This window comes from Chroicocephalus ridibundus, chromosome 6 (genome assembly GCF_963924245.1).
Source record: "Chroicocephalus ridibundus chromosome 6, bChrRid1.1, whole genome shotgun sequence".
Lineage (NCBI taxonomy): Eukaryota > Metazoa > Chordata > Aves > Charadriiformes > Laridae > Chroicocephalus > Chroicocephalus ridibundus.
Window position 1 is genome coordinate 20,216,874 of NC_086289.1, and position 144,179 is coordinate 20,361,052.

Below are 144,179 nucleotides of genomic sequence, written 5' to 3' on the forward strand. Positions count from 1 at the left end.
AAAAATAGCTGCTCTCCCTACCTCTGATTGAATGGACTGATCAATATCTTTTTTTCTCTGGTGAAAAAAATCATCCCTCAGCCAAGGCAGGGATTGTAAACTTTGCTTAATTTGGCTCCTGCATAAGGTCGTGCCACCATTCATTACCTTCCTCCCCTCTCTGCTCTGATATTTGCAAGCCCTCAAGCCTTCCTGTGTGACAGGGCTGGAAAGGAAGATACTCCACTGCAGCCTGAAACAGTTTCACACACCAGTCTTTGTCCTTCTTGGGTTGCCCTTTGGCACAAGAAGCCACATTATAATCATCTCCTAGTTGGGAGAAATATGCAGGAAACACCTACGGAAAATATCTGATTATTCTTTCTTATTTTTTTTTTTCTGAGGAGTACAGGGAGGAGGACTGTTAAATTGCCCATTTGCAGAGAGTATTTTCTAAAATGTCCCATTAATAATCCATCTCCTTTCCTAGCTGACCTGCTAGGTAACTCTCTCAGTAATGCAAATTCCTGAACTCTAGATTCTGCCATGCCAATCTGTGGTTGTTACCTGTGTTAAGACTTATTTATGAAGGAAATTAAATGGTAGGAACATCCTGGATGGATGTACTGGTGATCTGATTTCATTTCTTCCCTGTGGCATAAGTTTCATTACCAAACACATCATTACCCTCTGGAATTCATTTCCACGAGATCCTCAGGAGTGGGAGTCAGGAGCCAACTACACATGTGTACAAATAATAGGAACAACCACCGCCAGAGTAGTTGGAAATCACTTCAAAATGCAGAAGAGATATCAGCCTGGCTGTACTTTGGGGAATTAGCCAAGCACCATTTAACAGAAATTAGAATAATGGTGCATCCTCTGGTGGTTTTTTTCCATTATTGTTCACCAAGAATTCTTCCATAATTTCTTACAACTTTTTTTCACATCATTTCATACTGGTCACTAGCAGAAAGAGGAGATGGGACAAACTATTTGACAGAACTTACGAACCATTTCTATTTCCTATCTATTTGAGTAAAAGCCACTAGCAGCCCTTAAAGAAAACATTGGCACCTAGATGATGTTGGTGTGAGCTCAGCTCTGTATATGACCAAAGAATCAGTGTTTAAATTGCTTCATCTTTGATTCGGGCACGTAGGTAAGCATTTTCCTGAAGAAAGGCCCCTGTGTCTCAGTTTCCCACTTATTTAACAAGCACAGTAGATTTGTCACCTCACAAAAGCTTATGGCAAGGAGAAATATGTTGGTTCCCAAAGGGTGAGAGGGTGCTCTCCACCTGCCATGTTGCATCCCTACAAGAAAGCAGAGGGAATCAGCCAAGTGTGACCAGTCAGATTTTGAAGAAAGGCAGGTTCATGGTGGTAGCACTAATAAATCCTCTCAGCCACCCCACTTTCCCTTCAGTAGCAGCCTTTCCTGGGACTTTTAATGGACTATGGTCCTCCTGTGCCAAGCAAAAGGAGGATCTGATTCTTGGCTGAGAACCACTTTGGTACACTGTGATAATAACAAATAAACAAAAGATCAGTTTTAAGCCATGAATCCAGATGCACAGAGCAATCCATGAACAGCTGACCAGCTAGCTTCTTTCCAGAGCTGATGGGGTTAGGATATTGTCTTTTTGGAGCTGCTGATGGCGAACTCAGGAGGCAAAGACAAGCAGGATCTGTCTGGTGTTCAAAAGTTAGAAAGGAAAAGCTCTTTAGAAAAAGTCAGAAGAGCAAATGGTGTCTCCACGGCGGGAAGATAAAGTAGTGATGACATCCAGCTGAACTGGGTGTTCACATTCATGCCTGAGAGGGACCTGAATCCCTACCCCTAGATCCAAATCTTACCTAGGTCTGGAGGGCACCTGCCCCAAGGTCTGTGCCTCGCAACCACCTACTCTGAAGAGGGCGAACCAAAACTTGTGTCTGAGTTTCCCATGCCATGGGGTGGCCAGAGAGAAAGGCCAGACTCAAATTCTGAGCTTGATCCGCTTCCACAGATTAGATCCCTTAGGGAAAACCAGAGGTTCAGCTTGGTTGCTTATCCCAGCATCTGTGCTTTGCACAGTGGCCTAGAAACCGCAGCAAGCTTGGCTCCCCCTTGGCACTGCAAGATTTCTGCTGGAGTTAACGCTGGAAAGCAACCAGAAATGGCCACAAATCAAAACCACAAAGGGCCTGCTGCAAGTCTCACAAACCTTGGTTTTGCACCAAGCTCATGGCAGCAACATCACTGAAGCTATGCGTGATTTGTAGTCTGTAAGTGAGAACAGAAGCTGGCCGTCTGTGTAGAGAAGCTAAATCCCTTTAATTATTAAAACATATCCTACTGCTGTTGAAAATCCCATTGCCGTTGGAAAAAATACACTTGTAATAAATGTATGCTATACATCAAAGGCCTCTTTTGTAAATAAAGCATTCCATTTTATTTTTTTTCCTAAAAAAAAAATTGGCCCAGGGACTAAATTAATGTTTGATCTGTTATCTTAGAAACATTTTAGAGTGGCAGATTTATCTGCTGTTTACGTTTTTCCTCCTAATACAGCAATGAATTATTCTTGTTGATAGGGGGAAATGATTTAATATAAATGGTTGGAGGGTCCTCTTCTGAAGTCAGTGGGAGATCTGGCTGGGCAGGAAAGGAAGCATTGGAGCAGAGGGTAGGAAAACTCAAAGAAGAATTCCTGCAGCCCCAAATGCATTTCTCAGAGCACAGCACCCATGCAGGCCTGCCCTGTTCTGGCTCTCAGAGACAAACAAAGCTCAAGCACTATTTCCAACATGTACAATATTTTGATTGTGAAACGGGAACTGTGCAATTACATCTTACTTATTTTGTGTTATGAATTCATGGCTCTTGCTCTAATAAAAACCTACCTTGGCTTTGAACTGCACCAAAAGAGGTCTAGGCACAACCTGTTCTGCCCCGGTGCTGCTGGCACAGTGGGATGGAGCCACTGGCATGGCCTGCAGCCCATGATGCTCCCGCATGCTGCACCTCCCCACTCCATGCCTGCAGCCCCAGGCACTGAGCCAGGCTACCACCTTCCCCCCTGCAGCGCACCACGGGGACCTGGCCAGCCCTGCATTTATGTAATGCTTCATAAGCGAGACCGTCTAAATAAACAATGTGAGCACAACATCTGCTGCCGAACCCTACCCATTGTCTTTCTGGAGAGCTTCAATCAGCAGTCCCCACTACCCAAATTCAAATTAATGTAAGGATATTGACTGCACATTTCTGCTTTGACCACGTTTTACACTGCAAAGTTGCAGAGATGAAATAACAGACCCTCAGGGGGTTACAGGGGAAATATGTTCTTGGAGGTCCCATGGACCATGGATGCTTTGCATCTTCTTGTTGGCTTCCAGCCCATTTAGCTCCCCTGATCACAGGGGAGGGGGGACCCTGTCATAGCCGTTTCCAAGGTGCCTGAAGGGAAGGTGCCATCCCTCCCTTACCCTCCTCACCCCATTGTTGGAGCCTCCAGGGCACCATCTTCTACCTGGAGACTTCTGTTGTGTCCTGAATTTTAGCCACACATGCCCTGCTCCCTCTACAGTCCCAGGACATGTCCCTGATGCGTCATTTCAGTAGGTCTACTGGGAAGATCTCTAGGTGTCATAAAATGCTTGGCTCCATCCTCATTGTCTACTCCATCCCTTTGTGGTGCTGGACTGGCACAAAGGGAATGGATTCAGGCTAAGGACTCACCCCGTGCTTGAATACTGCCCAACCTTCACCCTGCCTGAGCTGGATGAACTTGAAAAACATAGACTGTAAAAGAGCAAGGGGAAATGATAAATTAGTTCTCCAAACAATGATCTCCCATCTAGCTATGTCAGGCACTGATGGAACCTTAAGGTAGGGCAGGAATTCTTCTCAAGTAAACCACCTGAAAGCAAAGTGTCATATTAAGGGTCTCCAGAGAGTCAGAGGAGGACACAAGTATTTCCACCAGTCTCTATTCAGATTATTGATGGCTGGACAGGTCTGACAGGACCTTTCTGGAGATGCTGGTCTCTTTCTTGACTACAGAGCCTCAGTGACTGCCTTAGGTTTGATGCCATTTACAGGGCTGAAGTTGGCAAAAAAACCCTCCAACCCCAAACGCATATTGCAGTGTGATCGTTGCTAACCAAAGCCATCAGCTGTGGGTGAGGGAAGCCTGGAAAGAAACCCTATACCAGGTTTCATGCATCATGAATGTATCCTGAATGAAACCAACCCCAGATATAATTGTTCCTCACTTAGGCCTTTTCACTCCACACTAATTCTTACAGTTGATATTTATAAAACTCTGTTACTCCCTGCCTGATCAGATCTGCAGACGAGGAGACTCTCCTGTGTGCCTTTGCCAAGTGTTCATACAGTTCCTGTCCCTGAACTTTCAAGTCATTCAGGCAACTCTTAATTCGATCTATAATAAATCCAGTTTTTGTTGGCAGGGCTTTGGAAGTACTCTGTGAGCTTTCCTCCTACCCATGGGGCTGAACTGAAAGAAAACCCACAATCTGAGGAGAAGAAACAAATGCAGAGATTGCTTTTGGGTAGCTGAGAGAGTAGGGTCTATTTTGGGAGTAACTCAATGAGAAATTTGTTTATGAGACTCTGGGGAGAAACAGAAGGTATGTGCTATAAACCAAAATAGGTCCTTTACCCTCTTCCTAAGTACTGCGTACTTGAAGGCCGCTTTAGGGTAGAAATGCATACAATCCTTGGAGACAAACCACAGGAACAAGAGTAAAAAGAAAAATAAGAGAGCTTTGCCCACCCACGCCCATAGCAATATCGCTCTGTGAGATACCTAGCCCCACCCCGGGGCAATGGATAGGAGAATGTCTAAGCGGGCTTTGGTCAGGGTAAGAACCTCGGCAGTGCAAATACTGCTGCGGGTTGAAACACAGACCTACAAGGTGGAGTTTCAACCAGAGGCAGTTGGTGCCTTGTGTTCCCGGCTTCCATGGTTCCCAGGCTGGCTGGGGCCAGCTGCCTTCGATCCTACAAGAGATGCATGCAGGGATGGCCACATGGCTCTGCTGACAATCTGGCTATTAGATATTTCGTCAGGCAGATTGCACAATGATTTATGATGCCAAACACCCACTAGAGAGAATACAGTGAGGTCTTCACAAGGGAATCAGTGGCTGGAAGTTTCATTGAGGTTTTCATAAAGGCTGAGTTTTTAGCTTCCTTATTGCGTTTGTATCACAAGCCTCACAAAGCAACCAACTGGCAATCCAAAGTATACATCCACATCAAGCCTATACACATTTACATGTTCTGCTTCATATTACTGAGATTACAGACATCTTGGAGCTAAGCTCTGCATCAAACGTCTCCCTCTTATTCTAGACGAGATCATATCCTCACAGGAGCTTCACAGCTACCGGCAAAATTAGACCAAATTGGCTGGACCCCCCAAAAAAGAGGAAAAGAAATTAAAATATTCTAATGATATTTTTTTAAATGAAAGATCTCATTTTTAAAATGCTGAAACATTTCACATTTACTTTTTTTTAATACTATTTAGGTCAGAGTTTGTTTTCAAAATGGAAATTTTCATTTAAAATTACCTACACTTAAAAAAAAAAGAAAAAGGCAAAAAGTTTTTAACGTGAGCAAACTGACTCCAGAGCAACTTCACTGAAGTTAGATCTGAATTTTGCTGGAAATTAAAATATTTCCTTCTTTCCCCACTGTATCTGTTTACTACACCCATAACATCAGCTTAGCTCGGTCTCTGCATCAAAAGACCCACTTGCTGCTCCAGCCCTAAGTGATATTCATCCTGCAGCTATGAGTGAGTTTGGTTCTCTAATGAAGTCACACACACTCCATCGAGTGAGGTCACAGCAGTCACACAGGATGTCACAGCTCAGTCCTCTCATGATATACAGTACTCGATCATCTCTCTTTTCCACCCCTCCTTCTGCCAAGAGTGGCGGAGTTACAGGAGGGAAATACACTGCGTGCCGGAGATATGCAGCATACTGGGAAGGCCCTGATGGAATACTGGAGTAGCCCTCAGTCGTAACAAAGGTTCCTTTCCATTGCCCCAGTTATAGGCCATCATTGACTATGGCTCAGGAGCAGCAGGAGCTGGACACCCTCCAAATCTGCTGAACAGAGCACCAAGACGCTGATTATAAAGGGGAAGTCTCCTCATGGCCTCTGCTTCAGCAGGACAGAGGCATCTGTGTGAAGGATCACACAGAAGGGTCTTACAGCCCCAGAACTGGAGGAGTTTGCACTCTGAGGTCCCTCTTCAGGCCCATCAATTACCCTTCATTAAAGGGGTGATGATTCTCTGCAAAATCTGATCTGCCTCTTGGGAAAACCAGAGCTGCAGCAGTTCACTCCAGAATACATTTCCACTTTACTGTTTTGCCTCGCCCTGTAGAACCAAATACATAAAATAATTGAGCTAGTGAGTTAGCTAGCCCGAAGCAGGCAACCTGGAGTCTACTCCTGCCTCGGCACCAGCAGGAGATTTGCCTATTAAGTTGCAATCAGGAATGAGGAAAACCCATCTCAGAAAATGGGTACAAGTGAGTATAATCAGCCTGTGCTCCTTTTTGCTGGCAACCTCTTTGTGCAAGAAGCCAGCCAGCTTGACTCTCAGATTCCAGCTGGATTTGCAGGGCAGATGGTTGGAAAGGAGCACGTTTCCTTCCCAGTAAAGGAGGTGCACGTGAATCGGGTTTTCTGTGCAGCAGTGAGCAAGGCACATGTTCGCTGCCTCACTTTTCAAAGCAGGACCGCACTGCACCAGCAAATACTCGCATTAGGGAGCAGGAAACTGAAAGCAGCCCCGATGTCCTAATTATAGGCTGCTGCCTCTCCCAGCTGGAATAGCCATGGAAGGCCCTGCAGGAAGACCAGCCACCCCACAAACAGGGAGCCTGTCATTAAGGGCCAGCCAGTCCCGGGGTCTGCCATTCCTGCTGTCATTCCGCGGCTGTATTGAAGAAGGCAGGCTCTGTCTGCTCCTCTGTGCGTGCTCTGCGCGGGGCTCCTGGCAAGCTACCAGTTGAAGCCGTGGTGGGAAAGCCTGAAATTCTTCCTTTCCATCTACATTTCCCCTTCAGTTTCTCATGCTCTCCAGACAGTCACTCCTCCAGCTTTCCTTCCCTCTCGCCCCGACCCGCTCAGCACCCCAGCGAGGTGGTGACGGCGTTCTGCCAGACATGCTGAACCTGAAAGCATCCCTGTCTTGCCCGGCAGTCACCCAGGGAGGGAGGCGGTATTTATCACCACTCCATCGGCCGCTGCCAGACACTCTTGCCATTAAGATGTCAAAACAGGTTTCTCTCTGGAAATCCAACAGCCCTGCAGACTTACCCTTGCCGGCAGCAGCCCCAGTTGGACATCTGTTCCCTTTCAACCTCACACGTGCACTTAAAATGCCGGTACTGTCCACTTCTTCGGGGGATTAGGCTCCTATTAAAGCTGCCTTCCGCATGATTCATTGTTATCTCCTGGTGTTGATCTGATTTATGGATTGGCCTGTGTTAATTAAGGTCATAAAATTGGGAGCAGGAAAAGGCTTCCAGCACTGTGGTGCTGTTTAACATTGGGTTATTTTCCAGCCCCTACGTTATTTTGCAGGGCTTGGGAGATGGTGCAGCTGATGTCCTGTGGTCAGAAATGAGACTTCACTGGGACGAGCCTTTCCTGCCCTCTGAGCCTCAGGAAAGGAGGCAAGTCACCGGGAAGATGAAACCATCTCTGCTCAGCACTGGTGCACAGACACCAATGAATTCATAGCCCAAGCTGTTATTTTTCAGACTAGGCTTGTGTCTACGGCCCCAGCTGAGACTGGAGCTCCATTGTGCTATGCACTGCACAAGCATCTTATAAAGATTATGTGAACCTGACTTCCCCGGAAAGGGTGATTTCGTTCTCTGTTTCACTTTCCTCTTCCAGCCAACTTCATTACAAGGTTCCCATGAACTGGCTCAGAAATTCACTCGTTGTGGCCATATTAGCCACCAGGGACTTCATAAGTATACTCTTATTACACTTTTGTTTTAACATCAAACTCGGCCACTGTAAATCTGCTATGGCTCCACCATCAACCACAGCAAAATTGTTTTCTTCATGCAAACATGATGCAATCATATATATTTCCAGTGCCAGACAAAAATATTCTATGTCCCATAAATAAAAATGAAAAACCGAGCTAAATATTTCTATCTGAAAATTCAATTGAAAAAAAAAATAATCAAAAGCAATATATGAATAAACTTAATTCTTCTGTTAAGAGTTTGAAGACTTTACCAGAGGAATACTCAAGTAGGAAAAACTAAATACGGTAAATTCTTCATCACATCAAGTCTTCATTTAAAGAGCACATATCTTAAAAAAAAAAAGAAGGCAGAATTTATAGCCTGGTTGAAGGAATTTCTGGGTGAGTTTCTGTGACCTTTGTTATGCATGAGGTCAGATCGATTATCATAATGGTCCCTTCTGGCCATGAGCTACGAATCTGTTAATTTTAGCTCAATATCCTCTTTCTCTGGGGGCTAAGCTAACTGAAATGATATCACATTTTCCACTTTAGGACTAAAGACACACACACAGTCCCAACAGTTGAGCTGGCGTGCACTGCTGTATTATCGCACACTAACTTCTGTGTATATCTGAACCTTTATTCAGCTGGTTGATAAGTCACATTGTCCTCCTTGCATCATGAATTATTACTGATATCCCTGATGATCAAAACCAGACTGAGATAGTCCTTCTGCTCCACCCTCCAAGAACTAGAACATTTAAAAACAATTAAATATTCATCTTCCTTCTGACACAAATGTTTAAGTTCCTGTTTTAGAGTTCCCCTTGTATTCTATTTATGCATTATCACGGCTTATTTATGTATTTTACGAGGACCTGAAGTTCTCTCAGTCGCCCCCTTCCCATAGGTGGGGCTTTAAAAAAGAGTAAACAGAAACGGCGACACTTAGCAGTGCTGCAAAAAGCACCACAATGGTATCAAATCTATCAGAAGATAGATTGAACTATTTTGCAATTAAGCACACCAGTGTATTTCATAGCAGCAAGACCTCTCCGCGGCCAAGTAAAAGCCACAAACTTCATTTCCAGATCCAGCTGTTCGTATGATACAATGTTAAAAAAAGGTTCCTTTTCAACACAGATAATCCACCCGCAGTTAACTGGGAGCTGGCTATTCCGTTTTGGGCTCTTTAAACTGAAATTAAAGCATATAGTCTTGGCCAGCCCAGCAGAAGCATTCTGCTTCAAGTCAATCTAACGCTCTTCTGCTTTTGGCCCCCGCGCCTCCCAGCTGTTGCACAAAGCGGGCACAGCACACCTGAATCCTTTGCAGGCTGCCCCCTGCATCCACTTCAAGATGTTTGATTCGACATTTTTCCTCACGGTACTTTCTGTGGGAAACAAATGAGTTATTTGGTCTCTCTTTCCCAACTTGGAATGAAAACTAATAGTGATATATGAGGATTTCCCTTGAGAGAAAACATCCAATTTTTGCACAGCGTCTATCCAAGATGTTGAACTTGGATAGAGGGAAGCTTTGGTGAAAGCAGAGAGGTTTTTAGCCCAGGGAAAATTATATAACGTTTAATCCTGATCAGTTCCCCAATCCACGCCTCCACAGGGACATCCTAAGAGCTGTGCTGGTACAAAAGAAAGGGAGAAGGAAGACACGTTGGGGGCAGAAAGGAGTGGCATGAAGCCAGGGCAACTTAATCCAGCTCTCATGAAACTACAGCCTCAGAAAGGGAAGGTCAAAATGGGGTTTACAACAGAAATGCAGACACAATATGATGATGGAGAGACATTCTGCTCTCCATAATATTCCTATTATCCTAAGCAAACAGAAGATGAGAATGAAAAGAACCACGGGGCTGTTCTGTTGTGTTTGTGTAAGAATGCCATTTTAATTCACTTTCACCAGTGCCTTTAAGTCAATTCTTTTTTAGACCTACTTTCTCATGTGAAATCTATATCCTGGCAATTTGGATCAAGATTGCCCCAGGTCAGACACCTGTAAAGCTGAACTGCAACAGGAAAGAATGGCACTTTTGTATTAACAGGCAAGAGACAATTCATAGTCATAGTTTTCCTGTTGGACCTTCAGGAGGAAGAAAGAAAGACTCGTCATGCAATTACAAATGTCCACATCATTATTCAATTTCTCATGACGAGAGATGAGTGAAGGGAGAGATTCCTCCCCCTTCACTCATCTCCATACCCACTTGCAGAGAGGCAACGCAGGGAGGCAGCTTCCAGGGCGATTGGGCATACAACAGATCCATGCCAAATCTGTCTACAAACAAACGCTTTTGTAGATTTAATCAGTTTTTAAAGACTTACACTCCAGGTTCTTTGCCTATCCCAGACTCTGGTCTCCAAGATTTGTCTAGTAAGATTCCTGTGGCTTAGTCACTGAACTCTACAGTCAGGCAGGGGATTGGGAGGAGGAGGGAAGAGTCTGGTCATTTGCAGTTTATGCCAATATAAAACTACCATAGACGTCCTCAACACTAAGTAAAAACTTGCTTTTATCTCCAAAAAACACAGACAGTGCCTTGACCTAATGGTTCACAATGCAAAACATGTGCTGTGGGCTCCTAACCACCTTCATCCCAACCAACCCTCCCTTAGAGAATGCTCTAATATGCACCCACAACCCCTCGATGTTTTGCCAGCTGAGGTTAAGCATACAGAAAGTAACCTTAGTGAGGTGTCTTTATATCCCCCACCATCCCTGATGCCTGTGGTGAGAGCTGGGAGACCTCATTCACAAGCAGATGGGTTGGGGTGGCTGATTGGGTTACCCTTCCCCACCTTTCCACCCCCTCGTTCTCTCAGAGGTGGCGCCACTGCAGCATGGGTGGCTTAACTGCTCGTGAAACTGTTTCTGAACCATGATAGTTTACTGCCTGATGTCTTAAAGGCTTTTCCAGATGTGCTGGAAGCAACCTCCAAGGGAGAGATGAGACAAACAGCTGAGGACAGCAATTTCACCACACATTCCAGTTGCATCCATGGGTGCCTGTGACTCAACACCCTCAAGCTCTTCAGCTTTGCTCAGAGGCCAGGATCTCCCAGTAGACAGCTCAGCAGTGCTTGGGTTGGAAGAAGAGCAAGCACGAGCAGACCAGGCCTTGAACATGCCACCAGAAAGGGCAACTGGTGGCTCAGAGAAGTGCCAGGGACACTCTCCTTGCCCTGTTATCTTCCAGCAAACAGCTAATGCCAGCGCAGGAGGCAGCTGCAGGGAAGAAAGATGTTGCTGTTCCGTGCACGTCTGCTGCTGCTGCAGCCTGGAGGGTGTCTTCTCTTGCAACCAACCGCTGGATTCTCTGAGCAATTCTGCTACGTTTCACAGCAGAGCTGCTAATTGCCTGGAAATGCTAAAGAATTATAGATCCTAAGGCAGAAAACATATATCAACCTTAACTCAAACAAAATTGCTGGATATTATTACATAAGCTGAAGCCCTATTATTTTCCCCATGCTAAGTGCCTCTTAATTGAAATCCCCGATTGTTTTTTCCAGGCCCCTCTCCAGCCCGCTACCCAAAGATTAGCGACGCATGTAGTAACGTGTTGTTAACATGCAACGGTGTGTGGTATGGATTGCCCACGATTATTTCACCAATTCCCTCTGTGGTCTGGTCTTCTTATTGAAGAAAAGGGTCTTGCCAGACTTAATTGAAGTTAAATAAGAAGAAATTTTTCCAGGGGCCACCCTCCACAAATTACAAATCACATACATGACACTCAATTTTGCAGCCCATAATCGCATTAGCAATGCCACTGAACTGAACAGAGCTCCTTGGGTGAGCAAGAGTTACTCGCACAAAAAAAGTACTTGGTTACAGCCTAGGTTGGACCAACTTTAAACTGAAAGTTTCATAAGCCCTAGAACTGTTCATAATTCTGGGGCAAAGTTCATCCTTTGAAAAAAGTGATGCCAACTGTACGTCAGATGAGTGTGGGCTTTCTATTTAAAAAATGGAGTGTTTCTAACAACTTAATTCCACTGATGCTTTACGACTACAATCCCAAACATTGTTTTTGCAGCTGATGTATTAGAAATTAAATAAAACCCAGGAACCTCTGTAAGGACAAGTTGCACTGAATGGCATGCACACCTCCGCGAGACACAATGAGAGACATATATGCTGAACAGAACAGGACAGAGCCAGTTCTGGCACCAAATACCATTTAATGTAGTTCAAGTCCACGGAAATGACTAGGCTGGGATTTTCAAGCTGAATGGAAAGTCGTGAACCTTGTTTCCAGTGTAACTTTCAGACAGCAGTGTGTCCTAGGGCTACAGGTGTAAAGCTTCAAGCAAAGGCTGTATCTTCTGTAGGCAACACAAAGCCTGTGGCAGCTTTGGGCTCACACAGAGGGGTCATTCACACCACCAGGAGAAATGCCACAACATTCCAGTTGCTAATGGAGATCTCATATGGGGTTTGCTGACCCACTGAGCTCCTCTCTCGGGCTTTGCCAAGCAGCCCAGCAGCCCCAGTAGTCCTCCCGTGCCACACCACTGCAAAGCCACACAAGTAGTGGGTCCTTTGGGAGTCAGCATCTAGTTCCTTTGGGATCCTTTTGTTCATAGACAATGCTAAATAACTGCGGCCACTGTGGCCAATATCAGTGACTGTATAGCTCCCCAGAAACAAAACCACAAGGTTTCAGACTGACTTGAACCACAGAGCTAGTCTGCACAATGAATGTCTGCACCACACATATCCACACTGTGTCAGAGCTGAAGGGCCCCTGGAGAGTCATGAAACACTTCCCTCCTCACAAAGAAAATTGACTTTTGTTCTTAATTCCCATTCTCCTGGGCTAGATCTGGTTGCTCTCTGAGAGAGAAACCCAGCCCTGGCTCACTCTGAAGCTGGAACCAGGCCCCCACAGCGTGATCTCTCTTTCAGCGTGAATTACACGTTATGCTACAACTTTGACATTCCCTGGGGTTTTGCCATGCTGACATCTTACGTAAAGTGCCCAGGCTTTCAAAAGGGCTTTTCCTCACCAAAGAGGTGGCCAGAATGGCCAGGTGGAGCTTGCAGATAATCTCCTACCAGGAATGTCCTTCCCACACCCCAAACGCGCTCCATAATGCTGTAAACAATAAGTAAAAGTTTGCTTCCTATGAAGGATCTTTGAAAGTCCTTTGGGACTACAGTACAGATCAGGACAATATAAGCCTTTGGGATCGCAAGTGCAGGAAACAATGAAACAATGTTCAATTTTTTATTATTTTTTAATAAAATGAATTCCATATTGTATTGCAATACTTCTATGAGACTGCATCTCAGCCACTCGTGGCCCTTAGCACACCCTCTTCACCTTCCCTGGGGACACCTGACATTTTAACATCAGCAAATTTGAACGTGATTTATTCAATTTCTTAAATATAGCACTTACCTAGTTATAAAATACTGACCCAATTCTTTTATATACAATAACCATTGTGCTTATGATGACTTAAGCCATGCGTATTATTTTTTAAAAGAATTATATTTACATGGAATGTTTAAGAAAAGAATTTCCCAGATTCCGGAAGTAGAAACCTCCTTCAGAACAGGAAGGAAATCATTAATTTTTACCTTAAAACCCAACAAGTGTAATGGTTTATTACCAGCAGGAAAACAGTGAGAGAGTTTCTTTTCAACTTGATGAGGTGAGTGTTTATATTAAGAGATTGTTCTGAAACTCCGGTGCCACCAGAGAGTGAATAACAACACTCTGATCATACCTCAACCTCGAAACATTTTACAGATGAAGTCAGTAATATTTTGGGATGAGGGGACACATGAGGCACAGTGAAAGACAGAGTCTTGCTCAAAGCCACCTCCGAGGCCAGTGGCAAAGCTGAGCATTGAACATAGGGCTCCAGTCCCTCACTTCTACTGGTCTGACCATGATTCCTTCCTCACTTCTAAAGCCTCAGTCACAAAGTCTTTCTCTATAGTGATTAATTCCTCTGTAACACACAGGACTTTAGGGACACATTCTGACATACTCTGAGGCTTTAGTACACCTTCTGCCTGGATTTTGAGCTCAGTACAAGAGGATTTGAGGAGATTGCCAGTAACTCATAACTTGACAGCATTTTGGAAAGTCCTATTTAGAAATTTAGAGAAGAGAATAAAAAAGATCTACGGCCCTGCTGCAGCACGACCACTGTGTGCTCACATCTATTCATGTCTCCCAAGTGACCTCATTTCTGGAAATGCCCAACATGGATATGCAGGGATCAGAGGAGGGTGATATAATAGGGAGTGTGTTTTCCCAAATAATTTCTGAATCACTGTGCTTGCAAAGCTGAACTGCTCCAACTCCAACACAAATCAAAAGGAAAACCCCACTCCCTGACAGACTTACAGGCTCCTGCCCAACATTAGGAGACTTGTGCCACTGCAAGTACCTCCTTTTGGCCAATAAAGTCTTCTTTGTCCTATCAGTGATCCTTTGATATATGTGAGTAACACAACACCAATACTGACATCCTGGCCATGTAATGATCAGGGAAGTGATGTCTAGCACCTTCCACATTCCTGCTGGTGATTCAGTTCCCTTCGTACCCTGCTTTGCTGCACAGCCTTGACAGTAAATAGGCTGCCCTACTGTGTCCCAAAGGTGGGGCTGCATTTCAACAGTGGCAGAAGTAATTCCTGAGCATAATCGTTTTCTTTTATTTCCAGGTTTCAAAGAGCTTTGAGATCCCTCAGAAGCTAAGGAGATATTACTCCTTCTATCCTTCTATAGAATATTACTCCTACAGACATGCACATACCCCTGGGACCCAAAGGCAAACGCAAGGGGAACTTCAGTCCTAGAACTGAACTCCAGCTGCATTCATCACCTCATCTATTATTTGATGGACTCTTGCCAGTGGGCATTGTCAACAGGGGAAAAAAAAAAAAAAGGAAGAAAAAAAAAGCCACTAACAACTTTCCAGCTAATATTTTAAGACTGTGAATTACACGCCATTTCCAAGAAAGGAGATGTATAGACATTTTGAGCACGTGTTCTGTCTTCAGCTGGACATGGGGGAAGGTAAGTCACTGTATGACAGGTCTTCCAGCATGAGCATTGCATTAATCAGTCAGGAGAGCTGGGGTAGAGGAGAGCTGCAGCCCCTTGAACCATATTTTCTCCTTTGGCAAATCCCCCCCTTCATGAGAATACAGCAAAAAGATAACCAGTAGGGAAGACGATTTGACATCAGGGTCTCCATTACATCCAGATATGTCAATGACTTTAAAAGATCTCCAGCTAACATGCATCAGTGAAAGCAAACTCCATGCTGGCGTGGCCCAACCCTGTGGCACATTTTGCGTACCTCCACTAACACCCATTCACCTTTCGTTAGGGAAATGGGAGGCACAGGCCCTGGTCCCTAAACTCAACTCTCAGACATCACTTTTAAAGAAGACTCCCCCTGCCTTAAGAGCAAAATTAAACTTAAACCCCACACACTTTCCTGAATGCTGGTATGCCCTAAAACAGCCTTCCCAAAAAAACCTTCCCAAACTTTTCCATCCCTCACTTGCTTCCTTTATTTAGTCACAGTTGGCCACTTCGTACCAGCGAGCGGACTCCGTTGAATCTGGTGGTGGGCACATGTGTATGCAGTCATGGGCAAGTGCCTGTGCCCTGAACTGGATGAGCTCAGAACCGCAGGAGAGCAAAACTGTGTGTCCTGGACCTTCTGTACTGAAAAGGGCAACATATGATTCACGTAGCTTACAAAACCTTGGCATCTGAGTTTCTGGAGCAATACATTTTATGTTCCTGGTTTCTGTGAAGTAAGATGAAGCTACTGGGTGTGTAGCCAAATCAGGTATTGGAACCACACACTTGCTACAATTCCTCCTCTGTGGGATTAGCAGTTCTCAGAACTGGACACCAGCAGCTGGGGAGGTCAGCTAACTTGCACCCTCTGTATTTCTAACATCTGTGATCCAGTGTACATAAGATTCACCTTCCATAAGAACAGACAGAATTTGCACAGTTGCCACTGCTTACCCTTGGGCTTCAAGAAGAAGAGCACCTCCAGCATTTGCTCCTCAAAGCATCAGAGCTGCACATCCTCTTGTAGTGACTCACAGCAGCCTCAACCATCTGAGCCTGAAGCTCCGCAGAACATTAGGGACAGACATACCAGTGTGTGACTGGACACTGATTCAGAGTTTATGTCTGACCTCGTTGCCAGGACTTGGGGAAAAGGGGGAAGGAAGAACTGGATTGAAGTCAAGGTCATTAATATCCTTCTACTTGAAGAACGAGTCCAGAGAGCAGAGGTAAGTAAGGTGAAATGTACATTAAAGTGGTGAGATATAATAGCCACCAGGCAAGGCTGAAGTCACAGGGCAATACTTGCCTTCTTTCCCCTCCCTCGAAACTGAAGAATTTTTGTCTAAGCTAAATTAAGTTTCTGGGCAAAGACTAATCCATATTTATGATCCTCTGTGCTGAGGCAGAATGAAGCAAGCTGCCAGATGCAGGGTGGAGGGGGCTGAAAATGAGTTGCTCTGGGCCTTAGGGATATGACCACTACTGTGCCGCAGGAGTGTTAGAGCTGCACAAACTGCTGGTCACCACTGGGCTCCCTGTGATTTGACTGGCAGACCACCCTTGCGCACTAGGGACTGAGATGTTTGGGACCTCTGAACCACTCTGCTGTACTTCTTCCCCACGTGGAATAAGGGGTACTCGGTAAACGGAGGCAGTTTGAAATGAGCAGTCCTTCTAAAAGTTGCTCCTCACAACCTGTTACTAGACCAAGAAGCCCCTTCCCGTACCACTGTCCAAATCTGGCTCCTTGTGAAACCAGTGGGAAAAATGTCTGTGCTTTCACTGGCAGGTCCCTGAGAAACCACTGGGAAATATATTTTCAGAAATACCTGCATTTTTCACAAATGTGGTAGGGACGTCTCCATCTAGTGGTCTGGCCAGGGAAGAGAGCCTTACAGACTTCATGCTCCATTTCATCCTTCTACTCTGAGCAAGCCCGCTCTGTTTCATGCACTTCAGCTTCTCCAGCTGCACATTGATACAGCAACATTTCCCAAACTTCCAGGGGGTCCTGTTAATGTCAGAGAAAGGCCTGGATATTCTTGGCCGGACACTCCGCTGTGAGCTACAGCCCAGATTCCACCCACTCAGCTCAGCCAGAGCAGAAGGGGATCAAATTGTCATCTCAACATCTGTTTTGACTCCAGTAAGAGAGATGCTGTAGTGTCACACACACGCACACACACATACACACACACTCAAGTGCTTACAAATAACAGGCCGTGGTGGCATCCAAGTGGTTTCAGAAGGTGGAGGTGTGAGCGAGGGGAAAATCTGGCTGTCCATCAACCCCCAACCACTATTTACTTGGCTCTCCTTAGCAGCAAGTATAGCAAGTGATAGCAAGCACTACCAACATTGATGCCCTTATCTCCTTAGCATCCCTAGGAGCCAGGGCAGTATTGCCAGCCTCACTTTACAACTGGGGAACCAAAGGCCAAGGGCAGCCAAAGTGAGTCAACCTAAGTTCCACACAAGCTAGAGACAAAATGAGGAGGTGAATGTCGGTCCTCTGCCGTTCAGCCTAGCCCACTTGCTGAGTCCGCCCTTACTGACTCACTCTGAAGCCTGGCAGAGGGTCCAGAGCAAAGCTACGGCCCAGTATAAATGCAGTAATACAGCTTAATTCCCCAAGCTTTGTGTAAAGTAGTATCTCAGCCAGGGGACACACTCGGATACCTCAACAGGAGAGCTTTGTGTTGTCACCAAGTACGATGATGAATTGCCTGCTAGAAGTTAGATTTCATCCTGCGTGGCAGATGGGGAACAAGCCATAAAGATAGCTCGCAAGACTACGGAGGGGAGCGGGGCTGGGTCCTCCTGCTGACCAGGCACAGTGCATCCGCCTGACACAGGGGCTTGGCCCCCAACGGAGCATTTTGAGGGGCAGCCAAAAGGGGAGAGTGGAAATGGATGGGGAGGTAGAGAAAATGGCAGGCACTTCACACAATGTAAGCAGACACGTTTGGGATGGAAAAAGCAGCTCTAATCAAATGGAACTCTGAATTTCCCTCTAGACACAGGGTATTAAAAATAATCCCAGCTGAACTTTACCCACCTCTCTCACAGCATCTCCCAGCTGCTTCAAAAATAAACAGCTCTGTCTGGGTGGAGCTGCAGCCACACGTGATCCTGGGCTCCCAACCTGAGTGCAGAGACAGGGAATAGATCTTCCCTGGCCCGGCTGTCCAGGGGGGTCTGCCATGCACAGTTTGTGACTGCAATGCCAACTGCCCCGAGGATAAGGCACAGTGAAATGAAGCACAAGGAGACGGGCTCTGAGGCCGTGAGCTGCTCCCACGCTGTGGCCACAAGCTGCTCCTTGCAGACCTGCAGCCCCCCAAGCTCACAGGCTCCCTCCCACCCTGCAGCCGCTGTGCTGCCCTACCCCAGCGCAGCCTGCGTTCCCATCCAGCTACCCGCTGGCCTCAGCCCACCTCTGGTGAGCACTTCATCCCAGTCTGCTCCCCCTCAGAAACCCACCACATGCACAAGCAGCCCCTGCTCCGTTCCCACGCGCTAACACAGCGCTTCCAGACAGCCCCCACCCACTTGCTGGCACCCACACCTCCCTGCAGTCCTTCATCTTACACCTCTCTCCTTCCCACACACACACACCTTCCCATGAGTAGTCCTTGTCCCCCCCATTCTCACCCCGCTTTTCCCCCAAAACTCCACCTCATGATGCTGCTCTGCCCCAAAACCCCACATCCCCAGCACACCACTCCGTTCTGAGATGTCTGTCCTTCCCTCCTCTTCCCAGGCCTTGGCATCTTGTGCTGGTAGGTTTTGAGGTAATCCTGTGTTTTTCCAACAGTGCTGACAGTGTCGTCATCCCCCACCACCATCCCACCCCAGCACCCACATGGGGCAGCGCTTTGTCAGGTGCCCCAAGAATAGAAAGCATCAGACGTTCCCCCAGCATGCCAGGATATAACCTCCACGTGACAAGATGGCAGGCAGCACACACCCCGCATTTTAAGAGGCTTGAGCACAAGTTACATAAATTCCAGTTCCCATGGGACTCTTTTTGCCCACAGACTCTCCAAAACCGGGACAGAAGTTTCACCAGGAAGGCTCTGGTGCCTGGTGGAGTGAGGGCCAAGATGGGGTGCAAGCTCACTGGAAGATCCAGGACCTCTCAATGACCATGTTTAACCACAGTTGTCACGGACTTTGCACCTCTCCTCTGGAGCTGGGCCAGCACCAAGTCTGGCAGCATGGGAGTCGGGGAACACAAAACCAAAGCTCTGTCAGTGCCAGGGAAGAGGACACAGTTTTGGGTCTGAAAGTTCTTGACTGGCTTTTGGGGGGGGGTTAAGTGGTTTATGTTGCAATCTCTACTGCTTTAAATTATCTGAGGTTAGTCAGGTATACAACATTTCCTGCACCAGGTTCTGATGATGGTCAGACACCAGAAAGCTTTACATTTTTTAACAAATTCTCTCTCAGGGACTGCAAGATCTAACAGGTACCTGGCAGATGACAAATGAGCCCATCCCAGGCTGGAATGCTGCTCTCCATCAGTTGTCTTTCTGTCCCCCGCTCAGTCTAAAGACCAGGATCCCTTCCGCCCTTGAACCCTGCCAACTTCTAACACTGTACAGAAACCCCCAGGGGAGGCAGAAACCACTGAGTCCAGCAGACTCCAAGTCTCTAGCAAGTTCCGAATTTTTGAAGGTGTTAACCTTATTTGAAAGGGGAAGCAAGTAACAGGGCTAGTCCACGGCAGAAATAATCAGACTGGGTGGGAATTACAGCTCCTTTTGACGGGGCCACACAATCCGCTCGGCAGCAAACCCTTTGTTAATCTCCCACCTATTTCCTGCTGCAGCATTAATTGTCGGGCGTTACTCAGAGGGAGGCAGCAGGCAGCGGCAGGCTTTCCCTTCCGACCCAGCAAGAGCCACCGCCGCCTCACGGCGAGCACATCCATGCCACTTTGGAAAGCTCCCTTCCGAGGGACTTGGCCAAAGGACCATTTCCAATTCTGGCTGCTCTATTTCAGGCAGAGCACGTACACCCACCCTGGGCTCGATGCACCATTGCAGGCTTGCTTTTTTACTTTTCTCAGGTTCTATTCAGGCAAATTCTCATTGACCTCCATCCTCTGCTATGTTTTTCTCAGAGAGCAATTTACCGAAGGTCTCGGCTGTGCTGAAGCAGAGGAGCCTGCGCTCTGCTCAGTCGCAGACAATCTCCAAGGAAGCCTCAGTCCGAGATGCAGCCACATGCTCCCACCCGCCCCATCTGCCGTGGGTTCACAGTGGGAGGCTCCCAGCAGGGGAACCCCCCAAAAGAAGCTGCAGCCGTTGTTCCTCCCAAGCTGCCCGTGTGCTGGAGGGGAAGAGGAACAAGGCTGGGCACCTTCCTGCTCCCAGGAGAGGTTTTTCCCAGCACAGACATGGTGAGAACTCAGCTGGAGTAGCAAGCCTGACCCAGCACAGGCGTGCAGAGAAGTGCCCGGGCTAGCACAGCTCTCCCTTGGTATTTTTAGAAATGTCTTTCTGGCATGAGTGAGGAGCTTTTCATGCGGAACGGACAGGGCATGGGAACAAAGCAGGCATGCACGAGAGAGAGCCCTCAGGCAGCACTTGACGAGGGGTTTGGAGAACGTGACGGAGACTGGAAATCTAACGCTGGTGAGTTCATAAAGCAACAGAAAACCATCACTAACAATCATCTCCTTCGAGTCCAAGGCCTCACAGATGCTCCTGCCCTCCTGCCAGCTGTATTCTGATGTGACAAATCCAAATTTTTAACATACCAGCGTGCTTTCCCCACCTTTCCTATATGGATTGCTCATTGTTCTCTCATTCCTCATGGCAGGCAATTGCTCCTTACAATGTAGATGTTAGAGTCACAGGTTTCCTGAAAGCCGTAGCACGGGCTGTGAAACTAAACAACACGTGCTGTACAATAAGTCATAAAGCATGTGTGAAAAATAGTTGACACAGAAGCTGCCATGGAAACCAGTGCTACCAGAGAGCATGCAGCCACAGAGCTCCCATTAAAGGCTGCAAAGTTGAACACAAACGCTAATCACTAAGGCAGAATATATTAAATTTACCCGCATGCCCCATTCAGTCTTCACAGCAAGTTAGCTGAAAACTGCGACCATTTCCGCTAGCAGCACTGGATGGCAGTTAGTAGTAATTAAATTACCAGAAATCTTCTCATAGAGAAATTCTTTTTGTCGTGTGTACCCTAGAAACTGTTTTTACTGACTAGGCACCGCTCTTCTCCCAGGGAATAGGTCTGTTTAAAACAGACTACAGGCATTTCCCAGGTTTGGGTTATATTCTCCTACTTGATTGTCTCCCAGCTCCCCTCAGAAACAATACCCTGCGAGCGAGAAAAAGCCCAGGCTGGAAAAAGAAACATGGTAAAACTAGATTCGGCTGTTCAGGCAAGATAAAGAGAGACACACTGAAAACTACACAATACATTGCAAGTATTACAGGCGTATCCTACACCGTGATCAAACCTGTGGTCCTTAGATACCAGCTAGAAGGAAGAGACAAAAAAATATTTGCATGTATAGACACCTTTTGACATCCCACAGGCAGAGGTGGAGGAACCTTGCCCTCTGTTGTGGATAAAGATCCCTACAGCCTTTCCTCACTCCCCAGCTGGGCATGTTTCTCAGATAGCCTCACTGGCTGGGCTTTGGACATGGGTGTTGTATGTTCTGATGTGATGGAGACACACCAGAACCCATCCCTGACGGCAGCATTTACAGCCGAGAGCGATGCTGAGCTGTCTGGTGTGGTCTGGATGGAGGCACAAGATGCTATTTCTTCCCTCTGCCACTTGCTTCAAAAGATTTTGATGTATCCAAGGGCCAGAGCTGTGCATTTAGAGTATTTTTCGTGCTCTCTCTCAGGGCCTGGTCTTTATCTCAGTGACTTCAGAGAGCTCCAGGATTGCGCTGTTCAGGCTATGAGGAAAGCCAGCTTTTTCTCTGACTCCACAAACATATAACAAGGCTTTTACTGACCTATAAAGGAAGCGTCTAGGCCAGAGTTGTCAAAAATAGGGCACCGGCAAACTTATTTCACCTTATTTTTAATCCACCTAAATACCATAGGTTGGAAAGTTCATCTAGTACTCAAATGTTTATAGGGATCTTACTTTGCTCAAGAGGCTATAGAAAGAGAAATGGTGGAGGAGAAAATAAAATCCTGATGAAGAAAAATTAGGACTGGTTAAAAACTCCTGATGGAGAAACATTAGGGCTGGTTGAAAAATTTGTCAGAATTCTTTTTCTGGACAGAAGTCAGATCCTTGAGTAAGTGAAATTTTTAGAGTATATGAAAAATGTGTGCTTTCTGTAGAAAATAGAGCCTTTGTCATAACCTTTTGACTGAAAAGAAAGTGATTCTGCCAGATGCTCCTGGCTAACCCTTTTTGGTTTATAGGTGAAAAGTTGCCTTGTTTCACAGGGAGATGCAAGAGGAAGAAGAAGGGTCAGGTAGGGAGGGGTCCAGTTACAGTTCTACAAGAAAAGATTTTAAAATAAACTACAGAATGAGAAAGGAAGAAGGATCCTGAACAGGAGATGAGACAAGAAAGTGTAAAATTAAAGCACAGGTTCAGATTTAATGAGGTGCATAAGAATGACAAAGTCAGTGCTCTTTTAATGTAGGAGTCAGAATAAGGTCTTTGGCCAAGACTGGGGCCTTTTCCACACATTCATCGCTTTCTTTAATGACAAGATCACAACCCATTTTTCCTACAGTGCTGTTCACTGCACGTACCTTGTTATTGTGCTCCAGCATATCAAACTACAATATGCACATTTTTTATGACAAGTAAAAGGTGTAAGCCTAGCTAACACAGATGGCCACATGACAGTCATGATGGGAAAAGGACAATATTTCCCATTAAACGAAGAGCCTTCGGTACATAAATACTGAAGCGTGACACGAGATTAAGCTGCAGCTCATCAGACTGGGTGCAGCTTTCCCTTAGACTCACTGAAATCCAAAGTTCTGCTGCTGACTCCACATCAGCCTAGGTTTGTTTCTTCAAATGAAGGCTGTGAATGCCATGGGTCCAAAGAAGGCATTATCTCTTCATTTGCTCTTTCCCCACATGACAAGATGGGGAGGTGGCTGCATTTCTGACATTTCCCATTTAAAGTTGAAATACTTCTACTGATGCTGCCAGGACGTATACAGACTAAATCATGTTAGGTCTACTGATGTCAATACAGTGGGGCAAATTTACACCAGTGGAACTTGTGACCCAAACTGATTTAGACCTCAGCAATTTTTCCTATGAGATAGACCCCAGAAATGCCAGTTTTATCTCCCAAGCTCGACAAAAGCAGCTTAAAGGCTTTCCCATCACACTCAAAGTGAGAGCTGATAAGGCTCAAAATCCAGAAATTGCTTACTTTACAACTCTAAGTCCCTTTCAAGCTGACCTTCTGCCCCGAAAACCTAAAACCCCTCACCAACAACTATATTTAGGCAACTAAAGAACTGGAACATCTGGGAATAATAACAGCAGTCTCACTTGGAAATGGCATTTATATACCATTGTCTAGAAAGCATCACCATGCTGCAAAAGCTTTACAAAATCCACTTTGTAGATTTCAGACGGGAAAATTACCTGCTAGACAATTTGTGGTCACCAGAGGCGATGAGTGACAATCACATGTAGGAATAATCCAGTTATTTAAAAAAAAAAATCTTAAAACAAGGCTCAGCAATGTGATCTAGCAAAAATAATAAGACCCTTTAAAAAGTGTACAAAACTTTCTTCAACCAGCATGTTTTTCACAGTCTTTTGAAGGTGTATTTCAACATTGCCTTTCCAGCACTTAAAATGCAAAGCCATCAACAACTGACCAATGCCTGAGAAAGAGGAAATCAAACTGACGGGTATTTTCACCTCCCAAGCTGAGCAGCATGTGAAAAAACAAACAAGCAGCCTTCAGGATCTCATAGTACTTTCTTTTGATTGCTTCCTTTTAAAGGGGGCTGCAAAGCTAAATGGAGCTCTGGGTCAATATTAGCAGCGTTAGTTGTTTGTCCAGCCTGCTCTTCATCACAGCTTGCCTAGGGCTATGCATGTTCAACACGTAAGTAAGAAAAATAACTAATCTCAGCTAAAAGTTCTTTGTAGATATCCAGATTTCTGTTGGTCCCCACTCTGATTCCTTGAGAATCCCTAAATGCTTTGGTAGCATTGAAAAATAACAACTAACAAGCCTACTTCATACAGCCAGGGGAGTAGAAGCAAATGTGGGATCTAGCTTGACCCAACACTAGACGCTCAGGACTGTAAACTAGGTGCAGACATTAGCTGTTGGACCTCTGGATGTCCTCAGTAAAGATCTCTTTGCTGGACTGTCCTGTACCAGCAGTAGGTGATAATCTGCTGAAGCCAGTGGCTAAATTTGCAGCGAAGCACAAAAATATCAGGTTACAGTTACACAGGACATCATATTCATTGGCTCTCTAATGTGAGGACATACTTCCTCAGGTGGGGGCTAACAGCTGTATCTGGATAGACAACCAGGACAACCCAGGCAATTCCAGTATGATGTGCCAAGCCTAGCCAACATCTTCATGCTGTGGCCAAGAGTTGAGGTACAGCCAGTCAAGAACTCGCTTGCATCGAGGCACATCAGTCGTGAGTATTTAAAAGCATTTGATGTATCATGCCAATACACGCAGAGATATTTGGGACCAGAATCTGACCTCATTTGAGGCCAATAACCCACTGCCTGTGGCTGAGCCACTCACTCAGATTTACGTCTCTGGTTCTGTCTGCCTGCAGCCATAGCAGCTCCATGTGATAATTAAATGCCTATTACACTAGTACAGTAGTACTAATTCCTGGATTAGCAGGAACATCTTAAATTTAGCAGCACAGCGTCAACACAGACAGCAAACAGTGTAAGACTGTGGGATTTGTTAGCATTTGCAAAAGTCAACACACAGGCACTTACATACCAACCTCTACCACAGCTGAAAGTAAAGGCTGGGCTCCTCAGTCCGACAGCACGTCCACACCGATTACTGGGATCAACATTGAGGTCACTGTTAAGCTATGATCCAGTGAGCATCTGAGTTGCAAACCCCTTACTCTTTGTCACCATCATCCAATGCAGTCAAGGGAGTTTTGCTGAACCCCCATACGTGAAGTCAGCACCACCCCCAGTCTCTGTCCTCTCTACTCGGTATTTGGAATTTAGTCAGGAATGCAGGATGTCAGCCCAAGGAGATCCCCTGCAACTCCACCTCACTCCCACTCTCCCTACGCTCCACTTCCTCTCCTACCTCCCCATAAGTAGCAGCAAGTCTGCGAGGGTGGGTAAAAAACTTTTTGAGATAAGATTGCTTCCTTGAGGGGAACTCTGAAAGGAACCTGAGACATGCTGTTTGCGTGGAGCTTAATAAACTACGAAAAAGCAGCATTGTCTGGACAGCCCTGGTGTGCACTGCAAAGTGCCAAGCCTTCAGGGGAAGGGCAGCTCACATACTACTTAGCTGGTGGATCCAGGTCCACTCAGGACCATCTGTGATGTCCTCTTCAGCTCACCTTGGTGATTGTGCATCGTCTACGTGCTCGTTACATGCTTGGCAAGTGCCGAGGTCAAACTGAATTCCCACTGCCTCTCTGATTTCAGCTCTAGGCTCACTTAAAAACCCAGAGCTGTATCATGTAGCACGCATTCTTTAATTTTAAAATTAACTTCTGTGGGGACAAAAGGTGAAATAAAGTAGGGAAGTAGGACAGGGAAAGGCAAAGGAAATTGCTTTACTGGAACACATTTTATTAATTTTGGTACTGTCTCTTTTTCAGCTGGCCAAATAATTGTCAAGGCTGTTTCAAATCCTGCAGAGGAGTTTGTGGAGACGCGAGTGACATGCACTTGTCACGACTCAGCCAGTCAACTTGAGGTTCCCAAGCATCAGCCTCTGAGCCAACAGGACACTTCATGACTCCACTAACAAAACCAATAATTAGAATTACAGAGAGTGACAGCTATGAAAAATAAACAGCAAGAAAGATTAAAGACTCCAAAGTTGCTCAACCAATGGGAGCTAAAGTTTATGTACTCAGTTTAAAAAAGACCTCTTAGAGCTCCCCCGTGGTCTTCTGGCAATTTGATTTAATTTAGTCTGTCCCTCCAACAAATAATTTTTAAATTAAAAGAAAAGAAAAGGGAAAAAAAACCCAACCCAAACACTGCAGTGCATTTGTCCAGTGCTCAGACTTGGTTGATTACAGCTTTCTAGCTTCCAGGAAATCTTGGAAAGCTTTAAAAGCCAGAGGACTGTTACTGGATCTATGAATTCTTCTCTTCTGCAGATGTTTCTCCCTTTACTTACACCCTAATAGGGCTCCATAGAGGTAGGGCAGGAGGAGCTACTCCTGGTCCTGCCCCCAGCACCACTAAAGAAGTAAGAGGAGGACTGAAACACACACTTTTCAACCTGAACAGTGGAGCCATTATTACTTTTATCAACTGCTACACACAGGCTCAGCGATGGCTCTACGGATTCTCACTGTCCCTTGATTCTTACAAATTTACATTTCTGATCCTGTCAGTCAATGTTTCATATAAACATATTTCATCCTCTGATCTGTTTGTCCTCTGAATCACAAAGCATAATCATAGTTACAGACGGCAGAAATCAAGAAGAAAACTCATGAGAAAAGTTACCAAAGCTTCTTTGGCAAGGACGGCCAAGCAAACAAAGCTATGCTTTAAAAAAGTACGGTTTCCTTTTACCAGAAAAATAGGACTATGGTGTTTATATTGCCACCAGAGCAACTTCAGTAGCATAGTGACTGTAGAACTTTGTTGGGACATTGATTTAATAAATAAAATATCTCAATAAACCAACACCATTTCCTGAAACACCTGCTCTTGTCTGCTTCCTATCCAAGTTTTGGCATGATTGACTCTTGCTTAGCATTGAGATCTGATGAGATCATAGCCCAAAACAGTATGTTGAGAATTAAAGAGAGGAGTCAACCAACATCACCAGAAGCCCCAAATTCCCATTCAGGTCAACACTGGTGGGCTGCATGCCCTTTGGAAGTAATTACTGTATAGATGTTGGCAAGGCATTTAAGAAATCACCTTTTGTCCTTCAATTCATTTTTATCAGGAAAATAACCAGACAAGGAATGAGTTTCAGTTGTTCCAAGTCACTTATCTTTTTCTAGATTAAAATGGAATAAAAAGTAAAACGGGCATTTTTGCAGTACTTCAAACGCTGCTCTGTGCAGCAAAAAACAATGCCAACATTTTGAGTCAACATTACAACAATCAAGTCCCTCGCTATACTAATGACCTGCAAGTAAGTATCACTTTACATCCTCCTTCATATATTATCTCCCCTACACCTAATCAATGCCATTGTGATCTCAGTGTAATTTGTAGAATCCCTTATTATTTGTCAGTGGGAGGGGAGGGACACAGTCTTTGGGGACTGCTCCATAAGCCATGAGACTATGCATCAATTGGTAACATTTAAGGACTATTGCAATCATTCTTTACAAATTCCACTCTAATTGCTAGGCTGCCATTGACCATGCTGCATGCCAACAGTTCCCGGTAATAGGCTTCTTCACATGAGGAGTGAAAGAGATCTGGCAGTAAGTGGTAGGTAGTGTCAGTGGCTTTCCTGAGTAATTTCCTGAGTTCCTACAGAAAATGAACCTGTAAGACAGCTGCCTTAAAGTTCAAGAGGCATAATCAGACACAGATGTGAAATGAGGGCAGCTCTTTGGGCTCAGTGAGAGGAATACATCATTTTGAACACACTCCTCCATTGGCGGATAATTAGTTCCAATAAAATCGGGTGTGCACTGTTTGTCAGGGCTCTGAAAAGTCATTCACTCCCAGAACACAGATAACAAAACACGCTGCCTGACCCACCTGTGCTGTCATCGAGGTGAAACTGCTCGTGTTGAGATTATTTTTTTAAAGGTGTCTTCTCAAAACAACTATTTCATACTCATTAGAAGTATTTCCACCAGCCTTTCTAACTACATCAGTCCCTCTCTGTCCAGTAGGTACAGCCCTGTCCTACTGCTGCAACCTGTCTGGGTTTGCCAAGGCCAGTGATAGCTGAGATATACAAGATTAAGTCCAGGTTTTCTGAAAAGCCCTCTCCACCTCTTCCAGTGATGGAGCATTGCAGAGTCAAGTCAAAAAGCCTTGGAAGATGGAGCACCCACTAGTGGGCACCACTGAAGGCCAGGCAGTATTAACCTTCGTGCAGGTTGGCTGCTCTCCAGTGAAAGCCACCTGGAAGAGCAGCAGAGGAGAGGCTCAGACAGACAGAATATGCACCATCGTACTTGGAAGGCTGAAAACTACTGCTCAGGTGGAGCCTCTGCAAAGCAATTCAAGTGGCTGAGATGAGCATACCACAGCATTGCAGCTTTGCACCAAGGCGATCGTTTGTTTTCGTTGGGGTGCCTTTTTTTTTTGCCCATACTTAATTCAAAGGAGTTAAGATTTTGTCTGAGACTTGTTAAATCAAGAGGGAAAATCCCATTGACCACAAAGAATGGTGCACTGGTCTGCTTGCAAGGACACATTGTTGGTGTGACTCTAGTAGCATGAACAGACTGAAGATGCTTACATGATATTTACAGACTGGTTTACTCCTTGGAAAAACTCCTGAATGAATCCTGTAATGCTTCCCCTTTTTGTGAATCTTAATTACTTTGACATAATCCAATCAAAATGGCTCTGTCGAGGTTTAACCCCAGCCGGCAACTAGAACCGCGCAGCTGCTCACACGGACATCCCCCCTTTCCCTGTCCCCCCGTTTAGCCTCAGACGGCAACAAAGAACCACGTGCCACTCACTTGGGCCTTCCCAATATGGGAAGAATCAGAAGAAAAAGGCAAAACTCTTGGGTTGAGACAACGGCAGTTCAACAGAACAGCAGAGGGAAAAAGAAAAAGCAACAACAATAACACGGACAGAGGAATATACAAACATGATTACGGAACCGCCGCTCACCGACCGAACCTGGGATGCCCCAGCCCGCTCCAAGCGGTGACTTCCCACACCCTCCCCCGGCAGCTCATGGTAGGCATGGCTCACATGGAATGGAATACCTGTGTCCCTGCCGGAGCGTGCGGAGAATTAACCCTGTCCCCGCCGGAACCAGGACAGAAGGGTGGGGGAAAGAAGGGTAAAAAAGGGAGGGGAAAGGGAGGAAGAAAACCTCATGGCCTGAGACAAAGACAGTTTAATAGAAACAATAACAGAAAAGGAAAAATAACAGCATTAATAACAATAATAATAATGACACGGGTCACTCACTGCCCAGTGAATTCACCTTCCCAACCAGTGATCGCAGATTCCCACCCCCCGGCTAGCCCCCATTTATATACTGAGCATCACATCTATGGTATGGAATATTTCATTGGCCATTCCATCCTTCTGTCTATGCTTCTATGGGAAGCTGAATAAAGTCCTTGAATGGTGTAAACATCACTTAGCAACAACTAAAACCCATAGGTATTATTGACATTCTTTTCACAGCAATCACTAGAAAGAAAATTAACTCTTTCCCAGCTGAAATCAGGACACTTACTAGAATAACCATATCCTTGAATGAGTATAGTCAATTCGTATTTGGAGACGAGCTGGATCTTACAGGTTTTGCTCATGTTCAGTGAGCACATCTTTCTGCAGCATTCCTCCTCCTCCCCTTCACAAGGAAGCCTGTAAGATCAGGCTGGGATTTTTTTGCCAGGCTCTCTATTCACCAAGCCAAGGCACTGTCCAGGCGCAGTACCCTGACAGTCTGATCTTTTCACTGTAGAGATAAATAAGAACAGAAGCTGCTGGCGTTCTCTTTAATCAATACTGCACTCCCTGAGGAGGCCAGAAGCCAGCCAGGATCAGAAAAGAGAAGCTGTGGTCACTGCAGGTCATGGCTGTATTTGCTTTCTGGCTTCCTTCCAAAGTAATACCTTTTCTTGGACCAGAGTTTATTTTGCATTCTGAAAATATTCTCAACAACACCATTTCCTTTTTCAAGTTATTTTTTGCACAGCCCTTTGGGAAACACCATAGCATGCTGGCCAGCGTGTGTGCGTGAGCGTGTGCATGCCTGGGTCTCACACCACCGCCCAGGACAGCCTCAGAGCTTTCCCAACAGCTTCTGACCCTTGCAACCTCCATTAAGTCTTGAGTGGTTGCTCAGTGCCCAGGCAGCTGCAAACATTACTAGTGGCAACAGAAACAGCTACTGGTTTAGTAGACCTAGGCCTTAACCGTATCTTGTCCTCTCACTCAAAACCATATCTTTTTTTTCAAATATCATATACAGCTCAGCCATGGCAACATCACATTGTGAGGTTAAACCATGCAGGATACCTGTCCCAGTGACTGAAGGGGAAGCAACCGCATTACTAACACCCTGACGACATTTATGCCAGGCCTTTCTGATATTGTTCTATGTTCACAGAGACCACGTACACCTTAGCCAAGGTCTTCTCCCAGAGATCAAACTGTAGATATCATGAAGGCAGTTGCAGAAAAGAGCTACATTCCCATCCAGCATCTTCTGATCTAGGATCTCCAGGTCAGTTGTCATAACTCTGCCCAAGCTTAACCAAAGAAGATCCAGTTTGCATCGCAGCCCTTTCGCTTCCAGTTCAGACACCAGACTTAGTGAACAGTCTCAAATCTTCCAGATGACAATAATGTTGGGTCACAGCTGACCAATCCTCCAGTTAGGAAATGGAAGATTAAACATCACTCGGGTTCCCCCAGCAACGAAAACACAGTGCATTTTCTTCAGCCCCATACTTTAGTTTCCCAGAAGATGTTTACCCACACGCTGACAGAGATAATGACATACTGCAGGTTCGGGGACTTGTCGTGAACCAACCGTAGGACAAACTTGAGGAGCAGATTGCAACTGCTTGGTGTTTCTGAAGGTGAAGAATGGCTCAGTGAGTAGGAGCAAAGGACGTTGATTAATCTTACTTAAAAATTACATGGCTGGCTTGTCCCTACAGAGTATTTTTGTTGTACTGGAAAAATAGCAGTTTGAAGCAAATGAGACATCACATTCTGTATTTAAAAATGCCTCTCTACATTATTTCTCCCTCAGTCACTATGGGGCTAGACCAGGCAATGCTTTCCATGGGTGCTGGACTGAATGTAAAAAGCCAGGGCTGGTGACGTAGCCACCGCCTCCTGAACAATGACCTGTTTCCCTTTTAGAAAAAAAAAAGAGAAAAGCTGAGCTTAAGCCAAAAATTTCATAGTGATCCAACTCTGACTCTGGCTTTTGGGTCAAGTATCAGGGTCAGCAGGGCCACTGTGGTACCTATTCAGTATTCTGCTGTTGGAAAATGTAGTTTTCTTGAACTTCAGATTTTCTGTTGAAAAAAGATGTCAGTAGAACTGACCCTGGTGAGAGGAGGGAAGCATGGAGGGAGTCAAGAAAAAACATTTCACTTCAAAAAATTCCCTGCATCCACTTTGTTCTTCATATCCTCATTTTCTCCAATGGACCGTACTAACCTCCCAGCTGTCTCTTAATTTACTTGTAATGAGAGGGAGCGTGAGCTGCACCTTCCCTTATTCTTCCCTATTGAAATGACCCCTTTAATGCAAAGCGAGGAAGTATGCTGAATATTTCTTTCTATTTGCCTGGTGGTTTATGTGTATAGCACTAGTCCAAGTCATTGTACTGAAGAAAGAGAGCACAACCTCCTCCATCAGTCCAGGACACTGCATGGTCTCTATGCCTGTGTCACAGATGTCAGTATCAGAGACCTTTCCCCGGACACAGCACTTGTCCCAGTTCGCTCTCAATTGCAGATCACTTGTGTTTTTCTTCTGCTCTCAACTCTACCGTAAACGTGAACTCACACACAAAATGATTTCCAAACAACTGTGAAGTGCAACTGCAGCAAAGGCTACCAAGCGAATGAGATTGCTTGTTTAGCTGCTCAGAGTGCCCCAGCCAGGCCAGACTAAAGGAAAAGAGAATAACAACTTCATCAAATGAGCCACACAGAATTACCACACCTCTTTGAGCGAGGCCATCCTTATCAGAATAGGCAAGCCCCACTAAAAGATTTAATTTCCTATGTCTGTGGGCAGTTTCTCAACAATATTAGAAACCTTTTGGTTTTCTTCCCAAAGAGTGGGTGGACAAAGTGGGGAAAATACAATTTCAGGAAACAAATCTTCAGGACCACCGCAGAATCTGTGATCCATCAAGCTTTCTGAAATGAACCACTTCCACAGCATGTATCATCCGCTAGCCATCACACACGCTCTGCAGAAAAAGTGTCCCCCCCGGTGCAGATTGCCTATAAGTCAATGCCGTGCCTCCTTCACTTCTCACCCTCCCTGTCTCTGCATCCACACTGTGCTGCACTGGGAGCAGGGAAAGGGCCACTACGTGAGCGAAAAGGTCACACTTCTACTCATGGCCTCTCCTGGAGCAGCTGGGACTTCTCAGGATCTGCGGAACAGTCAGTTCCTTCTGCTTGATACCTATTTATTGAGCCACTGCTTTATCCAAGTGTACAGTAGAAGGTGGCCTTACTGTAAAAGCTGCTTTCCCACAGCACTCCTAAAGCTCGTCTGCCTAGATTTATGTTCCTTCTGTTAAATAAATGTAATAGCCCGTACCTCTAATGGTGACTAAGCCATGGTTGATTTGTGTTTCACTAAAGGTTTAGCTCTTGACAAACAGAGATGGTCAGATTATTACATATCTGATGTGAACTGGAGAGTAATGCAATGCTAAATGGCTTAATGAGCTGGAAGAAAGCAAGCTCTGCTTAACCACTGTTTTTGCAGGCCTGTTAATATCTATAATTCATCCAAATAATTGGCAGATAGATGATCTATAGCAGCCAAGTAATTCTGGCCATTCCCACCTGGATAGTAAAAAATCTTGATGATTAAACAAAATGCCTGAATCTGTTGGTGGCAATAAATCCTTGTGTGTTGACACAGGATCTGAGCTCACAGAGTCCATGGAGACCAGGGGTGCTCTACACTGGCTAGATCCCACCAGGGCAAACTGTGGTTGGGCTGGCAAGACAAGTAGCTACAAAATTACCCTTGATGAAGAGGAGATGGCAGAAAATAAAATGCCGATCTTAAAGCATCTGCTGCTATAGCTTATATACAGCTTTCTGGAAGGTAGAGTTGTGTAGCCTCCTTGACCTGACTGTGCCAGTCATCATGTGAAGTTCTGTCAAGCCTGAGGTTTATGGAAAGAGGGATGTGCCCCTGTGCCTCACAATTATCTTCCAGTGAGAGGAGCTTTTAGACTCTGTTGAATAAGACATGAGAAAGAAGTATGTCAGAGAAAAATAAATCCACCCTGATTTTAGTGTAGCCTCTTTCTTATGGCTACCACCCACTCAGCTTCAGAGAAATAAACACTGCAAAGTGGACACACAGCCTCCAGTACCCAGACACTGATGGGGTGCTCTGGGATATATTAAGCTTTTTGACAAAGAACAGCAGCACCAGTGAACTTGTAAGGTAACAGCAAAAATACACAGAACTAAGCACTGCTCGTATGTGCTCCTAAGACACCAGAGCTGGGGTTCCCTTTCTGGCGCTGACCCAATACTTAGAAAAATGCTGCTGTTAGATGCAACACCAAGTCAGCTGTCAACACCATCTAGCTTCTGGGCCTACACACAGTTGCTAACATCTGCCTCTGAACAGATGATCTGAGCCTCCATAAACTCTGTTGAATCTAGTGACAACCGTGTGTCTCGGAGCAATCTGCAGTTACAGTTAATAGAACCACTCACACGCCAATCGTGCTAAGAACAGGGTTTGCCATTAGCAAGGCTCCATGCTTTAGATTCTTTCACGACATGTGACTGATGCTCCCTAACATGGAATTCATAACACAAGCAAGAGTTGACGGTATAGAGAATTTCCCCTCTTCACCTCAATAAACTTATATTTTTGGTCCTTGAATCATTCCAGTTATTTTTAGAACATCACCAGGGCACCAAGTGGATGCAAATCTTCTAGGCATGAAAACAAGTAGACAAGGTCTTATGGGAAAAAGAAAAAAAAAAAAAGAAAAAAAAAAAACAAGAGAAACAATTTGATTTAATTGTAATCTATTACTTTTGCAGACAGATGGAAACTAAGGTGTAAATCTAGGTACCTCCTCTGAGTTGATCAGTTGACATAGGCTATAAAAACCAGAAACAATGTCTTGGAAAACCCAAGATAGTCTTGATAAGGACTTTCATTATTGGCCATTGAGTTAAAAAAAATTTTAAAAAAGCAACATTCTGTTCTCATCTGGCACCCTCAAAACAGCCACTAGAGAAGCCCATTCCAGAGTTACAACGGTGCAACCCAACCACCTTCATTTGCTCCCACACGTGCTGTTCAAAGCAAGGCTTTTCCCTGTTCTCAGCAGCACATGACTGTGCTTTCACAGTGGAAGGACAAAGCACCATGGATTTGATGTGCACTCTCAACATGCTGTTATTTGTTTTGAAGAAAAATGCGCACAAGAAACATCAAGCACTTCTTCAACAGATTGCAACTCTGTTCTCTCTGCATCTGGTTTACAATTGCTTTCATTCCAACTTATTTCAAGTTAAGCGTCCTGGTTATTAACTGGAACAAATTGCTCTCATGTTCCCTTCAGCTCGGTAATCAGGGGAAGATTTCATACTCATAAAAACGCATTAGATCGTTGTGATAACACTTTTGGGGGAAGGGGAGTTAATAAGAAACTCCTGCCAGCTTGAACACATTGGATACTTTCTCTTGAGCTAACGAGGGAGGATGTGCTCCACACCTCCAACAGAGGGACTCAAGCTAGTGCTGTCCACATGAACCACCAACAAAGCATAAAGAAATGTCCTGTCATACTTCCTAGCTTTGCTTTAAACAGGTCCTTCTGACAAGGAAGAGTAAGGGAAGGAAGTTGCAGCTCACATGCCCTTGATTATAAGTAAATCGAGAGACAGCTGGGAAGTTAATCTCAGATGTAGCATTTACAGACCATTGTCTTTGATGCAACGCATCTCTCCCTTGTGATATACTGCCTTCCTGTAAGCAGCTGGGAGTCCTTTAAAATATTGCCTTCCTAAAGATGACGTATGCAGACAACAGGTAGCTATTTGAAACACATTTTGGTATGCTTAACTCCAAGGAGGCACACAATCTATTGCTGGGCTGTTCCGTATAATCACGTGCAAGACTGGAACCCACAGACTGCTTCCGCAGCATCCACGTCAGGTGGAATTTTGCTGTCAACCTCAGCGTGAGCCAGATCGGGTTCCTGAAGGCTCCAGCTGCAGCTCTCTCAGCATACTAAACTGATCTCCGGGCTCACTGCTGCTGAAAGGGTGAAAGGGTCTTGCTGACCCTCTCCACTGATAATTTTCACCTACATTAGTGAGCTGAATCAGGTGACAGATGGACACAGCAGAGTTGGCAGAAGAAAGGGGATGAGATGACACAGCCAGGAGCATGAGCAGGAGACACACACACACTACCTCTCAACAAAAGTGTGTTAACGAAAATACTGTCAGAGAAGACTTCATGAAATGAGGTAAAACTGAGAAGCAGTTGCATAACAGCAATGTAAGCCCAGGCTGCTGGTGGAAAAAAAGCCGGGAAAGCAGAGTAGCTTTGCTCCTGTATTCTTTAGTCGAAACAGCTAAAGAATAGGCTGTGGGACAGACTGGACCAGTTTGCTGCTCTACCAAGTCTGCATTTAGCTGACCCACCTCATCCGGTGGCCACAGCGCCAGCACTGCCCGCACAGGGAGGGTGCAAACACCCAGTCGGCAACAGAGGGGTGCACAACAGCACCCTGTTCACCCACAACTGACAACTAGCTTAAATCAGCTGTGAACAACTGTCTCCGATACAAGGGTCCTAAGTGCCAGGAAGGACTATTCTGCCCTGATTTACCTACCACCTGGTTGTATTAGTTTGTCACAATCTGATTATTCAAGCCTTCAGAGAGTTTAAGAGCATGCCGTGTTCCTAGTTGACAGTATGTTTAAGAACATGCTCTGTTCCTATTTGGCACTAGGTCATTATTGTACAATTTAAGAGTAAGAAGTTGTCAGGCTTCCAGCAGCACACTGTACATGGGGGACGATGTTTTTTGTTACTTAACCATTGTTTAAGTTTAAATAAAATCTTAATTGCAAATGGAAAAAAATCTGCCTAGTCAATTAGGCCAGGTCTGCTCTGAAGAGAGTTTCCAATGCCTGTTCTGAGTTTCATAATTGGGTAGTTCAATCCAGTCCAGAAAAAATTCACTGGAATGAACAATACGAAAGGGCTTGCTCCAAACTGTTACCAAACTCCCACTCAAGACACAAAATCAGCTGGAGAGCACCATCTATTGGCCAGAAAAAAATGCTGTATTGCTATCTTTTTGCCTTCTGTAACTGGAGGCCAAATGTGGCTTCACCACGGCTGAAGGCCCTGTCTCCGATGGCCGGTGGGGTATGCCCAGCTGCCACACAGCCCTGCAGGGAGCGGGAAGGCACTCGAACCCACTGCCCACCTAGACACCCCGCACAGGGGCAGCTCTTTTACACATTGGGCAGAAATTTTGGCTTGAATGTATGTGACCCAAGGGCCAGCTCCTGAGGGAAGGACAGTCCGGGCAGTCCCAGTGCTTTATTTCAATGTCATGTTCCTCTCTGTTTGCTTACTTCATGGCATAACCAAACTATTGGTGTTTTCTGATTCTGACATTAGACAACCACTGACCCCTCATCTGAAGGTCCATCCCACAGAACAGCAGCATCCCACACCCCTGAAACCTATGTCAAACCAGCACCTGGCCATTGTCTCTGCATGGCGCTGAGCAAACGCATCAGCCCCTCGGCCTCCTTCTCCCCACGCACACAACAGCATCTTCCTGTGTGTCGCCGTACAGAAGGGGGAGGAGAGGACAAGCCTACATCAGCGCCTGTATTTTTGTGACACTCCATCAACAGTCCCATAGAATGCTGGCTTGTCCAGAAAGTGTATTTTTGACCACAGAATTCTGTTTCTGAAGATTTCTACTCCAAGCTGGTCTTATCTTTAGACTATCTCTATTTAGATGCCTAAGTTTAGATTTCAAGGGTTGGCCTACGAATCCTGCTTTTAACACAACTCCCTGGGGAAGACTTTTTTAGAGCTAGCTAACACTTTTGGCCAGAGAAGCAGGAAAGAAATCTTAAGTAGCTTTTCACTACTTTTTGCCTAATTGCCATTTGTGTTTATTAGAAACACCAAGAGGGCATAAAAATGAAGTTAATGCTGTCCTTGCCCCCAAGGGAGGCTGGCCCAGGCAAGGTCCAACAACGCAGGTCACCATCATACTCCATAGCACCAGTGCTCCCCTGGAAGAGCTCCTTAGAAGTCAAATAGGTTGAAAGGTCTTGCTCAGTGTCCACCTCCAGCAAGGTCAGAGGGACCTGGCTGTGGTACAGACATAGGGGAGGAGCAGAGTCCCACAGCAAAGGCACTGCTGCGGGTAACCCGAGTTCAGTTTTCCAGAGGGACACCAGTGGTTCAGATCCTGACTGACCACGAGGAAGGCTCTGCACTGCCCGAGCAGTCACTCACAGAGGGAATATCTCCATCACATGCAGGTCTCTGGAGCATTTCCAGCTCCAGTAGTTTTCCAGAGACTTTTTACAGAAGCTGCACAGAGTAAAGTTGTATAAATAAAAGTTATCAGAGATAACTGAACAAAACTGTCAGTGATACCAGCGAATTAAATAGCCAGTATGGTCTGTGTTTTGGGTTGAACTAAAATTCAAGTTTCCTGAGAAACAGAAAAGCTGTTCTGGTCAAACAGAATACATATTTCTTCTAGAAAGAAATCTGTTAGTGGGGTTAGAGGAAGGAGGTGGGAGGCGGGCGAGAGGCAGTTCATAGTTAAATACTGAGTGGGTAAAAACATCAAACTTCAGAGCAACCAAAATTGAGAATCCAGTCAGAACATCTCAGCTCAAATCAAACCCTGGCTGAGAAAGTAAACTTAACAGTGGCAACAACTGTAGCTCCAACATTTCTGGAAAGATCTGCCCACCGTACCAAATTTCCTGATCTAAAAATGCAGGATGAAACAATATAAATCTAACGGGACTTCATGGGAGGGAGAGGGGTCTTCTTTTGTCACGGCTCTTCCCCATGATCTCCATTCAGACTGGCCCAGGACACTATAATTAATGTGGCAGCACAGAAATGGAAAGGAGGGCCCTGGTAAACCACAAGTGCTCAAAAAAATCAGCAGCAATAAGCTAAGCTCTATGGTAAATTTCTGCTGCAGTGTAGAGAGGAGACGATTAAATCAGAAGCAAAAATTACGGCTGACAAATAGCTTGATACACTTCAGAGAAAGATAAATCAGCCTGTTAGCTACTCCAGAAGAGGCAGGCAAGGGAAGCTCCAGCAGACAGCACCCTGTCTGAGCTGCTTAAGTGGAATTCCCCTGAGAGAAGGCTGGCAGGTCTGAGGTCTCACAGCCCGGAGCACAAATTGGAAAATAATGAAGCTGGTCTGCTGCGATTGCTAGAGAGGTGACAGCGCTGCAAAACAAAGGGATTCTGGAGCCTGAATTAGGGCAGTGGGAGAGATCAGCTTGCACATACGGCAAGGGGTTGGGTTACATGTAATTGCTCCTGTGAAGAGTGGGTGGTTTGCAAGTGTTATGACAGCTGCAGAGCAGAGGATGTCTCTGCTATGAGACAATACAAAGCTGGACCAGAAAACAGGGAGGCACAAATCACCGAACTCTCTAACGCAGGGCAAGTACTTTGTCCCAAGGCACTTGCACTATGCTGGCACTCCAGAAGCAGACAAGTTTATCAGCACTTAGGTTCATCCGTTCATTCCCTCCCTGCCTCCAAGGAGCACACAGTGGCTGTACACAGACAAAGACATAAACTGCAGGGCAGCTAGCAGGTCCATTCACTGCACAAATCCATGCATATGAGTGGGACTTTATCTTCTCACAGTTCACAGGGCAGGGCTGGAGGACAGTGATTTTTCAATCTAGGTCCGTCATCTTTACTGGGTTTTCATACTCATCACTTGAAAGCAAAAAAGCTTTAATTGCATGTTCTTAACATGACAGGTTGTCTTGCCAATATAATCTGTATTCATAAGTTCCCGGAACTGCACTGCTAATTACAATGTGATTTTACCCTTTAAATGACTGATACGCAACCTCACCTTTAACTCCATCTTTACATCTTTTATCTAGCAATGCATTTGGCAACCAGTCCCTCTTGTCTGCACTTTCTATTTAAGATACTTAATACAAATGAGCCAGCAACAGGACAGCTAGCACATTCCTGCACTAAAAGCTCCCACACACACAAGAGCCAGCCTTACATCTTGCTGCTTTTAAAAAGGGCACAGTGCTCACAAAGCTTCCCCTTGCATCCCAACAAACTGGGCACCAGTGCCTTGTAAATGCACACTCAGGGAGCCTGGCAAACTGCCCACAGCCGAAGCATGAGCATGGCCTTGGGCTCGGGTGGTCCAGCTGGCCAGGGACGCTCAGCCTGTGGGCACTGCTGCTGCTGCCGGCTCATCAGCCAGCCCCACTCACCGTCCAGCAGGACCCCGTGTGTGCTGGTTTCTTCCCTGTTGGCATCAGCGTCCAAAAGCCTTTGGAAATGCTTCACAATGAATGAGTTTGCGGTGCAAGCAGGGCACGTTTTCCCCTTCTGATTTTATTCTACTGAGTCCCGCGCAGTTGTTGATCTCCTAAACTATATTCGGGTACCACTTGGCTTTCCTGTTCTAGGGAAATGGGCAAGTGAAAAAAGGACTTGAGCAAAAGGGGAAAAAGTTGTCCTAAAGAGCAGGACAGCTGTTAGCCTTCCCTCTGCCAGAGGGGAGCAGGACAGCATTTTTAACACAGAGAGCAAGGCAAAACTCCAGCTTAACAGCTCCATTTTGACACTGCAGCAAGAAATGTTCTTCCACAGTGCTTTCCATACCAAGTACTGCCATGGAAATGAAATGGAGACCCAAATCCATCCTCCTTCCTGCCCCGGTGCCCAGGATTCCCAACATTTGATACCTGTGTGGTCATTTCCTACAGGCTGCTGTTTGGCCAGTCTTTGTTCACCCCCCTCCTCAGCCCTGTGGTCACTTCCCCAAGGATATAAGCCCATTACAAGCCTTAATTACAGAGCCCACTTTAGCTCAGCCTGGGCAGACCCAAGTGCTTTCAGCACAGGAGTTCTCTCATTTCAGTCCTGGGGGAACCTACTTAGACAACCAATGCCACAAAACTAGTAGAGCCAGATTGTGCCTTGAAGGCTTGTGCCCATGTGGGAGCATCACTGAGCTGCACATCCTGGGCAGAAGCTGGAAATGCGATTCTCCAAGAGGAGGTGCAGTCCTTCCATGGACTGATAGCCATCTCTGCTGTACTGAAAGCACTGCCCCCTTCCCTCGCTCAGTGAGGGTGGCTTGTGCCTGACAGGTCCACAGAGCTCTGAAAGTAAGACCTAGAAAAGCACTGGGGAAGGGACAAGCAGGAAAAAAGCACTAAAAAGATAAAGAGGCTTTGTATCTGCCCTGCTTCAACACATGCTTCTTTACAAAAGCAAGACCAGGTATCTCCAGCTCATGCCCTGAAAGAACATCTCTTGGTTCGACTGATGTGCTTTCTCCTGGACCTGTCTTTGACGCAGAGCAAAACCATGCCCCATGCACCACAAACTTCAACTCTGTCAGGAAATCGAGGAGTAAAACTGAGAACGATGCTACAGAAACACAGTATCTCTCCTTCCACACCTCCCTGTCCTCACAGAAAGGGCAGACAGCTAGCACAGTGGCTTGCTGCAAAGGGAGGCAAAGCAGCGCACACCAAGCCATCACTGCTCAGCGCCCAAGAGAAGAGGCACTCCTGCGTCAGGTCATTCCTGCACATACTGCGTGGCAGGGGAGGTGAGCGGGGGACCTCCAGCCTGGGGGACGCAGCTATACACTCTGGCAGCCACTTCTTTCCCCCCGGTTGCCCTTTTATTTAATCACACTATGGTGGCTCACATAAGTATAGGAAAAGCCTGTTTGACACTCACTAAAGAAAAATTTCCTTGCCTCTGATTTAACAGATCTAGCGTTTTCAGCAGAGAGGATCAGGCTCTTTGGCCAGCTGTCAGTCCCACTTAGTTCTCTGAGAGTTTACCTGAGTAAAGTCTGAGAAATTCAGCCCTTCCACTGCAACCCAGCATGCACAAACCATGGGCAGAGCCACAGGAGTGTTGTCACTGATTTTGCTTGAGCCGTGATTCCACACTTAGTTTTCTATTGAGAGAGGAAAGAGAAGCCCCCCCCGCTTTCTGCCCGTGCCCCATTCTCACTAGTGCTTGCACATTCTCCAAATCTATAGCACAATTTGCACAGGAGATCTTTTGTTATTTTTCCTTTCCTGTAGTAGCACAAATTTAACATGGAACAATCTTGGTCTTTTTGATGTCAGATATGACTCATGAGATAGACACTGGCTTTACTGATTAATCTTACTTACGCACATGTCTTATTTCTCCCCTATGACTTGCCAAGAGCATTTATTTCTGCTACACTAGGAACAAAATCTCAGCTATGTCTCCGGAGCATTACATATTGCAGACTCTGTCTCTTTGGCCCTCTGCATTAATTTTCTTCAAATGACACCAAGGGGCCAATATGTTAAGTTTGCACTATTGGTCTGACAAAATTTTGGCTTCTATTTATAATCATTTGTGTAAAAAGCATTAGTTTGGGTTAGCTTAGACCTATTGTGGAGGGAATTGCTCTAGCACAGATCATTCCAAAATTGCTTTCACTTTCTGTACTTGCTGAGGTTTGTGTTTTTGATGCGGTGTAAATTGTATCAGGGATACTGACAACCCTCTGACGTGCAATTGGAGGTGTACACTGGAAGCCTCTATTAATCCTAGATTTGGTCTCCTGTCCTTTTTAAGAGGATTTCTTTATAGAATTAGGTATTGATCCTACCCTAGTTATTGAAGTTGATTCACAGCTGCATGACTCTACGGCCTGCTGGCATAAAGAGTCTAAAATCAGATGAATACTACACGCAGCAATAAACTAGATGCAACAAGGGCAATTACAATTACATACTAGGGATGGAGATTTCTGAGCCCCTCGGGACCCCTACCCCAGTGTTTGACTATCCTTACTGTTCTCTTTCTTCATCATCCAGAATCAAAAATCAAAGATTACTCCTTACACAGTATTCTCCCAAGTTTGGGTACATCATAGTTGTATGTGACCCATGCTACAGGGCTTCTGATGTTTCTTCAGGCTGACTTAACTGCAATAAATTTAGCTGTCATTAAGTTCTTTGATATTTAACCTGAATTTTGTTTTTAAAGTTGTCATAATACTTCTGGTTATAAATGAATGCTGTCCCCAGCTACTCGACAGGGAGAAGGACTGTGAAGCAGTGTATCTTCATCCAAAACATTCAGAGAACACAAAGGTTTCCATAACAGTGAGAGGTCTAGGGTGGATCCCACTCAATCAAAGGAAAAATACCCTCTTCTCTTCATGGTTATTCATAGATATGTTGAAAAAGCTCTTGCAAGCTTCCTTTTGATGCAGGAGCTATGAGCTCCTAGACCAGCCAGATCAGCCTGCTCATCTTGTGGACTTTTCCAAGACAATTCTTTAGGATCACTCCTTGGAGCAACTTGAAAGCATAATGAACCCTGGAAAAGTCCTGTTGCTGTCAGCAGCCTACCCCTGCACACCTTGTCTCCAATCATTCCTTACAATGCATCCAGCAGTTCTGGCAGCACTGTGTTCCCTACACATGCCGAACCACAATGATATGGATACACAGTAAGACAGATACTTCCAGGACTATCAACCAGCGTACCTGACGGAAGGGGAAAACCTGCACAATGCCACCATTCCCTTACACAGAAAGGATGCAATGCAAATAACCTATCAGATAAAAATCTTGTCTCTGTAAACCAATCATAGATCTACTTTATATTATTTTTGCCGAAAGATACAGGAGAAGAGGCATGCCAACATCCTGAATGGACTGAGCAAAGACATATATTTTAATGCAGAACTTACTGGCTCATGGTTCCTACTATGTGTCCCAAAGGCAAGCATAGCAATACCTTTTATATATACCTAAACAAAGGTAATGCTCTGCTTTGCTATAACTAACCAAATGGCAAAATACAAACCAGAGCTCTTATGTCCTAGAATTATACACTGTATACCCTACCATGTAGCAAGTACTAAACTGAATCTGTCTTAAGTTACAAACATGGGACTATTCACTGAGGAATTTTGATCTGAAGTTTTGGCTTTTGATCACTTCACAGGTAACTAAGAAAACAAACTGATGAGGTAACTGATTGATCCACGTTTGGGAAAAAAATACTGTGCTGATGTATACAGCAAGAGAATATAGCTACACAAGAACCATCCCTTGAAAAAACAGACCAGCACGGACAGAGTTCCAAACACCTCATCCCTTCCCTTTTCCTAGCTACATTGTAATCATATTTGGAAGCTTCTGGAATTTAGGAAATTTAAGGTTTTATACACGTGCTTATGAAAAGCCCAACAAATTTTTGCAACTTTAGCTGCATCTTGCTGTAATGAAAAGCCTCTTAGAAGAGGGTCTAAAGAGCCTGGATCTGCTCCAGAGAAATCTGTGGAAGGTTGCTTATGGGTTTCAACCTTCTAGGCTCAAATCTAAAAAGATTCATTCACACAAAGCTCCTCAGTGAAGCCAAATAACTAGGCTTAGCCTAGGCTGCCCTGAGATATTTTATTACAGATGAAACCAATTCCCTTTGAAGATAAGGGAATGCTTTAGTCGATGGACTCTATTTTGCCTTTGGCTAGATGTGTGTAAATCTGGAGTAATGCCATGACGTTCATAAGAACCTCTCCCCAGATTTACAGTGATGTCACCAGGAGCAGCATACAAGCCCTGGTTGATTGAAAACGAGTACTGAACGCTTTAATTGAAACTGAATCATAAAGTAACTAGTGGGAAGATATTTTCTGAATTGCACTTGTGATTAGTTTTAATTTTTATTTTAATTTGTAGTTAATTATTAATGTAGCCATTAAAGTCTAAGAATTCACATAAATCAGCATGATTCATGTGAGGAATTGACCATACCTAATTAACTCCAATTATTGGTTATTAATTATTATTTTTTCTGGGTAACCAAGCCCAGACTGCCCATAGTGCATAGGTAACCAACCCTATAATGCTATAGGGTGACCCAGAAAGTCTTGTCTGCTTTGAAAATGTATAGATATTTGGGATTTGTAGCATACTGAAATGCCCACATTTACTTCAGTATAACTTCCCCCAACTCAAACACATCCAAAATGCAGTGCAGGGAGAATTATCTTTTTTCTTAGGTAGACTTTCAATATCTTGCTTCCAAAACATTTGAAATTTTTGACCAAAATAAGCCAAAAACATATATGGAAAGAGAAAACTTCAGGCATAACCCCATATTCTTCAAAAGTCTCTTGTTCTGGGAGAAAAGCACTTCTGAGATACCTTTTTTCCACGCTACTCATAATGCCAAACCATTAACCCAACGGCAAATATGTTAGGGTTATGCCATACTGTTAAATGCTATTTAATGTAACATTAAGAAATCACTTGAGTTCCTGGCAAAGTCTACTCATTCCTTTATAAATGTTTAAGGCTCAGAGGGACCATTATCATAATCTAGTCTGATCTTGTGCAAAACAGACAGCCAAGCATCGAGAGGGAATATGTTGTGGATATTGTTAGTAGTGAGGCTTTGTATATCCAGTCTGGACATGGAAGACTTCATGGTGCCATTTGGAAGTTGCACTGTTCTTTTAGTCTTAACCTATCAGGCTAAATTGGTGGAAATTCTCAAGGTAAATTTATTTACTCAGCCTTATTACTTATTACTCAGCCAAATTTATTTACTCAGCCAATTACTTATTACAGATTCATGTAATCTTAAGAAATTACATGATACAGAGCTAGGATTATACGACAGAATAGCCACTTACCTCATAGATGATCTTCACCTTTTCACCCTACTCTAACTTGCATCCAATACTGCCTACCATTAGATCATGGCCTCCATCAACTGCCTCTAGAGGCCATTACCTTTCAAACCTCCCAACACATGTAGTTAAATCCCTATGCTGAGCAAGGTCCCCCACTGAGGCTCACCTTGGGTCATTATGACACAGAAAGCAGGCTGCGGGGGCATTACTATTTCATCAAGGATGTCAGTAGCCAGGACATTTATCCAGATCCTATTTCATTCTCCAACAGGCTCCTTGCCTCAGAAGATGTTATGGGGTCAGATCTGGGTAAAAGTCCAGAGCTGAGAACAAGGAGAACACCAGCCTCAGAACAGGTCAGAGAGGGGTGGTATCCAACACATGGTGGCACAGACAATAGCAACATGCTGTAAAGCAGCAGGATGTCTTCCTGTTATTCCTAGAACTGATATTCTGGGCCTAATCTGTAATCCCAAACTTTACAACAGTCTGATCAGCCTCTTGGCCTCATCTTTCTCTCACCTCATGCCCTCTGGATCTATTTAAAACAGTCCAGCTAAAATGATTTTCTTGGCCTGTTATTTGACCATGTCACATGCATCAAACCAGAGCCAAAGGCAGATCCAGTTCAGGCTGTGATTCAGGTTTGGTTTTAAATCAAAAGAATGCTTGTGCTTTGAGTAGGTAGAACATTAACAAGTAACAATAATGTAATAGACTGTAATAACAAGTTTACTTTGGAAGAACACAGTCACAGATGAGTCAAAAGAAGAAACTAATCCCGTGGGTGATACAGGTTTAGAATTAATATAGTATTAAAACAGTTAGACCTTCAGACATACAAACCGATCCAAAATGCAGCAGGGTTTGTTTGGCACCAAGCTTCCAACTTCAACTCCATGCTAACAAAAATCAACGTTTTATATATTTTTGTATCTTTCCCTAACTTACATAAACCAATTTCAACCAATTTAAAGAGCAAAACCTTCCCTAACTACCAAAGTTCAGGCGCCTCTATTTTTTGCAGCTCCAACATTTTTACTAAGACATCTCCTACTTTGTGACATTTTAATTATTCACAGCACCAGCGCTCTGCAAGCGGAACATGCTGTGTATTCTCCACTCACTCATTCATTAGTTTTAATTAAACCCTTTAATTTTATTTATGCTGTCATGGACTGATTAACAATTTGCAGCACAAACCAGGAAGTCTTAAACAGCACCTTGAGAAATCTTCCTTGCTCTAAACAGAGATCTGCTATAATAACTACAGATCTGCAGGATTGTGTTCTGAAAGGCAAAAGGAACCACATCAGCAGCTTTCCCAATGCAATTTTCTTTTAGCTGTTTAACAAAACGTATCTCAAGGCCTTTGGTGAAAATCACAGATGATGAGGTGTCCAAGGGATTCAACAGAATGAAACTGCAGACAGAGACTGTGAAAGTTGCTTTATTAGAAGCAGTATATGGCTGAGCTGGAGCAGAATGATGCAATCAGAACAGTGGACCAAGTCCCACTTCAGCAGTGACTCAGGACATTTTTAGTGTTGCCAAAAGGATGAAAGGCACTGTCTGGAACTTGTTAAAGGATAAATCCAAGCGACTCTAAACAGGGTCTTGATAGCTGTAAGTTACATGTTGTATTATTCTTTTGAATTCCTGCCATCCATTTGAAGTGTCTGTAACTTGCACCTTCTGACAACAGACCTTCTATCTCTCAAGACCTTCATCACAGTGATCTCAGAGCACCTGGGCCCATCAGCATATGTGCTATACCTCACATTAATTCAAAGATTTAAGTCCACTTAAAACAGCCACCCATATACCTATGCACTGCCCTGCTCAGCAATTAATTCAGGTCCTCAGATTTCATAACAGCCCTTCTCTCACCCTTTACATCTGTTCTTTTCTCTACAGTCCCCCTCCGCACATTTCCTTCTACCCCCATCTGCACACCTCAGCTCTGCTTCTCTTTCTCTTTCAGCAGTGTTTCATCCCTCCTACCTGACTGGAAAAAGACTGCCTCAGAGCATTTTTTTGCTCCTTTCCCTGCTAGGTGTAGCTGTGCTCACCAGCTGCGGCAAGGCAGATACAACTCTAGAAGAAGAAAAAAGAGGCATCTCCATTGAACAGAGCTCATTGAAATATTTGGGGAGGTTACCCAGAGCTCCTGGGTGCTTTCTACTATCCCATGTCCCTTCTCCATGAACCACCTTTACTCCTGACAAAAAAAGGAGTGGGGGAAAAAAAGAGGTAATGGTACCCCTTCTCCCCCTTTGCTGGGATTAACTTGCAGGGTTTTCAGCTACCTGGTCCCTGCTTTAAAAAATTAAACTTCCAAGTCTCTGCTCAGTACAATATATGCCTTATACCACCCTGGGCTACTGTCGGCAGCTGTGGAGCCCCCAGATAAATACCCACATTTTTCTATGGTCTTTTCGTGCAACCTAGCAAAATGCAGTTTAGAGATAAGGAAGCAGTCCTACCGTGAATGAGGGAGCTGCGCATTATCTACCCCTTATATGGCACAGGATCCAAACTGCAATGGGAGGAGCTAATGGGGTAAAGGGGAGAGGGAAAGCCTCCTCAGGGACCACAACCCTCCCTACACAGCCACCATCATTAAGTCAATCCCTATTATTTTGCTTATAGGCTTGCAATTAGGGAGAAATAAATACAGAGTAAGGCACTGACATTTCATCTTCCTGGCCTCTGCTTTGAGTACAAACTGAGGCCAGACGGGGAAATCTGTTTGAGTGTGTCAGTCTAAAGAGGACTAAAACAACACAACTCTTTATCCTTTGGCACAGCCTTCAAAATCTACTCACACAAGAATTCAGCAATGAGCTATTTATAGAGGCTGAACTACCTCCAGGCCCTGTGCAGAAGGTTGTCCCAGGGGAGCCCAGCTAAGACAAAGCGGAGCAGCACAAGCTGAATCTGCCTGCCTCATCAGGAAGGTTGAATTTCACGCTGGCCAAGAGCATTCTGGGCAACAAATGAGGCCTCCCATAATGTATTCCAATAAAAACAGAGGCTTTAAAAAGAAATCAGTGTTTTGTTCCCTTCCAAGACACATAAATCGTTTTAAATTGCGCAATTTTAGAAGCCTTTGTGATTTCTTTTAGGCGATGCCTCCCTCTAGTGTTAAAGCAGGCAGGTGGTTGCTACTGGCTCTGGCTCTGTCAGCCTGGTTTTTGAAGAGGTGAAAGATTTTTGAGTACTTGAATATTTCTATGCTTCTCTTCCTGGCACTATCTGACCGTCCAAACATGACCTTAGCATGTCTCTGCCAAGGAGCTTTAGGAATCATCATACACTGCAAGGAGACCCAGCACAGGTCATCAGCAGGTGAGAGAGCAGCAGCCCACGGCCGGCAAGGTAAGATGGCAGCAGACGATCCTGGTTCTGGGATACGAGGGCCAGAGCCTCATCATAAACTTCCTGCTGAACAGCTACGAAGTATACAAAATGTGAAACGCCGGTTTGCAAAGACTCCATAAACTTCCAGGTTTAACTTCCCTCTTTGTCTGCAGGAGCCTGATGCAATTGCTCTGGCAACATCCCAGTACATGCTTACTCAGTACTTAAAACTAGTATCCATTTGTTTGCTTTTTATATGGGCCTTTAAAAGTGCTGTGTACAAACTGCTATAAAAGATAGATAGCAAACGCACATGTGAAGCAATGATCTGGCTGCAAGCTCAGGAACAGTCCTCTACGAGCTGCCACAGATTTGGCTAGAAAATCACTTTTTTTCTTCCTCTGGAGAAACATACAGCCCAAATAAGCACAAACACAGCACTTTCCTAAGAATTTTGTATTGTCAAGAACTTCCTTATGTGTAAGCCTCAGTCCAGCAATATTTGTTGGAAATACAAAAGGTGAGCAATCTGACCACAGTAAAGTAGGGGGAGAACCCTTCACTTCTGGAATTTGTTCCCATTTGCGGTCATGATTTTTCCAGGCTAATAGTGCATTAGGAGTAGATGTCTGCATTTAATTTCCTAAATGCACCACAGCAGGGAGAGAGAGGGAGAAAAAAAACCCAGTTTTATTTCTCTGCAATATAAAGAGTAAAAAATATTGCTTGCCACCAACTACACAATTATTTTCAAAGAGCTCAGCATCTCTCTTAAGTTGATATATTATCTTTATTACACTGGCATGGCTCTGAGAGATACTTGCCACTCAACTTGCTGGTACAGAGATACAGATGCTTTATTACTGTGGATGGAATTCCCATTTCTGCCAATGCTGCCGGCAATTCTGTGCCCTCCTGAGAAGTAATACAGCCCCTAAATCATTTATTATCTATTTTCATCACAACTTCACAGTTTTAGCATTTTGTTTTAAACGCACTAAAAGCGTCAGTGTGCCTCAGTGTATAGCATTTTCACCACCAGCACAGAAACCTCCGAGGGTGTTGGCTCAGCCCCAGAACTGATACTTCATCAGGGAAGGACAGAAAACTAGAGAAGCTAAACTGATACGCACTAAAATCTGCCCCTGACGTCTGTTTTTTACCAGAACAGCGCTGCCTGTGGGCACCAGGGCACTCCATACCTGACTAACTGACCACTCTAGCATAGTCTTGGGATTTTCAGGTTCTAAACTGGCCTCAGGCAGGACAAGTGTATCCAGCTGATCAGCTCAGCCACAAAAGCAGCATTTCTAGGAATAGCCATAGCACAGGGAAGCACACAACTGCTTAGGGAAGTTTTAGGTGGAAGCTGAGGTGTCCATACCATTGCAGACCTCTCAGCAGATAAGGGGAAGTTTCTTCTCCTGAAATTCAGCCTCAAGATTTTACAAAGCTGTGTTTGAGGCTTCTTCCAAAATTCCTTTGGGGTCTTTCCCTCCACTATGTTTTAACAGGCCAGCCCCTTATTTCAGCACCTGGGGTTGTTTTTTTTATTTTTTAACCTAGTGTGTTTCAAGCTACTTGAAACGTATTTTTTCATAGCAAGGGAATTAGTCCCTAGAACAATTAACCAAGTCACGTAGTGGATTTTCTACTGTTCAATGTTTTTAAATCAAAACGTGATGCCTTGCTAAGCCATCTGTGCTACCTCAGCTCCAAGACACAGGCCTGATGTAGGAGTTACTGAGTGAGAATTTTTGTTGTGTGCCACACAGGAGATCAGAAAAAATGATCTAATGGTCCCGTCTGGCCTTAAGCTCTATGAATCTATGAATAAATGAAAATCCTAGGCCTAAGCACTTTGGGACAAGGAATGTCTTTAAATATTTAGCAAAGCATTGCATCCACTGGGACTGCTCCATAAATAAGAGTAGCAGTCACATGCCCGAGGCTCAGCCATCTCAGGTCACCTTAATGCATGTAAACACTTGTGTGATGAGAGCTTGAAGATGTCCAAATCCTGGGGTCACTTAACTCTGAAAATGTAGTGGTTCAGATTACTTTTTTCTTAGCTGGTAAGTCCGAGCCTTTCTGTGCAGTTGCTCTGTTGCAATCAGTCCTAGTTCACGTACAGCATTTCCTCAGAACGAAATCCATAAATATGTTCTGTCACAAAGCCCTTCCTTAGCCTTCAGTTTGGCAAAATATATACTAAAATCTGTGGAGGAGAAGCCTAATTGAAAAAGCAAGACTGTCAGCAGGGCACACCCTTAACAGCACAACCAGGCCACTAAAGGGCTTGAGAGGACCATCTCCTGCTAAGAACCAGGGACTTATACATGGCAGGTTATTACTGGGTCCACTGGGATGTGTTTCTCATAGAATTCCCAGGCCATGACTCTCAGAATAATTTTTTAGAGTAGGATGGACTAAAAATTAAACCACTGCCCCTTTCCCTCTCATCACTGACAATAATTTACAGAAGCTGATTTTTCATTACCCAATTCAGAGTCACAGAAACAAGTTGCTTCCTTTCCGAGTTGTTATTCTATTTGAGCTTCCTTGGGAGCCTGTTTGCGTTTCCTCACAGCCCTCCAGAACCGACAGCTGAGGTCTGAGCTGCTGCTTTGCACAGTCTGCCAGGATCCTTCCCAGTAATCCCGCAAGGCTGATAGAAAGGGAAGATGTCCACGCAATTTAATTTCCCAGTCTTGCTAGTTCAAGTAAAAGAGCATAATTACTACTTGTCGAAAGCTGCCAGAACCAGCTCCAGCAAGGACTTAGTGTCAACACTAATGCTTGCATGCGAAGGGGGTGAAGATCATGGCTACATTCACAACATTAAAAAAACCCTAACCAAACAAGCAGAACTACTCCTACCCAGCAAACCACACGGCCAGAGTGGTTTAGCAGAGTAGCAGCACTGCAGCTAGCAGTCATCTACATGTAGAAAAAAACTGAGGAAAATTAAGGTAAACGCAATGAAATACTGCACTAAAATACCCAGAAACATGGATGCATGGGACTCTGCCAGTGACTATGTGAAAAGATCACAAGCCATGTACGAATGTAGCTGAGAGCAGACTTGAACTTTTGGTTCACCGGAGGTTAATTTCTCTGTGAAAATGACTGCATTGAAAATATTACTTCAAAGTAATTTTGTTTTTTAATACGCATCTTGAACTTTTACAGCCTTTGTAATGGACAGTGCCAGGCATTAGCTGAGGCTGCAAACAGGTCGAAACCATAGCTCTCACCTGCTTAAGCAAAACGATGTGTTGAGGTAGAAGAGGTGAAGAAAGGCATAATGTTGGAAATGCATCAAGGATGGACCACCACGGAACCAGCTTTAAAGGCCTACAGAATCTATCCCTGCTATGACTTCAATGGAGCCACGTTGATTTTCAACTGCTGGGAGACCTGGCTTCAGCAGACTTCAGTCAAACAGCCTCCACACACACCACCTGGGAGCCTGACCCAGTTTGCAACAGACTAGTTGCACAATAGGCTTATTATTTATACATCATTCCCAGTGTACGTGGTGTTTCACAGACAGATGACATTGATCAGTCTCTGCCTGAAGGGCCTCCCACATTTTTATATCATGGTTTGAGAACACTCCCACAAAGATCATCTCAGTCCCATATATCCCCTCCTATACAGAGCACAACAGGGATCTTTATAAGCAAGCTCTCAATAAGGGATGTCTGGAGTCACAGTCAGGATCCCAGTGTAACTGCTTTGTTCTGTGAGTACCTGCCTTGAAGCAATAGTATTTAATATTGGATTATAGCCTCTTTCTTTTGGACTCAGTATTGACCATCTCCCACTTTAGTAATCTGGTAACCCACAGAAGTCTGCTAACATATAAGAAAATCTTCACTCATTTTCCTCTCAAGCTTGGAAAAGAAGCAGCCACTCCTCTCCTAGCAAATAATACAAAGTTCTTTTACAAAGCTCTTTTTTTCTTCTTCCAGGACAAGTTATCTTTTCCCCTTCATTAATCAGTTTCTGGAAAACTGAGCTTACCACTCAGTTTAGTTTTGACAACAGCTTGATGTTGCTCTGTCCTTAAATGCCCCCTTGGTTGCTGCCTTTCTGACTCTGCTGGAAGACTTTGCACTCCACATTTTCAATTGTTTCAGCAATTACAAAGCACTGCTCCTTGAATTTAGAACACGGCAACAAAGGTTAAAAATAAGCCTCCTTATTCTAGTCATTAAATACTAACTAAAGGATATTTGAAGCAATAGCATATTTCAGAGCAAAGGAAACAAAAAAGAGTGTATCAACTAAGCACTGTCTTATTTGCCTGCTGACCTTTTGGGTCTTGGCCTTACAGACCTTACAGGGTCAGTTCTGTGTTTTCTTGAGACTTCCAGACATTTGGGGGCTGGAGAGAATAAGGGAATGGAAAGAAGTGAAAGGAACATCTTCAGTTAATGACCTGTAATTGTAGTTCAGAATAAAGCCAGGCCACCAATAATTTTGAGAGTTATTCATTAATACTCACACCAGCGGATATTAAAGGAAGTGGTATAGCGTGTCATAGAGAGCTGGCAACATGGAGAACTTGGAAGGATACAGTATTTTACTAAAACTGTCAGCGGTGGTGATTTATGAGAAAAAGTAACAAAATTCCTAGTCTTGGAGCAAGTGTGTAGAGACTCTGTGGGTGTGTTAGGTATGCCACAAATTTGGCTAAAAAATGTTTCTGTGATGTTTGAAATGCTTGAATCACGGGTACTTCATTTATCAATGGTGTTTTACCCCAGCAATGTGGGCTCCATCAATGCACTGTAGGAACACAGCTGAGAAAATGTCAGACAACCAATGTCTACAGAGACTAAGACTTTCCTGGTACGAGAGTCCAGATAAGGGCCACCAAGATGAGAAGGGGCCAGACCATCTCCCCTGTGAGGAAAGGCTGAAAAGAGCTGGGACCGCACAGCCTAACGAAGAAGGAAGGGAAGATCTCATCAATCTGTACAAATACCTAAAGGCAAGGTGTAAAGATGGCAAAGCCCAAATTCTAATAAAAGTTACCTTCTTTCCTTGTACACCCTAACCTACATCCTTAAACTTTTGTGATTAAAACATTACATCTAGTCATACACAAACACCATCTCTGCTATTCCTCTGTTAAACAACTGTGACATTTCTGAGTAGTTACAATCATAATCTTCTACCATCAGGGTGACTAATCAGTAGGATCTGGGACTTCTTTGGATCACAGGTGTACTATAAACGCACTATCATTACCAGGCAAGCTTTCTCTCTCATGGTCTGCAGCATTTTGCTGAAATTAAGCACGAGTTGGCTAAGCTACCATGACTGTCACTTGCTTATATATGCCTCGTCTCCACCCTTGAATAATTTACAAAATAATACTACATTTTTTAAAATCTGTGTCTTGTTTCAAGACATTCACTGCAAAAAGATGGCATTAAGAATACATGAAGCAGGACAACTAAAAGGCAATTGAAGAAAGCAACCCTGTGGTCAAAGTGAATCACAAATTGTCCCTGTTAAACTCTATCTGCCTCAGCATTTAATTAGCAAACCATTTCCACGTATATTCTACCATGTATTTATCCTCTCACAGCTGGCCCAAGGCTATCAGCAAGTAAATTCAGTTCTGCTGCCCAAAGGAGAGGGAGCTGGGCCCAAGACTCTCATGCCACTGGAATGGGAATATAGAAGGACAAGAACAGATGGCACAGACCGTGAAAGGTGCCCTGAAGAAAATCTAGTGTTCTGCTTTTGTCACTACCACAGAATTAGGAAGAAAACATAAAGGCAAGCAGAAAACAGAACTAACTGCTGCTACAGAGCCCAGCAGGCAGGAGAGCTGTAGCCCTTAAAACATTGCTCCTTTCGACAGTTGCTCACTAGGTCTATAAGCAATCCTGCTGCTATATCCCAGCTGTGTGGCACCCTTCTCTTTTTTTTCCTTTGCAGGAACCTTGAGCAAACACCATTTGCTCAACAATGCCTGTTTTTCGAGCCCTGGGCTGATCTGCAATTGCATGTCCTTCCCCGAGCCTTTCAAGGGACAGACACCTGACGCGCAGGCAGCTCAAGGGGGGAAAATGAACTTCTGAAACGGTCCCTGCGAGCGGCTGCTGTGTGGCGGTGGTCTGTGGCACTTCTGCCACAAGCATCGATCCTCTGCGGCCTGGCCAGCCCGAGGTGACCCATAGGCCTGTGGGCAAGTGGCCCAAGCCGGGCCCGTGCCCGGTAACACCGGGATAACGAGGCGGCCTGACGGCACAGGCCTGCAGCTGCCAGCGCCCTCACGGACGCCGGCCACGGCAGCTCATCCCCAGCCGGCGGGCGGCCGCTGCTGGTGGGTTCCCCGCTCCCCGCCCTCTACCCGCTCCCCGCCGCCTGACGGGCGACGCATGCGCAACCGTGACGGTCACCGACGCTGAGGAAGTGACGCAGCCGTGCTCGGCGTGGGTGGGTGGTGCGCCGGTGTTGTGCGTCGGTGAGGTGTTTCGGCTGCCGGGTGGCGAGGTGAGTCCCGCGGTGGGCCTCGGAAGCCGCCAGTGGCCCTGCCCGTCCCCTGCCCGGGCAGAGGCGTTGCCCCCCGCAGCCCCTCGCGTTTCCGTCTCGGCCGGGCCTTCGGGCCAGCGGTCCTGTCCCGGCCTTGCTCTCGGAGAGCGGCGGCGAAGCACGGGAAGGTGGGGAACGGTGTAGGCGGGGGGCGGGCGGGCGGGCGGTGTCCGGGGTCCCTCGCAGGGAGGTGGTCGGTGCGCGGCCTTGTCATGTTGCCTGATGCAGGGTCGGACCCGGTGCGTGCTCGGAGCTGATGGAAGGAAACGCTGAGCCGTGACTGGGATCCACGGCTGCCATGGTGGGAGAGGTTGCTAAGGAAGCCCACCCGCCTTGATAGTGTCTTCTTGCAAGTTAGTGACAGCTCTTTCTCACCGAAGTTGATAAAAATATACATCCTTTCAGAAAACTGTCTCACACTGAAGGCTCCAAACAATACCAGTCTTTGTAAGTCACTCCAGCGTCAGTTTCCTAACAACTAAGATGCTTTATGTTCTGCTTCAAAGCTGAATTGTCAAACTACAGCCAGCTGTTCTCATCAGTGCTTTCACTAGCAAGTCTTATCCTGTTTCAAAAACTTGTACTTTTTGGTTTGGGATATGCTAAGTTGCACGTGTTTTTGTTGTGTTATAGTCTTCTGGAGCCCACATTTGCACACAAGAGCTCACTCTCCTTGCCAGAGTGATTTTGAGAGGTGAAATTTGAAAGGAGAGTAATTTTTACAGGTTATTTTATTGGTCTTGATATCAGCGTCTTCCAGGAGTATTCCATATAGTTGCCTTTCAGAAGTTTTGGCCACTTTTTCCTTTCCATTATGGGAATTAGCACGGAGAAGACTTTTGGGGGAGGACTGATGGAGGAGTAGACTACTAGGTGTTTTAAAACAAGAATTTCTCATAAAGAAACATGCCTACTTTTATTTAGACACAGCCTCCATGAGGAACTTTGTGTGTGTGTGAATGTTCTTATGGTGATGTGGCTCTTTTTTGTTGCCTTTGAGCAGAAGATGCCAACAGACAACAGCCATCTGCCAGACAGTATCCAAGAACAAGACCCTGTTGCTACTTCAAGCAATAATGGCCAGCATAATGTTGAGGAACTGGGAACTGAGCAAGAAAATAGCACTTGTGACAGTGACCTGGATAATAGTATTGGAGTTCCCAACTCTGCCAGCCAGTCATCGACTTCCGCGGCTGTTCCTTTGGAGATGCCCAGAAGAGGACAACCCCTTTTACAGATCAACAGGCAGCAGATTCAGTCCATCTCATATAGTGCACAGGCTGCTGAGCTCAAAGGTCTAGGAGTTGATGTCTATGACCAGGATGTATTGGAGCAAGGAGTTCTTCAGCAAGTAGATAATGCAATTAATGAAGCTAATAAAGCCACAAAAATAGCTGATGCAGAGAAAGAATATCAGTCAGTGCTGGATGACATAAGGTAAATTGTGTCCTTTCTTACTGTTCCTTTCTGTTACTGACTATCTAATGAGGCTTGGTGTCTCATGTTTTTAAAAGCTGGAAGACAAAAAGATATTTTGAAAGCACTAGAGCACATGTACTCTTCTGAGTAACCCACCATTTTTTAAAAGGTGAAAATATTTTTCACATTAGAGCAATGCTTCATTGCTCTTATTTGACTAATTCAGTCACGCATCAAGGCTGTAGAGGACAGCACATCTCCTTTTTCTGCTTTGTCTCCTACATTACAAACATGCATGTCTGTTTTCTGGGCAGTGGAGAACTGCATTGTACTCTATTATTCAAAGTTATAGTCAGAAAAAGTGCCAGTTCTTCGATTCTCTATGCTTCATGGGGTTATCTGCCTCCTGTTATGTGTCTTCTGTAACTTGTATGACTCCATATCATGAGTGGACTACAACCAAAACAACCTTATCACAAGTTTTTGTATGAAGTACTTAATGACACCTTAAAAGAATCAAATGCTTAATTAACATGATATAGCGATAGTAGAAGACTTTGAGGGATAGGAACCACAGACCTTTTGAGTTTTGATCTTGGATCTCCCTTTCTGTTTTTGGTCTCATTGTAGAGTTACTGTGTGAACTACTGCAGGTAAATAATACTACCCGTGCATCTTTCACTGTATTGCATTAATGTTGGATTTTAGTGCTCAAGAGTTCTGTAGGCCTCCATTACCTATGTGAACTCTCGCATAGCTCTCTTGTTATGCATATCCTTAATTTTATGCACTTCATTAATTTTCCAGTTTGGGTGTGGAGATGTGAAACTAAGTTAGTTTGCAAAACTGGAATCTAATTTAAGATGTTATGTAGCAGAAGGATGTAATAAGTAATGTGATCATTGAGAGGAAGAATGAAGCAGTGTAACCATTGCAATTAGATTATGTGGTTATTGAAAGTGTGGTGCATGGCACTGTCAATTAGTTGATATTTTCCTCTTATTCTTTAAGGAGCATCCTATGATTTTTTTCTTACTGCTCTATTTTCACCTTCCACTTAAAGTTGTAAAATGAGATTTACATGGAGGGCGTACAAATGGTTTCTGTGGGTCTGTAGAACCTCTTCAGTATAAGATGTAATGTGCAAGTCTGAAGATATTTTGGAGGAAATTAGAGAGATAGCTGGCTTGTTGAGCGGAGGGACTAACAAAAGTAAAGATGTGTAAGTAGAGCGTGGTAGCGTAGGTTAAAGTCCTGTAACACGATGAATGCATGACAAGAGGTAAAGTCAGGCAAGAAGTGGTTTTTGAGTAGTTGGCACAGAGTTCATGGTAGAAGCTGAATGATTCTGTAATATACACACAAATTTAATCAGAGGAAGGAGAATAAAAAATGTTTGAAGTTTAAATCCCACAGTCCTGTTAAATAAAGCTTTGTGGAGGAGGACAGTAGTGGTAGGTGTCAAGAGACCCGAGGGCCAAGGAAGCAAGAGCCAAAAGGTGGGAGATGTGCGAAAGGATGGTGTACTTTGAAGCAACAGAACTGAAGACTGAGAAGGGGGACAGGGTGGTTCAAAAGTGTTGCTAGAGAATGGAGGAGATGACAGTGATAGCTGTGGAGCTGGTAGAATACATCTCCTAGAAGAACAGTGGTAGAATCCAGATTAGAGCTCGAGAGAAACTTGGCCCAACAATTTCCTCCCTGACAATTGCAGAGACTTACATAGTGCTTTTCTTTGCCTGTGAGGTGAATAGTGAATAACGGCCACTTCACAGGTGTTGTAAAAAGTTTTCTTTGACATTTTCATAATGCTAATTCGGGTATCTTTATGACATATTCTGCTATTTGAATCAAGAAAGCTAGTTTTGTTGCTTCTGACAGTGGAGCAGTGGCTTCTTCCTTGCAAATGACTTCGGCAGCAGAAACAGATGGTATTAGCTTATAGTATCTGGTTCAACCTGAATTCCGTATTGTATATGGAAACGTGAAAAATGCTAGCACATGAGAAAGGGAAGTTCAATGTTGGTGTGCGTTTTAATTCTTTGAGCTCGTCTGTCTTCCTGAAACTTTATTTGTATCTTGTAGTCTGTTCTTTGTGTAAAAGAGACATTGTAAAGGTAAAAGAAAAAGGCTTCCTTATATAATGGCATCGAAGTATTAACTTGGGATTTCCCATTTAGATTTTTGTTTTGCATTTTGTTTACCTTGAATAATAAAAACAACCACTATCATTTGCTTATTGTCATCATCAGACTTGTAACTTTTGACTAGTAAATATTGCAGTGGTTTGTTCAGTTTCCTTGCCTTTGGAATTTTAGTATTAGCAAAATTTTGTTTAAAAATATTTTATGAACTACAACTTTTTAAAGTGTTTAGTATTTCCAGTGTTGTTTAAATATGAGGTGCTTATTTATAAACTTACCTTTAGACCTTTTTTAATCTTACTTTAAATCTTCTGGAATTTCTAAATTGTCTGAATCGAGAATGTGCTGTTTTTGTTACCGGAGTTAACTAGTACATTGCAATCTTCTTGTTTTTTTCAGATCATGTACAACATCTCTGAAACAAATAAACAAAATCATTGAACAACTTTCACCTCAGGCTGCCGAAAACAAAGATATAAACAGAAAACTAGATTCTGTAAAACGGCAAAAATATAACAAGGTGATGAGATTACGTTAATTTCCTGCTGACAATACTTAGCTTGTGCTTTGGTTTAAGTTTTGGATTATGTGATATAATTCTTGCTTAATTACATACTTCAGAGTCAATCTATAGTTGCTGTTCCTTCTCCTTTAAATGGTTTAATTTTCTGCCAAAGAATGTAAATAACCGATTTAAATATGTGAAAGTGAGAACTGAATTGGTTTTTTTTTGTTTTGTTTTATTCTAAATTCCAGGAGCTGCTCAAAAGACTGATTTGCATTAATCTAATTAAATCCCTCCCAGTAGTATTTGGAGAATTAGCAAAGCATTGTTAGGGCATATTCAATAGTTGACCTAAACCTCAGCTCTCTTGGTCTTCGTCCTTACCTTCCTTTCCTTAATCCTCTTTCATTGTCTGTGTCTTTCTTGTACCAGTACACATCATTCCTTTCTGTGAGCCATTTTAGCTCGTTGATTTGGCAGAAACTTCTCCTGCTTTTTTCTGCCAGAGTAGTAAGTTAAAGGAGTTAGTCGAGTTAAAGGAGCTTATCATTTTCCTTAATGATAAACCTGACTGAAAAACTTAATGTCCTTTGCCCTCATATGCTTCTTCCCAGTCTCAGGCCATTTGCACCGACTCATTCAGTTGTTTGGTTTTTAAGCTTGATCATTTCAGCAGCTTGGATAACACTGTGCTCATAATTCGGCCAATTAAGAGAGTGAGGGGGGACAGTGGCATGGGACTAGGAGTAAGCCAGGTGGAAGTAGTGGGAAGAAATGCATTAAACCAGACTTACCACTAAAGGGTGATCATGTAATTGGACACTGTATTTTGCTTGTTTTCATATTACTTTAAGTTATTTACGCAAGCATTACTTGCAGGGGAAGTTCAAACCTTGCTGCAAATTCATCGTTAGCCGTCTCTGGCAGTCCTTGAAGTGTGAGGATAAATCCCTGTATGAAAACTATAATCTCCGAAAGTGGTCCTAATAACCTCAAGAGTGTTTTGGAGGCTGTTTGGAGGCAGGCAGTGTATTTAAAGCTGGTCTTGAGCTACTTTTTTGCATGGAGAAGTGCCTTTTAGTACTCTTCCTTTTGTAGTATTTTAAAAACATGGTTAAAGACAACAGAATTCTTCTGTTATTGAGACAAATGGGAAAATAATGACTGGTACAAGACAGCTATTTCCTTAAAGCTGTCATACAGGGAGTGGTTTATGATATAAAGTACTGTTGTAGCAGGGATAATAGTGCTTACACGGGAGATAATATATTGTACCATACATCAATATACTTAGCCTTTATGGTTTCAAAAGTGCTACATGAAGACATGTGCGGCTAGTGAACTGTTATACACTAAAAAGAAATTGCTCATTTTGCCATGAACTTGATTTTTACTGAAGTATGTGTCTCTCTTGTTAAGGAAATATTTTCAAAGCATGGAGTTACAAATGTGGAAAGTTACATTGCCTGTGTCTTTGTTTTACTGGTTGAAATTTCTTGTTATGTAAATGAAAGTTAGTAACACAAAGGAATCACAATATCACCAGTAAGTATACAATTGAGGATATTACAATTAGGTAAAAGGTGTAACAGAAGAGCTAGCTATGAATTATTTTCATAGCAGTAATGAACTATACTTATTATAGCATATGTAATGTTGATCTTTTTCACTTATTCACTTTGTATTTTTTGCTGTTGAATTAGCTGTGACCACTCCAGCATTAACTGTGTACAAATATTTATTAGGATGATTCCTAATAGATTCCAAATTCCAAATTCCAAAAGATTCCAAAACTTCTGGGATGATAAATAAATCTTGTATCTGTTTTCAGTGGGTTATTAACCATTAACCCAGTCTTGCAAATCATGAGGAAATTTTTTGGTGTTCTCTGTGCACGTCACTAATCTGCTTGATGGGCTTCTTTCACTAGAATCAACACATTTATAAAATGACCTTAAAAGATGTACAGAAAACTGCATAATGTGCATGTGAAATTTGTGCATATAAACAATCTGATCTTATTGTATGCATATCGTAAGATGATTGTGCACACAAAGTCGTGTGTGTCCTGTGGGTTGGAGCCCTACAGATATTGTGGTGACACGTTTTGTTTTTTTTGCACTTTTTTTTTATTTCGAATGCAATACTGTGAACATTTGAATGTGAGCTTCTGGTGGAAAATAAAGCAAATATAGTCATTTAAGTCCTGTTTAAAAGGATAGCAAGTTTATGAACCGGTTTAAAAATTCAATTATGTATCTACTTGTCATTCAAGGAGCAACAGCTAAAGAAGATCAAAGCAAAACAAAAGCGTCTCCAAGCAATTCTTGGTGGAACAGAGATTCTTGATAAAGTAAATGAGATTGAATTTGAGGAGGATGAAGGTATGGGAGAAGGTTGAAAGTTCTGTTCTACTTTTATGTAACGCCTTTTTTTGTTTGAAGCTAGTTTACAAGATCTTTGCCAATAAGGAAATAAATTTCAGTGGTTTGCTTTCAAAGAGCGAGTTAAGAACACTTTTTCTCTGCACCTGCAGACTTGCAGATCCTGGCATATTCATGTGGGAAGTTTTAGAAAATGGATGTTAATCCATGTTCAGCTCAGTAGGGATGGCTGAGGCACATTAGAGTATTGGGCTTAATAAATTGGAAATCCTAACATTTTTTCACAGCTAATTTGATAAAAATGACTAACATCATGATTGAATTACATTTTATATGCTGGATGCTATCAATCAGCATTAACAAAATTGGTTTTTCTTACTGTTGGGAAGTATCAGTAGAAATGGAAGGAGGAAGTGCTTCTCTCTTTCAGGCTGCACTGTGATTTTAAAAATAAAGTTTCTTCCAAAGCAGGATATTTGTTCTCTCAGTGTTTCATTAGGTGTTCTTTCTCACTGCTGTCTGCAAACTGAGCTTGGATTTTGTAACTCCAGCTTGGCCGTCTTTGCCGCAGTCACTAATCTGCAGTATTCTGCAGGGCAAGTTTGAAACCCATTGACTTCTGCACATCATCTTTGGGTTATATTGTTATTTGCAGAAGTATAAACTCTGTGCCTCTGTGCTATTTGTCCATTACAGATGTGGCTAGAGTGGGTTCCAGATCTCACAGAGCTCAGGCGTCTTTCCTGGTTCAACAAATCTCAGAGGAGTCAAAACCTCAGTAAACTTTGAAAAGTAGAAAAGCGTCTTTAATCCTTTTTCGTTGAATGGGTTCATGCAGTAAAACTCAGGCACCCAGTGTGATGAAATGTAACTAGGAAGCGAATGGACCCCAAGAGAGAAGAAATGGAGTTCAGCGGTTCCAGTAGTTTGAGAAACGGAGAGGGTGGAGAGGGAGGAATATCATGCCTGATGCATCATCATTACTTGTTAAACATGTTTTGGTGATAAATACAGTGCTTTAAATGGGACCATATACAGTAGTGTGTCATGCTGGCAATTCTGGTACAGCTATTTTGAAATTTTGCGCCCTAATAATAGATTTCAGTTTGGAATTCCCCTTCAGCTTCCTGAATTCAAGAGCTTTTCCACCTCTTTGGTTTCAAACACGAATTATAGTTTGTGTTAATATGTTTAGTAACTGTGTACACAGTCGAACTGAAGTGCTCTTCTATGGAAACATGCTGTGCAGCCAATCTGACTTTTAAAGTCATAATCCTAATTTTAGTATTGTAGAGTGGGAAGATGGGGTTTGTTTTCTTTTTTCTTTTTTTTTTTTGAGGCACGTGGGAAGGCAGTCTTTTATGTGTTTTGTAAGATTTGTGTCTGTCCTGTATGAAATGTCAAATTTCAAGCTTATGAATAGGACTGAAAAAATTTTAAGATAGTTTTTGCTGCTGTGTGTTCTTTCAGAAGTATTCATGTTTTTGTAGTATGTATAATGTCTCCTATATAAAGTTTGAGAAGTAGTTTGAAGTAAAAGTTACAGTTGGACTTTTTCAGCCTTCTGTTTGTTGGGTTTTGCCGTTTTTGAACTTCAAATATTATGTGAGACGGTAATTTGGGCTTTTAAGTTATATATATAAAAATTGAACTGAATGCATATAAAGCTGGGGGAGGGGGAAGGAGGTAAAAAACCACCCTTGTTCCTGTGTTTGAGTTATTCAGAAGGTATTAAAGATGCTGAATGTTCTGATTTTTGTTGTAGAACCTGGTCCATCATGTCTTGGGAGTATGCTTATGCCTGTTCAGGAAACAGAGTGGGATGAGCTTATTCGTACTGGCCAGATGACTCCATTTGGAACTAAAATACCTCAGAAGCCAGAGAGGAAGACACGACGATTAATGCTAAATGAAGCATCTGATTTTGAGAAGTACTTAGCAGACCAAGATAAGCTGTTATCTGAAAGAAAGAAGTTATTGCTTCACAAAGGAGCAAAAAAGAAAGTGCAAGCCAAAAATGTTAAGAGCAAAGCTCCTGCGTCTACTACAAAGGAAAAAAAGGGTAAAGCCCTGTCAAAAACAGATAAGCGGTTAAAAAAACACCTGAGAAGACTTCAGAAGCATGCCCTCCAGATACAGTCAAAGGCAGAGATTCCAAGAGAAAAGAAATATCTTGAGGCCAAGAAGTCCAAGCGTGAACAGGAAGATGACAGTGGAGAGTCTGAGTATGTACCTGATGAGGAGCTCTTTGATCCAGAAGCAGTAGAAGAGGAGGAAGAGCAGGCATCTCCTCATGCTGAGAATGATTCTGATTATGAACTCAGGAATTTGTCAAGAAAAAAAAAATACTTGGTGAAGAGAGATTTTAAAGAAGCTGAAGATGATGCTGACTTCTTTCCAAGCTCTGACGAAGAAGAGCAGACACTGGGGAAGCGCAAAGTGAAGAGATGGCGAGATGATGGAGACGAAGACTATTATAAGCAGAGACTAAGGTTAGTCCTAGACATTTTTATAAGTAACACGAACAGATTATGTTGAACACACAAAGGGCAATGTCTGTAATACATGGCTAGGAACTGAAGTATGGAAAACGAAACAGTCAGAATAATCATAACCTTCCAAAAGAAATCGGACATACCGCTGAATTACAAGGACTTTACTGATAGATTTTTCTGATTGTTATAGGTCCTTCAGTAATAAGCTACTTCTGTATCAGTGTATGTGTTTTTGTTTTCAGAATTCTGAATGTGCCCAAAATGGAGCATATAAAAAAAAAAAAAAAAAAAAAACCACATATTACTTGGCAGCTTTATGCTTAAGTACCGCCTTTGTTTCTAGATCATATTACCTACCTTTCAAAAAGAGGGGGGAAAAAAAAAAAGCCTCCGTTTGATGGGCAAAATTACAGTGCAGACAGACAATGCCCTCCCTCTTCAGAAGGATGGCACTTTTCCACTGTGAGAGAAATCTTTGGTTTGGGATTGGGTGAGATGCTTAGGTTTTGGCTTTAAATTATTAACTGCTAGTCAAAAAGAAATCATTTGAAGAAATTATAGTTACATACTATTTCTGTAGAATCTGTTAGTTTGTTGAAACCCGATGCAATTACATATAGTTTATATGGCTAACAGGTTTATTTGAAAATCAGTATTAAAAGGATCTTTTGAATTTAACCTTGCAAAAACTTTTATGCCAGAAAGGACAATATCTATATTATTTGATTATCAGCATATGGTATCTCTTGTATAACTTACATTAGAAGACAGAAGTAATGAAGACTGAACATTTATACGGCTCTTAGTCGAGTCTAAAAAGAGCTGCTCTGTTTGACAGTGATGTTTTCCTCTCTTTGGTCTTGATGAGAGTGAGGGTAAAAACATCCTTATTTAAAGAAATAGTGACAGTGGTGGTACTAGTGGTGTTTTCTGTTGCTATGATGACCTAAGGTTGTAAACTGAGGAAGGTTTCCAAGGAGAGTCCAGTATGTTGAGTGGAGAAATACACCTAAGAACACAAGTTATTTTTGAAAATGGCAGGTGAAACATCTTGTGCTAATCTGTGATTTATGAAATTTATATAACCTGTGTGTTGATGATCTCTCTGTAGCTACAGTGTGCTCTTGAGACGTTTTCTCTACTGATAGCATAGCTGTTGAGCTCCTAACAATAAGACTGAGCAATATTTCCACTTTCACAACTGTCTGGAAAACATTTTGAAGGGGCAACAAAGTGACATGTAGTTTGTTAAGCTGTTAAAATGCGAACTAGACATGCCAGTCAAAAGATAAAGATCACTAAAATGGTTGTTTTGTTTTAATTGTTCTTTAACCACTGGCATGTTGTCCCTTTTCTAGTATAAGGGTCGAGCTTCATATAATGAACTTCACTTTGTTGATAGCATGCGTATTTTCAATTAACTACCTTCAGTAAATGTCTTTCAAGTAGTTTTATAGTCCTCTAGAAAAATCGCGGGTTCCAACTTGAAAACAGCTGCTCTAGAGTGGCAGGAGGAATATGTATTAGAGCTATCAGTGAAGGGTGATTGATGTGGTGCTAAGGCCCAGCAAAGGAACTCAGTTAAGGCTTGGGAACTCGAATTTTACACTTCTATGGAAATATAAAATCTTACGGATTTAAATGAAGCTGTATCAGAGAAGGGGTCAAGAAGCAGAGGTATAAACACCATCTCTTCCTGTGGTGAGAGGTTGGGTTGCTGTGGAGGAAGAGGTATCTTCTGATAGCATAGGTACTGACAGTTGTAGAATTACAGGTAAAAAAAACCTCAGGTAGGATGAGCCCAACTTCACTTTCATGTCCCAGGTTACAAAGGCAGATCAGGAGCTGATATTGAGGCAATAGGTTTGCTATCCCAGGGTGCTACTTTTCAAAGTTAAAGCATAGTTTATTGCTCTTGAATAGAACATTTCAGCAAGAGGCTAATCTGAGCAATGTCCAAAGGGTCAAAAAGAAATATGTTTTTTATTGGATGCATTAACAAAAATTAATTGTACTTAATTGGTAAAATATTTACTATGTTATTGAATAAAACTGTACTCTTCGCATTTAAATTAGACCAATATTAAATCATTTTTAATTCAGTGTTTTCATCAAGAGTAATTTATTTTGATTGAAAGTTTTAATATGACTCACAGCTTAAATTCATTCAAACACGTTTTTTAATAACGTTAAGATTGTGACAATTTATCCTTAGCAAAGTCATATCATAGACTACATTTCTTTTGGTTACTAAAGTTACAATAAAAGCCTAAATGAATTTTAGAAATATCAATAACTGTAATTGCTACCAAAACACTACATCTCTTAAAAATTTCATAGCTACAGTTATTGTGGCTGTTAAGCTGCAGCTGTCCACATTGACGTTTTTATGCTGACACCCCCAGGTAATCTTCATTATGGGAAGTGCCATGAGAAAATAAAATGTAGTGAATTAAGAAACATATTAAGAATGCTATAGAAATGCTGTCATTTGCTTACATTTATGTCTTGTTTCATGTCAGTTTTACTTTTGAATGCAAATAAATGGGTGAGATTATGGTATATTTTACCCCTGAGAGAGGCAGGGGAAAATCCTTTAGGATTACTTTAGTCTTCTGAACATCTAGTCTTGTGCTTGGTGCTGAATACAGTCCTACGCTCTTAAAGATGGAAAATGAGTTTCCTTTACATAAAAACTTTTCAGAGATGGGACTTGAAGAGATTGGTCTGTGTCAAGGGGATAAGATGATGATGTTCTTAAAGCATGATAATTAGCTAACTGCAGGACTGCGAAGCATCTCTAGGACAAGAGACTGTTTTCAGCACAGGAGCTGGTGTTATCTGCAGTGAACAGGGCAGGCGGGAGAGCACCCAGCTCTTTCCTTTCCGCCTGAAGGCAACTCCTGAAGGCAAGATGTGATCAGTGGAACGTGAAAAGAGAATTCAGCTCACGCTTTCACTAATTTCAGTTCTTTTCCCTTGCGTGGGTCTTGCCTTTCTCTAGTTACTGTTACTGGAGCCATGTTGCTGTGCAGACACGCAGAGCAAAAATCTGTTCCAGAAAGGGTAACGTCTAAGGTGAACCATAGCTTTCAAGAGTAATGTAGCAAGGAACATCAGGGTTATGGAGACTAAAGTAAATAAGTAGGATGCTGTCAGGCAGCTAAAAGATAAGTTTCAGATTCAGTGAAAAGTAGCATATCATCATTCCCAACTGTCCTTCATGCTATTACCAGCTGAACCTAGAGGACTAAGTAATCAGTCCCTAGGATGGTGCTGGGGGTCTTGGAGACTTGATCTGCATAAACAGGTATGTTATGGATGTATATTTTTGTCATACTCAACAGTGACCATCTTGGTCTAGAAGTATTCAGAATTGGTGCTGGTGGAATCTTAACCTGGTGCCTCCTGCCTGGTGGAATGGTGGTCAGGTCATGGCAGAGCCAGTTTCTTTGAATGGAATGAATGAATTCACTATGGAACGAGTGAGGGAACACCTGTTTTCACCTTTTTTTACCTAGGACCACAAAATAAAAGTAACCTTGTATGCCGATTAAATGCATAGGAAATAAACCTTTTCTGTGTTTTCAACAAGAAAACTGATGTATGGTTTTCTTGTATTATTCTCAAGACTTTGCAAATGTGAAAACTGCGATTTGTCAGGATTGTTATTTTGTTTTGCATATTAATCCAAGTTTTCCTTTGCATGTATTAAAATCCAATGCGTAAGTATAACCAAGTAATTTTTGCTGCTTATAATATATGTAGTTAATGTCTTACATTATTGACATCACTAATACTGTATCTGCATAAAGTAATATCTTGGAATCAAAACAAAAAATTATCAGTCTTATGGTCACTATTCCCATAGCAGTTGTCAGTATGCATTTGCCTGCTGCTTCAAGGAAGGAATTACATGTCATGTTACGGGAGATAAGTGCCATATCTGTGTCTTCTTCTGTATTCTGTATAGTTCATGGAGTATAGTTGTTTGAATTCTTCAGTTACTGTCCAGTGCTCAGAGACAAGGCTAGGAAAGCGGCTTCTTTCCGTGTCTTCCACGTGACATCCAAGCAGCTGAGTAGCTGGAAGTTGTGGCTATCAGTGCACAAAGCAGTTGACAGAAAGAATCAAATCAAAAAATAAAATTTGCTTAAAAATAAGTTGTTTTTTCTCAGATCAGTTTTCGTGTGCTAGCTGTCTTTGAAGTATCTCAGTCACTGAATCTCTTGATGTTTCGGAGTTATAAATTAAAACAGGATTAAATATTACCTTCCCTAAAAGATACTTTCTTAGAGCATCCTAACTGCTCTTTAAAATGACAAAGCCGAGACACAAATGAAGATATATTTTGGCTCACTCACTGAGTACACCTTTCATTCGAAGCTCAAGTGTGTAATTGTCTACATCAGTCTTAATTTACTTATGGAGACTTGTGGTACTAACTGCATGTATTTCATCTGTTAGGATGTACCAATTAAATCCACCCATATAGACCATAAAAAGTTAGATCAGAAAAGTAATGCTGAATGCTTCAATTTAGCAAATTAGAATAATCTGTAAGGGATTCTTAGCTGTCTAAAATAGAAAACATATTGTGCTTCACAAATGCAAACTATATTAAACACTCAGCTTGGTTCCTGACTGTATTTTTTTAAAAAAATCAAATTGTTCTCATTACTGTTTGGGATGGAGAATTTCTTTCTAGGGTATTGCAATAAATGGGAAATGGGTTTAGGATCTCAATGCATTCTTATATTAAGAAAGATTTAATTGTATGATATATGGCTTTCATACTGCGCTTTCAGAATGAAACTGTATTTCTGTCAGTGACAGTGGACAACATAAAATAGATTTCTCAAAGGTCATGCTTTTATTTTCAAGAGACTTGGTGGTATAGTAAAACCTGTATATTCTGGTTGTTTAGACATACTAATGGTGTTTAACTGAGGTGCGTATGGTCAATACGTTATTCTGTAGTTAAGTGAAATATGAGCTATGTTTCTCCCTCCAAAGTTTGACTTCTGGGGAAAGGTACAAGAGCAGACTGACCAACTGACTGATGTGGTCTAGCAAATGGTGTTTGCCCTCCCATTGCTTCAGCCATTTACATATTTACACTATTTTAAAGAAAACAATGGCGCTTTAGTGTAGAATATCTTAATGCAATGTCTCACATTAACTTCACAGCCTTTCAAAAACTGAATAGCATCTTCAGACTTTGAAAGTTTTTGGTGGTAAAAACAAATTGCTGCTTTTTCTTTAAATGCATAATTGAGGGGGAAAAAACCTCCAGACCTTTGGAAGAGATGTAGTGCCAGAGCCTTCAGTACTACAGCTTGTGTAATTATACACTTCAGTAAAGTAACAGATACAGTGTGTATAAAATAAATTTTTCTTAGGAAAATCAAGTATGGGATTTATTAGTTCAAATTCTAGACATATGTATTTTCTAGGTAGCTAATAATTTTAAGAGAAAACCCAACATTAATCACACTTCTTGCAGAAAATGTAGTAATTATATTAAGGTGAAGCGCCTAAATTCCTGGATAGCAGCAAGCTAAGCTCAGAACGTTTCTTCTTGGTTGTTTCTGGATCACTTTTTCTAATGTACACTAGAGGGCAATGTCTTTCTTCCCAGGGGAGACTGAAACTCCAGTGTTGGCTAGTGGTGATTCGTATTGGAATATAGAATCAGAAGCAAACTCTTGTACAAATTATTGCCCTGCTTGAGTTTAATGTGGATTATTTGTCTAGCTGTCACTTCAGAAGCGGTGCAGTCTACAATTGTTTTGATTTTAGTGTCGTAAGTAGAAGTTTTCTTCCTTGTTTTGAGTTTTGTCATGACCCACTCAGATAAAACAATCAAGTTCTGATGTGCCTTGGTTCCAGTAACGATGCAGTCTGAAGCAATGACTGTCAGCATTTGTGAATTTGAATCCTGCGTCTTTATCTGTAACTCAGAAGAATAATTGACCATCTGCGTCTGATAGCACAACATGGTGGTACTGAACAAAAATAAATGCTTTTTTATGCTGGGCCTCTAGAATGTGTCATATCTGCCTGCTGGACTCCAGATCATGAATGTTATTTTCCTAAATCAAAAATTTAACAGACTAGTCTAAGATAGATATTTCCATTCCTGTGTTAGGATAACTATATAAAAGTATCTGTGGGGAAAACTTTGACACTGTATATATTTTTAGTAAGTTCTTTTTTTACTACTTAACTGGATACATGATTTCATATAATGAAATAAGAACAATCCAATAATAAACATTAGCAACTCATCAGTTTTTAATCAGAAAACTGAAGATTATCTTTGTCCATCCTATGGGTTTTTTCCCCTGCAAATGCTGCTTTTTCTCTCCATTGTGATTTTTGCTTATGAAGACTTCCTGTGTTAAGGGATTAAAATATATTCCAGTGAAGCTGGCACTCTAAACCTGTCCAGCATTGTGTTGTCTTAGTTTTTCAGTGCAATTATTTTTGGCAGTTAATGGAATTTGTGTATATTTGGAGATGGTGGTATTTATTTTCACTTAATAAAACAATACCACAGTTCCAAGATTGTGACTGGTTCCATAAAGTCAGGATGTGTTTTCCCAAAAGATGCTGGTGAAAAGCTGATCCAGAAACCTGCCATAATTAGCTTTCTTTCATGAGAAAGGGTGTATGATTGTGATGTTTGTATATGAAGTGTTGAACTCCTTCCACAGTTCTCTTGTTCCTAACCCAGGTTTTGTTAAACAAGTTTCCGAGAGATGCAGAAACCTTTAAGTGGAAATTTCAACAAGTTTTGCTGAAGTAAGTGGTCAGGAAGACAAGAGAAACTCTATTTATGCTGCAACTGGAGAAAACACAACTTGAGCTTAAATCTTGTTATGAGATTGCAGATCCCGTGGAAGATGATTTTGAATGACCTAACAGCAAGAAGAGTCTCTCTTAGTGTTTTCACCTTATTTCATACCGGAGAATGAGAATAGTGTCCTTACAAAGACAGGCATCATTGGTTTAGTTGCCCCAGGACTGCTTATGTAGTTAAAAAATACAAGGAGAACAGTAGACCTTTGTTGCCTGATTGGCTGGTTTTTTCCTTCACTTATGTGTTCAAGATAGAAAACTTGAATCAAATTTGATTTAAAATGGTTTTAGCTAAGAGGATTTTTCTCTAGTGGAGAAGGCACTCCTAATATCAGGCTGGAAGGAGTTACGATAAATGACATTGTGCCAGTCATGCCTGCTCGTAACATGACAGAGCTAGATAGCAGCATGGCTGAAGTCTTAGAAAGCTGGAGCAATGCTTGAGATGACGTTTTATGGTGCCTTCTGGTTTGTTTGCCAGGTTGGAAGTGCAAAATGTCAGAGATGGTAGCTGTCTTACAGGCAGTTCTTTGAGAGAAGTTTTAACAGTGACTTCTGTCTCCCTTCTTTTGGCTAGTTAGGTCAGGATATAAATCAAGGTAGTGAAACTGATTAAGTTTCTGTAGCTGATGGTAATGTCAGCTTTAGGCCAGAAATTAACATTTTTATGATATTGCTTCTTTTTCCTGACACGGATAAAATTGGGCTGGTAGGTTTGAAAACATAAGGCACTCAGCCCATAAGCTTAAAGCACACTGTATTGTCCGTAGCAAGGCTGGAAATAAAATACAGTTTGCACGTCAACCTCTAGATGCAGTTTATCTTCAAATGCTTGAAAGCAATGCAGAGCTTTACAGAAAAATCCTGATTAATAACTTTTAAAATTAAAAAAAAAAAAAGAGGAAAATGTGAATTTCCTCATATTTTTAAATAGTTCAGAAATCCTTTTTCCCAGAATATGGAGTGTGTTTTGGGGAAGAGGGTTGGGGGTTTTGTTTTGATCTTTAGAACTCTGTTGATCCGTTTTCCTGTTCTTTTTTTCGCTGCTACAGAGGTAACCTAAGCTAACAAGAAGCTGTTTGTGTAATGGGTAAATGGTAAAATGTTACCAGGAGGGAAGCGGACTATTCACTCACCTGTGATGTTTGTCATGCAGAAACTAGAGGTGTACTGGAAAGCTGTTGCATCCTATGAAGTCCTTCTCCATGCAGTTATTGCAGGACTGTTCTGGAGCGCATTCTCCAGGGTTTCTTCAATGCAGTAGATTTCATTGCTAAGTGGCTTAACTTACTTTTTTTTGGCCTGAATTTTCCATTTGCATCTTTTCATACCATCACTACTATTTCTAGTTCTTTGGGACCTGAACGATTTTAGCTTTCCTGTTCTATATTTCAGATACTTCTAGACTATCAGGTCTCCTTCAGCCTTTTTCTGAGACGAAATATGGCTGCTTTTCCACTGCATCTAGAAGAGTAACATAAGAATGTTTTTCATCTGTTCTGTAGCTTGCCAGTTGCTGTAGGGATCTTGTTGGTTTATACACCACATTCAGTGTGCCTGCAGTGAACGGCACTTTCATGGGAGAATTCCAGCAAAACCCAAATTGTCAGCAAAGTGCTGTGAATTGGTTAGTACATACCCAGGTAGCAGTAGCGTACACTTTACTATTACAGGTGGATGCTTCTGGGTCACTAAAACACAAGTTCATAGTTTCCTTGGATGTTGAAGATTTCTTTCGTACCTTTTCAAAAGCAGGGGAGAATGATGGGATGGGAAGGCAATTCTCTAACCTGCCTAGAGTCCAAATAAGATTAGACTGCAGACCACAAATCACTCTGTAATTTTATAACCTCAAAAAACTCATTGCCTTAATAATGACTGCTTAATAGATTTAGAGCATATCACCCCAAAGATTGTGACGTCTCCAGCTGAGTCCTCTCTATGAGATTAAACTGCTGCGCATTTCTCTATGTGAAGGAATTTATTTAAATATTTGGTTAAATTAATAAAATAGCTTTGGAATACCTAAGCTTTATTCATATTTTTGTGGGGTTTGTTGTGGAGGTTTAGGAATTTAAGGTAGCCAGATTTTTTTGATGGTGTCAACTGTTGGTTCCATTGAATTAGTATTTATGTCTGTAGAAAATTGTAACTAACTATACTAATTAGCTCTACTATTGTTATACTATTAGCTATACTAATACCAAAGGATTACTATTTAAATCATGACATCAGAGAATGCATTTTTGTTGGGTTTTTACCTGATGGAAAAATTCAGTGTAGTTTTCATATAGTATCTTTTCTATGCAATAATTGCATATCGACTCCTTGTATCACTCTAGGAGGTGGCAAAAAGAATGTTTGAAGGACAAAGAACATCAAACAGCTGAAGAACTTTCTGAAGAAAGTGACACTGAATTTGAAGAGGGTTTCAAAGTACCAGGATTTCTCTTCAAAAAGCTATTTAAGTATGTAGTGTGTACTTTATTTTAATATTGTGCTGCTGTATGGTGTTAATAATATTGGTAGTAGCAGTTATGGTGAAATGTTTTCTCTTATTGATAAGTGCTTTCTTTTAATTCAAGTGTAGAGTGGTAAAATAACTTTGGAGAACAAGGTGTTGGCAAGTTGTGATAAATGAAAACAAGAAATGTAGGTGTTTGTGATTGGGTGGAATGAGTGAAATTTTCTGCCAGCAAAAAATATGTAGAACTTTTTCTTTAAATAACTACTCAAAGTAACTACTTATAATTCATATTATAAAATAGTCTTGAACATTTTTCCCAGTAAAATTTTAAAATATGAAGAGTGCGTTCGTAATTCCTTTAGTAGGTGGAAAACACTCTACAACTCATTCTTTCATCGTTTAATGCTGGATTTGGACATGACTGCTTTCTGTTTCAGTTTTTTAAGACCATGGTGCTCAGCGATACTTTCAAGTTCATCACAAAAAGCTATTTACAAAAGGCAGCTCAAACAATCTAGCAGCTGACAAGTTAACTTCGTCCATAATCTCTCCCTTAACTTTCATGCATAATAGGCTTGAATTCGTTTTTGTTGGCAACATTTTGCACAGCAGGAAAAACATCTTTTTCAAAAGCTAACTCTCTAGAATCTTATAATTAGTGTAGTAGAAAGCCCTGGTTTATAACGAGTGTGCATGGTATCCCTTCCAACAGGACCACTTAGTCTTAACCTCAAAGAAATTATTACTGTTGTCCTGCAGTTACTTCAGGAGGAAAGCACTAGCTCTGAAATGGATTGAATTAATGACTTGCTTGCCAGGACCATACACAGCCAATATGTGGTCTCCAGTTGTTTATGCAAAGGTACTGCAGAAGTAATCATCCTGAGAACGGATGTGTGGTCTGAGCAACCCGAAGGGAATTGAAATAAGGCAGACAACTAAAAATTAATCTTGGAGATATCAGCCTTGCTAATGAAGGGTATCCCTGCAAGCATGAGTCAGTTGGCAAAACTTCCTAAGTGGTTAGAAAGATCAATTGAGTTGAATGATTCGTCTGACTTGTAACTTAAATGCTGAAGTCTCCGATGTAGGTAGGCCCATAGTCAATAGGCATTAAACTTTCAGTTCTGAGCAAGTTCAGTACAAAACGTGGAGGTATATTGACCCAAGGAGGTGTGTATAGCTGTATACTGGAAGTGTTCCTCCTGTATTAGCTGAATTGAATTCTGAAAACGTTAGCTCGCACCAGAAATAGTAGACCCTTCTTTGGTAAGCCTGTTAAAGTGGACTGTCTGTTTCTTCCCTGTATACTTGTCTGCTTTGAGGAACATTCAGCAAGAATACAATTGGTGCTGCTGTGGAACAAAACCAAACATAGTGAGCAAGACTGACTTACAAACGTTGCCTTATACTGTCTGCACTTAGCCTGAGAGAATGCTGTCTGTATAAACAGGAAACCAGGTTTCTTCATTAATTGCTTTCAGCGTGTGATTTCCCTGATACCTCTGAAACGCAATTTTATCTCGGCAGCAATGCAGCTAAACGCTGCTAGCTACTGTGGTGAATTTTGAGGGGTGCATCACAGCATGATTGCTCATGTGAAGTACAGTCCAAACACAACTAGTTTGTAAGACAAAGCGACATTTTTATTTTACTTCTATGGTAATTTGGGGGTAAAAACCAAAATATTAAAATTGGTGCAATGAAAGCATAAGATTAAAGAGATTTGATTATCTCTCCTTACAACTGTAAAAATTATGGGGGGGAGGATTTACTTTAATTTTTGCATAGTTGCAATTATTGCATGTTTATATGATTATACAAAGAAAGCACCTGCATCTTTTCCATTTTTAGATAACCTTAGAGCAAAATTCGTCACAAACTTAATTCTCTACTGTGAAACTTTCTCAGGAGAAGGAGGAAAGGGAGAAAGATGCTTATAAATGAGGCTAGCTTTTAAGCCCTGGATGTAATCCTAAGAAATAATACAAAATAATATCAGGAAGTTCTTGAATGGTTGTCTTCTGAAGAGACATGCTGGACATTAGTCTGGGGGAGCAGCTTCTGAGTGGAATTAAGGTTCTCTGCAATTCTTTAACATTTCCCTCGGAAAGTGTTTTGTCTTTATGAAATGTCGTAATGGTAGCATCGTAACCCAATTATAGCTAATCCCGCAAGCCATTTCATAGTTGTTTTTAGATTGCTGCATTTTTAAGGTGAATTAATTTCCAATAAAAGGGGTTTTTTAAGGGCTTCTTGGTGTAATGCATTTGAGACACCAGCAGATAGTATGATGTCTGAACCATTAGATGTGTTCTTTGATCATCGTTTTCTAACTACTCAAGCCATTTGTTTGTCTCCGTTTAGCATTCTTTAAATCCATGCAGAGGTCCTCATGAATTGATTTTTAATAGTACTTAGTAGACACTAGTGTCATTAGCTGTCAGTAGTCCTAAATATTACTTGTTCAAAGAATGAAACAGGATTTTGAAATGCACACAAGACAATGCCCTAAAACAATCACTATTTAAAAAAAAAAAAAAAGGGGGGGTGTTTGCTCTTTGCTATGCTCTGCACTCCAGGAATGCATGCCATCAAGAAAATGTTACCAGTAACCTTGTTCTTCTTAAGTTACAAGACACAGAAGTGCTGAAACATGTTTTGGTTTTTTTTTTTATTGTATCTCAAATATACTGTTTCTTCATTTCTCTCTGTCCTGTTTTCAATTTAACGCATACATGTGATGTGTTATTCCTGCTTGTCTTGCTATTTCATATCCTTATAAAAAAGCATGTCCTAAAGTGATTCTCAGTGCAGCATCTTAGCTCCACCTTTTTAGCTTCCCACTGTAAGTCTTGCTTTCTAGTCTACTTCTTTCAACTGGAATGTATTTTACATTGTTGCTTCTACAAGTTCCAGTGAATGACTGCCCTGATACTCTCACATAATAGTGCTCTGCTGCATCCCATTCACTGAAATAGTTTCTATTGTTTTGCCTTCCAAAACATTTTGCCTTTCTGGCTTTTTTTTTTCCTTTCATTGGAAGAGACTAAATGTTATTAAATGAATTTCTGTGAAAAGAAGGCATGCTTTGGCAGATGTGATCAGTTTTCACAGTGGAGTATAAAGTCTGTACCCCTTACAAGTCAAGCTTTTCCTTCAGTTCAAGGTATATGTTCCGAATAATATAATTTACTATATCCTTACATGTCATCTTTTCTGAAAAGATAATGCTTTGTTAGAGTAGCTTTCCAAGTTGCTTTTAACACTTAAAATATACATGAAATAAAATACCCTCTAATTACCATGACTATCAGTTTAATTAGAAATGTTTTAGTGTTGCATAAAGAATGAAAGTCACATGTAATGTCTGAGTGCATCAAAAATGTATGACCTAGTAAATACAACACTCATGTAAAACACACATCCAGCATATTACTGTAACTAGTATAAGAACCTTGCCAAATGATTAATTCATGAGTACTTTCTGTTATGATCTGTATTATCAAACGTTTGCCATCTTCTTTTTCCTTGTTTTAGGTACCAGCAGACAGGTGTTAGGTGGCTCTGGGAATTGCACTGCCAGCAGGCAGGAGGAATTCTGGGAGATGAGATGGGATTGGGCAAGACCATCCAGATAATTGCCTTCTTGGCAGGTCTGAGCTACAGCAAGATCAGGACTCGTGGTTCAAATTACAGGCAAGTGCTTCTCTGCAGACTGTCAGTCTGTGGAGCTCAATTAATATTTCATCAGATGTATTGCTGGTGGAGGAGGGTCCTGTGAATTATTAATGACATTTCAATTACAATATTCCTTTAATTCTTTTAGTGGGGGACATCAAAGGAAAAATTTTACGAGACAATGGAGCTGTAGGGCAGGAAAAATTAAACATGTAACACTTTTAATGAATTCCAGGCATTGATGCTTCATTTTGCAGATGAGCTGCACTAGATATTTTGGGTCAATACAGTGTCTAAGGTTAGCTTCCACAAATGGATTGTTTACAAACTCAATTACATTAATATCAATAGTTTACACAATATGGAATTTTAAATTAGATGTAATACCTTTAGTTCCATTTATTAAATTTTACATTAAAATATTTGTTCTGGCAAGCCACCAGGTAAAAGCTTTACAGGAAGTAGCAAGCTGATTTGCAATGAAAGTTAGAGTTTCTGATAGGCAGGGAATTATCCATGCCAAAAAAATAGCAGTAATAGTAAAAACACTAACTTATACAGAGGAATTTCCATCTACTATTTTTTTGTTGTTGCTCTTCAAACCTATGTTAGAGTGACTGGCCTTTCTTACAAGATCTCTTATGCTTTTTTGTTACTGAACAATGCTTTAAAATTCCTTCTTCATGGGTGAAATTACCGGAAAAGATACTTGTTGGTGTCCTTGGGTTTACAAATGCACGCGTGAATAATACTTGATTTTTCTAGTTCTGTTGGCCTGTTTACCTGATGTAAATTACTACATGCAATTAAGCAAATATCATAGTACTACACTAAACAAAAATAATTAACCTTGTATAGAGGTATACTTAAATTACGTTCAACATGTACATGAATTGTAAAATAATACTTTAAGGAGAAAATATTACTGTCTTTTCTCCAGTTGCTGCCTACTGTAGCCTTTATATAAAAAAAAGGCCATGTCTTCGATCAACTCAGGTGAGTTGATTTACTTTGATGTGGCTGCCTGATTTAAGGATGCTACTGTAGAGATTATTTTGTGTAATTATGTTCCCCGCCCTAGTTGGAATACCACTGAACGGATGGAAATGCTTCAGGAACATCTCTTGACATTGTTACACAGTTACAGCTTTAAGACCTAAGGTACTGCAGGGAAACTACAATAAAGCTTTGAAAAGGCCAGAATATAATTGCACGCCTAAGTTGCAGTGTTCTTTCTGCATATAAGATAATGTGTTCAGTTTCATTTTTTTGGTTGGTGCATGTCATTAAGTCCATCATGATAGTAATTCCATGGGAAGAAACAAGGTTTAATTTTTTCATGAAACTTACTCTGATTTTGTTTGTGTGCTGTAAGGCAGTGGGTCTAAACAACTTGATCTTTGCATATTCAAGTATTTTCACCAAAGGCACTTTGAACTGGGAATACGGTAACACTGGCTAGCTAGCTTCTATGTGAAAACCATCTAGTCTAGTAAGCAGAAGACCTTCTGGTCAGTCTAGCTGAGAAGTAGGCCTTAAGAGTGGACATAGTTGTGTTGTCAGCATGTTTAAACGTCTTCCAGCCTGGCTCATATCTCATTACCTTGATGTGTAGGTGAGCGTAGTGTAGTGTACTACTGTATGAACCTGGCACTGCGGGCTTTCCCAGCCTTAGCTGGCCTTCCGTAAAATGAAGATAATACTGGCATTCTTGTGCAGAATTGCAAAGATTGTCATATTTGGAGGCACTTGAGTATTAAGACAGTAGGGTCACTTTTGTTGATATTCAAAATACTCAGCTTTATTTTCTATCGGTGAAACTTTCTGCAAAAGTATTCTTTCAAATAAGATAAGTAGAAATTTCCTTTTGTAAACAGCTTCCAATTCCAATTTTCTGATTTTGAAGGAGCCTGAAGACTAGCTGAAGTAAGGAACTACTTGTTAAGTGGAGTATAACTTTTACAAAAATTAAAATGTTGTCTCACTTCTAACAGTTCCTGAGCCAAACAGCTGGAGAAAGACAAATGTCAGGTGAGGTATCATAGAAGCGTCGTGGCTATGGTGGTGTAAGGATGTGAGGGAAGCAAGACCTACAGAGGGGAAAGGTCTATTGTTAGACAAGCTGAAATAGTTGTAACAAGCAAAAACTTTCAGACTAATGGTCCCTCCACAAGAAAAAACAAAACAGCAGCAAAGCTCAAGTAACCCATCTCTAGCCTGTATCTAGGTTGAAATCTGTTGTTGAAACCTGTTGAAGGGCTTGGGGGTCCACAAGTTTACTTCTTTCCAAATACATTATTTTGTTTAATAACGATGTTACCTTTCCCTACAGACTTTACTTCATTTATTTGAGAGATCAGATGAGAAACTCTGCCATAAAGTTCATACACTGATTATTTACTCATCTGTGCTGCTCAAGATACTGAGATGTAATCATAGACGTTAAACATCAAGGCTCAGTCTCTCAGTGGCAGAGAGATTAATTTCCATGGTGATTACATAAATAAAAATCCATTGCCCCAGAAAATTTGTATTGCTCTTGCTGCCCCGTTCTTTTATTTTCACTAGGATTTAGTTGTCATTTCAGTTTGATTTCGTGCATGGCACATAGAGTTGGTTATAATGCAACATGTTTTCCTCTGCTAATTTTTTGAGTACTTAAAGATTATAAATCTAGTATGACTACAGCTTCCTTTTTCCTGGTGGTAAGTTGCAGGAATAGATCTTATTTGCAATTCTAATCACATCCAAGTGACTAAGAACTAATAACGGATACTTGCTGTGAATTTGGGTTTTATAAACCAGCAGCAACAGAAGAAGAAAAGGATTTGAGTATGTTGGTCATTTATGATATTGCCCATAAGCTATTACTACAATGCAACTGTGAAAAAGGGACAGAATACACTATGACACTATTCGGGGTAGGAACAGGGCAACATTAGTACCCTGGCACAAGGCACCAGTAAGACTTTGGTTTGGAATGTTATTAGTGTCACCTTTGTTCAAGGAAAACAAATATAAATTGCATGGGCAGCAGAGCAAATCTGTTGCAGGGATGAGGAGAATGAAGGATGGATGCCTCCTCAGTGTAGCAAGCAGAAGCGTGTGGTTTGTTTAGTTTTGTGAAACAGCACAGACTGTGAGAAGTTAGATGACCCTTTTATATAAATAAATAACAACTCTCAAGAGAAGAATAAAATGTTGGCTAGTGGAAAGCGGTTAGAGGCAGACTAGACACAGAAGAGGTTTCACACAACTGAGTGGAGGGGGAGTGGATTTTCTGAAAATTGATCACAGGAAGTGTGAACTCTTTGTCTAAGCTGAGGGGAAAAAAAAATGGGTAAACCCAGCATATGAGCTTGTTTGATGACGACCAGGGGAATAAACAGAGGTAACTTGTTAATACCCATGAAGAATAAGAAACTAAGGTGTTCTGGGAAAGTTGCCTTTTTTGCTATAGATATTCTTAAGAGCAGTGCCTTTTTGTATAGATATTTTAAAAAGCAGTAGCAGTGGTTATTTTTATTCATAGCATTAGTTTAAGCTGGTTTTTGCATCTTCAACTTGGAGTGCTGGGAATTTTTTAATTGGACTATGTAAGGTTGTTACATAACTTTTTTTTTTTCATATTGAAAGACATAAGCAACATCCAGGTTGTCAGTCTGCGTATGTATAAGCTTTTAATAAAGAATATTATTTCTTAATGTCAGCTATTTCTAAAGGCATTAACAGTGTTTTTTTTAAAGCAGAGTATTGCTGGTGTCTGGCAAATTCTTCTTTATTGCTATATGTATGTGGTCTTGAATGTACACTATGATCTTTTGAATTGTTTATTTATTATCACTTGAATAGTCAGCCACACACAGATCAGTATGTAGTAACTGTAGCCATTTTCTTGTTTGGCTGTTGTGCAAGAGGTTTTTCTCTTCTTAACTTTAATACACAGAAAGACTGTTTCAAACGTCCTCAGTAATTCTCAGAAACAATCATATGATTATGAATAAGAAACTTAGGAGACAGTGTAAGCCCAGCTCAGACCTCAGCTTCCATGGATAATGTATTCTGCTGCTTTAGAGTCCTTGTCTTATCTGTAAATTATGGTGGTAATAGTGCAGTATATTACCAACATGAAGCAGAACACCTGTGTGTAAGTCCATTTGTGAGACACGAGCTACACATTCTTTTTAATAGAAGCAATAAAATAGTTGTTTGTTAATGATTTCTTTTCTCTTATAGAAACAGCAGCCACCCAAACCTGATTTGTATTGCCACACGAGGAAGTTCCCTTATGCCTTATTGTTTGGAGCTTTTCTATTTCTGTGTTTATCTTGATAGATGCATCCATTAACTGTTCAGTGGATAGATTCTTATAGCAGCACCCCTTTCATCTTCCTTTAAAAAATAGACTTCCAGAAAAACAAAGTGCCAGTTAATTTCCATAGCTCTCATATTACACTTGAACTATAAAGTGTGTCATTTTAATATGTGTGTATTTTAATGAGCCACTTAATATAGAGTATTTATGTCATGTTAAACTTTTTTTCTCTTGAATACTTTATTTTAGGTACCAGGGATTGGGTCCAACAGTGATTGTTTGTCCGGCTACTGTGATGCATCAGTGGGTAAAAGAACTCCACACTTGGTGGCCTCCATTTAGAGTCGCCATTCTACATGAAACTGGTTCTTATACCGACAAAAAGGTAACAGTTGACATCTGTTTTGTAATTACAGAAGCTCCTCTTGGAGGAGCTCCAAGCTTTCTTCCCTTTTTTTTTTTTTCTTTTGTGCTTGCAAAAAAAAAAAAATCCCCTCTTTCTGAATGTTTCTGCGTAAGCTTGTGCTCTTTCTCCAGTTGTTTTCAAAGAAGGAAAAGGTCGCTGTCTTGTGTAGATTTGTTAGGAAACTGGACAAAAAGGGGATGACACAAAGTACATTTACGTTATGATATAGACTAGCATTGCCTGAACAAATTAAACATAGTAACAGGTTTCTTGGTTGAGCTCTGCTTGTACTGTAGTCCATGCTAGGAGTTCATGACTAAGACTGTTTGTGTACCAGATATGTGCTTCTAGTACTGGTGAATTCTTTCTTTGCACTTTTGTGCATCAATATGTCATTGATCTAATATTCAATATGTTTTTCTTGCACAGGCAGTTTCTCTTCAGTTGGTCGGTATGTCAGGTGCTATCACCTAGTCTCATTTTCTTTAATAACAGTGTTAACTTTGTTTTCTTTTTTTCAAGCAGTGCCTTTCCTGTCTTTTAGTTTTCTTGTCCAGCCTCTTAATGTGCATGTAGTTGACAAGCCGGACTTGTCTGAAGCTTCAATCCTTGGTACCTTGCAGGAACAAAACAAGGAAAACTTAGATTTTTGTTTTCTCTTGGCTTCGTCTTTCAGATGCTTAAATGGATTTTCAGGATTCAGCAAAGCATTTTTAAATTTCTCTTTAAATATTTATTGAATTTCTTGTAATAACATTAAAATGATATGGTGCTTAATTGCACTTGATTAAACGTATTCTGAGGTAATTGATGCAGTTACAGTACATGGCCAAAAAGGAATAGCACACTCTAATGTGCTAATAGCTTCCTGTTGTTCAATTAACTTGGTATGTTTTCAAGCCCTAAAAGTCTGTTGACCTCAATAACATGCTCGCATGTCTTCCTAAATTAAATCGTGTGTGCTTATTTTGGGGTATTTGTTAATTAATGCATTTGACAGACTGGCTCAAATTTTTCCATCTGCAGGAATTTTGTCAGGTTTTCAGGACTTCACCTTTCCATTGTCCTCCCGCAAATGCTTACTTGACAACTTTTAAGGAATTTGTATACCATACAATCGCTTTAGATAGGCTCAGTTCTCTAATTCTGCCCTAATGCCTCATCGTCTGAGAGCTGCAGCAGTATGCTTTAAACAAGAGTCACTGCTGATGTGGTCTTCACCTTATGCACTTTTCTTTCGTAGAGGCTTCTAAATCAGAGAAGGGCAAGCTTTTGACTAAAGTTAAGTTTAAAAAAAACTTTAAAAAAAAAAAAAAAAACCACCACCCCATATCACATCAAATACAGGCCAGGTGATTTACTCCAGCCTAGAATTTCTTTTCAGTGTACGTTCTTTCTATGAATAAGTTACTGCTGATCTGATCTCTTGACAATTCCATCTTCCGATAACCTGTGGCATTACAGGAGACTGCATTGCATATATTAACTTTATAATACTCATCCAGGGACCGTTCTGCCCTTACGCCTTGGCATAAGGCATAAACTTAAATAAATTTAAGAAATAAATAAGAAAATTATCGTTAAGCTGCATAAGAACATAAATTTGTTCTTTGATAGAGATTAATTTTACGTGGCCAAAGGCCAGGTAGCTGTGCACCTGTGCTCTCAATGTTGCACAGACCTGTTTGGAATTAAACTGACAATTCCGGGATTCGCCTGTTCTGTTAGTATATCATGGTTTATCACAAAGTAAATCAGAAGAGTCTTGTGTTGGACAGCAAACTTGCAAGAAGACAGGACTGGGAAACTGAATGTTGTTCTTTGCTTTGGAGTAAGAAAAGTTACTTCAGCCTCTGGACTAACGGATGTTAGAAGGGTCTGAACCGATGGAAGAACATAATTGTTCCTCAAATTTTAACTGGACATAGGACAGTGAAGATCTTTAATGGATTTTTGAGGAATGCATTATCCTGTAGTGCTTGGCCAGCAGGTTGTTCATGGTGAAACAGTATTGCAGCTTGTTCTGTAAAGGCCTATAAAAGAGGGACAAATTATTTCTAAGGAACAGAGAAAGATTAATGTTAAAATTCATGAAGGAGAATTTTTGAGGAAGAGAGTTAAGCAATGACAGGTGTCCCATAAGGCAAGACAGTATTTCATAGCAGAAAGAGGCAACAGCTGAAGTTTCATTTGATAAAACTTAAGTTGATCTTTTAGGTGAGATGCATCTACATAATTATTACCATAATATTGTCAAGAATCCTGAAATATTGGTAAATGCTAAATCTTTCAGTACTGGTGAAATTACATGCTTTTATGAATAGGTGTTTTCTGTTGCACCTGCTGAAGTACCCAGCCGTCAATGCAAGATCCTGTCTCCCAGTTCTTTAGACTTGCCCATAGAAATATTTGCTTGACAGAGAAGAGTGAGGAGCAAATCCATTCCAATTGTTTTATCATAAATTGGTACTAGGCAATACCTTGCACACTTTTTTGGTCAGTGACAATTCTTTAGTGTCATAAAAAGATGCATGGATCATTACCTTGGCATATCCTCTCTTCCCAGTCCATTTTGATTTTCTTTGCAAGGAACTTTAGGATTTTCCATAATAAATGGTATTAAATAACAGCCTGAATTGTGAGTACCAGATTGGCTGCAAATCTGGTCAGCCTGTTTCAGATGAGTCATTGAGATGTACTGCTTAGGTATCTCTGCTGCTATAGTACTTGTGTAGGTTTTTAGCATATGTGATGCTTCAAAAGAAAGACTACTTCATTCCTTTGCTAAAATAACAATGGTAGACAATTTTGGCAGTAAGGGAGAGAAGCGTAAAGTTCCAGTTTTACCCCTTGAAATATGACTGCTATTTAAAGGCCTTCAGCTGTCCACAAGGTAAGGCAGGTTGGTATTTTAGATGGTGGAAGGAAGACATAATAGCAAGTTGGATAGGTTTCTAAGACTTCAGAGCTAGTTAAAGGCATTTGGATGAAATGTAAAACTTGCTTTTTTATTATTGTTGTTTGCGATCACAGAAGATCATTTGGGATTTGTGTGATCATAAATGTGCGTAAGTTGGAATCAGTAGTAAGAACCAGATTTAAGTAATAGTCTTCCCCTATGAAGTCAGCTTTCCGTTTGAAAAACGTACAGCATTTGTGTCTGAATATGTCCTGTGGTGCCATCTTAGGCTATTAACCTCCTACTATGGTTTACACTCAAATCTGATGTAGCTTAAAGTGAGTTGTAAGTATCGAGTGCTTGGAGATCTCTAAGGATGAGAGAAAATAAAGAAGTAAATCTAATGTAGTGTATCATAAATACTGTTTTATTTATGGTATAGAACAGAAGATAAGGGGAAGAAAGCTCTGTAAGTGTAGGGGCAAAAAAGCCTCTGTACAAAGAGTTGTCCTGTTTCAAAACTTCTGATGACACGTGAGCATTTGTAAATCATAGAATGTAAGAGGCAACATGAACTTTGGTTATCTTGGTTTAACATAGCGCGTATGGAGGGAGGCTGTATTTTTTAAGATCAAGGCTGAACTTCTAATTTCTTGGTCTTCAGAAGAGGTATCACTGATCTTAACAATTCTTGATGGTGGTAATAACATACCATCTGTAAAGCTGTAACTTTATTTTCCCTTATTCTTGTCAAATGCTGGACATACAATGCAGCTCTCAAAAGCAATTGTCAGTTCATGATACCTGAACCCGTGGAACCATTGATTTGAAGACAACTTTGCACACTGAAGATTTTAGACCTTGTACCCTGACAGTAGAGTACGGAATCTACATGTAAAGAAAATAAGCTGCAGAGTTTACACTTACTGGTATGACTGCATGTAAAACCTCTGTTTTAGCCAAAGGTTCTAATTCTGAGTTAAGGACCAGACTCAGATAAACTTAGTATCGTGCCACAAGAAGTAGCATTCTTGTTAAACATGTAGTATGTAGTAAGTGCTTTAGATCTTTTTATTACAACTTTTACATTATTAAACATTGTAATGTGTTCTTTTGAAGCCTCTTCATGGTGCCATTTAGATTGTTTTGTTGGGAGGAGGGAAATAATAGAGGTTTTATAGGTTGAATTTATGGATCTCTGGGCTTAATGGTTGGTTATGTGATACTGATAAGCCTTCTTAAGAATGCATTTTTGATTCACAAGTGATATATGGTTGTGTAAGTGACTATGTATTATTTCTGTAGGTTCACGCTTGCCTTAAAGGTATCTGAATGTTTAGAGCATTTCATAGTTATCACTAGTCTAGTTCTTTAAGTCCAGTCTTAACATACACATTTCTATTTAAGAAAATTATCTTTTTTAATACACATTATAGAACAGTTCAGGTCCTCTTAAATATTTTTAAAAGACTACTTTATGCTAAAAAAGATAAGCCTTATTTCTGTAAGCATGCGTCAAAAAAATTGTCCTGTTTTTGTAGCTTCAGAAACAAACTTGTAGCTACAGCAAGGTACCAACAGGAAAAAAACATTTTCTTATTTCCTTAGAATAAATCATAAACGTTTTAGCCTTAAGAAATGGTGCTTGCCAAAAATCTTCCCATCTTTGTATATTACATGTGTCCCAGTGAAGACAAGGCAACACAATCAACTTATCACCCTAACTTAGGAGAAAATACCGTCCTTGAATTGTAAAGGCTTGAAATAGCTGTGCTGAACAGAACTTCAAGATCAGAATTACTCTACTTGCATGTTCCTCTATTCATTAGCATCTTTTAAAGGCCAGAGTTCAGAATTTGAAAGCTAGATTCTGCTGTGTAATCTTTTGGCACTAAGATTTATCTCTCTTAAGATGATTTTGGGTGTGGGGGGGTGGTTTTTGCATTGCTTGTTTCCTTTCTCTTTTTTTTTCTTTTTTTTTCTTTTTTTTTTTCTTTTTTTTTTTTTTTTTTTGTAGTTTAACAGTGCATGCCCTGAAATCATAGAATGGTTCGGGTTGGAAGGGACCTTAAAGATCATCTAGTTCCAACCTCCCTGCCCTGGGCAGGGACACCTCCCACTAGACCAGGCTGCTCAAAGCCCCATCCAGCCTGGCCTTGAACACCTCCAGGGATGGGCAATCCACAACTCCGCTGGGCAGCCTGTTCCAGCGTCTCACCCCCCCCGCCCAGTAAAGTATTTTTTCCTAAAACCTAATCTAATATCTTAAACATGCCTGAATCTAACCAAACAGGAATTGTGAATTAAAGAATACATAATAAAATAGCATAAATTCTGAAATGCCACAGCCTCAAAACAGTGTGCATCCAATATTAAATCTGTTATCATGTTTTAAAATATTTAAAATTATTACAAAAGCTGCAATTAAAGCAAAGGGAACCTCTGAGAAAGTACCCAATGCAGTAACATGAGTTAATAAGTGTTGTAGTGTGAGTTGATAAAATTCTGTTGTTGTATTTCTTCATTGTCAGCACAAATCCTTGTTTATTAAAAATTTAGCTTGAAGGAAACTTTAATTAATTACAAGTTCAGTATATCCTGACTAGGATTCTGCTGTGGTGTGTTTACAGTGAATGGCCTTCATGTGCCTGTGTTTCACTTCTGTTCTCTCTGCTACCTGACAACGTGATTTATGGCTGTTGTTTCTACTAGTCCACTGTTTGCCCTCTAGGAGGGATTGGTCTCTTGAGCCTCCATAATAACAGCAGCACTTTCACAAAACATCTTTTAATGACAACAGTGTAGCATTCTGTAAGTCAGGCTAATTGCAGACATACCCTATTAATTGCAAAAACTAGGAGAGGTTACATATTTTACAAGCTTTTAATTTGAAATTGCCCGAGATGATTTGTCTGAAGTGTGTGGGTAGAGATGGCTCCAATATTCTATGACAGGCCGTTGCTGAGACTCTAGGACATGGCTGCAGACTACAGGCAATGTACCAGGTAGAATTAAGCTTTGGATGTCCTCACCTGCCTAGAAATCCTACTCTGTCCGTATCACAAATTGTTCTAAAGATTGCATATTCTCTTGAGAATCACGATGTCAACATCAAATAACATGTCATAGTTTTATCAGGAGATGATAACCAGAAGTAGAAATTCTTGAACAGTTAAATGCAGAATTGCTTTTTCGAATCTTAGGGTATGTCTGAGCACAACATTTTACAGTAAGAGATTGTGAACTTTTAACCCCATCTGCATCTTTGAGATGGATTTTTCCCTTTTGTTTTCGATGGTTGTGTTTTGTTTTCTTAAAGGCACTTCTAGTAATAAGGGTTTTGTCTTTCCTTTAGCAAATTCTGTGGTGGTTCTATTCTTTTTTTCTTTTACATTGGCTATGGTTGTTTTATCCAGAATCACCTCCCAGCCCATCATCTTCTGTTTAAGTCTTCTAGATTTATGTGGAGGATAAATGCAAAAAAGATGAGTCTTGAATACTGTGAATGCTGTGGAAGGTGATGTAGACTGTCCCTTCCCTACATAATTTACAGCTATAAAGGCTAGTAAAAACATGGGGAAAGGATATAACTTACAAGAGAAACACAAAATGTGAAGATTAATAACAAATATGTCAATCCTGTGAATGAAAAAAAGGTTGGACAGAATTTAGGATTAACCAAATAGATTTTTGTGATTGTTGTTCGGTTTTTCACTTGTTTGATTTTCCTCTAATGTTCTAGATCTTGCATGCAGTACACAAAGCTAGGTCTGTGAGGTGAATGTAGGAGAACTTGAAGAAGCTGGTTACTTTAATCAAATTTAATGTTTGTGTTTCAGGCATTGCCTAAAAAAAGCAAATTAAAAAAAAAAAAAACACCTCACTGTTTCCTTCTGACCAGGTTTCAGATCAAATTCTGATCTGTTATACCACAGCATTCAAGTGCTTCATGCTTTTACAGATGAGCTAAGAATCATATAATCAAAGCCTTGCCTATACTTATTTCCTTTTCAAAGTAAATTATATATCTGCTTTTTCAAAACTTCTTGTGTGTACTTTGCACAGCAAACCTGTAGTTCAGTAGGTCTGAGTTTTCTGTCTCGCTGTTACTGACAACATGCGCCTTTTGCTTTTAGGTGAAACTAATTCGTGAAATTGCTTCATGCCATGGAATTTTAATTACGTCTTACTCATACATTCGACTGATGCAGGATATCATCCACAGCTATGACTGGCATTATGTGATTCTGGATGAGGGTCACAAAATCCGAAATCCAAATGCCGCAGTCACACTTGCATGCAAGCAGGTACTTTATCAAAAACAAATGAAATCTTGTAAGTGCTGGGTGGGAGGTTCCAAAATCTAATAGCCTATACTACTTTATGATAAAAATACACATTTGGCCATTAATAAAGAATAAAAGCATAAGTCATAATGGTCTATACTGGACTATTTAATTTACTTAATGTTTTTAATGAGTTTACATCAATAAATTTATAGAAATATGGTAGAGGAAAAAAAAAAAAACAGAAATGTTAAATTGTGTAGTAACTTACCACTGGAGATAAATATCAAATTGCTGGTGTTCATTTTCTGCTAACAGTTGATGGACAATATATGCAGAAAGCTGTTTATTTCAGGAATATGAATTTCAGGAATATTTCAGGCCACATATTTTAAAATGAGAATTGATTGATGGTGAAATTGAATATCCTCTGAGCCTGGAGGGAGGTTACACCATGAACCATGAGAATAACTTTCTTTTGGTTTTGTATTTTTTATTAATAGTTCCGCACACCTCATCGAATCATCTTGTCTGGCTCCCCTATGCAAAATAACCTAAAGGAGCTCTGGTCCCTCTTTGACTTTGTATTCCCAGGGAAACTGGGAACACTACCCGTGTTCATGGAGCAATTTTCTGTTCCAATAACCATGGGAGGATATTCCAATGCCTCTCCTGTGCAGGTAAACGCATCAAAAATGTCTATTTGTTTGAAGGAAACTGTTATGTTGTTTCAAAACTGACTTTCAAATGTACCTTATCCTGTGTGTTCTAGATGCTAACGCAAAAGAGAGTTGCATGTGTTTTACTGCTCTGTGTGCGTGAAAAGAACTATGAGACCATCCCATCTGTATGGGGTTATAATTTATACACGAGTTTTTCTTGTCAAAAGCCCAAAAGTTTAAATCATTACAAGTATTATTTGATATAAAGTACAGAAAAGCAAGTTGGGGTGGGAGGTGACTGATCTCATATTTTGATGTATTTAAATAGAACTTTCGTGTTTGATATCAAGCTTTGGCAAATTATGCAATAGAGGAATTCTTAAATCCAAACTGAACACTATTCTCATTGAAAAAAGCTAAAATAGGCGTTGGAAGTCTGAAAGTAGATAAACTATTTAATTTTGAAAGCAAAAATTATTTGGAATATTATTTTGAAGAAGTCTATTAATCTCTGTAGTTGTGTTTCTCAGTATTTATGACTTTTTTCATTTTTCAAATTAGCTGATAGATAAATTGTCTGCATAATAATCTGCACACTGTTTCATATGAATGCTAATAAACTTGTTTCCTTTTAAATATTATTTGTAATGTTTTACACACATACATTCTAAAGTTTTATTTTCTTTTTGAGTTTAAGTGCTTCCCTTGTCTAAAGCTTAGTAATTTACTAAATTGGACAGCCAATTTGTTTTTTACGTATCAATAATTTATTATATTCTTTGTTTTGCTTTAAGAGAAACGAAGGTATTTTTAGCCATTATGTACAGTTAATACCCAACTCACACATCCATTACCCATTATAGAACCATATGCTCCATTTAAGGCCAGAGTGACCTTTAGTTTCTGTGATCATGGGGATTTTCTTGTACTGTTGGGTTTTGGTTTTTTTTTTTAATAGTCTCAAGCGGGCACTAATCTTCACTTATTGTCTAGTAACCACGATTGCTGCAGGGTTCTTTTTTGATCTTCAGTATGCGTATTGGCAGTTTTTCATGAGGATTTTGGTTTTGCGCAAGCTTACATTTACTACATAGATTGTTTTCTAAAAGAAATCTCTCATTTCTGTTCTCTCTTAAATTCCACTAAATTAGGAAAGATAAATTAGCAGTATAGAGAGACTTATTTATTCAGTGTTATTGTTGCTAACATGAATTTTATTGCAATTCATGTTGTGGTGAATAAGTAACTATAGATACACATAAATCATAAACCATCTGATTTTACAAGGACTTTTCTATTACCAATTATGGAAATTTGCTTGTTGATAAAATTAATACCAAGAACCAAAATAGAGGTTTTGCTTTTTCTTCCTTTTTCAGGTAAAAACTGCATACAAATGTGCCTGTGTGTTACGGGACACCATAAACCCCTACTTGCTGCGAAGAATGAAGGCTGATGTAAAAATGAGCCTTTCCCTTCCGGATAAAAATGAACAGGTTTGCTTATCTTTACTATTAGATCTGAGCCCTCTTCCTCCCCAAAATCCAGTCTTTCATGGACATTTAGAAATTATTTCTGCTAATAGCAGATGAAATCCTGTTTTAACTAAAGATAAGATATAGAGCTTTCGAGTTGCATTTTCTTTTCACACGTTTTCTGAATATTAAATGGTTGTAGTCTTGCAGGGACTATACAAGCACACTTTCATCTGAAAAACAAAGGATATATGAAGTGCAGTCAGGTCTGTTTAATACTGTCCTCGTAGGTCACAGGTGCATACGGATTAGTTGGCTGTGGAGTGTGTCCTATGGTGCATCTCTTGGACACTTCAGCATTGTTTCCTGCTGTAAAAAGGTTAATTTGGGTAGAAAATGGTAGAAAAGTACTTGATGGCAGCTGTTCATATTGCAAGCTAGCTGGATCTGTGTAAATTCTAATACATTTCCAAAAGACTAGCCTTTTGATTTAAAACTTATTTTCTCTACAAAGAAGTGGGATATTTTTTTAGGAAAGTAGAGGAGGTTGAAAAGGATTATTTAAACAAATCAAATTCCTACAAATACTCACGTCTAGTAATTTTTAGATTCTTCTGCCACTCAGGTTTCAGTGCTTCAGGCTTTCTTGTCCTCTGCTTGTTTTTTTCCTTCCTGTCTCCTCCCTCTTAAATAAAAGTAGACATGCCTAGTCTTTGTAAGCCAGTGCTGAAAGGTACATAATAAATGAGTAGGCCATACTCAAATTTATGCTGTGCAGTCTAGTGATCTTTTTTTAATCAAATTTTGAATTTTTATATACTTTAAAGAGTCTGGGCTATTTACTCTTGAAGATTGCAATCATAAACCGGTTAAACAAATTTAATTTTTGTTCGTATCAATCACAGGGCATTACATAAGTTTGACTTACGGCATAATGTTGGGTGCCTTGCAGGATGTGAGGAAGTGATTTTGTTCCATTTTAGCCCATGAGACCATCTAAAAAATCATTATGTGCTCGCACTCGAAGGCTAATGACAGAACAGATTACGTGTGCTAACCTAGTTTTCCCATGAGGTTCTAAGAATTTGCATGTTGTAAGGGACTTAACAGACACAGAAAGGAAAGCGTTTCCTATAAACATAGCTTTGAGAGAATGCTAACATTGCACAGTTACCTCATTAAAACTGGAAAATGGCAGCACTTTGAAAACTAAAGCAATTTGAGGGGAAAACTTAACAACGGGGAAAGGTGACAGAAAAACCATGAAATCCATCTTAATGATTATGTTCATTCTCTAAAAAGTCAAAGTTTTTTTTATTCTAATTACTTCTATATAGTATCTTTTAACTTAGTATTTCAATATGTCAGATATCTGTGAAGCTTCACTGTAGCACATCGTAAAACTTTAAAATTTACTGTATTTGAAGTTTACAGGTTGGGCTTGAGCAGTTCGTTTGTTTGTTTTGGTAGGTCCTCTTTTGCCGTTTGACAGATGAGCAGCGTCAAGTCTATCAAAATTTCATCAACTCTAAAGAAGTTTACCAGATTCTCAATGGAGACATGCAGGTTGGCATTAATTAAGGTTAATGGCAGGTAGGGTTTAATGGATAAAGTCATGGACTGACCTTCGCATTCTTCTAGCTGGATTCTGAGCAGAAAGGGAAGCAAACACGCTGATCTCAGTTCTGCTTTTGTGGATGTCTGCTTTTAACTCTCAGAAATGTTCCATGGAATATATAGAGTTAGTGATCCTTTTGTAGTGACATGACCAGATAAAAATAGGAATGGAATGGCCTTTGCAATGTGTTTGAGGTGCTGGGAGCAAATTATGGCTTGTTGGATGAGCTGCTGTAGGTAACTGTATGTGTGCTTTTAATCAATTGCAAAAGTGAAGCAAATGAAAAGAGGAATTTGTCCTGAGAGTACAGTTCAGGTATGATAACTTTGTGATGAAACAGCTGATGATTTCACAGAGTCTTAACATATAGCAGAGCAAATAGCAAGCATCCTTTTTATTGTTTAACTAGTCACTTCAACATCTTTTGCCTCCATCCTCACAACATAAGTGTTGAAATTGCTGTAGCCAGGATGACAGCAGTAATTGAAATACAGTTTCAAATGCCTGCTGTTGCCTATCTAAAAAGTCTGCTGTTCCCTGTGACTCCTACATTGCACACATCTGGTCCATTTGACTTCCGTATGCATGCAGTGGATATTTTTGAGTCCTGTTTTAGCTGCAGGATACAGATCTACTGTTAAGAGGAGAAGTAACATGTCTTGGTTATAATACCTCATTTCCTTGTCTTGTGAACTGTGAAATCCCTTCTCCCCTCACCCCCAGTGTCTCCAGTTAATTGTATGGTCAGTACAGCCATGTATATTGCAGTGTCGTATAAAGCAGATATTGACTTTATCACTGGTTTGACTTTTTTATTTTTCCAGATCTCGCAAAGGTATAGTAGCCAATTTTTTTCAGGTGCCTAGCCATTTTAATTATCCCAATGAAAATTATTTTAAGGAGCTTGATCTTCAAGGGGTGGCTTGTACAAGACCACCTGCAGAAATTTCTCTAAGATGTTACAGCATGAGCTATCATATTTGCTAGACTTCTGAAAATTTTGAACAGTAAATGTCAATGCTTTTATTAGATGTTTTGTGATGACAGGAGTGAATCCCAACAGAAAAACAAAAACCCCACTGTAAAAACAAACCATAAATTATGAGCAGGCTCATCCAACTTGTAGTGATAGAAGATTAAGGGATTAGGTGTTTCAAGCTAGTTCGCTTTTATGAGTGCCCATTATATCAGAAGAATAAATAACACTTGTAGTATTATTGAATTAATAACTGAACGGAACCCTTCTAACATGGCATCAAAAGTGGTAATTTTCAGCTTCATATGTTTGTTCAAATATGTTTACTCATCTGGTCTTTGTTACTATGCATTCTGGTGGGTCTACTTGCATGGTAACTTGCTATCCTCAAGGTCTGTCTTAAGTTACCTGCTAACGTGGCGGGGGTTGAAAGGAAGGACACAATAATTTCAAGTAACAAACTTGGTGGAATTTTTCCTTTTGAGTAGGAAAAGTTTGACTATGAGTTACAGCCAGGGATTGCTTTTGCTATTGTGGAAATTGTTGCAGAATTCTCTTAACATTGTTTTTTTCCTAAAACTTTCCATGAAACAAATATTACCGTCCATTGGCTTCTCTAAAGAGCAAACCACTGTGAAAACCAAACTTCTTGATGATGACTGGATTAATCAATTGGTGTTTATTTTTCTCAACCACAACCCATATAGATACAAGTATTTGTCAAGAAAACAAAAATATTTTTCTTCTGTATTCTTTAGATTTTCTCGGGACTAGTAGCTTTGAGAAAGATTTGCAATCACCCTGACCTCTACTCTGGTGGTCCCAGGATTTTGAAGGGTGTACCGGATGCTGAAGTGGAGGAAGCAGATCAATTTGGATATTGGAAACGTTCTGGAAAAATGATAGTAGTAGAATCCTTGCTGAAAATATGGCACAAGCAAGGTCACAGAGTGTTGTTCTTTACTCAGTCAAGACAGGTAAGATCACTAATTGTTTTTAGTTTTAGTTATTACTAAAACTAAAAAAGTGCATGTGTGTGTCCCAACAAAACTTGTAATTAGAACCACCTTTTGTAGTCTCCTTTTAAGAAAATTAACATCTTATTGAAAGAAAAACCAAAATTACTAATGTCTTTGGAATAATTGGAGACCAGTTCCCAAGTTCAGTAAGTTTGATTAGAATGACGCAGCATTGCACCAGGGTTGCCTAAATTCAATATACTGGGTCAAAGCTTGTATCAGTTATACCCATATATAATACCAGGCCAAAGCAGTGGTGATATATTTATTGTCCCCTACTGTGTAGTTTCAGGATAGAACTGGTAGTCAGTTTGCTCTCTCTGTTTAGTGCATGTGCACATCAAATCCTCGGGTTTGTGCGCTTTGGGCCAGCAGCACAGACAGTGGCCTTCATTTGTTTTCCTTATGTATTCATAATTTTGTCTTGTTTCCATGGATTCCCTTAGCATGCTGCACCATTTACCTCGTTAATTCTCTTGAGACCATGGCTCTGGATTTCCCAGTTATTTTTCTGATCATTTAAGATTCACAAGTTCTTGGTCTTCATCTTGTCTGTTTGATTGGCACTGCAGTTAGTATCAGAAATTCTTATGACTTGATCAGACAGTTGCTCAGCCTTTGCGTCTGGATTTCATTAGATTTTTTTCCATCACAACAGATGCTGCAGATACTTGAAGTCTTTGTGAGAGACAGAAACTATTCCTACCTCAGGATGGATGGCACCACAACAATAGCTTCCAGACAGCCCCTTATAACAAGATATAATGAGGTGAGATGTTGCATCCCACACACTGATGCCTGTTAGTGAGTATGGTTGAGTTCTTGCATTCCCTTTTGGTCTGTTTTTAAATATACCACTTCAGGTTTGAGACACAAAGCTGGGGAGTTCAGTCAAAAGAAATCACTTTCTGAGAGGAGAAAAAAAAGTCATCACTTTTTTCACACTTAAGTTGGGTTTTCTGCTAAGAAAAAAAGCAGTTGAAAAGGAAGGGGGGAATTCTATTGGACAACCGTAAATGAAATTTAGATCAAACTACTTCTCTTTGTCAAAAGATATATTAGGCAAACAAGGACGTGTATTCCTTCTCTTGGCTCCCTTTGCATCTTTGCAAAGCATCCTGATAATAAAAGAATCCAGGAAATAAAAAAAAATTATCTTGTACTTTGGTAATTCTTGCTTTAGTAAATTTTCTCTTTTGTTATAGGACAAATCCATATTTATTTTTCTTCTAACAACTCGTGTTGGTGGCATTGGGGTTAACTTGACTGGTGCTGACCGGGTTATTATTTATGATCCTGACTGGAATCCCAGTACAGACACACAGGTGAGTTTGGTTCATTACATTCCATTTACCAGCTAAGTTGAAATAAAACTGAAGATGGAATGACATTTATCTCCTCCAGTAATGTTAAAGCAGTATGTTGCTCTTCCCTAAGTTGCTGTTCCCAGCAACGGTTGCTTAGGGTGCAGTTCCACATTACGATTACTCTTGTGGCAAAGCCAATTTAAGTGGTTCCCACCACATCCCCTTTATGCTGTTATACCTTACCGCTCTTCAATATTGTTGATTCATATAGTCTGTTTAGAGTGTAGGCAAGCAAACAGCTGAAGTGGCCTGGGTTTTTTTGGTTTTTTTAAATAAATAAACAAACAAACTAGATGTTTCTGAAGGGGGAGTATGGCTGTGCAGGCTCTTCAACAGGCTTGACTGTTCATGGTGCAATACAGGGTAAGAAAAGGAGAAAAAGTGTTGCTTAAATTGGCCTTGTCACTAAATAATGATACGTAGCTATGCCCTTGGAAGCTGCTGTTAAGCCAATACCTTAAAGAAGTTGTTCTTTATCTGATGGTGTGATGAGACTCTGGTTTATCAGATCCCTTAACAGTATATGGGGCTTACATGTTTGAGAGGGAAAAAAATTGTTTTTAATGGAAATCCGACATGCAAATCTGAGATCTGCAAGTGTGTAGTCTGGCCTAGAGTGGTCTGTTTTAGTGGTTGGTTCAAGATGAAAGCTTTCAGCTAAGAAAAAGAAGAAAAGTTCAAAGGAAAGTGTATATTAAAGCTGTATTGTGAAATAGATCCCTTTTGGAATAAGTCTATATAAATTACATATCCTAGATGTGCTGAGTTCTAATTTAGACATAATTTATTTTTTGAGATTTTTTTGCATAGATTTCTTGGTACAATTGGAAATTTGTCTTACACATGTAAACTTCCTAAATTGTTTTCCTCTTCTGCTGAGTTAGTTGTCCTAATGCTGTAGAAATGCCACAGCTATGTAACTTCTTGAACTATTTATGAAATGTCCAAACTAGGTTTGAAACGGTGGTATCGATAGCTGTCTGTCGAACATATGTCTAAGAGGCTAATGTCCAGTAACCAAAGGTTTTGTGTTCCAGGCTCGGGAACGTGCTTGGAGAATAGGCCAAAAGAAGCAGGTGACTGTGTATAGGCTTCTCACTGCAGGTACTATTGAAGAGAAGATATACCACAGGTCAGTCAGAACGGTCCCTTGGATACAGCCATGTGCTCAAGAAAATGTTTGTAGCACATCTGAGGTGGTGTAACAGTGACATACCTGTGCATGTACATACATGGCTTGTAACCCTCAACTGTGGCCATGACGGTCACATCACGAAAAACTGCTGAGTCTAATATTCTTCTAATATTAGACTCCCGTCCATAGGGCTGTGCTGCTGCCTCTCTAGCTCCAAGACCCGCATGCCAAATATACCTCAGTAATCTGTTCCAGCAGCTGTGTCCAGCACATCCAGAATTCACTGTAAATAAGAGAGTATGAGGTATAGTCAGGAAGAAATGAGCCCCTTATTCAGAACGTGAGATTCAATAAGTCTGAAATGCAAATAGAAATCAACAAGTTCTTTATATTGTCCTTAAGATATATAAGGATGTATGTGGTATGTACATCCTTTTACTACTCTGCAAACCCAATTTGATTTTATTTCCAAATCATTCCAAAGTTAGAGAATTAAGTCCCAAGAACACCCGTCATATTCACATTATTTATTCCAAAACGTAGCTAAAGTCTTAAAGTGCTTTTATTTTGAAATTAATTAAATCTTTTTATTTTGCTTTCCCATTCAGCTTTCTCAGTAGTTAGCTTCACTCACATGAATTCCAAATGAATGTACTTGGGAATCCTCTATCTAGGCATTACTCTTTAAAACTGGAATATCCTCTTTGAAAATGCAGATGAATGAAAAGCTCTAAATAATGAAATACCAGAACTTAGTAAGTGCCTTTTTTTTAATCTGTTTTACCACGTGGACACAAAGGATCCGCTGTTGGTTGGCTTGCGTCCCTCTGGTACATTTCTGTTTGAACAACACTGACCACATCAAGGAAGTGGGCTCTAAGGGTCAGGACATCAAAAATTCGTTTATTTCCAGAACAGTGCAATGGACTTTGAACTTCAAGTTGTCTTTTCTCTTTGCCTGTGTTTTACTTCCTGCAAATATGTGATCATCCTTGCAGGAAGCTATGAAGCTCAGTTAATTCTTAAAAGCTTTAAAGATGGACGCGCTACAGTAGCTGGCACCTATGTTTAAACTTAGGTTTTGCCAATTGGATTTAAAAGTAGTTTCCCTGCTTAATGCCAGTAGAGCCAAAACCATGATAAAAACACTTCTTGAGAACTGATTTCCAGCTCTATTTTGGGATGTATTTTTTGCACAGGAAAATAGTGCCTAGAACTTGCAATAAAAGCTATCTAGTACAAACGTGGCACAGAAGTAGATTTACTAATAGGAGAAGACTTTGTGCGGACGAGTTCTCCCCCAAATTTGTTCCTTTCAGTCCTCTGCAGATGGGCTCTTTTTTTCCCTTCCTCTCAACCACAAGTCTGATTTCTCTTTTCAGTGGTTGTCATCCAGTCATCGCCATCAGACTGAGCCACTCTGCTGCTTTTGATTCTTCCAACCAATTGAACCATAAAATGTTGTCGTTTTTTAACAAGCTCTTGGTTTTCTTTCAAGGAGCTTTCTGACAGTTTTATTGTAATATATGCAAGCTTTTCAGTTTTAATGGACAAAAAAAATTCTAGCTGTGAAGTTATTTATGGCTTAGTTAAAGGATTCCTCATAGGACATTTCAGGATGGTGGTTACCTGTTGTGTTATGGGGTTGTTGCAAAACAATAAATCCCTGCATTTAACAATTTAGTTGGTTGTTTGAAAGTTACTAACTCAAGATTGTCTTTTGGAAACTTAACATCATCTTCCCACTGCTTAATTGTTCTGCAGGGTAACATTTGCACTTATACAGTCTTCTGTTTAAGTACTGTATTCAGTACTTAAACATAGCTAGACATTGTTTCATGGATAAAGTACTCTTTTTTTTCTTTTTTAGACAAATATTCAAACAGTTTTTAACAAATAGAGTGCTGAAAGACCCTAAGCAGAGGCGCTTTTTCAAATCCAATGACCTTTATGAACTCTTTACTCTGAGCAGCCCAGATGTATCTCAGGGGACAGAAACAAGTGCAATCTTTGCAGGTACACATTTTTTCCTATTTGTTTAAAAGAAAAAAAATGTTTGAAGTGTTTGATAAATGGATACTAATTTCATTCATCCCTCAGGTACTGGTTCAGATGTTCAAGTCCCAAAACACCAATTTAAACGGAAACTTGAAAAGACACTGGATAATGACACTTCTAAGGGTGATCTCCATCTTACAGAAAGCAGCTTGCCAAAGTACAGCAAGCTATCCAATTCCTGCTCAACCACCCACGTGACAGATTCTTCTAAACCAATAGAGACAAGTGAGGGAACCAAAGGAAATTTTGAAACCTTTGACCAAAATAGCCATGCAAAAGGTAATGCACAAGCAGCTACTAATGTAAGTTCGTTGAATAATAGCAAGGACGAAAGCTTGGAAAGAGCTGACAAATCTATGTCCCAGTCATTGCCAGGTGAGGCAGGGTCTTCAGAGAATGCCAAATGTCTCAACGCCGTGGTGGCTGATGAAGTACATGGAGCAGATAATGCAAATGTCAAGGGAGATTTTAGCCTTACATGTGGTGCTGCTGGCTCTTGGGAAAAGCAGGTTGCTAAAACTGAAGATGGGCAACTAGATAATAATCATTATAAATGTACCTCAAAAACAAAGCACAGGGTAGATATGCTGTCACATGAGAGCCACAAAGATAAGTCTAAAAAGAAACATCACAAAGATGCCAAATTTGAAGGAGAGCGCATTCCTCATCTAGTGAAACAGAAGCGATACAGACAGAACAGTGAAGAGAAGGAGGAAGACTCAAAGAAAAATGATGATTACGTCTTGGAGAAACTTTTCAAAAAATCAGGTAACTATTGTTATTTGGCTGCTCAACATTATCAGACTATTTAAACAGAGGTATATAAAACTTATGCAAATGAGGGAAGGGGCAGTTCTGTTACTCTGATGGTTAGAACTACAACACAAAACGTGGTTTATCTGTTATTGTGGTGAAGCATTAAAATGGTTGATGTTGAAATGCTCCAGTTATGATTGTGCTAACTACCTCGGCACAAACATCTCGGAGACATCTGCAGCCTTCCAGAAGCGCTTCTGGATATAGAAGTAATGCAGTGTTTCTTCTGGAAATAAGGATGCAACCAGCCTTCATTTACACAGCGGTTACGCTTCTATCTGTCCTGTCCATAACAATAGAAATGATCGATTTACCCACATAATTGCCAAGTCTGTTGTGAATAATGACCTCATCAGCACACCAGAAGTGGTTTGCTGTCAAATTGATTGCTTAACTGATAGAAGAGGGTTCTCTTATTAGAAATGACTATACTGAAGTGCTGTATATAATATATAATCAACCTGAAAAAGGAAAAATGTGATTGTGGCATTCAGTTAAATGTTGAATGTTTAATTGTACAGATAACCATGTAAATTAACAGATGTTCTCCTTCACCTTTTCTTGTACCTTCTGGTTTTTAGGGGTACACAGTGTTATGAAGCATGATGCCATTATGGAAGCTTCCAGTGCAGATCATGTGCTGGTGGAAGCAGAAGCAAGCAGAGTGGCCCAGGATGCCTTAAGAGCCTTAAAAGTCTCTCGACAGCGATGTTTAGGAGCTGCTTCTGGTGTGCCGACCTGGACAGGCATGAGCGGTCTTTCAGGTGCACCATCAGGAATAAAGTAAGTTCAGTTCTCACATTGCTTTTCCAAAAATAGAAAAGTTCCTTAGGATGCCGTGGATTTATCTTTATTTGCACTTGGTATTTGCAGTAACATGTATCAAAGTGGAGTTTCATGTTTTATATTTAATATTGACGTGAAGGTATATTACAAGTTTAGGAAGTCCATTCCAAAGTGCAAAGTACAAAGAAAGCATTCTTGTTGCACAGTAGAGGAAGCGACAGTCTGGCAGAGGGCTCTTGAGAACCCTAAAACGCAAAGCCAGTCAGTGTCTTTGGCAAAACTATCCTAATCATTTTGAGAAGGATGTTTTATGGACTTACTTCTTCTGTGGGTTTTTAGGAGTCGGTTTGGTCAAAAAAGAAATTCCGTGCTGCTTTCTTCATATTCCACTTGTGCATCACCTGCGAAAAAGTGCAAGGTAAGAGACCCAAGCTAACATTGCTCTTTTAATAGCTGATATATGTGAAATGTTCTGATTTATGCAACAAATCTGATTTATACTGTAGATGCGTCTCATACCCATTTGTTGTATGATTATGTAGAATTCCAGAATTTTTAGTCACACATTAATTTAATTTTTCATCTTTTGATATAGCATCTTGATGAAGTCTAATTAAATAGAGCAGTCACAAATTGCAACATGGTCTGGTTATCTGTCTCAAGACCAACAATGCTTTTCTTTTGCTTCCTAAGTTTTAAAGTTGAGACCAGAACACGTTGCCTCTTTATTGTGTATTTCAGATGACTAGCTTCTGAGTGCTCACATTTGTTGTTTAAGTCTGAACAGCAGGCAGAATTTGTTTAACAGATTCTGTGGATCTCAAAATCCAACTTTCTCCGTAGTCTGTATGTTTATTTGCAGGATGCAGATATAATGAAGAAAGAAAATGTGAAGAAGTGTAGTTCCAATGGGCATTTTGATGTAAAATCTGGAGAATCGTCATCCAGTGCACTAGACTCTTCATCTTTATTAGCTAAGATGAGGGCAAGAAACCACCTTATTTTACCACAACGGACAGGGAATGAGGGAGATGAGAATCATCAGCAAGCACCCGCCCCCGCCCCGGTTTCAACAGAATACGATGAACTGCTCGTGGATGTGCGTAACTTCATAGCGTTCCAGGCCCGCGTGGACGGCGAGGCTAGCACTCAGGAACTACTGCACGAGTTTGAGTCCAAACTGCCTGTGGCACATTCCTGCGTCTTTAGAGAACTTCTCCGCAATCTCTGCACCTTCCATAGGAGCCCGAACGGTGAAGGTGTCTGGAGGCTAAAGCCAGAATTCCACTGACCTTTGTCAAGGGAAGGCACCTGCCTGCGTGCTCAGCCACCGCTCTCCTTTCAAAGACTTACTGTTTATCTTTTAAAATGAGGAATTATTTCATATTCATGATATAATAATTGACTTGAGCAGTCAGTGGTGCAGTGCTTGTTGCAGGCTCAGAGCTAACTTTATTTCTGATTTACACTATTTATATGGAAGTGCCATCTACCTCATAGATGAAACAATACAAAATATCAGCACCTTTTATTTAAAAGAAATCTTAGTGTAAATGGGATGAAGAATACATACTGACTTTTTATTGCAATAAGAACCATGGGTGTTGCTGTGGGTTGTAAGACTTTTATTTGATTTCTGTGAAATTTGGAGAACTTCTTCCTCAATTTCCTGTATGTTACTTGAATGGTCATGGGGCACACAGTGTACCATCAAAAAAGAAAAAAAAAAAAAAAAAAGAGGAGGAGATGATAGTGGTCAGCCTGAGAGATTCACTTGTACCGAAAAGTGCATCAAAATCATTGTATGACACTTCCTTCAGTAGTGAGAATTTTGCTTTAAAGTTGGTGCTTTTGTTGTTGCCAGCATCTAGCATATGCAGTGTATCTTACATCACTACTTAACTGGGGAAATAATTCTACTGCCACAGAGGTTTAATCACAAAAAAAAGAAAGCCTGGCAGGATATTGAGAGGAATGACAGTTGATATTTATGGAAAACTTATTATATTATGGAAAACCCATTTACACCGTAATCATGAATTCGGTTACAGTCCCATACACCACTGGCAATTGCTTGGTACGGTATTTCTTAGCACTGAGGTGACAGTAGTTGTTATGTTTGTCACGGGTTGTGGACTGAAAATTGAAATCCCATGAAATGTTCATGGATCTCACTGTAATTCATGTCAAAAGCTTTCCAGTTCCCTGTTAGCACTTAAAATGTTATACCTTGACAAAGGCTGAGTGTTAGTTGGTCAGAGGGGGAATGGTTTGACTGTATTTTCTTAAATGTGATCTTACACGTGAGTCACAGGTTATATCTGCTCTGCAGATAGGGAAAACCTCAGTCTTCCTGACAGTCAGACAACTTCCAATATCCATTTCCTTCCAAGGAAGGAAGGATTGGATTATTTGTAGCTAACCCAAGCGCTACATTGGCTCTGTCTTCAAGGTACTAGCTTGCTACATAAGGAAATCTTAAGGGGGAAAAATGGATACATTTTGAGAAGAAAACCAGGTTCTTGCAGCAACATTAAATTACTGTATGGCTTAAACTAGGAACAGTTAAATATGCCTAATGTCCTTCCTACCCCTAAGCTATTGAGAAAAGGGAAAGCTGAGCTACTTTTAGGGTTTTGTTCAGCGTGAAAGTATCTTGTTTACTTCAAATGAAAGTACAACTATGGAAAGATGAATGGTGAAGCAAAAGTACAAACTGTTACTTTGTTCTTGTAAAGAAAGTCTTTAAGATACTTCCAATGGCTTTTTCTCTTGTTTTGCTCAGTGCTAAAGGATCTGTAGAGATTCGCAAAACGCGGTGCCTCGCTGTTTCAATAACTGCTCAGTTGGCTTTTTGCAGACTGGAGTTGGAGAGGGCAGATAGCCCAAGAATCTACTTCTTTTCCTCATGGCATTTGAAGGTGGGACTGTTCCACCATTTCCTGACAGCTGTTTTTCTGATGCCATTTATATTCACTTACATTCCCTCTTTCAGGAGAAAGATGAAACCAAGGATCTAGGCTGCAATTACAGAACACTTCAAAAACTGTAAATCTGTTGATATGACTTAAAATGGATCTGGATCAGTAAAAGAGTAAAAACAAACCAATTTTTCTGTTCTCTTCAAAGCTACAGAGAATTTTAATTGGTTTTGGGTGTCATGCCCCCATGCGTTCCTGTGCCCCAGGAACAGACCAGGAGTTCAGCTCTCAGCAAAGCTGCTGCTGTCACCTTAGCTGTCCGTTGTGGCCTCCTGTTTTATTTGCTACTTCCAATCCTAAAGACATAGTTCCTATACTAAGGAAAGTTCACAACTTCTCACTGATCTGTTAATGTAAATGGACTTGCATGTGCTTTTTATAAATCCTTGGCTTTTATGGACTTATTAAAAAAGCAAAACCAAAAGTCTGTTCTAGAAGTCTTCTTTGGGGGTGGGGGGAAGAATGGGGTGATGGAGCGATATTTTCTTGTATCATATGGCTCTGACCAAATGATTTATATTATCGAGTACACTTCTGTTCTTCATACAACTACAAATTATGCATCCTAGCAACTAGTTTTTTTTACAGTACTAGCTTTTGTTTAAAAGAGTGAATGAATGTTAGTATAATACTAAAAAAAAAAAAAATTTTAAAGCATTTAATCTCAAAAGTGTATGTGATTAAAGGTCTACAGGCTGATTTATCAGTAAAAGTCCTGGAATATAATACAGCTGCTATGCATTTTAAAGTAGAAGAGCTACTTCAGAATAATCCTACTTTTATTCCATAGTGTTATCCGATTTTTTGTTTAACTTTACCTGTGTAAAGTGAATTCCTTTCACATCTTCAAAGAATATCTAAAACAATTCCTGACTAATGGTATTGCATACTCAAATATGTTTACCATTAAATAGCTTATAGATACGTAATACTCTTAAAACCTTGTATTTTAGTCTTATCAGTTTCCAAGTATTCAATGCTGCAGTTAGTCAGTTGGTAGTTGCTACTTTATTTGTTTGTGATTCCAAAAATCACTCATGTGGGATGCTTGTGTGTTTTTAATTTGTTTTCTCACCTCAGTAAAAAGGGGATAAAGAATGATCAAAACACAGATGTTAATTTAGGAATCAAGTTGAAAAAAAAAATCATTAAATCTTACTAAGGAAAGACATTTCAGCATGAAACTGAGTATAGTCTTTAAATTTAAAAAAAAAAAAAGTATACTGCAAGGAACTACTGAAAATTTCTTTCTGTAAAGATGCTAAAAGCTGAGCACCATGCCACTCCAGAAATGTCGTGCCAGTGTATGTGATGTGACCTGCTACCCACACAGCTCAGCAGACAAATGCTGTTGAACAAAAATCTAGAAAGGTAAATAGCAAAAACTTGAATTGGTCTGTGTTTGGGGCTATGTACGGTGTTTGGGTAAAACATGCTGCACTGGTGTTTTAACAGCAGAAGTTAAAACTTATCGTAATTGTTCCTTCTGGTTTCAAACTATATTTGTAGAGAGGGAGGTAAAAAAACCCTCTTGCTTTGTCTATTAAGATGTTTCCCCCCATCCTGTCCTCCTTTTACACTCTTGCAGGTGTTTATTCTCCTGTGTTCATCCTTTTGCTGAACACGTAAGTCTTGTATAGCCAACTCGCTCACCTCTGGTAGAACTAAACTCTAACCTAGAGAAAAGAGACTCTGCTAAAGTTGTAGGTGTTTGACTCTTCTGAACAATAACGACCCGCCACAAAAGAAATGTTAGCAAGGTGCTGAATGGATAGATTGATAGAAATGATGATTAAAAATGAGAGTATTTTTAAATCCATAACTTCATATTGTGGCTCAGCCTCTTCTCAAAGGGCTACACCATGTGGAGAATTGAGTCTACTACAGCTAATAAATGTTGTCCTCCCAAGTAAAGCTGTAGAGAATTGAGCTTTCATATCTGTAAGTTTTGGCTTCAGATGATAGTCACCTATAGACAGTCGTACTCAAGTCACAAGGTCAATTTTGCTTTTGATTCCAAGGTTGCTAAACTTGGCTAATTTTGACTGTCTTCTACTAGTGCAATTCTCTGCCTTACAAGAAGCTGCAACTGAAAGGACAAGACTTTCAAAAGGACTTGATGGGATTTTTGTTGTTCATAAAGTCCTGCAGCACTTCCCTTTGAGCTACTGAGTCATTAGGACTAAGAAGCTTCCAGTTCCTCAGCTGCTGTAAATGCAGCTCCACTGACATGGATGGGCTGATGCTGCTTCCTCGAGGACCTAGCCTTCATCAGAGCCAAAACGTGTGTTATCTGGGACGCTGCGCGTATGTGATTGAAACAGCTGCAGAATGTTAGCCTTTCTCCAGTTTCTGTGTGTTTATTGACACTGCTGTACAGACAGGACAGTTAGAGGTGAGTTGCGTTCCTGAAGAGGGATACCTGTTGTACACAGGTTTTTGGTTGATTTTTACAAAGAATGATCTTGTGAGCTCCGTTTTTCTCTGAACTCCAGTTACAATGTGAGAGGTGCTTTTCAAAGCACACGGAGATAGGTGATGGCAATGATTTTAGAAGCCATCTGAAGAGACCTTTGTGCGTTGATTCCCCAGTTAAATTTATGTATAAAGTGCATTTGGTTATATTGATGTTAGTCTGCAATTGAATCAGGGCTTTTTTCCTTATCTACCAATTAACTCTGTTTGATAGTGAATGAATACTGCCAGGACTCATAATGCCCCATCACTAGTGTGTAAGGAAAAAGCTCTTCACAGAGGGAGAACATTTTGCCTTCGCTAAGACTGAGCAGAAACACAAAATATGTTCCATAAACAATGATACTACTGTATAACAGTGTGAAAATGAGAGGAGAATCTTCTTCACAGCATCAGCAGGGAGGGAGGAAATTTTGCAATAGATTTTCAAATGTTACACATTGAGATCTATCAAAAAAAAAAAAAAAGTCCACATATAATGATATACCATCAGTGACAAAGATATCTAGGCAGGCATCGCGTAACTAGAAAAAGCTGTGGGGAAGTTATTGCTACAGGATGTATCCTTCCAGGAAACCTGTCACTGGAAGCAGTAATTTAAGCAATTAATTTGACAAAACAGTCTTACAGAAAACAGTAACTTGACTAATGTTCTTTCAAAAGGGTAATGCTTTTCTCCAACATGAAATAGTTTTATTTTTAGAAGAAGGAACTGGGTAGATGAATAATAAAATTTGTGAGATAATACCTGACTTGCATTTTTTTTTTTTATACTGCTCTGATCGCTACGTCTAGTAACAACAGTTTAAGCAGTTTTGTCACTTGGAGGAAGGAGGTGTTGAGGAACACCAAGGATATCTTGGTGGTTCAGCAAGGAAGGACAATGCAGTGTCTCCTGTGCTGGTGGTGGCTGTGGTTTATCAAATGATATATAAAGATGATGAAAAGACTCGACGTGGAGAGAACCCCGTAGCAGTTTTATCCAAACTTGGCTTACTCCTAGTGTATGGTGAAGTAATTACCTAAACCATGAGGAAAAATTAGGAAGGAATTAAGTTAGGTAGCGTAGTCAGTGAGATGGCTTAAAATGCGGAGTAATCTACCTGTTTGGTCTTTTAGGAGCAGGGAGATCTGGATTCTCCTGCTATAAACCTCTGGGTGACTTTGGACGTGGTACTATACTGCCTGCTGCATTGGTTTCCCCATCTGACGGGTGCGCCTTTTGGGGAAGGCAAGAAATCTTTCAAGTCCTTTGGAAGTGCTTCAGGAAATGACAGCACAGTACAAAAAAGTCCTAGTTGGGAAAAGGGAGGTAATATGGCATCTTATTGTCTAGCTCATTAATTCAGCAACTGTAGTTCACACAAAACTATCATACAAAATTGCTAAGAGTACAGTTTTTTGAAGGGCTTGGGTAGGGCACATGCCTTGGAGTCAGGATGTGCTGGCAGCACTTGGGAGTTTATCTCCTCTGGGAGAGGTATTTATATATTAGATACATGGTAAAAACACTCTCTGCTACTTAGGGCCATTTATAATTTCCCTGTTCCAACATTCAAGCTAAATGCTGAATATACGCTTACTAACTCAGTGGCTCTCTCCATCCACCCGGCCCTCAAGGGATTGCTATTCTAGGCGCTGGGGTGACGTCAACACTCCGACTTCACGCAGCATGGCTGATGTAGTACAGTCCCGTTCCTTCAGCTGAGACTTAGAAGCTGAAGCTTTTCTTAGTAATTCTTAACTTCCGTTGGTGACCCTGGTTTTACTGCCTCTACTGTCATTACAAGTAAAGAGAAGTCTGACATCTTTCACACAAAGGCCATTCCTCTTTTCTTTCTTAAATGGGTGTAAGACAGCTGCTGTGAAGTAAGTGAAATACCCTGTGTTCTTGCTTCCTGCCTGCAAAAGCCAGTGAAGGCTGCGGTGCATCGTTGTTGTGTTCAGGGAGCAGAAAACTACTCTTCCCCGCCTCCCGCGGAAAAAGAGATGTGTTTTAGGTCACTAAACTAACTAGGAACTCCAGAACCTGCACAGAGAGTGTACAAAGTGTCAGGCAGCTGTGTTGAGAAAGAAGCAACTTCCAGCCTGCTCTATCCACTAGTTCCTTATTATTTGTGCTAATGTGAAATTAACGGGAGAAGGGAGAGCGTATGCTGAGCCGAGCTCTTCGTTTCTGAATGGCAGGGTTGGACTTGCATTTAAGTCCGAACTTGCTAAGGTTCTGAAATGGACAATGAAAGCTTCCAAGTAAATGTTGCTCTGCCCAGTAATGATAGCATGTGATAAACATGCCTTTTCAATATTGCTGTCTCATATTAATTGTAATGTCATCAAAGATGATGTGGCAGTCCACATGATAAATCCCACCATTCTTACATGTAAGCTATACCTGAACGCCTGATGATTTTGAACTCTTCAGATCCTCCAAGCTATTTATGCAGTCACTTGAGAGAGGGAGAAGGAAAAGCAATGCCAATGCTGAACTCTTTAGAGAATCCACCTGAAATTTTAAGTCGTTAACGATCTATCATAGCTCCCTACAGATTTCCTGCTTTTCCTGTGCTCCCAAAGCCACACTGCTCCCAACATGTAAGTTGAGAGAACCTTTTTTTATTGTACAGATCAGGGAGGTTGAAGCCTTGCACTAATTGCAAACCAGTACGTAGTATCATCAGTGGAGCTATGACCAACTCCTGCATAAGGCTTACATAAGTGGTGAGTCATGCAGTCTTACGAAAGAATAGGGAGTGAGGCTTTCATTATGTTGTTTGCCTAATCAGAAATATGAAAATAAAAGAACACAGCACTCAGTGGGTTACGTTTGGCTAACTGTAGGCTGGAATTTCTGCAGTTGCACTACTACGATGGAGGCATTTCATTGTTTGTGGTCCCAGCTTATATTAAACAGAGAGGATTTTTTCATAAATCTTTGCCTCTAGGGCAGAGTTAAGGTTGTTTGGGAACCCTAGCTTTGTGTTTCCAGACATTAATGTCTGGAAGCAGCACCATGGGAGTAGAAATGGAGGTATATGCCTAGGGAGGATACTAGGAGTAAATGAAGAGGCCCAAGGGCAGGGTAGGGTTTGTGAGGATAAGCATACAAAGAAGCAGTGGAGTGGAAGCAAAGCTTTTAGGATGACTGAAAAACAGTCTAGTGATGATTTCTCATATTTTACTAGTCCCTTTCCATGCTCTCAGGCAGGTAGTTGAATGGGTATTACTTTATCTAGCGCTGCTGTCAGCCATGGGCTGAGATACCACAGCCCTTAGAAGACAACTGGAGAGCTTTATGTGCAGGAATGGCGCTCTTTACACCGGTCTGAATCACCCATCACTGCTACCCATTTTCCTCCGTCAGTCCTCTGCAGCTCATGTGGCAAACTGAATCAGCAAGCTTGTCTTCTGGGGGAAAAAAAACCATAGCAATAATTAACCAATTTTTTTTCAAACATGTGGCTACACTAGCTGAAGGCTGGAATGAGTGACAGTAAAGGAGGAGTCTGGAGCTGAAGAGCCATGTGGCCAAGTACCCTAGGAACTTCAGCTTTAGCGCAGCAAAAGGTGAGTGCCTGCTGTATCAGAGCTGTTTGAACAATCCAGATTAAACCTTTTTGGTGGTTTTTTTTTCTTCAAATGGATAACTTGGGAGCGTGTGGAACTGTATGGTCTTTGTCGCCACCTCATTCCCCTATGGGCCCACATGCTTGCTCAGTGCAAGTGCTCCTGCCTAACGCAGCGTGCCAAAGCAGAGGAGGCAGAGATGTTTCTATCTGCCCCACAACCCACCTCCCTTTGCTTTCCTGCCTGGAAAGGCAACACGTGGTCCTGTGGCACAACCAGAATAGGCGCTGCTGCGTGAACTGTCAGGAACATAGAACTGCTCCTCAGTAAGCTGCCAGACTGCCTTAAAAAGGACTAGTATGCAGGATGCTTAGGGGTTGGGTTGGGTATTTTTTTTTTTGGGGGGGGGGAAGGTGGAACTCCCTTCACCAACCAAAGGCGGGGGGGAAGGCAAATTACTTAAAGCTGCTTTGGGAATTATTTAAGCCTTTAAAATGGCTTTTCAGAAGGCGTGTGCCTCCCCACATCCCTAACGATGTCGAAGCCCTGCTGCCCTGCCGTGGCGGAATCCCGGCCTGTCCCTAAACCCCGACCCCGGGCAGCCGCGGGGCCGGCGCTAGAGACGGCGGTACCGGTGGGTACCCGGGGCCCCTCCGGGGATCTGCAGTGCCCATATCAAAGCCTTTTTTAGTAAAGAATGAGATTTTCACAGGCGCGCTTTTCTTTGCAGAGACTTGGGCTTCCCCTTTCACCGGCAGCCGCTCCCCCGGCCCGCTGATGTTAACGACCGAGCGGCGATGCCCCATTGAGCCTTTATGGGGCCTTAATGGCCCGGGCGAGGCGCGGCCGCCCGCCCCCGGGGGAAGCGGCCATCAGGGCTGGCTGGGCTCCTTGCCCCGCTCACTCGCCTCGCCGCCCTCAGCCTCAGCGGGCCGGGGCCGGCGGAAGGGCCGCTGCCTCCTCACCCCGCTGCGGCCACCCGAGGCGGCCTTCCCGAGCCAGCGCCGCCGGCCATGGCGGCCCGCCGGCTGTGGCCGTGGCTAGGCCTGGCCTGGCTGCTGAGCCTGCCGGCGGCCGGCGGCCTGCCCCTGGCCCCCGGCCCGCGGGACGAGGTGCTGGCGGCGGCCATGCAGCGGCTGCGGGAGGTCTTCGACATCGAGGAGCTGCCGCCCGACGTCCTGCCCCGCAAGAAGCCGCCACAGTTCATGGTGGATCTCTTCAACAAGGTGGCCGACGCCAACGGCATCACCCGCGCCCCGGGGCTGCTGGAGGGCGACGTGGTCCGCAGCTTCGAGGACCGAGGTGGGCCTGGGGCGGGGCCGGGCCGGGCCGGGGCCGGGGGGCGGCGGGGGCCCAGCCGTGAGGTGAAACCCCCGCTGCGGGGTCCCCTGCCCCGCCGTGAGCAGGCCCGGCGGCGGCTGTGGGAGAGGCGGGGGCCGGGGTTGTTTTGTGGGGGTCCTGCGTTGTCGCTAAGGGGGAAGGGGGTGTCTCTTTCCAGTTGTCATGGACCAGTACCACTTCTATTTCGACATCAGCGCCATGGAGAAGGGCGAGCAGATGCTGAAAGCCGAGTTCAGGGTCTTCAAGCTGAAGAGGACACACCGGTCTAGAAGGGCTGACATGAAACACTTTTGCAAAGTAAGTGGGGAAGTAAGCTGTCAGTTATAACATTTACTTGTGCTTTACGTGGTTAGTAATACTGAAAATGAGGAGTGCAACCGCTTACCACAAGCCTGCTTTACTTTTATTTTCATTTGATGGTCGGCCTCAGTTGTTCTTTGCCTCCAGCGTGCAAAGAAGTAGGCGCAAGGTTTTGGCTGTCCTTTGCACAGTATGGCAGCGCTATCCCTAAAGACGGCTCCGTCAGACCTCTCTCAAGCCATACCGTGCTTTTCTGGGGTTTGAAACGTTTTGAAACTTAAATCGAAATTTGTCTGCTTGAGCCACTCAAAAAAAAAAAAAAATAGCGATTTGGGATCCGTAGGAAAATCGTGCAGGTGAGGACTCTGATGTCAGTTGTACCTGTTCCTTTGGCAAAAGGCAGGATCAGACTTTTTGCAAACCTAAAAGTAAAGCTGTGGAGGAACAGAAGACTCCCACAGTATCAGATGTTCAAAAGAGAAAGAAAAAGGATGATCAGGATATTTTTCTATAGTATCAAACAGTCCAGTATCCTGCCTCTGAACACATCTAGAAATAGGTGTATGTACTGATACTTGTGTTTCCCTTAAACCGCCCCAAACCAACTTTTTTGCTTGGTCTGGAATGGTAGTACAGTTTTCCAGCTATGATGTGTCAGAAATATTCATAATCTTCATTCTCCTTGTTTTGCTGGAACAATTGTTTTCATTCTTATTGTTTTGTTGTATTGTTCTCATCAAGGTGGAAGTGTATGAGCTCTTGGAGAGTGGAAGTAAGATACAAAAAAAGCATCTCATTGCATCAAGATTATTGTCCCTGTACACAGAAGGCTGGGAAGTATTCAATGTCACACAGACGGTAAGCAGAGAATTCTGACTTCATTTTAATTCTAAATCTCCATTTAACTTCCTCTGTAGACTTCTTTATTTGTTAGTTTCAAGATTTGTTTTGTAGATACCCTTAAACTATAGCGGTATGTGAATGCCTTCCCATAGCAAAAAAAAAACAAACCCGAAAGTGGTTTAAAACATACATTTTCCTGGGTTTAAATCTCTATTCTCAGACTGTTTTTCATTGCCAACGCTTTATAATCAGTCTGAACAGCATGCTTGGATGATTGGCTGAGTTCCGTCTTAGGTCATGATAGCTCTGCTTGAGAATGGCCTGGCCTTATCTGTTAGTCTGTGATTATAACAATTAGATAAAGTAAATTTGCTTGATTGCGAGTTAATTTCTTCAAATGCCATGTTTGTTAGATTTAAATGAGTTTTAATGTTATGGAAAGTCTGGAGAGTTCATGTTGTTCTGTTATTAAGATTGCTATGAAAAATAAATTCCTGGATGAAATCAGAGAGGATATGTTTTAATGTTAATTTTAATTCCTAGACTCATCTATTCACTCGTAGATTCTCTGAAATTAATTATCTTCCTGTAAAAGTAGCTTTGGGGAATGCATATGGTTTTTTGTATTTTTAAATGTTGAATTACTGGTTTAAATATTAAGCTCAATTGAGTCTCAGCTATACAGTTAGCTCACTTCTGTTCTTATGCTCTCATAGCTTGTTGCCCGTTCCCTTTTCCTAATAAAAACATTGCTTAATCATAATGCTGTAATAAGAATATCGAAACGATATTTTTTCATTTCCCTTTCGTTACCAGGTTTCCAAGTGGGTTGGAAACAGCAGCTCCAACCATGGCTTTTTGATAACTACCACACATGTATTCAACAATAGAATTGAGCACAACCTGGTTAAGTTTGCTAAGAGCCAGGGCGCTTTGCAGGAGAGTAGAAATGCTCTCCTTGTCCTCTTCACCAACAGTAACAAACGGAGGTCTTCCAGCTTTGTACCCTCTTCCACAAGTAAGTTTGTTCTGATGTAGAATATGAACTCCCTGTTCATTTTCTGTTATCTTCTGCTGCCTCGTGTATACCTCATCTCAGTATTTACTTGCAGTGTTGAAGAGTTTTGAAGTTCGTCTTTGTCGCTTATCAGAATTTCATTCGATAGTTCTTGCTAGTAGGTCACCCACCATCTTAAGTTGCTTCTCCCCTCAAAAAAACAGTGTTTGTAGGAAATATTCAGGAAGCCTAGGGTGGGATCTGGTATATTTTGTTTGTAAGCGAGTGGGAGTTCTATTTTTTTTTAGTTACTGTTTATATTATTTTTGTGGTGGTGAAGTTTGCATGAAAATTGTAGATTAGGTTTAGGCTAAAAAAACTCAGTGACCTGGAAAACTTGGTGAAAATGCTGGTAAAGCAACTGTAAGTAGAGTTATTAAGCACAGCTTTCAAGAGTGGAAGAGGTTGTTAAATAAGCAATTTAAACCTCTCTGTCCTTGGCTTGGTTTTTAAGCACCTATTTAACTTCAATGACTAATTAGCATTGTGACTAAAGGCTGCTTTCATCAAAGACAACGCCCTCATCCCTTAAATTACAAAACACAGTGTTTTACCGCTCCCACTGGTCTTCCAGTAAAACCAACTGAGGCTGGATTTTAGAGCCTGATAAATGCAAAGAGCAAAAGCTGCGAGAAGGGGCAAAAATTATTCTGTTTTGGCTTTGCAGGGTTTTCAGGTAAACGATTGCGTTTGCACATTAGAAAGAAACTAGGTAGGACTTGCACCAATATTAAGAAGTAGGTGGTGAAATTGATTAAAAACAAAAATAAGGCTGGCCTGTTTATTTTTGTTTTCCAAGGAAAACTTTTATAGTGAAATCCTGCATCCCGATTTAATGAGCATCAAGCTCCGTATGGGATGCTGTGCCAGGACTGAGAAATCAATACCCTTTTCTCAATGAAGAAACTCCTTAGACCCCCCTGTTGTTTGTGGTCAGTGAATCTGCGCAGTTTGTCCTTCTACCAGCCTGTATATCAGTGGTTTTCAGCCTCTCTACATGGATCTTAAGGTCTCCATGGACATTTATTAAGGCTTCTCAGAAGGTACTTTGAAAGCAAACCTATTGTCAGTAAGCTTCATTTTCTAGCAGAATTCCATAAACCTGGTGGTAATTTTTTCAGATCGAAAAATTGAAAAATATTTTTAAAAATATTACTTTGTAGGAGCACTGTCTGTTTTGCAAGTGTATGGGTAGAGTTCCTGCGAGGAGAATACTGGAGAGAGAAAAAGTCTGTGATCTCCACGCTCTGTTAGCACTGCTCAGCTTGATCTGTGTTGTAGGAGTGGCCGTGTAAAGGTTGTTAAAACCATTCCGACCAGATCCAGCTCTGAAAAGGGCCTGTGGAGTTCACAGAATGTATTTAGTATATCATTGAGCTTTTCCTTTGTATTTCTTCTGAGTTTGGGACACAAAATGAAACACAAGATGTGGCAGTTTTTGAAATATGGCTGAAATAGCAATTGAAAACACACACACCCCTTTTGGTACTTTCACAGTTGAATGTAATTTTTAAATCTATCCTGAAGACTTAGATGAAAATTTATGGAATAGGCTTTTGTGCAGAATACTGTACTCGGGAAATTAATTTATTTTCGGAAAGATTAATACGCAGCTTCCTTTCAGAACCGGAGGTGAACTCTGCCAAAAATGATGCTTCACGTGTGCCTCGTGAAACTCAGATCACGGAAAGCAGCAACGCAGGCATGAGCAGGAGACCCCGAGCTGCTGCAGTCCCTTCTGCCAAAAGCCAGGTAACAGCCTGTCATCGAAGGGAGCTCTACGTTGACTTCCGTGCTATTGGCTGGTCAGGATGGATAATTTACCCGAGTGGATACAATGCATTTTATTGCAGAGGATCCTGTGTCTTCCCCTTGGGAGAAAGTCTAAATGCAACAAACCATGCTACAGTTCAGTCCATAGTCCATACCCTTAAACTGTCTGAAGATGTCAGCACGCCCTGCTGTGTGCCAGATGAACTGAAGTCCCTCAATCTTCTCTACTTTGATGACAAAGAGAATGTGGTCCTTAAAAATTACAAAGACATGGTGGCAACAAGGTGTGGTTGTCATTAGGGGGACCCTTTTTACCTTTTTTTGTCTGCAGTTGGCTTGCACCTGGATTCAGTTCCCCATTTGCCATTACCAATGGAAATGGCATTTTAGATTGCAGATCAGGAGAGTCAGAAGTTCATCTGTGCTTCAGATCCTTCTCCTCTCATCATGGCTGTGTGGAAAGGTGTTTAAGGATGGCTTTTGAAGAGCCACGGGCTTCTGGAGGGTATGCTGATCTGCATGGAGAGTTCTTTGAGAGCCTGTACACCAGAGGAAACCATTAAAAACAGGAACTTGCTATGTGAAGGAGTTAAAACACTCTAAGATGAGTGTTCAAATTAAGGTCTTGTTCTGTATATTGAGGCACAGGATTTCCTATGATTTAACAGGCATGGTATCCTGCCTCAATCCAGGACGGGGTGCAGGTCTCTCAGTTTTGACTGCATGATCCAGTGGGGATGTACACTCCTACATAGAGCTTTCAGCATAAGTGTTTGCCCAGAGCTAATCTCAGAGGCCTCTACCATCTGCAGCTCGTGCATTACCTGGAAATGCACTTATCGCACCAGTTCATGCAGAGACCTCCTTGTAAGTCCGCCTGGGGCTTGCTGGCCGATCTGAGGGAGCACATAGGTCAGCATTTGTCTGGAAACCAGGAATCTTCGCTTCAGACTCAGGGCTGCCACCTCTGTATGATCAAGCATCAACTGGTCCTCCTCTTTGTAAAATCATTCTCTTCCACCGTGGTCTGCTGGTGGCTGTTGGGCAGTGTGTCAGCAGAGAATTTATACAGGGGCTGTTCAATGGGATCCTAAGGTTGGGTCAGAATCCCCATAGTTTAGCAGGATGAAAGAAGACTGCAAAGCTTTGGACGTCTGTGAGAACATGCTGGATGCTGACCTGGTCCTGTATCTGAGCAAGTTTGATGGAAGGTACGTCACTGATTCCCTTCCATTCCTTCTTGAAGAACAGGACATAGACTTGCAAGGGGCGCCCTGACCCCCGTTAATGCAGGCAATCAGCCCATTGCAGTTCCTCAGTCAACTCACTGAGTTGTAACTTGAACCTGGTTAGGTTTCTTGTCTCCATTAATCATGGAAGGAGGTAGACTTCTCACAGAACATGACATCTCCCATGGGTAGAATGGAGAATCTTTTTTGTCCAATGAGATTTTAAAAAAAAAATAAAGGTATTTATGTACATGTTTTTCTTCCTGTAAATACTGATGTGTGTAATAAATTTATTTTATTTAAAACCCAAACACTAGGAGTATATTAACTTAATCTGTAATATAAAATGTTAATTTTCAAATAAATGTAACATAACATTGGTATGGTTTTTGGTGTTGTATTTGAATGTCACGAATCGAATACTTTTCCAGAAGAGAGGATGTTGCCGATGGCTTCAGTGGGCACTCTATCAAGTCCTCTGACTCCATGTCAAGGAGTATAATGGATGATCAGAATAAATGTGTTTACCTTCAGGGAGGATCCAGTAATTATTCCTGAAGCGAAACTTGCATCGAAGCTTCTTGTAACTCTCACTTGAGTTGGGCACAGAGACTAAAGCCCTTCAGGTTTGTCACATGCGGCGTTTATAACAAAGTCTACCTCATGGAGGTCCTGAACTTAACATACCTGAGATGACTTCCATTTTCTTTGTGTCTGAGACCTTATTTTCATGTATGTTGTAGTATCTTGGAATGCCTTCATTAAAATTCCACTAAGTGAGAAAGCCAGGACAAAAGAAATAGTTATTTGCAGATACAATGTATGGATGAGAAGGCTGGGCCCCGTATGTGTACGCCAGGCTTGCGCTTGTTGGAACTACAGCCGGGGATGGGTGGAGTAGAGGAGACTGGGTAAGACAAGGATTTAGAAAGAAAGGGTGGCATGCATGGGTCGGTGTGCTGAGAAGGGCGTTCTGCCTGGATGTTTCTCTGTGTCCTGGTTTGAGGTAAAACAACCGATTTTCTGTTCAGTAATTGTACTTTACAGCTAAGCCTCTTCTAACTAACCGAACTCTTTGCAATTAACAGCACATTGTGGAGACACTGTTCGCTTTCAGGGTGCTAAGACCTGATTGTTCTCATTTATGCCAAGGAACAGTATGCAGAGAGGCTCTTGCTTATGCTTGTTGCTATAACAACTAAGGTCAGCAAACTTTGTTATTTGCCCCGTTGGAGGATTGGAAACAGAAAAGCGCAGAGGGGTCACACCTGTGGGGAGGAGCGGACAGGGCAGGTGATCCAAAACTGACCCACAGGGTATTGCATCCCATCTGCCTCATGCTCAGCATAAAAGCTGAGGGATCACAGGGTCAACTCTTTCTTCAATGGCTGACGTCTGAGGAGGACTCTGTCCGTTCGTCTGCCTTTGATCCTGATCTGTGCGTTCCCGAATCCAGTTCCCATCCATCGCAGAGTCCAGTCTGGGACTTTCCTGGTGCCTGCCAGTGGACGTGATCATCATCCTGTGTGCTCAATACTGGTTTTGTATATTGTATATATTTCATTACTTTCCTTTTTATTATTTTGTTAATATTTTTATTAAAGTAGTTTAGTTTCTTCTAAGCTCATGAGTCTCTCTCTCTCTCTTCCTCCTCTCCTTGGAGCGGGAGGTGGGGGAGAGCATCTGTTGTTCGCCTCAGTGGCCAGTCTGTCCCAAACCACCGCACTCTGGAAGGTTGCAGAGGCTGCTGTAAGTATCAGCAGAGCTGCGACTTTCCCATGTCGGAACAGCTCCAAGAGCAGGTCTTGCTGCTGGGAGCAGCAGTTAAGGCAAAGGAGCTGGTGCTCAATCCAGGCTGGAACAGGCAGCGGAGCGTTCAGGAAGCTCATGTCTGTTAGGGACAAAAGGCTTGATTCCCCCTAGTCAGGGAAACAGGCTCTGGTGGGGCTCCTGTATTTCCATCCAGCAGACCACATGTCGAACTGGTGGTGTGTGAGTTACACACGTGGAGGCACAGGGACTACAAAAGCGTTCGTCCTTTCTGCAGAACAGCCCACCATCAGCCATGCTGACCACACTGCCTTGTGTTCAGAATTCCCAGATAAATGGACAAAATCTTCCTCTGCCAGTATAAAACTACTGGGGAGGCGGGGGTGTGGGGGTGGGAATGTGTTTTGATCTTGGTACATGGTAAAGTGGAATATAAATTGGGTAGCAGGGTGGTGCTAAGTGCTGCATCAGCCACACCCAGCCATTGGATCCAGGGCCATTGGCAAAGGGACCTTGGAAAGCATAAAGGGTCATAATCTCGCTTTACTGGTTTATTTCCCAGGCTGCTGTTTTGCACTTTTCCCTTTTTGCTGCAGAAGTATCTGTGTTGGTTTAAGTCTGTAGGAACCACAACTGGGGAGTGGGAAAATGTATCTACAGCAAGAGTCCAGGCAAGGTCAATTCTGAATGGTGACTTCAGCTGGTGCTGTCCATGCTTCTTGCCGTGGGGGCCCAAAGAACTGAAGCCAGAAGTTTTCATTGCCAAATAACGCTGGGAGAAGGACCGTATTTGGATCGGACCGGCTGAGGCAGGTTCTGCGTCCAACATGTTCCAGTCTTCTGTCTGTGACGTGACAAATGCTTCTAGCACCATCAGCTGTGTATCATAGAATCATAGGATGGTCTGGGTTGGAAAGGACCTTTTAAAGGTCATCTAGTCCAACCCCCCTGCAATGAGCAGAGACACCTTCAACCAGAATCAGCTGCATCCTTCACTGCTCAACTCAGAATCATCCATTTTTTCCAGGATATCTTAATGGGTTTCTTCTTGTTTCAGATGCCAGAAAAAAAAAAAAAAAGGAAAGTTTTCTATTGAAAAGCAAGTATGATTAATAAATAAATGATGGGCGCACTGAATATTAGCTACCATAGTGCTGCCCCACAATAGGTGAAATATGCACAGTCAAGCTAGGAGCACTCAGTAGTTTTGCACACATTAAATTATTTTTTTCTGCGCCACTCAACATAGTCTCATTATGCCCCATTAAACCCTGATAATTAAAACAAAATATATTGGAATTGTTTATCCTGGACTTTGTAAGGAAATGAGGTTCATAATAATGCCAAGGGAAAAAATTTACACTACACCAGAACTTGTAATTAGAATAACAATTAAGCACAAGTATGATCCTTTTTTTTTTTTTTTAGAATAAAGGTGCATTTTCTTGTTATTCATTAACTGAAATAAGTAAGAATTTAAAAATAAGAAATGCTACACTTTGGAGTCTTTGTTTAATCAGAACATCATACGTCTAGGTGGCATACCAAAAAACAACAGCTATGGTTTTGGAGGGAATAGGGGTAGTGTTCAGCATGGACAGTCTGGAAAAGGGCTGGTGACACAGGTTATGTGTTGTTATATCACGTTGCATCACAACAGCAGCAAGAGAAACCAAGGCTGGTAGCAAACCCCGTTGTGATAAACACTGTACCAAGACCAACGAGGAGCACGCCTGGCCCTGAAGAGCTCTCCATGTACACAGCAGAAGCAAAAAGGAACGATTGCACTTTTTATATGCCGGATGCCGCCAAGAGACTGAAATTTGGAGGTATACAGAGGAGGAGTCCCACGTTAAAGGACTGAGAGCCTCGCGGCATCTTCCCCTGCCTCCAGCTCCAAGCCTCAGCACGGGCACAGCTACAGCAGGCGTGGGGTGTCTGAGGGGGCTCAGCTGGTGGCTGGAAGCAGAGTGCCCCCATGGTGGTGCATCTGTACAGCACTCAGCTCTGCAACCCGGGGTCTGCTGGCTTGGGTCTCTGACAGCGCATGGCTCTCTCTGTCCTCTCCATAGCATGGGATCAGTGTGATTCTCCAATACACCTCACATTTTATACCCACAGGCACACGGAAAGCAGGATTTCAGAGGCAGAAGGATTCAGACAATGCCTAGGAAGAGAATCCAAGCCCGTGTTAAAGCTGTAGGGTTATGCTCAACCCCGTGATAAAGAGTTTGGCCCAGATTTGGAACCAGAAGAGGTCCAGGTACGTGCAGTCGTGCTCATTATTGTGAAAGATGAGGAAAGCACTAAACCTGGCCCCAACAACACTGCAGTGGGATGGTAATGGTATGTTGGGAGGGAGGGGGGTGGCTAACGGTAAAGAGCACACATCCACAAGAGATCAGACTTCCACAGTCTCCTGTTTGTAGAAATGTTTGTTTTAAGGGATTTCCGTGGTGCTTCTGTCGTGAGTTATAGATAACGGGAAGGGAAGGTGCGTCTTGGCACTGAAGCAGGGGAGGGACAGGCTGGGGCTGTCCTGGGGCGGGTAAGGCAGAAGGGACGGGCTTGGGGAAATTGGCCTGGGATGGTTTCCTTTGTGAGGGGGGAGATAAATTAAACGTGCCTGCCCTGAGGAAGCTGGAGCACAGCAGTGCTGTAAGCAGCCGAAAAGCCTCTGCTCTCTTCTGTCGGCTCGGCACAAACCATGTTCAATAGCAGGCATCCCGTCAGAAACACTCTGAGTTGTTTCCAAACTGCCTGGGGTAGTTACTGTGGCTCCTGTTCTCCGTGTAGGAAATGGGGCATTCACATGCTTTACTTGAAAGATCCATGGAGAACAGTATTTCATAGCCCTGGAGCTTGTCTTCTGAAAAGAGCGGAAAGAAGCTGAGTGCCTATCATAACTTCCAGGGCTTTCCCACAGGTACCGAACCCTCCAGATTGTCCCTTTAAGACCACACATGCAAATATATAAATGTGTATTCCTGCGGATTCTTTCTTATGTACGTTCACGGGCACATACATTCATGTTCAGAGGCAGCCTCCCTCCTGGTTCACCCCAAACTGCTTCCCAAAGGATGGTGCTACTTATCCGCAGCTGAGGTGGAGCGCTGATTTGGGAACATTGCCATATCCAGAGGGTGCGTTTCAATGGCTTTGTGCAAAACGATGTCACACCTAGGCCATTTCTCCCCTTCTGGCCTCGAGCATAGCTCACCTCCGGGGACAGTAGTTAGCAGGTGTGAACTGACCTTTGGTGAATGAGACAATTGTGCCTTAAAGCGGGTAATTAAATGTTTTCCTTCTTGCTACAGGGTTTATTGCTAGAAGCCATTCACAGGTAAGAGAGACTGCTAACTTGCTGTTGTCACAAGGATGTGTGCAGTTATAGATTCGCCAGATACTAACTGCCCTAATTCAGAGCTAGATCACAGCCTGTCTTGGTTCTGGAAAACAAAAGCTGTAAGTTTTGCCTGCAAGTGGGAAAGTGACCTGTCACTGGGAAGTGGTTGGCCTTTAACTGAAACCATGATTTGGAGATGCTGTAAATCCAAGCCTCATGACACAAAGTGGCCTTATGGCATAAATCCCACCACACTGGTTCTGATCTGCTCACAAAAATCTTGCTTCGTTGACTGTCGGGTTTAAACGGAGTTGTCAGGCAGCATAAAACCAGTGTGTGTACTCAAAAATCTGTATAGACTCCGTACTGTGATCGACTGTCCACATCAAATTTTCTGCTAAATGTGCTGAGCCAGTCTTGGTGTCCAGGGAACTGTGTCCTCAAAAGCCACGGACAAAAGAATTAAGTATAAAATCAAACTAAACACTGGGCCAGCTTTCCTGACAGTGAAAGCCCTATAGGCCAAAGTGCTGCTGGGAATAAACGATCTAAATTTTCAGAAAAAGCAGTGAATTCTGGGTCTCCACTGCCCCTCCAGGGATTCCCATTTTACTGCTGAAGTCCAGGCTGTACGTGGGAGGTGTCAAGGTTTTTGTGGTTCAAAATCAGAATTAGAACAGATGATGTTGCAAGAAAAGGAATTGAACAATAGGAGTTAAAGCTCTGATTTCTTGACTGTAGAGACAGACACTTGCTGTTAGAGCTAAAACACCATCTCTGGTTAAAAAACCAACCAAATGTAACTATGTTAGATACTCCACTGGATATCTAACTCAACTAGATCAACTGATACCTTCTGAGAATTGTTTCAGTTTATTTAATAAGGTTTATGCTTTCTGTACCGCAACTATTACTAACTGTAGCTAGTGACTTCTACCAAGATGAGGTTTTGACCTGGACATTAGACTGCTTCTCATGGGCATGGGCTGATCGGTGGCTGAGACCTGGAGAAAATGGGGCTGGGATTCACTTCACCCAGCTTCAGATACCAACAACACAGACACCAACGTGTGATCAAATTAATTCCACCCTGAGTGGGAGTCCTGGAGTCCTACGAGAGCCTGGTAGGCTTAGAGCTGGACGGCAAGACTAACTTCCGCATGGCAAAACAGTGATGACAGACACGCACCAAGTGACATTTTCAAACTGGCCTGAGAGATTTGGAAGCCAAAAATTGCTGTACAGGTGGATGGGAGTCAGAGGCTTCAGCCCACTTGCCATTTCCAGCTGCCCACCAGCTCCCTCCCCTGGAGGCTGCTGCCACCGCCGATGTGCTGCACTGGAGGTGGGTCCACGGCCACTAAAGTCACCATCAGGCTCCTCATACTGGTTTATAAATGTGACGGCTCAGAAGCTGTTCTAAAGGCAGCGGTCTTCGGTTCATGGACAGGACAGGTCATGGGCACACACCAAGACACCAACTGCCTCTGTGGGTCAACACGTTTCAGCCCCACTTCTCCCCTGCAGCAGGTACCACACAGAAATGCGCAGAAATATTTTTCCCCATTGCATGAGAATTTTCAAGGTCAAGCGGTCAAATCAGCTTTCAGATTTTTGCATGCCAAAAAGAAAATTTTGCTAATCTTTTTCTCAGAGTTCCATAGTCCTTTATCCTAATTCCAACAACATAATTTTACATTTGTAATTTGAAATAATTTTAGGGTTTTCTTCATTAGAAGTCCCTTTTGGGCGTTTTGAAAACTTATTTTTCAAGCAAAATGGCAAAAGGCCTTTTTTTTTTTCTTCTGTGAACAGCTTTAGCCTTCAAAGCTCAACATTTAATCTTTAAAAAGGAAATAAATAAACATTCAGAACGGGTTCATTCTCATTCTGGGCAGCAAGAGATATGTGTTCTGAGACTTCTGATTACAACTCAAATGCATGTATAAAATGTGAACATCAACTTTGAAAGTGTAAATGTAACTCGCCTAAGTACAGGCTAAGAAAATAAACTTAATTATAAAAAATAAAAATGAAGGTCTGAACATTACAAACCCTAAATAAACTTCAGAGAATGCCAGCAGGGTTCTCTGCTCCCATCCAGACAGGTAGCATGAACAAGCTGATTAAGAGCATGCCTATGGCCATTCCACTTCTCCTGTTGTCGCTTGGATGACAGCTCATGAATATATCACTTGCCTCTTGAGCAAAGCCAACCTTATGTACAAGAAGTCCATCAGCTCCTCAGAGCTTTGTGCTCCTCAACACCATCCAGCCTTTCCTTCTTCACCACCTACTGTCATGAGATCAGCACTTTGTGGCAACTCCCATCTGTCTGCACAGAAGCCCAAAAGGTAGATTATGCCTCTTAGTTGATGGGTAAGTGACTTTGCAAGTTCCATGATGTGTGACAACCTGTTCCTGTTCCAAGTCTTGTCTCAAGCTTTCCAGGCTTATTTCATCAAATGCTCCAAGGTGCCTGAGACAGTGATAGGACCTGTATTTTAAGGTAAGAAAATGGGACAGAGGGCATAGGAAAGGGTGGAGAAAGGGCTTGGTGGTCCTGCTTTAAGAAAATATGTTGGGAAAGATAAGGTTCATGAAGCTGGAGGTGAAAGGCTGAAAGGCTATATGGATTCTCTTTCTGTTTTTTTTTTAGAATGCTTTAAGACCCTGCCTTTAAATTTTGCATGACCTTGCACTGCCTTGTTCTTAAGCCCAAAGAATGAATTGAGATTTCCTCCTTTCCTTCATTCATGTAATATTCAGTTTGTTTAAATGGTTCCCTCTTATTCTCTGAATCAACAAATCTCTGAACATCAGTGAACATCATTATCAGTGTTTCAGTAATGCACGGAGTATCCAGATCCTTGGAAATAACTCCAGAGGGATTTGGATGCAGAAAGGCCTAGTCCTAGTTTCCCATTGAATCAAATATCAAGCGGTGGAGCAGGAATGGGCTTGAACACAAGCATGGTTACAAGGGTGGGCTGAAGGACTGCGGTGTCACACATAAACTATGTCACCACCCCCCATGAGAAGAAGAAAAAGGGAGAAAGTTTTAATCCTTTCTTTGTGCTATCTCACAGAATAAGCACAAAGGTTTGTCTTGTTGCCACTAAGGTAAAGATTTGACTTTATTCTACCTGGCAAAGACCAAGGCCGTGACAGCACCAGAATACCTATCCAGCTAGCATAAACATGGCATTGGACCATCTCTGTGCTCAGCTAGAGATCTGAGACAAGCTTATTGTGCCAGCAAGTCAATGACCCGGTCTTGTTAACACAAGGAGCTGCAAAGACAAGAGACCATGTCTCTGGAAAAGGTGAGCTGTTGTCAGGATTTCTAAAGTCCCAGATAACAGTCAACACCTTTGAAAATCAGGTCATTGTTTTAGTGGCTCTACATGGATCAGGAACCTAAAACTGGGCAGCTATTTTTGAGAATATTACATGGTTCCCAAATATGTTTTGTAAGAACAAAGAAGGAATAAACAGTAGTACAGCTGATGTATATTTCAAGGTCCAGTTCCTGAAGATTTCCAAGCGTCTGATCCCAAATAAACTAGTAAGTCCCTGGGAGAATTAGGATCGCCCAAAGAAGGTGAAAACTTAAACCTGAGATATCATGTGTCTTTCATTTTTTAACTTTGACCTCCACAGCTCTCAATCTTCCAGTAGCTCTGGATACCTTTTAGGCAACAGGAAATCACTTTTCTGCCTTTCACCAGGGTAAACAATGTCAATAATCACATCACCCACATTTATGTGAGATCTGTTCCATTTTCAAAAACACTGGATTCTGGTAAGCCAGAGCAGCTGTTTCTGGAAAAGGACTTCTCTCCAAAGGTAAGGTCAAATGGTTAAAATATTAACTTACACGCTCTGAGTTTACTGCTCTTTTCTGCAGTAGTTGCCCATTATGGACAACTTAAGTAAATCGATTAGTCTTTCTGTATCTCATTTTCCTACCTTCAAGTAACGCTACTACTTTTTCTCACTTTTACAGCTGCTCCCTTGGAAGTCTTTTCTCACAGATCTTGGTTAGAAGACTCATTTTAGTGGGAAAAGAGCACATCTGGGAAGAAACATCGTTATATGACACCTTCGTTAAAAATGCCAGACAAATCCCTGAAAATCAGTGTTGTTTTGCCTCAACAAATCCTGGCATAGTCCCAGCCTGCACTCTCAGTCGCTTCAAATGGTAAGCAGCGTGGGGACCAGGCGTAGGTTTGGTAAAGGCATAGCTCTAAGCAGAGAACTGTTGCTGTTGAATAAGGCTCCTGGCAGACTAATCCTCTGCACTGCTAGAGGTGCTACAGGATACCTTCTTATTCCCCATGGAGAGGGAAGGCAAAGTATGGTTTATGGTCTTGTGTCTTCTGCAGGTTTATACAGGTCTGGCTTTAGGACGATAGCCCTGGCCAGCTCTGAATGGAACACATAGTTCTCTTAGACACGATACTGTATGGCAGACGGGGGAGAAGATGTGTGTGTATCTACTTGAAGCTTGGTGTGACCTGGGTTGAATGAGCATAATACTTGTGGGGACATAAATCCAAGAGGTCATGGGATCAGGCCTGGCACACTGAATGACTTCTCAGTGGTATGTAATGCAAGCTAATATTCTTCCCCTCCCAAGCACTTCCTCTGCCATGTCCTTTCTGTCCCAATTCCAGTGATTGTTCAGCCCTGACCCAGGCTTTGATTGGAGATTTTTCTCTCCTATGTTGCATGTTCCCATATCTAAGGATCATGTAATTTCAGTCCAAACAGCATCTCTCAAATGAGAAAAAAAAATATATCCAGTATATGTAGTCGCCATTCGAGGGGAGGGGGAAAAAAAAAAGAAAAAAGAAATGAAGGCTTGCTTTCATTATAAGTGGGACCAGGAATGGAAAAGTCCAATTACCAGAATGCATTTGCTTTGTACATTTTAAACCTGCTGTAGCTAGTGTAACCGGCACGTGCAGTTGGGTCTAATTGCTGCTTTCCAGCTTGGCCTAATTGATGTTCTGATTTGCAGTCACCTACGTCTACGAGACCATGTTTCATTACATTTTACCCTTGCTCCTGAAATCCTAAAATCCCCATGGGGAGAAATAGATTACAGCAATCCAGAGCTTTTGTGTGTGAACTGACAATTCTTTCTCCCCTGTACTTTTCTCCGTCTACACGTGAACAATGAAAATACAGTAGGTTGACAAAGAGATGCATTAGTTACCCCAAAATACTTCTTATTTAGGCAGGCATGACTGCTTTTGAACTCACTAGGAGTTTTACTTAAACTCTGAATTAAAACTGCAGCAGTATAAAATCAGCTCAGAGGTATTTTCATAACTTAATTGGGTTGTTTATATTACAAAACTGTTATTCTCAGTCTTAGCTTACAATTACAAAGAAAAAGTTCTTTCCTGAAGAATATGTCAGTATTTTCCATAGAAAATGATTTAAATAAAAGCTTTTGAAATATGGAAACCTCATGTTTTTACCTTTAAATAGTCATTTTAGTCATCATAAAAAAATCCCTCTAATGTCTCCTGCAGCTTTGATTTCAAACACGTCACATTCTTCATTAAAGCAATCATTGTTAAAACAGAGGGACATAAAGCAACATAGGATTTATTCCTTCATTAAACTGATGATCCGTATATGAAGCCAATTAACATTATGAGTCTGGTGAACATCAAGTGTAAAGAGGTTACAGAAAATTAAAAGCAGTCACCTTGGTCTTTAGATAAAGAAAGAACACTTTTACATTATAAATTATAAGAGTGTCCAAGCGGGACAAATCGGCAAATTTGGTTAATTGGAAAATACATTTTACTGCACATGAATTAGGGTAAAATAACCTTTTAGCTGCTAGCCTTTTTTTGTGGTCAGGTACTGGGAATCATGGGGAAGGAAGTGTTTGGACACAGAAAGACAAGGGAGCCATTTCATCAAACTTGAGCCATTCAGACCTGCCTGAGTTTTACAAATGATCCCCTCAAAGCTGGGCACTCTCAGAAAACGTCCATTCAGTGAATTTCCTCGTCAGTTCAGTCCTGGCTTTTATTGTCATGGGAGAGAAGTGAGAAGGGGGGGTGTGTGTGTGTGCACGCAGCACAGGAGCAGTTCTGCCTTAAGATAGGCAAAATGTCTATCCAGGATTGTATTTAATTGGACTTTTCCTTGAAGACCTAGTAACTAATATTGATGTAATGATAGTTACAGTAATAATAACAATAATAGTAGTAGTAGAAGCAGTAGTAGTAGGTAATAGTAGTAGTAATAACAGTAATTTAAAAAGTGTATGTGAGAGAGACTTTAAGGACTTTGCATAAAAAGGGATTTTTTTCCTGCAATATTGTAGTTCCCCTCTGTATGTTATTTCATGCCTTAGCTTGTTTTTAATGCTTGCCTTTGGTAGCTAGGTGAGAGGAACTACCAGAGAAATAGCCTACTAGCCATGATCCAAAGCAATTTATTGTTTGGGGTTGGTTTTTTTGGGTTTGGGTTGGTTTTTTTGTTTTGTTTTGGGTTTTGTTTTTTTTTACCCCTGTAATCCCAGCTTCCGAGGAAAGCGCCTACAGAAAGGGGGTTCCGGAGATCCCCAGAAACAGCGCTGACAGCAGCCGTTCCCCGGGGCAGGGGCTCACCCGCCGCTGCGCCCCCGCGGGACGGGCCCGGCGCGGGGAGGGGGGCGGCCGGGGGCGCGGCGCGGCGGGGCGGGCGCTCTCCGCGGTGCTGAAAGGCGCCGCCGCCGCCACCGCCCCCGGGGCTGCGGCCGCCCGAGAGCGGCGGCCAAGACTCCGGAGCGCTAACTTTTAATTATGTCAACCCCACGTTTCGGGCATTAAAATTAAACATGCACGGAACTGGCGAGGGGTGGGGGATTATATATTGCTTAGTTATCTCCTTGTTTTGCAGCTGCCGCTCCTTGGGAGAAAGTTGAGCCCTTGCCCGGCTCAGGGTACTTCTGCTTCTATTTAAAAAGCAGCGACTTGGAGCACTTCCCCCTGCTCCATTTCCCCCGCTCTGCCTCCTGCAATGCGCTGAACTTGCAGGCTTCAAACTGCTGGGGAAAGTGAGTCTTGGAGCCAAAACGGCAATGCAGCCCCCTCACTAGAGCAAGGCCTGAGAGCACCATAATGAAGTTATTATTATTTTATTAGGGGTTCTTATGATAAAACACGGTCTCTCACGCTCTTCCCGACGTCAGAGAAAAAGGAAAAGGTACTTCTGTCTCTGTGCAAAGGGATCCTCCAGCACTGGCCCTGCGTGGATTTTAAAGCTCGGGGTAGGGAGGCTGGCAGGGGAGATCCAGACAGTACTTCTGGGTTATGTTCTTCTTTTTAAGATTAATCGACCTAAAGCTTGTGCTGCTATTTTAAGGAGTGCAGTCGGACTGAGAACAGTGGTCTTGCATCTTGCTCAGTGCTGTAAAAGCCGTCTCAATTCATAGTACACTTTGCTGTTCAGATGCTTGCCTGGATGGTAAGTCAATATCTGTTGTCAAACAGCGATATCCCTAAAAGCACTTATGTATGTGCATACATGTAAATATATATATGTGTGTGTTTGTATATATAAACATGTTTGAATGCAGCTTTCTAAATCTATCACTAGCATGCTAAAATTATAGGCAAATGGATAAGATCAGATCAGATCAAATTAATTTGGATCTCGGGCACAATTAATTTTTTCCTTGCTTTGCTAAAATAATGCTTTACAGGATTGAAATGTAACTTCAGCTTGAATATACATTAGGGGAATTTCCTCATCTCTGCCTAGTGTGAAAGGCAGATAGAGCAGGAGATATTTCTAAAGCTTATTAGTGTTTATTTAATGAGATCATGTATGCGGAATAACTTTCCAAACACATCGTCTCTTCAAAATCTCTATCTATTTCTGCACCTGTATCGTCAGTATCCATCTCCTTTGCTCTGGTATGAACGTGCTATGTCTTTAAACTCCCATCAGATCTAAGAGAGCCTGTGTAGATTTGCTCGCCCTTCCTGCACAGAACATTACAATGTTTATAAAATATTAAATTTGTGTAGTCTGCCGGAGAAGCAATTGTTCCAAAATAAAATCAGCAGTCTAGACGAAACATAGACACCAGAACTTATCAACAGTTGTCTGACTTACATCTTCTGATGCATCTTGAGTGGGTCATAATACCAACTTTATTTTCAGTGGTGCATAAATTAATTACACGCATTTAATAACCAAAATATCATTATATTCCCCCTTTAATATCATAAAGGCTTTACGCCAGGGAAGCACTTAATGTGCAGGGGGCCATAACAGGCTATTATCCTTGTGTAATGCTATTACAGAACCAATTATGCGCCATTATACTTGCTTTTTTTGCAGTTTATGTGATTTGATCCAATCCCGCGTCCCTGACTTGAAAATTTCATCTGGGTACTTTAAAGTCTAATTTTCACCCGGGCTGAGGCAAGGGCCATCTCTCTCCGCTGAGCCTGTGTCTCGGATGCATTTTAAAAGTAATTGCAAAGGGTCCCGCCGCATATCATTTGCAGACGGGAAGCGAGCATAAATCCAGAGACCCCTCGCTGTGAACAAAATCAAACTTTGCCGTGGTACGATCGCTTGGAAAGGCGAGGCGTGTGCAGAGCGGCCCCCCAAAACCCATCCGGCGGCAATTATCGGCGCTTTGTCAGCGCCGGGGTCCCGGCGGCGGCGGGGCAGGGCTGGCCCGGCGGGGGCACCCCGGGCTGGGGGGGGCCGCCGAGCCCCGGAGCGCCAGCGCGCAGAAAATAATGGGATTTTGGTGCTGCTGTTCTCATTCCTGGTGTTTGCTGAGAAATGATGGGTTTTTTCTTTTCATCTTTTTTTTTTTTCTTCCCCTTTTTTTTTTTTCCCCTGCTCTGCACACCACGTGGGCCATTTGTAGGGCCCAATAGACCTATCCAAGTTACTCACTGTAGACAGCGCTGGAAATAATCAGATTAAGGCCAATTATGCGTGAGATTATAAAGGCAAGTGCTGAGAGGCAGAGCATGCTGTAGACAGATATAAAGACATCTGGCCACTTCCAGAACTCCACAGAGCCCTTCTGTCTCTGCAGCCAACAACTCACAGCGCCTTATTCCAGTGCAAAATACCCCCAAACCTTACTGGTGAATTTTACTTCTGTTCGGTTTAGGTATGGATTACTATTTCTATTTGCCTTCTGGATTTTTTTATGTGACTGCATAGAAATTTGAATATGTTTTTGTTTTTTTTTCTTGCTGAGGACTTTGGTTTTCAACCCAAACACAGCTCCCAGTGTGTTGGATGCTTAAAAAGAAGACAGCTTTTAGGTTTTATTGCTGTTTCATTTAGGCAGAATAATTTAGAATTATTATTTTTTTTTTTAAAACGGTTCGTTCTTAGCTATAAATATTTTTTTTTTCTCTTTATGCAATTATTTGATCCGGAAAGGAATATCTGAGATAATTAGATAGATTGATGGATGGATGGATGGATGGATGGATGATAGATAGATAGATAGATAGATAGATAGATAGATAGATAGATAGAAGGAAGAACAAGAGATAGATACACTGCTATTCGGGGGGGAAAAAAAAAAAAAAAGGAAACCAAAGAGAAGAAACAAAGTTTTACTGATTCTGATTACTGTGCACCTACCACGGAGTTTTCTGCCTTTGGCTTTTTCAGTTCGTTGCATAGGGTTAGACACTACTTTCTCTGCTTCCTCTGGGATGGGATCTAGGATTATCAATGAGTTTCTCTAGGTGCTTTCTTCTGGTTATTCACCTATTCTGTTCTTTCCCTCTCTCTCTCTCTCTGTCTTCAGGTCGGCGGGAGACACTTCGGCGGTGCGCGGCTGGAGAGCTGGTGCCGGTGCGTGGGTGCAGGGGGTGCGCGGAAGCCCCGCGCCCCGCGGGCTGGCCCCGGCCCCGGCTGCCGCCGGGCTCGCAGCGGCGGGCAGCGGTCGCCCGCCCAGACGCAGGGCCATGTTCTACTTCCACTGCCCCCCGCAGCTAGAGGGTGAGTGTTGTCGCACAGAGACGCGTAAGTACAAGAGCTGAACTTCGGGGGTGCGTGTATGTGCGCTGGGGACAGAGGGAGAAACTGTGGCCTGACTTGCTCCAAGGCTGCCGGGGTACAGATACGCGCTGAGATAAGATGCAGATCTATAGAGACAGCTAAATATAAAAGCGCATCATCTATTGCCTTGAGAAAACACAACCTTCTCCCCCCTTCCCCGCGCCCAGCTTTCCCCTCTTGTCACAGGATGGAAAGAAGGATTGCATGATTTTTTTCCCCCCCTTTTTTTAATTTGATTCCTGTTGGAAAGGCCTTGTTTTTACACCCCCACCCCCGTCATTTTGCCACCTGCCTCCCCTCTGTGGATAGCGATCCCGCATTTGAGCCTCAGGCTACGAAAGAGATGCTTTTCTCCCCTCCCAGCACAGATGTTGGTGTCATGGCTGTAATCGGGACACTTTCAGGACGTGGTCACGCCTCCTCCCTCCAGCCAAAGGGACCGCATAAATCTTTAATGATATTTTACAAACATTCTGCGGGAGGATGGGGAAAGATGGGGTAGGACTGAAGAAAAAAAAAAAAAAAAAAAAAGAAAAAGCGGAACATAAATGTTTGGGAGGATTTTTTCTTTGTGTTATTGATCGGAGGGGTTTATTTTGTTGTTGTTGTTGTTGTTTATTAGTTTCTTTTTTTAAAAATATGGTAGCTTTCGGGATTTCCCCGTGTCACCCCCGCATATGTCCAGGCCTCTCTGCACCCGCTCCCTCCGGCCAGAGCATCCCCGGAGCTTCGGCCGCGCAACTTCAGCTCCGGGCAGGCTGTCCTGCTCTGCCCGGGCACTGCACGGCGGGGGGAAGCGGCCCGTCCCCGTAAAATCCCCCTGCCCCGCTCCTTGCAAGGGCATCACACGACGAGCAAGGGGCTTTCCCCGCTGTAGAGCTGCCAGGAGGAGGTGGTCCAGCCGTTTCATCCTCCTCGGGGGAAGGGTCACCTTCCCTTTAAGCTCGTCGGGACAGCGGACTCAAGCCGGATGGAAAATTCGCTCCCCAAAGTTGTCCCCGGCCCGTCCGGCTTTGTTCGTTGTTTTTTGGCAGGCAGCTTTGGAAACGTGCTCTTGTTTGGTTGTGTGTGTTTGTTTGTGTGCTTGTTTCTCCGGGGGCAGTTAGGGGCCGGTGCCTGGTTTTGGCGGCCCGAGCCGGGGAGCGGTCCGGCGGGCTGCAGCCTCTCCCGGCGGGGGGTGCGGAGGGCGCCGCGCCGGGGCCGGCCGCTCGCCCTCCCGCTGTGGGCAGCAGTGGGGCCGGGGGGTGGCCGGTCTGCTCTGCTAAAGGGTGAAAACAGCGTAGAGCATCCCGATTAAAACAAAAAAAAATAAAAAAAAAATACCCCTCGCCCAAAAAAACGCCCCACCCACCCCCCCACCCACCCCCAAACCGAAGTGGCAACAGAAAAGCCCTCTTCGGCCACGGTTTTCAGTGTGTTTAGGCGCCCGGGGCGGCCCAGTGGTGCTAGAGAGAAGCGACCGGGCTCTGGGGGTCACCAGGACGGTATTTTATTGTCTACTGAGCACCTCCCAGGGCCGCGGTGACCGGTCCGTGTTTATATTCCAAATGATGCCGCAAGACGAGCGGCGACCTCCTGCCCCTGTGCCCCGAGGTGTGGCCGGCCCGGCCCGGGGTGCTCCCCCGGGCAGGTCTGCAAGTAGGGTCCTGGAGACACTCGGCAATTCTTCTGTGGGTTTGGGCACCTTTCAGTTCCGTGGGGTTTTGTTGTTTTGGTTTTGGTTTAGATTTTAGGGTTTTATTTGGATTTTTTATCCTGTTTTGTCAGCGAACGGAAAGGGAGTGAAGCATTTCAGCCAGGGCCCCGGTGATGCGTGACTGGGGGAGCCGCCAAGGCCGGGGTCTGCTCCGCGGAAGGTGGTTTGCATCCTCGCGGATGCCGGCTCTCCCCCGGCTTCCGACCGGGGACAAAATCCCAGTGCCCCCATCTCCACCTCGGGTCCCTCGAACCCCCCGTCGGAGAAGGGCAGGGGGTTCCTCCTCCAGCCCCGCTGCCGCGTCCCGGCCGTTCAGCTGCGGCCGAGCCCTACGAGCACTCCCGCCGCCCCCGGTGCTCGGCGCTGTACGAAGCCCCGGGTCCGTGTTGGGGGTTCACCTCCAGGGATGAGGGCGAGCACACGGCGGGCGGCTCGGCCGCTGCTCGGAGGCTGAAAACTGCCAACGGCCCCAAGTCCTTCCAGGCACGGGGCGGGGTTCCCCTTTTACGAGCTCGATCTGCTGTCACCATGCCTGGGTCAAAGCCTCGTCTCTTCGTCCTTTTAAAACACAAAAGTCCGAAAAAGACCCTTTTCCCGGGGCGGGCTGCCCCTCACCGGCTGCCGGGTGAGCTCAGGTCGACAGGGCTCCCAGGTGCCGGCAGGACCCCCCAGCCGGCCGAGCTGCTGGGGGCTCCGAGCCCGTTCCCTCCCGCTCCCGAACGGCTCCGAGCCGCCGGCCCCGCCGGGGTGGCCCCGGCTCCCGGCCCTTTTGCCCCCGCCCCGAGGCAAGGCGGGGGTTGCGGTTCCGCGGCCCCTAACGCGGCTCTCCGCCCGCAGGCGCGGCCCCCTTCGGAGGTCACTCGGCCGGCGACTTCGACGACGGGTTCCTGCGCAGGAAGCAGCGCCGCAACCGCACCACCTTCACCCTGCAGCAGGTAGGAGCCTGCTCCTCTCTGCCCCCTGCCCCGCACCCCGGTAGCCCCCTGCCTGGTCCCTGCCTGCTCCCTGCCTGCACCCCCCGGCCCGGCCCGCTGCCCCAGGCGGCCCCGCTGTCCCCGTCCCTCGCTGAAACCTCCCTGGGGCAGCTGGACGGACACCCCCCCCCAGACGGCAGCTCCCCGGCCCGGCCCCCGCTCCCAGCTGTGCCCTGCCCCTGACAGATGTTTGCTCTCCTCCCCTCCACCAGCTCGAAGCCCTGGAAGCCGTTTTTGCTCAAACCCACTACCCCGATGTGTTCACTAGGGAAGAGCTGGCTATGAAAATCAACCTCACGGAAGCCAGGGTGCAGGTAAACATTCTGGGGAATTATTTAACTCTCGGGTATTCAAACTGGCAAACTTTTTTTTTTTTTTTTTTTGACATCATGACTGCAGAGTGCACATTTGGCCAAAGAACGCAAATGAAGACGATCTGTCATTTTCATGATGCACTTTAATAACATCAACATAATGTGGAATATTAGATTAGGTTGATTAATCGGTCATTCATAATTAACTAGTGATAATGTTCTACACTAATTTGTCCGCGTCTCCAAGGTACTAAATTACATCAATGCACATCCATTTCCTTGCTTTTGGAGGGGGTGTGTGTGGAGAAAAGAGCTGAGACGTGATTCTCCAAAGCAACTATGACCACTGTCAAGCAATGGGGTTAGTCAACGGCAGGGAGCTCAGCTGCCAGGAACAAATCTGCACCTCTTCAACTTTCCTTCCTTTTGCCTTCTTTCTAAACACTTAATTTAGACAGCTTAAGAGCCTGCAGAGCAATTCCCACACCTTTAATATGATCCAATAAATACCATTGGCCACAATTACTCTCTTTCAACCCCCACTCTTTTCCTTCCTTCCTTTCTTCCTTCCTTCCTTTCTTCCTTCCTTCCTTCCTTCCTTGCTTCCTTCCCCCCTTGCTTCCTTCCCCCCACTTTTTCTCCTCCTTTTTGTGTTTGATCCAGGTGTTTTTCTGTATCCAAGGGTTAACTTCATGTGTGTACATGCTCTGCTAAGAGCAGCAGTCCTGTAGTTGTCAGAGATGGATCCCTAGACCTCTGCAGGCATCCACCACGGAGTTACAAGCCATTTTTTGAATACGATTATGTATTAATTTTATTTATGGGGCTTTTCTGCACGCTGTTTTTGTATTTTTTTTTTACTTAGGTGCTCGGGGTTAAGACTATGCAAAGATCTAATTGTAGGAAATATAATAGCTTGCCTTTTGTTCCCTAGGGTCATGTTAGTATCTCTTAAAACCCAATGGCTGAAGAGAGATAATGGAATTCACCGCAGTAAATTGGGGATTGTAAACAAATTATTTCTCCTATAATCAGATTATGCGATCCTGATTATTAAATCTGAACATGAATCATTGGTCATATGCGGGCAAATTAAACTGATTATTATTTGGAAATGAAAATCTCCTTTTGCCACTGCATTGTAGGTACTGGTTTAAAAAAAAAAAACACAATAAAAAAATGCCATTTTGGCTATTGGCGCCTAAAGACTGAACTGCAAATTGAGATAAATGGGACAATTATTGAGCATTCAGAAGTGGAAGATCATAACTTCTTCCTGAAAGGTGCAAGGGTGAGATAGGGGTGGTGACAATTAGATTGCTGAGGACTGGTGTTTAGCCTTGTTGTTGGCTATTATGCAAACAGACAATAGATGCAAGCATTTGTTTAGCCTGCTTTCATGCAGGGACACGGGGAAACACAGAGGATGGGAGATATGTTTACATTTATACCCCTTGCTCATTCAAATATGATTAATGTGCTATAAAGCAGAGTCTTAATCGAAGATGATGTTGTCAAACAATAACTAAATAGGGAAATAAACGACTTCATCATGCTCTTTCCTCAGAAGCAGGCGAACTGTCAGTGCAAAGTCATTAAAATATGATAATGAAAAATAGCTCAATTAAATGTTGTTATAGCTGTGACCTTCATTCAATTAAGACGCAAGAAAGTGTCTGCATTTTGCTTTGCATTTAACCGCTCTAAATTTAGAATATAGATAAAATCATTATTCAACGTTTGCTGATATGTGCAATTAAAAGACAGCTAACTAAAATGGAGTTGTAGGAGGAGAATAATAACAATCTCGCCTATACTTGAAGTCACGTATTAAAATGTGGATTTCCTGACCTCAAGAGAGGCTTGGCATTTTCAACCTCAAATAAGGCGCTTTCAGAGCATCAGCTCCAAGGTAAATGGAAAAAAAAAGTGTTTGGACTAAAAGTCGGGGGATAGAATCAAGAACACAGACATTTTTGTTGAGTTACAGGGAAAAAAAATAAGTTTTGGAAACCAGTGTGTATTAAACTGCAGAATGATCTTCCAAAATTAGCATCTACCACCTTTTGAGTCCTCTAAATGCAGACTGGACAAACACGTTATAGAAATAACAGCAAGTATCAGTCCTCTCCAGGAAATGGGCTGGATAAGACGGCCTAATGCATACCTTTTCATTTCTGACCTCTTTGATTCTAGCAGCAGCTCATTTAAAGACTTACATATGGTTTCATCAGAGTGCTTAGATACATATTTAAGTCCATCCCTATACAAAAGGCTTTATGTTAAAAGATAGAAATCAGTGAGAATTAAATGTATGCATAAAGGCAAGTACACGTTTAAATATTTTGTTAACTGGCACAGTAACATTAAAACTTCTTTTTTAGCTGTTGTTTTATTTTTAACATGCCTTTTGAATATCTTTAGACATTCCTGGCTTGTTTTCTAGACACAGAAATATTCCATATACAAATGTAGTCCTAAGGCTCAACTAGAATAACAACCGGGACACAAAATAAGGGGAAGTTGTAGCCAAGCTTCTGAATGACCAATTTCACTACAGTAACAATTTCCTTGCGTCGCATTGGGCTAAACAGGGTATTCAGCCTGGATTGTTCTCCTGCCCCAGGTGTGGTTCCAAAATCGAAGAGCTAAATGGAGGAAAACAGAGCGGGGTACTTCTGACCAAGAGGGCTCTAAGGAAACCATGGCTGAGGTGGCTCCTCCTGCGAGGAATTTAAATTCCCCTTCTCCAGCAGATCAAACCAGAAATAAAAAAGAAGGCCTGGAGATCCAGCAGAGGTGAGAGTAATACATATTATCAACTGCCTCTCTGTGGGGCAAGCATGCATCATACATACGTACATACATACAGACTTGCCTGCTGCTGAGCCTTCACCCACACAGTAGCACCTTCAGGTACAGTCTGAAGATCATTAGAAGATGAGCTGTCTCTTGTGCAACTCACTGCTCCCCGTGGAGATGCTGGTGGCTGTGGGAGGCTCATGTTATCCAGGCTCGGTCCCATCCAGTTGGACTCTGAGACACCGGCGTGTTTGTGTGCATGCACACATGCCGTCTTTGGAATCAGATAGTTCTGTTTTTGTAAGGAAGTTTTTTTCTCTTCTCCATCAGCCTGAGTCGAGCAGTGGGTCCTACAGGACCTTTCTTCCCTTCCTGCCTGCCGGGGACTCTTCTCAACACAGCCACCTACGCACAAGCTCTATCCCATGTCGCCTCTCTAAAAGGTAAGTGGCTTTGTTTAACTTCAGGGATAAACTCAGAGCATCTCTTCCAAGCTAAGCGGCATGGTCCCACTCGTGGCAACGGGGAAACCTTTGGGAAATGATGGATCCTTCTTTCTGTTATGACTGGCAGTAACTGCACTGACCGATGCTGCAGGTACAGGAATCTTCTGTTGTAATTTGTAGCATCAATTGTGGCAATGCTCCTTCATTTTACCCAGACAGTTAGTTTTAGTAAGGTCAGGGTTTGTCTCAAGGAGCAAGGCAGGGAGGGTTTGCTCTTTTAGAGTTTTCTTTGCATATGCTTTTTTTTTAAGAGTCAAATTTATACTAATAAATTAGTTATACACATCCTTTTGCATTATACATTACCTGGCACCGTTACTGATGCCTCATCCGCTCTTCGCATGCGGTTTCCTTCGCAGTACATCTCTGCACAATGCCAGACCTTCCTCTGCTCGAACAGTAGGTCCCCTTTGAGAACTTGAATAAAGTGTGTGCAGGGGGACAGGGGAGGTTACGAAGTAATTCCTGGGACCCAGGCTTCGGGAAAGGGTACCTATCCCTTTCAGTTCCCAAAAAGCAGCAGTGTGCAGCTTTTAAAAATAAATCACCAGCTGATCCATTAGCTGTTCCTAGTCTAACAATTTGTAAGACTAAGGGTGTAAGCAGGATGAATTCGATTTATAGATTTATAGGATGTAAAGCCTCATAGCACTGCCAAGCACAAAGTGGCACATACATTTACTCTCCGCCCCAGTAGGGTGCATTTTTGAGGAACATTTCCCAGTCTAAGACCCTCCACTACGAACACAAATGTTCTCTTAGTACCTCTCGTTGTGTTCTCTGTCATTCCTCATGCTCTTCATGAGTATTTCCAGTTAAATCAGCATTGCCAAGGTGTACTCCTGAAGCAAATGCTTGACACAGCCGAGTTTTGCATTAAGCCCAGTGTCCTGTCCCCTCTTCCCCCTCCTTCCGGTCTTGCTAAAAAAGCTGAAGCCAGACACACCAGACAGCTACTGCTATTTTGATAGTTGTGGGACCTGTGATTTTGAAATAAGAAAAGCCATACAGGTGTGACCTGAACCCTAAAACTTAAAGGATGACTGTCAGCCTAAACCCTGTAAAAGAGCAGTGGCTCTTGGACTGCGTGAGTCCCCTTCATCTCCACCCTGGGACAGCGAGGTCTTGGGGCAGACACTTTCGACTTCTTCCATCGGCTTCTTCCATTGGGCAGGAGCAACCTCTCTGGAGTAGACACAGGCGAAATTCTGGCAAAAAGATTATTCGTTGTCAAATATAGTCCTGGACAGGTTGATTGAAAGGTGTGGACATGGGGTGGTGTTCGGTGAATAATTCTGGATGGAAGTAAGGGATTTTTTTCCTTAAAATTTCCATTTAAGCATTTTCAAAATTAAATGCACCAATATGTTGTTATCGCTTGTTTCATGCTTAAATGTAGCTAAATTTTAGGAAAAATAACCCCAATAAAAAGACGCCAAGCAAAATGAAATAAAAATGAATGAAAAAAAAAATGTCATGAGGGTGGTTTTGGTTTTTTTTTTTTACTTTTATTTATTTGGAAGACTTCCAGATATTATTTTCTGTGATTTTACAGCTCAGCCACTAAATTGAGAAATTAATAATTTGCTCCTTTTTGCTTGATTGCAGTTTTAAAATTTAGGGGCAGGACAAATCCTATTCCTGAATCTCTTGTAGAGATACTTATTATATAGTCAGTTGCCCAGGCTAAGACGCAGTGTCCCTGAAAAATTGGTCCCAAATGTAAATATAGGGGTTTTTGTAATTTGTATAGGGAAGGTCAGTTCTCAGATGCATGCATATTCTCTTGATGAATGTTGTCAGCTACACGTGCAGTTCATTGCTGAGATGCCCAGTTTCTGTTTCCTGTCTGGCACTGGAAATCTCCAGATACGTGCAAGAGGACCGGGATTATGTAGTATATTTTGTACTATATTTTGATTTTAAGAAGTCCTCTTATAGATTTGCATACCTGCATATCCACCTACCAGGAGCTTTGTGGAGCTGCCTACGCCTGTCAGCATATTGTTATACTTGCAAGGAACTGGTAGACTGAGCTGTTGCTTTGAGGGAAGATCTTTTTCTTCTGCAGCTGGGTCTCAGTAAGGTCAAATTTTGGCTTTGAGGTTAAGGGGGAAGAATTTGTTTTTCTGTAAGGTGGCAAATTTCATTTATACAAGCAGAGAAAAATTGTAGCTTCTTTTTGTGGTATTTATACATGGAGTATTGTCTCCTCTTTCCTTGTCTCACCTCCACAAGTTCCTATTTCCCTGTTTCTCCAAGAGCAATTCACTTGGGCTGGGGTAGGGGCTATGCACAGCAGACCTTGAGCTTCAGTCTCGTTAACTGTCAGTGATGAACAGGATGATCTCTAGAGGTTCTGAGCGGACCAAAAGCATCACGGGCCTGATTCACATTTTGTTTTTCTTTGGTATGGAAACACCAGGTGAATGATGGTTCATCTAAACCAATGTATTGGAGAGCACAACCAAGTTCATATCAGTCTGGAGGAAGAGATAATGGTTGTGAGAAGGAAGGAAAGGCTTGGGAGAGATCCAGTGTTCACAAAACCTTTATATGACCTTCTTCGTCTTGCTCCATTCAGTTTGTTTGACTCTCGTTTCTCATTTCCCCCTTTGAGCTAGGAGCTGATTTGTACACTTCAGGCCTGTCAAAGAACTAACTTACATTTAGGTGGGCATTAGTCTGTGTCCTTATGTGTCTTGATGAAGTGACCTGAGCCTCTCCCTGGAGAATCTAGTCCCATTTTGCAGCAGAAATGCCAACAGGACTCCGCCACAGTGATTCTGAGGGCATAGGACTTCATGCCACATTAAATCACATCAGACTCAGCACAGGGTATGAAATTCTGAGCTCTTTGGTGTTTGGATTGTTTCGATAAGGAGAAATTCAGTAAGCAGTAAGGTTTTCCAAGATTTTACAAGTTTTATTGAAGAGTGATGTGATCAAGAGCTCTTCCTGCTATCTCTCTTGTGCCGACTAGGCTTTGAAACTACCAGGAACTCTTTGTGCTTTTGAATGCAGAATAGTTGCTCCAGAATCAAAGCACCATTTCACTACCAATGGATGCATGACCCCGCTTTCTTCTATGGAAAAGTCGAATTATAGGCACCTCCCCTATATGGATCCCATAAATAGATATGTTCCCACCATTGGGAGAACAATTCTGGCCAGTAAAGGGAATCGTACCCTTCAGTAAGGCTGTAAAAGGTGCCTGCAGACAAATGGGCACTCCCAGCACATCAGGTACTACTGGGAAGTCTACGTTGTTTTCTTATTCTAGCGAGGAGACGAGATGTGCTTTGCTGGGCTTGTGAGCCAACACTTTGTTGGTGTCAGTGAGTAACATTTGATTGATGCTTTAGAAGGAGGCAATTAAAATCAATAATCAATACCGTGAATAACAAGTGATGATGGTGATATAACTAATTAATAATTATTTTATGCTCTCAGGGACTATTTTCATTTTGCCACCGGAGAGTTCTCTGTCTTCTGTAAAGAAACTAATGCCTCTCTTTCTCCTTCTCTGACTTTGATTGCTTGGCTCCAGACCCAGATTTCCAAGGCTGCTGCTTACAGAATCTAGGGCATATGGTTCCTGGGTCTAATTTGTGGTGTAAGGATGTAATAGTTGATGATGAAGTTGGTCTAGTAGAGACAAGAAATCTCAGGACAGCCTAGCATGGGGCAGGGACTGGGCCTGCAATTTTGCTTCTGGAAAGATTGGGCAGTGCACTGTAGGCTCGCCTCATGCTTTGTGTGGCTCTGCAACTCTTCAACAGGCAGCGCTCACCTGAACCCCACGTGTGCTGCTTCTAGGTAAATGGGGGATTTTTGTTGGAGCATGAGACTAGGTCTGCTCCGATGAATGAGAAGAAGCTATTCTCCCTAAGCACGATGCCCCATGAACCCTGCTGTCTCTGAAACTGAGATTTTTTTTTTTTCCCTCAAAGGGATGATATTACCACTGCAGGATGTTCTGTGAAGCAAGCAGGCCGGCTGTACAGTAGCAATCAGAACTGTAATTCAGAGCATAGACTGTTCCAGAGAAGAGTGTTTTACCACTGGACAGTTTTTCTCTGTTTCTATCAAATATTGTCTATTTAGTAATAGAACAGACCTTTTCCTTTCTTTAGGTGAGTCCTCTCCCTCTCTGAAGTTTGGCACTTTGGAGGCTGTACTTAGTAGCAAGCATCTGCTAACTACCATGTCACCTCAGTACATACTATTTTTTTCAGGAAATACAGTTTCTCATTTGAAATATTAGCATCAGATTATAATTTCTGTGGTATACAGGGTTTCCTGCTGCAGAGTTTTAGTTCTTCACCATTGTCCATAGTCATGAAGAAGGTTGGCTTGCATAGGTGAAATTTCTGGTGTTTGTTACTCTCTGAAATTGTCCTAATTTGACAACTATGCTACTTCACTGTGGTGACTCCGACATTTCCATGATCTTCCAAGATGAATCACTTACTGTAAACCATGCATCTGCAGTCCATTTAGTAGATTTAATTGCAGACCTCAAATATGAAGGGAAAATACTTGTTTTATTTATGGGCTGTATAACAATAGAGTCATCAGGAGAAGCTAGTGTTCTGTGCAGAGAGAGACCTCAAAGTACCTTCTTAATGGATGACAGCATGAATGCAATTCATTAATGTAGAAGATGTTATTAATGGGTGTAAACAAGAATCTCCGGTTTTTAGCGGAAGTGTTGTACCATTCTGGTGGCTGAGGCCAAGAGTGTGTCTGTTACATTCCACTGAAATTTCCCCAGACCCTGTGATGAGTGCAGTGTATGAGGAGAGAAATAATTACACTTGCCAGGGAATTACTTTCATAATTCACTCACAGCTCTGCTCTGTGCAAGTTATAGCTCAGTTGGTTTTCACGGCACCTCCACACCACTGATAGAGAAGCAGGATTGCATTATGCACATCAAAGTGGATATTCCAGGGCAACATTGATTAGGTTCTTTTATGGTTTGTTGCTGCTGTGGTTGCTGTTGTTCATATTAGGAAGGCTTAATTGCAGTATCCAGGAAAAACCCACAACAACTAGAACTGCACATCCATTACATTTCAATTTCTGTTATGGAAAGACGAAGAGAATTTGCCCGAATCCATTGGGCAATTCCCGTTGCCAAGGCTGAGAAAAAGTGTCCAAGGACCTAACTTACCCTTGAACTGGTGTTTCCTGAATGGAAGTGCCACTGCTTACCCTAAGACCAGAGAACAGGAATAAAAACTTTTGGGGTCCTTTATTTTTTCTGTTATTCTTGATTATGGACTTACTGACTTTTCTTATGTAATAAAGCAAATAGATCAAGTGGGTTCTGTTTGACATTTCCCTAGTTTACCTGCCACTGTGACTTTAGAGAATTTAAAATATTTCTTTAGTTTGCTACAGATGCACAGACCTTGAGCAAATGACTTTGATTCCTGTACCACAAGTCCCCAACTCTAGCAGGTAGATTTTTTTTTTTTTTTGGTCTTTATCACAAATACTAGGAAATATGCAGCTACTAGGAGCCATGGGAAGGAAATCAGTGCTGGATTGTTCCTTCAGGACAAACCTAGATTAGGTTAGCGGACTTTAGCTGGGCAGGGATTCCTATTGACCCCTCTTGGAGTGACACGTCAGCAGGATTTAGGGTCAGATTGTGTATTTGATAAGAAAGGGAAGAGTGGTAAACGCTTGCTGAGCTGACAGTATTTCAAAGGACCGGTTGTGTTCTCCCAGCTTTTGTGAGCTTTGCTGCCAGCTTTCATGTCCAAACAGGCAAGGTCCTGGCTTCTGAATTATTTTTTTGGAACTGTACTAATGGCACAAATAAAGGACGATGAAATCCTCCAGTTTCAGTGTTGAGTTATTTACACAAAAAGGCTCCTGCTAGAGCAACTAAGCCAGATCATCAGCTCTTTGTTGTTTGCACCGGGCACATAGCCAAGGAGGTGTGAAATTATAACATTTAGACTCTTCTGTCAGCTCTGAAGTGCTCTTCCAGCCTCTGGGTAGCACAGGGTGTCTTCCCCAATTAACCAGCTTAGGCAGTAGAAAGAGGAACCATCTAGCACAACCTCAGCAGCCTTGAGGCTACCCTAAATTATACTGGGAGCATCTGGTGCCTCCTCATTTCAGGCTTTAAGTTCAGGCTTCGCTTGTTCTTCTGGACCTCCTGATTAAGAGTTTGAAAAGGTTTGGATAAAGATAGTTTTGTTTTTCCTGCTCATGCCTCAGACTTCAATAGACAGTGTTGGCATCATATATGAAGAGCAAGAGGGAGGTCCCTTTGAATCAGCTCTCACTG

General features: G+C 42.2%; 3 protein-coding genes across 8 annotated transcripts in view; all 3 read left to right on the plus strand.

The window, feature by feature from the left end:
- Positions 1-54,936: 54,936 nt before the first annotated feature.
- On the plus strand, positions 54,937-104,232 carry ERCC6 (ERCC excision repair 6, chromatin remodeling factor). Of its 6 annotated transcripts, XM_063338509.1 has the most exons (22): positions 54,941-55,017; positions 55,285-55,503; positions 56,060-56,493; positions 59,019-59,139; positions 61,400-61,508; positions 63,274-64,000; positions 73,210-73,335; positions 76,875-77,033; positions 81,580-81,715; positions 88,772-88,942; positions 89,425-89,601; positions 90,963-91,079; positions 92,529-92,624; positions 94,411-94,629; positions 95,330-95,440; positions 95,877-95,996; positions 97,076-97,170; positions 99,044-99,189; positions 99,274-99,999; positions 100,629-100,830; positions 101,173-101,251; positions 101,696-104,232. In XM_063338509.1, exons 3-22 carry the CDS (start codon positions 56,063-56,065, stop codon positions 102,122-102,124), a joined length of 4,497 nt encoding a protein of 1,498 aa, XP_063194579.1. In that variant the 5' UTR covers positions 54,941-55,017; positions 55,285-55,503; positions 56,060-56,062; the 3' UTR covers positions 102,125-104,232. The 6 variants fall into 6 exon arrangements, with proteins under 6 accessions (XP_063194580.1, XP_063194579.1, XP_063194582.1 ...); XM_063338510.1 differs by lacking the exon at positions 55,285-55,503 and having other exon boundaries at positions 54,937-55,017; XM_063338512.1 differs by lacking the exon at positions 92,529-92,624.
- Positions 104,233-110,866: 6,634 nt separating this feature from the next.
- On the plus strand, positions 110,867-115,467 carry LOC134517708 (bone morphogenetic protein 7-like). The gene is made up of 5 exons (XM_063339538.1): positions 110,867-111,155; positions 111,352-111,491; positions 112,236-112,352; positions 113,154-113,355; positions 115,019-115,467. The coding sequence occupies exons 1-5, from the start codon at positions 110,867-110,869 to the stop codon at positions 115,465-115,467; spliced, it is 1,197 nt and encodes a 398-aa protein (XP_063195608.1).
- A 16,016-nt stretch (positions 115,468-131,483) lies between these two features.
- DRGX (dorsal root ganglia homeobox) overlaps positions 131,484-144,179 on the plus strand; it is a 16,745-nt gene continuing 4,049 nt past the window's right edge. The window contains exons 1-5 of the mRNA XM_063339837.1: positions 131,484-131,517; positions 134,111-134,208; positions 134,460-134,561; positions 137,188-137,360; positions 137,694-137,806. Coding sequence (XP_063195907.1) covers positions 131,484-131,517; positions 134,111-134,208; positions 134,460-134,561; positions 137,188-137,360; positions 137,694-137,806 — 520 coding nt within the window. The remainder of the gene's footprint in view (positions 131,518-134,110; positions 134,209-134,459; positions 134,562-137,187; positions 137,361-137,693; positions 137,807-144,179) is intronic.

Coding starts and splice junctions, on each gene's coding strand:
- ERCC6 (XM_063338510.1), top strand. CDS start 56,063: ATGCCAACAGACAACAGCCATCTGCCAGACAGTATCCAAGAACAAGAC. Junction 56,494..59,018: donor TCAGTGCTGGATGACATAAG/GTAAATTGTGTC, acceptor TGTTTTTTTCAG/ATCATGTACAACATCTCTGA. Junction 88,943..89,424: donor TCACACTTGCATGCAAGCAG/GTACTTTATCAA, acceptor TTTTATTAATAG/TTCCGCACACCTCATCGAAT.
- LOC134517708 (XM_063339538.1), top strand. CDS start 110,867: ATGGCGGCCCGCCGGCTGTGGCCGTGGCTAGGCCTGGCCTGGCTGCTG. Junction 111,156..111,351: donor CCGCAGCTTCGAGGACCGAG/GTGGGCCTGGGG, acceptor GTCTCTTTCCAG/TTGTCATGGACCAGTACCAC. Junction 112,353..113,153: donor TATTCAATGTCACACAGACG/GTAAGCAGAGAA, acceptor TTTCGTTACCAG/GTTTCCAAGTGGGTTGGAAA.